The sequence below is a fragment of the Chiloscyllium punctatum genome, chromosome 47, assembly GCF_047496795.1.
Source record: "Chiloscyllium punctatum isolate Juve2018m chromosome 47, sChiPun1.3, whole genome shotgun sequence".
In the NCBI taxonomy this organism is placed as follows: Eukaryota; Metazoa; Chordata; class Chondrichthyes; order Orectolobiformes; family Hemiscylliidae; genus Chiloscyllium; species Chiloscyllium punctatum.
In genome coordinates this window covers 19,918,370-20,062,548 of record NC_092785.1, presented here as the reverse complement: position 1 = coordinate 20,062,548, position 144,179 = coordinate 19,918,370, and the positions used below count along the sequence as shown (strand labels likewise).

At 40.9% G+C, this 144,179-nt stretch overlaps 1 gene segment (V, D, J or C); it reads left to right on the top strand.

Annotated features, from left to right (window-relative positions):
- Positions 1–39,897: 39,897 nt before the first annotated feature.
- On the top strand, positions 39,898–102,270 carry LOC140468451 (M1-specific T cell receptor beta chain-like). The segment is given in 7 exon segments: positions 39,898–39,960; positions 40,572–40,871; positions 79,163–79,207; positions 94,053–94,394; positions 94,902–94,922; positions 97,328–97,434; positions 101,552–102,270. Coding segments are annotated over 7 exon segments (888 nt in total).
- Positions 102,271–144,179: the final 41,909 nt, after the last annotated feature.

Genomic DNA, 144,179 nt, shown 5'->3' with positions numbered 1-144,179 from the left:
CGTGAACCAATTCTACTTTGCAATCGACAGTTCTTCTGTCTTCTTGCGTGAAGCAGTCTCCTTCCATCGTGGCGATTGCAGGTGAAGACCCAAAGAAACTAAGATGCACGCTGTAGGCTACTATCGATCCTGAATGTTTTGGTATAGACTGCAACTATACCGGACAATAAAAGTTTTATTCCACACTCCTGGAATAGGAGTTGTTGCAAATTACACATACACAGCCAAACCTTGTATATTTTGGAACGGGAAGGCACCTTGCTATCTCACATGACTACCTATTTCTGTGCATGCAGTAAAACGTACTGTTTGAGATATTGTCTTTTCAGCGTCGTCACTTCTCATTACAGTTCAAACCAATTAGTAAGCAGAAATGAAGGCATAATACTTAAGCTGTGGAATCACATATTGAGTGAAGATTCATTCCCTGACTACTTGTCATAAAGTAAGTCAGCATTCTCTCTGTGTTGCTTCGATGAAATTGTTTCATTCCATTAGTCCAAGCCCAGTGATGTCATTTGAAGAAACACAGCGTCACACATTGTAGGAATATGTCTGATGGCATCGAACAGGGGAATACTTTCACCAGAGATTACTGTGTATTTCACAAAAGCACAGGATTCTATAGAAAAGATGAGTGTGTTCATATTTTATTTGTTAATGTCAGATTTTTAAATGAGGTCAACACATCTCATTGCATCCTGTAAACACATCCTCCCAAATTGTTTCCCTCGGTTCAGTATATAGTGTCTTTTACAATGTATCATTGAAATCCGTTTCAAGTAACTAGTTGAAAATTGAATAGAAAAATAATATTCAAAGCTTGATCAAGTCATTATGATCACGACAGTTACATCTATCCACTTCATTGATGCTCTTTTTGGAAGCAGACTTGCTGCCCTGAACTTCTCCGCAATGCACGCAGTTCCAGACCCAGAGCAGTAGTGCTGACTCTGAAATGGCCTCTGAATTGACCCAGCAAACCATCTGCTAAATCATGACAGAATAGAAGGCAAACATTCAAGAAGGCATTGACTAATATCTGCACAAGGCAGGTGATGGGCTAGTGGAATTGTCATCAGATTGCTTATCCAGATGCTCAGCAATGTTCTGGGGGTCCGCGTTCAAATTGTGCCATGGCAGGTGGTGAAATCTTTGAATTCACAAACTAATGTTCTGGAATTTGGGAATCTAATGATGATGTCGGATGAATTCTTGTTTTCGAGAAACCCAAATGGACAATAATGACCATACCTGGTCTGAAATAAAGATGACTCCAGACCCACCGCAATGTGGTTGCCTCTGAAACGTCCTCTCCCAATTAGACATGAGCAAAAAATGCTGTTCTACTTGCGATGCATAACGACTGTTATTTAGTAAATTGGAAACGTATCTGAACTGCAATAAATTTTATACTGGATTAGTGGTGCTGGAAGAGCACAGCAGTTCAGGCAGCATCCAATGAGCAGCGAAATCGACGTTTCGGGCAAAAGCCCTTCATCATGAATAAAGGCAGTGAGCCTGAAGCGTGGAGAGATAAGCTAGAGGAGGGTGGGGGTGGGGAGAGAGTAGCATAGAGTACAATGGGTGAGTGGGGGAGGAGATGAAGGTGATATGTCAAGGAGGAGAGGGTGGAGTGGATAGGTGGAAAAGAAGATAGACAGGTCGGACAAGTCTGGACAAGTCAAGGAAACAGTTATTGAGCTGGAAGTTTGAATCTAGGATGAGGTGGGGGAAGGGGAAATGAGGCAGCTGTTGAAGTCCACATTGATGCCCTCTCCTCCTTGATAGCATCATTTCTTCAGATGTGATCAGCACAGTTGTGCGCTGTGATCACCCTCTACCTGTCACATGTTCCTGGTGTCAGACTAAAGTGTCTTTTAAAATGTGCAATTGAAATCCGTTTCAAGTAACTAATTGTGCATTAAAAGAAACAGATCAAATCCTGTTCAACTCATTGTTATCGTGAAAGTGTGTTTAAGTGCTGAACAAATCTCTTTGACTGATACCCTTTTGGGAATGAAATCTGCCATTCCAACCAGGCCTGGAGTCAATGTAACACCAGACCAGTAACAGTAATTCTGACTCTGAAATGGCCCAGTAAACCAATACTTCTGCAAAATAGTGACATGAACAGTAGATCATGAAAATTCAAAAATACATCTCTTAACCACCTCCTCAAGTACAAAGACAGGTGGGGGAGATGGCCTAGTCTGATTATAGCTGTAATTTTCTGGGAAAACGAATACTGTTCCCTGTCACAAATATCCAAACCTGCCACATCAAATGCTTTAGCTTGAATTCAATAAACATGAATGCAGAATAAAGAGTCTAATAATAATGAAACAATTGTGGATTTTTTGAAAAAAAGAACTCACGTTCGAATGTCCTTACTTCATCTTACTTCATCTGGCATCCATGTGACTCCAAAACCACAGTCATATAATTGCTTCTGAACTGCTGTCTGAGCAATTAGGGTTGGGAAATAAGTGTTGCTCAGATGATGGAGCCGCATCCTATGACTGAATAACAGCAAAAAAACCTATAAATTTAGGCCAGCTAGGACACCAGCATTCCAAGAAAGAATTCTCTCTGGAGAAGGATTACTTCTCCCTTAAATCTCTGGCTTATCTGTTTCGGTATATATTTATAGTCCCTGAATATTTTTAGAGTATTCTTACCAAATCTGGCCATATGTTTTTTTACGTCAATTCTACTATTTCTGTATTCATGTCATTATGAAAGCCTGTTTGCAAGTATCTCGTTATTCCACACAGACCACTCTTTTTGACAATGCATTTCAGATCTGCATCTTGATGTATTAAATACTTCTGTTCTTATCCAGTTAATGATGTTCCAATTTAAATATTGCCTATTTTAATTCAGACAATATAACCCCTTCTTAAATTTGGGCCCTGCTAGTAAAACCACAATGTCATCTATAAATGCAATGAGATGATTAGAAATGCAGAGAGATGGAGTCTACACTTCACAGCAAATGGTGTTGAGAAATACGATAGTACTTTCATATTGTGTATCTAATCAGATGAAACAGAGGAACCGACTTCACAGGCGTCATTTTACAGCACTCCTTTCTCAGGGAGCCAGTGCGAAGTGACAGTATCATACTATATGATCTCCCTTATCTCATTTGGATGTTTGCACTATCCCCAGGTTATTCGAACTTACGCCATGAATGCAACAATGCAATGTTACATATGCTGTAGATCACTCAATAGCACATGCCCATCTGGGTTGGAAAGACTTCGGCCTGAGTTGCACTCCATGTCCTGGAGTTGGAAATCAAGGCTGACTACTCCACTCCTCATTGCTGGGCAGCTCTGCACTTCTACAAGATTCATAGTGAGTGCATAATGTTTAACAAAGACAAAGATTGCAAAGTCCTCTTCAGCTGGCTTCAGGTCATCCTCCAAAATTCCAAACTGGAACAATGTTTGGAAAGAAACATATGCACTGGCCATTAGATATTGCGTTTATTGGATCTTTTTTTGCTTAAAACTTTAAAGTAATCTGACATTTTTAAAAAATGCTTGTAATATGTAGTAAATTGTTGTTGCATTGCAACAAGTTTTATATTGCCATAAATGCTTTGTTTAAGAATGCTGATGAATGCATGTCAGAAATTGAAGTCTTTTCCACTTTACATTCAATAGAAATCTGTCTTTCTACATGGAGAACCCTTCCGCCATTGTGTCAATTGGAAGAGAGGACTCGGATGCACTCAAATGCACACTGAAGAAGACAGCACACAGGTATTGGTTCTGTTACGAGCAGCAACCAAAAGGAACAATAGAAGCTTTATTTGATTCTGTTGGTGAACGGTCAGTTACAAATTAGACATCAAATCTTACCAGGCTAAAAGACTAAGTGAAAAGCTGTTTACATTGCAACTGAGAGGCGCTTCTCGGTCTCACAAGGCTGTCTAAATCTGTATATGTAGCAGCGCACATTGTTTGATACAGTTTCTTTGCAGTTGCAGAAGCCTGTATTCGATAATATGGATTTTCATGACTCATTACCACAAACAGGTAGGAACAGAATATTGATGTTAAGAGCACATTTTCTGTGAGAAGAAAGATGATTTCACTATCGTTTAGCTAAAGAGACAGATTTTGACATTAAATTCAATATTTTATCCTCATTCTCTCCAGCGTAGAGAGTGATAATTCCAGAAAAAGTCTGAACAAATGCCAAAAACAGCAATTAGTCTCCCCTTTCTGTGTTTAATGAAAAATAATTCATTGATATGTGTAGGAATCAATTACTCACAAAACGCACAAGACTCTCTCCAGTATGTTCTGGAGACGTTTTCTGTGCCCATGTTAAGAATCAGAGAATGTGACGTTTAGAAGATGGAATTCAGAACGTCATTTCTATCCGAGCGCTTTGCAAGGATGCTTGTGTTGATTTCAATCGACATTGTTCGTCTTGATTTGGAAAAGCTGGTGTTGGATGGGGCGTACAAATTTAAAAATCGCTTAACGCCAGATTATAGTCCAACAGGTTTATTTGGAAGCATTAGCTTTCAGAGCTCTGCTCCTTCATCAGATGGTTGTGGAGTAACCCGTTGTATGGCACAGAATTTACAGCAAAAGTTTTCAGTGTGATGTAACTGAATTTATGCATTGAAAAAGGTGGTTTGTTTGTTAAGTCTTTTATCTTTCAGAATGACCATGTTGGTTTCACTTCTTTCATATGTAAATCACAAAATCTTTTTTTAAAGTTACATTCTCAAGGGAACTTTAACAATTGGTGCCATGTCGGCCCAGATAATGCATTGAAGGTCTAGGGTGCCCTATGTGAGACTGCCTGTGCCAAAATGGTCACACTTCTACAGGCACACATACTCTGGTAGACCACCTCTCATATGCTCACACATTCACTCCCACACTCATACACGCACCATCTCACAGACTTGTACTCTTTCACACTCACACACGTACACACACTCTGTCGCAACCTGCAAGGAAAGACGGCTTTAGAATGGAAGGGCAAAATGTGTCGACGCATGCTTGGAGGGTGAAATAGCATGTTTCTCTCTGTATTGATCTTTGTTTTATTATTGCCTCAATGCTCTGTACATACGAGCAATATTAAACTGTAAGGAAAATAAGCCAAACTATGTCTACCTCACTTTAACTGAATTCAAATAAAAATGCCACAAAATATTTCAAAATCGTCAATGTTATTCTATTATTCTTAATCACACGATACAATTGGGCAATAATTATTATCCCATCTAGCGACATCCACAACACTCGAAAAAGCATATGAAAGAGCTACTACTCTCCAGTGAAAGATTGTGTTCCCGAAGTTTCTGCATGATAACTGGCATCATCAAATATAATCACGTGACGTCTCCACAGTGTGTTTGTCCAATCATCTTGATGTGCTATTTCCCTCATTTGTGCCGTTTCTCTTTTAAAGACAGGGATTCAAATCTGTTTTGAAAGTTGTTGTAATATCTTGCAGACCACATTTGCAGGCAATGCATTTAAATTTGGCCATTGAATGTATTAAGTGTTCTCCACATCTCTCAGTTTTAGTTTCAATCAAATATCTTACAAGATCCTCAACGTCTGGATTCTTATAATTAACAACCCAACACTTTTGCTTAGTTGAACTACATATTCCCTCCCGCAGTTTCAGCCACATTATTCGCACTGACCTGTCACATAAGAGTCCAATGCGTTGCTGACGAATCGGGTGAGGTGGAGCTTCGGTTTCACAGCAAATAGCTCCGGGGCATGCAGATAGTCACGGATATCGTATAATTAATCAGATGGCACAGAGAAACTGCCTTATTGGGGGTTTAAAACTGTAACTCTTGCACAGAGTGAACCAGTGTTACATAACAGAATCATACTGCATGAGGTCTACTATTTCACAAGGATGTTTTTACTATCTTGAAATGAGTCAAAGACATCCTGAATGAATGTGACAATGTGTTGTCAAATGAGCGTTTGTTTATTCGGTAACATTCTCCTAACTTTGTTAGAAAATCATAGGACCAACTTACACTCAGATCCTGCAGCTGAAATTCAAGATCGGTAATCCAAATGTCATATTGAGAGAGTGCTATATTTTACAAGGTTCATAGTAAACACATAATTTCCAAAAGATTTGTCCTCTCTATTGGGCACAATGATCAAAATGGCCTGTACAAAGAAAACCTCGTCCAGCTACAAAATATCAAACTGATGCAATGGTCATCACCACAATTATGTCATTAGATTGTACTTATCTCAAAATTACCAGCATGAATTTGAAGCGCGATGAGATATTTAAGTAAGATTATTTCATTGCTTGAAATGTTCTGAGAGATGTTCTGAATCATAATAGGTTCTATGTAAATGCAAACCCTTTGCTCAAATACAGCCTTCACTTTAATGATCATTTTTTGGAAATTTGAATAGATTCTATTTTACATTCGACAGGGATTCTCTCCTCATACTTGGAGAAGTCTCTACATATCGTCTCCATTGCAGAAGGAGACACAGAGACACTCAGATGAGCACACTGAAGGATCTAGCATTTTCCAAATGTCCTGGTACAGCCAGTAGAAACGTTTTTCTACTCTACTGCGACAGGAGCTGTTGCAAACTACATATCTGAGTCGTATCAGGCCAAAAGACACAGCCAAACACTGTGAACTTTGGAACTGAAAGGTGCCTCTCCATCTCAAATGGCTGTCTATTTCTGTGTGTATAGTACCATAGTGTTTGAGTAGTTGTCTTTGCATTGTAAAGACCCACACTCGACTCCAGGTAGCTCAGAATTCATCTCCCACCAGCAGGTGTATCCAAAATATTGATGTTCAGGATGCATTTTCTATATCGACGGAGATGATTTCACTATGAGACAGGTAAAGAACCAAATATCCTCCATAAATTAGTATCCCATCTTTGTTGTTTCCAGCAGAGAGAGTCATAATTCAGGAATGATTCTGAAATACCACCAAAAACCGCATATCACAGTAATGTATGAATTTCCAGCAGTCATTACAGGGTTTATTGAAACGAAACTCACCAGCAAAATATTTGGAATTCAATTACTATGAAAACTCACAGGAATTTCATTTTTTTCCAAAAGCACACCCTACTGTTACATTTATATCCCCTTTCTACAAACTGAGGCCAGGTTGAGCATATTAGACTAGCAGATTCGAAGCTAACTTCGCACATCCTTCCCCAGTCTCATTAATATGTAAATAGAGCACCACAGCAATGTTGTTCACTATTACTTTTAACTGAAAGCTGAGAACAAAGCGCTCAGTAATACTCACAGATGTGTGTCATCACAATCCAATCACACTTGTATGCAAAAGTTCAGATGCCCTCAAACTATAAAATGCTTTGTTTGAGAGAAGTCTCCTCTAATCAATTGTAAAATAGATCAGTAGCACTCCGTGGGCACTGCTTCTCTGACAATTCATCGTCCCCTTAGCCCATGCACAGAGAATTAATTTGACAGAATAATCATAAATTTTCGGAATATGACTCACAGCGTAAAACAAGGGAGAAATTTGTTGCAAGAGTGTCGCACATTTTACAATAGCACGCACTTCTTCAGATCAGAAGAATACTGTGATGGCGTTCTGTCAATGCCAGCTGTTTAGTTGATATCAGCATAGTCAATTCACCCTGTGAAGACATACTCACAGTATTACCTCTCTTGTGTCAATATATTGTGTCTTTTAAAATGCATCATTGAAATCCGTTTCAAGTAGCTAATTGTATATTAAAAAGAAACACTTCAACTGAATTCAAATAGTTGTGATCACGAAAGTATGAGTAAATTTCAGGTAAATGTATCCGTTTCAATGATGCTTTTTTAGGAAGGAGATCTGCTGTCCTGACGAGAAATAATCAGGTCAGCGGATCTGGAATAAGTGCAACACATGACCCACATCAGTATTGCAATCACTGAAACGCTATTTGAAATGGTCCAGCAAACCATCATAATACAGAATAAACCACCAGAATTCAAAAGGGCATCTCACCACCACTCCCTCAAGTGTCATGGCAGGCAAGGTCCCATAGTATTATCAGTGGACTCTCTGGGGGAAGCAGGAACTTTACAGGCCACGGATTTAATGCTACTATGGCAGTTGATGGAATTTGGATTCAATAATTAGGAATGTAGAAGTATGAGTCTAATGATGACCATGAAGCAATTATCGATTTTTGGTAAAACTTGAATGTTTCACAAATGTCATAGTCTGGTCAAGCTTTTATGTGACTCCAGGCCCGATACAAAATAATCACCTCTGAAATGCGCCTTTGTCAATTAGAGATGAGCGGTAAATCTGCCGAATTGGTGCTGCACATATCCCCCGGGGAAGGATAGGCGAAGTTAGCTTCGAATGTGCTAGACTAATATGCTCAACCTCTTCTTCCTGCTCCACAATTTGAAACTGGAACAACGTTTAAATTAGAATATATGCACTGGTCATTACACGTTGCTTTGATTGTATTTGGCTTTGCTCAAAACAGGTCGTGATGAATTTTAACAGTAATCTGACAATCAATTTTAAAGACAAAGCAAAACGCTCGTAATGCGTTTTAGAATTTTCTTCCTTTGTGGCAGGTTTTATACGATTGCAAATTTTCTGTTTAAGTGCAGTCGTTGTTCGTATGAATTATTTATAGAAGTTTGAATCAAGTCCCTTTTATATTCGACAGTAAATATGGCATCCTACGTGGAGCAATCTACATCCATCATGTTGGTTACAGTCGGGGACTCGGTAACTCTGAAATGTATGCTCAAGGATACAGTTTACAGCGAAATTTACTGGTGCAGACAGCAACCTAATCGGACAATAGAAATTGTATTCTCCTCTGCTCCGACAGGAGCTGTTGCAAATTACACAGCTGAGTCTTATCAGGCCAAAAGACAGAGAGAACCGCTTTTTAAGTTGGAACTGAGAGGGGCTTATCCAGTAGGTGCCTCCAGAAGTAAGTGCCTAGATCTGTACGTGCATCAGTGCACAGCGTTTGAGAAAGTATTTTTGCAGCTTTAAAACCTGCATCCGACTCCAAGGACGTTCAGGACTCATTTCGCATCAGGAGATGGGGACAGACAATTGATGTGCAGGGTACATTTTCTGTTAGGAGTTAGAGAATGGGACGGAAATAAAATGGAATTTGGGCTATTTTTCTCACCGCTTTGCGAAGATTCTTCTCTCAATTTCAATCTCACTTTGTTCTTAACCTATTAAACAGTGAATCGCTTCCCTCCTCATGTGTCATCAACCGTTTTTTTCTAATGACATTATTAAACCTACTTCCAAACTTTTCACTCAGTCAAACGCGCCTTAAAGAACATTGCAAAGTGTTGTTCAAATGGACCAGTTTCCTCTTTTCTCACCAACAAATAATTTAGTTTTTCTGAAGGCTCAATCGTATCGCCCCTGAAGTCCCCGGTACTGTTCTCAAGATCTGCAAATCAGCCAGACATTCCAAAGAGTACCAAATAATTAATACTCTGCACCCAGGATACCAGTGCGTCTCCTCTCTCTGGCAGATCCGTTGCACCGAACAGTACAACCACTGTTCATTGAGACTCTTCTGTTTTTGTTTGTAATCAAGCCTCTTGAGAAAATGTCCATTTACTGGTGTTCTGGAGGTGCCAATACATAAAGTTGTGTGTCCCCCTCTCCCAATACTGATCTCTTCAACTAACCAAACACTCATTGATTCCCATCTCCTTCAATGCATCCATCCCAATACACTTCTCCTTCTTATATATACTTCTGAGATTCAGGTGACTTCAGCATTTGACAGGCGAAGAAGCCGATTCACTGTGTAACTTCAGTACATTTTCGTCATTCTGTCCAGAGTGAGATGAATAAACCATGTCCCAATCTGAAGGGACCAGGAAATCGGGAATCAAAGTCAAATGTTAATGATAGGCAAGCAATGCCATATTTGATGAAAAGTGATTGATAATTAAAACGTTGGAAATCACTCACACAGAAAACACTCAATAACTTCGCTGAATTCCAATGTATCTCTTACTAGTGCATTTAATCTATCCTTCTACACATTGTGATTCAGATGAAAATCTCTTTCCCTGCAGGTTCACATCCAAATTTGCCTATCTTATGTTGGTCTCATTCATAAGTGACAACGGATGCACAGCAACGCTGCAGACCATTAGCCCTCTCTGAAATGGATAAGTAAGCCACTCAATAGTATTCTTGAAGGCTATTCAATACTATACTGCCATCAAATCAAAGAGAAAGCTCAAATCTCAAGCCTTGTGATTATAAGGAATACGTTTTCTGACATCACCTCGCAAACAATGCAATGTTGGAGGATCAGCACTCTCTGTGTGTCGCTTGTCTGAAAGTGCATCTTTCAGTTACGCCATGCCCACTGAATTACGTTTAAGAAACAAAACAATTAGACATACATAGAAAAAAGATTCTGTGCATGGAACAAGGGAACGCTTTAGCCTAAAATTATTGCGTGTTTCACAAAACCACAGGATTAAAATAGAACAGAATGGGCTCACGAGGTTATTTTCCTGTCAATGCCAACAATTTAGATGGAATCAGCATAGTGCCTTATTTCTTTCAAAAAAGCTCTCCCCATGTTATCTTCCTCAAGTCATTGTAAAATGTCCATGAAAAAGTGTCAGAGATATTCATGTCAAGTAAGGCATTTTACATTTTACGTTTTAAAAAGGTTTCAGTTCAAAGGTTGTTATCATCACAGTGACCAAGAAACTGCCATTGTCTTTCAAAAACATGCTATTTGCCCTTCAGGAAAGGAAATCCGCTAACTTGACCTGGTCTGGAGTACATTTAACTTCAGGTCCTGTTCAATAGAGATGACTCTGAAGTGCCTTCTGAGAAGGCCCAGGCAAATAATCAAATAGCAAGGTAGTAGAATAGAGCGCAAAGATTCACGATGTCACCTCACATCCACCTTCTCAAAGACGAATGTGCTAGTCATAAGCATTAGCACAAATCATGACACATGCATCTCAGGAAAGAAATAAACAAATTGTTACTACTCTGTTTCATTGAAATCTCTGTTTTAGGAATATCTATTTATATTCATAAAAAAGAGATTTTGCACATGTATCCAACGCATCCCTGTCCATCTGCTTTTATTTTCCCCCATTCCAGGCACATGTCATGACGGGCATGTATCAAAGTCAATTTCACAAGTTAAATTTATTCCGCTCAGATCGCACTTTCAGACAATGCATTTCAGATCAGAAGGTCTCAATGTATGAAACTGTCACTTCATCTTTAATTTTTCACTTTTGTTTAATTACGTTGATCAATTTTAATATCTGCATTGTTGGTAATAGCTGCCGAAAGGAATAATTGTCTTTGCTTGCCTGAATTATCCAATCCTCATGAAATTTGTCCTCTTCTGTTGACATAGTCCTGCCAACTATGCGTCATTAAGAAATATGATGAGGTAGAGCTTAAGTTTCGCAGTAAATGGTGTGGCATTAATGCGTTAGTAACAGAATGTGGTGTATTTAAGCAAATGGTGCAGAGAAATCTCCTTCACAGGTTGCATTAGTCTGCACCCTGGATCAATGGGATCAATGTTAAATGACAAGATTGTGGTGCACAAAGTCTCTAATCTCATCTGAATATGTGCACTGTCCCCAGATTATGAAAACTCACACCGTGAATACAATAATGCATTGTCAAATGAGATGCAGCACACGGTAGCACATTCACATCTGTGTTAGACAGTCACAGGCCCGACTCTAACTCCGGATCCTTGAGTTGGAAGTCAATGCTGACACTCGATGCATCATTATTCAAGTTTCTCTGCACTCTCAGAAGTTTCAAAGGCAACAGATAATGCTAAACAGAATTGTTCTTTTCCATTGGTGACAATAATCAGAGTGACCTCTTCAGTGAAAAACATGCCTGTCCCGAAAATATCAAACTGAGGCAACCCTTTCAAAACGCATATGTAGTTGTTATTGTCACGCAGCAGTTATTGAACCTGGCTTTGATGGAAATAATATATTCATAATGACTAGATGTTTCAGTAAAATTATTTCACTTTATTTAATGTGCTAAAATACATTACTAGATTGCGGCATTTTGCACGTGAATGTAAACCCTTTCCTGAAATGCAATCCTCATTCTAATGAATTATTGTCATAATTTGAGAGATTTTTTCTTTAATTTTACGTTGAACAGTGATCTTGGCCTCCTCTGTGGAGCAGCCTCTCCCTGTCATGTCCTTTGCAGAAGGAGAGTTGGCTACATTAAAATCCACACGGAAGCACATCAGCGATCTCCTAATATACTGGGACAGACGGCAACAAGATCAGGAAATGGAGCACGAGATGTTACAAGTTACACATCTGAGACCTACCAGGCTGAAAGACAGTCAAACGATGTTCATTTTCGAATTAAGAAGTGCCTCACAGTCTCACACAGCAGTGTACTTCTATGCATGCAGTAGCGCACAGCGTTTGAGAAAGTGACTTTGCAGACACAAAAAACCTGCATCAGCCCCCAGGGACTTTCAAGGTTCATTTCACATTAGTAGGCAGGGACAGACTATTGATGTTCGGGTACATTTTCAACGTCAAAACAGATGTTTTCACTATAAAGCAGTTAATGATCATATTTAGTCAGTAACTTCACTATCTTGTCCTGAATCCCTCTAGTGGAGACGTTGATAATTCCAGCAGGAGTCTGAAAGGTCGGACAAAAATAGAAAATCACATTAGTTTGCGAATTTCCAGCAGACAATACTGAGTTAATTGAAATGAAACCGAACGTTAGTTCATTTGTAAATTACTTGCTCACAAATTACTTGTTCAACAAATTCTCGTTATTTCAATGCACTATGTACTTCAACATTTAATATCTACTAATTCAGTTGAGCATCTTTGACTGGTAGTTTCAAGGATAAATTCGTTCATTCTTCTCCTGTATTTTTTTACAGATAAATCCAGTCGCGTGTCACGGCTGTTCCTTAATAATCTTTCCTTGAAAATGGTGAGTGAAACACTCAGTGGTATTCATCGACGAGTTTTATCACAGTTTAATCCTACAATTGAGCACAAATGCAGTTGCAACACACAGACATTGAAATGATGATTTGAGAGAAGACTAATTTCAACATCACCTTTCAAACAGTGCAGGAGCACTTTCTCTCCTTTTCTTCTCCTCAGTGCATCGGCCCATCAGCCATAATTCCCTGAAGTAGATTGAAAAAACAAAGGTTCACACGCTGTTGGAATCAGCCTCACTCTATCAAAGAAGGGAGAACTTAGGCCTGGAACTTTGCATGTTTCATGAAAGCACAGGATCCGACTGAACTAAAGACGACCATGAGGTTGATTTTGAGAAATTTAGCTCTTTAAATGAGATCACTACGTCCAATCTGCCCAGTGAACACACCCTCCCAGAAGTGCCCTCCAAATGCCAGAATACAGTGTCTTTTGAAATAATGTCAGAGTTACACAACACCGAGACAGACCCTCTAGTCCAATCAGTCAATGCCGAACATAATCCCAAAATAAGCTCGTCCCACCTACCTGCTCCTGGCGAATAGCCCTCAAAACCATTCTTGTTCATGCATATATCCAAGTGTCTTTTAAACATTGTGACTGTATCCTCATCCACCACTTCTTCAGGAGTTTCATTCCTCACACGAACAAACCACTGTGTAAAACGTTTGTATCTCTTGTCAGTTTTTTAAAGTCTCTGTCCTCTCGCCTTCAAAATGTAGCTTCAGTCTTTAAATTCCCCATCCATTGGAAAAGACAACTACCATTAACTCTATCTGTACCTCTCAATTTTTCATAAACCTCTGTGAGGTCATCTCTCAATTTCCTTTGCACCAGTGAAAGAAGTCCCAGCCTATACAGTCTTTCCTTATAACTCAATCATTCCATGCCAAGCCACATCCTGATACATCCGTTCTGAACCCTTTCCAACTTAATAATATCCTTCCTATAAATGGGTGATCAGTACCTGATGAAATATTTAAGAACAGGACTCACGAGTGTCTTGTATAACTTCAAAAGGACCTCCCAACTCCTATACTCAAAGGATTGGGCAACAATGGCAAGCACGCCAGCGCCAAAAAAACTTCCTCTTAAACACCTTGTCGATATGTGACGCAAACTCCAAAGAATTATTTGTCTGCACACCACTGTCCCCCTGTTCCACAATACTACCTGAGGACCTACTTTTGTTTGATTATCAAAATACAATACCACACATTTATCGAGATTGTTCTCAATCCCGTATTTCTCTGCTGTTTTATCAAGATCGCTATTTAATTTTAGGAAACATTCTGTACTGTCTACTATGCCACCAAATTTTGCGTTCTACGAGAACTTACTAGCCGTGCTTTCACTATTCGCATTCCAATCACTTATATGAATGAAATAAAAACAAAACAGGACCCGGAACATATTCTTGTATAACACAGCTGTTGACAGGTCACCAGTCCGAAAAGTAACCCTCCAAAATCACACGCTGTCTCCTGCTGGTAAAGCAATTATGAATCCAATTCGCAAGCTCACACTGAATCCCATGTGACCTAAATTTACTAATTCATCTATCATGCAGAAGCTGATGAAAGGCTTTAAAAACATACAAATCAGGATGCCTATCGTTCTGCCATCATCAATCTTTTTTGTAACTTACTCACAAAAACACTACAAGTTTGTGAAAAATGACGTTCCTCACCCAAAACCATCATAACTATCCGGAATCAATCCTTGCCTGTCTAAATAACCATAATTCCTCGCTACTACGGTGGCCTCAAACAACTTACTCACAATTGAAGTCAGACTCACAGGTCTACAGTCCCCCATATTTTCATTGCAACCTTTTCTTAAACAAAGTCTGTATCAATAAGTGACGTTTCGAGGAAATATTCACACATTAAAATGAAATAATTCAAAGCTTGTTCCAAATCATTGTGATCACGAAACAGTGTTTAAAATACAGATACTCGTATCTGTTTCAGGAATTTCCTTTTGGGAAAGCGATCTAATGTCCTGCCCACATCAATAGGACTGACTCTGAAGGGCCTCTGGAATGTTCCCGCAAAACTATGGGTGAACAGAAAAGGAAAGTGCAAGAAGGCATCTCAAGGATTTCCTTCTCAAGGAAAAGTGCCAGCAAAGTCCAAGTGTTATTATTGGTGGCTTGTTCATCCTGAGATACAGGAATAGTCTACGGACCTGAGATAAATATGTTCACAAATATCGTTACCTGTTGTCGCTTACATGTGACTCCAGGCACTCAACAAAGTGCTTAGCTCCGAACTGTCCTCTTGGCAATTCGATATAGGCAGTAAATGTTGACTTTTCTGGTGATGCTTTCATTTCATGAATGACTTTTATAAAAATAAAAGCCCTGTATAATCAATGTTAGCCCAGCCCGGACACAGACTTGCCAAGAAATAATGAAAGAATTGGTCTCCAATTTCTTGTGAAAGTTATTTCTCCCTGAAACTCCAGTTTATCAGTTGTGCATGCATTGGTAGAGTCTCGACATTATCACGGTATCTATTTCATCTCTCTCCCCCGCTCTCTCCCTCATTCCTGATATTTCTCTTTATGTTTATTAATTTTAGTCGTTTTGAAATGTGATATTATTCCACTAAATCCACACTTCCAGACAATGCATTTCAGATCATAGCATGTCGACATACGAAAAACGCCCTTCATTTCCAATTTGCACTGTAATCTTCCATCACCTTTCATGCTTGGAATCTTGTTGATGGTAACTCAATTTTAAAAAGATCTCTGATTATCCAAACTATCTCCTCCTTGTTGAAATTTGAGCCATGTTATTGTCACTGCCCTGTAGTTTTGCAATACAATTGGTCACTGAAAAATGTAGCACAATAGAGCTTATGTTTCACAGCAAACAGTGATGGGGAGAGAGATAGGAACCGGATGTGGTATATTTCATCGGATAGAGCAGAGAAATTGCCTTCACAGGTTCATGCACTGCATTTCTTTAACAGAGGGAGCCAGTGCTGAATGACAGCACCATGCCATATGCAGTCTACTACCTCATCTGGATGTTTGCACTGCCACAAGGTTAGTCAAAGTCAGAGGATGGAAAGTACAATGCATTGTCAAACAGTAGTTCACTGGTTAGCATTATCTTATCTTAGTTACAAAGTTAGAGGTCCGATTCCTACTCCAGATCCTGAAGCTTGATATCATGGCTTTCATTACGAGGAAGCTCTGCAGTTTTACAAAGTTCATAGAGAAGATATTGTGTTGAAGAGAACTATATTCTTCACATTGAGATCATGATTCTTCTTCAGAGAAGCGCATTCCCTACTCCTAAATTGCAACATAGAACAATGCTTTAAAAATAACATCTGTACTGTCCATTCAACATTATTGTCGTTATATCTGGATTTGCTGAAAACGGATTGGATGAATTTTAAAAGGAACCTGATAATTCAGTTAAAAAAGAATAACATGCTTGAAATTTGCTTTAAAACATGGTTTTATTTTGATAGGTTTTATATTACTGAATATTCTTTGTTTAAATTCAATCATTGCCCTCGTGACATATTGTCAGAAATTTGAATCTGTTCCAATTTACGTTCGACAGGAATTATGGCCTCGTACGTGGAGCAGTCTCCAAATATCATTTCGATTTCAAGGGGAGACTCGCCTGAACTCAGATGCATGCTGAAGGATACAGCTTACAGCTACATGTACTGGTATAGACAGCAACCAGGAAGGGAAAAAGAAGCTTTATTCCTCTCTTTTGGAAAAGGGTTAGTTACAAATTACACATCAGAGCCTTACCAGGCGAAAAGACACAGTGAAACGCTGTTAACTTTAGAGCTGAGAGGCACCTCTGCACCTCACACGGCTCTCTATTTCTGTGCATGTAGTAGCGCACAGTGTTTGATCAAGTATCCTTGCAGTTACAAAAACCTGCGTCCGATCACATTGACGACGTCCATTACTCTTTCTCCACCAGCAGGTGTAGTCAGAGGTGTTATTGTCACTTGTACTCAAGTGCAGAAGTATAGGTGAAGAAAAGTGCAGAAAGCGCCATGGTGTCATTCCAGATACACCTACACCTACACCTAGGTACAAAAAAAACTTAAGAACAAGTATCAAGAGAAGCAAGAATCAAAAAGTTAAGCATTGCTTCATGGGAATAAGGAAAGAAAGAAACAACGTGATAGTTAACATTGAAAATCGTTGTAGTTCAAACTAGGAGAATAAATGATTCTTTTAAAATTAGCCAGTGTTCCACTTGTCTCGCTCTCCACGCACAGGAATCGCCGCTATCGCTGACGCTGCCACCTTCCCGATCTGCCCCAGAGATTCGGAACATGCCCTATCAGGATCCACTAGAATGCCATGCTGAGACACTGTTATGAACTGCTGAGAGGCCGAGGATCAGTGCCGCGACGAGACCAGGTTGTAACATGTATGTGACATTGACAGACAAGGCTCGTCCACACCATGAGCCGCCCAGAGACCTGCCAAAACCTGCCAATGGGGAGATCGACATCAAGATGCAGAAAACACCAAAAGGGGAAAGAAAAGAGAGAGAAAAAAGTACAAAACATAAGGAAGCGAGAAATAACCAGAAGGAGCAGAAGACCTCCAGTTGGAGCATCCAACTTCGAATCTACCTTGACCAGAAGTTGTTAAAAGTACATGTTCTGTGACCAGGTAAAGAATCATAGAATGGAAAGGACAGAGAAATAGATTTCAACCAATTCTTTCACTCTCAGCGCGTTCTGTGGATTCTTCAGTTAATCATAATCCAATACCACCCCCTTCCCCGCCCTCCACCCCCGCCAACTCCCCAACTGCAATCACGGGTATCATTTTAACAAGCATTTTGTTATACTATCTTCATCTTCTTCCTCTGGTCACAAGATGCAACAGTTTGAAGACAATTACGAGCAGATTTCATAAAAGATTCTTCCCTGTTATTATATGAGTTTTAAACAGACTTCCTGTCATTTGAACCTGTTCTTTCTCTGTTTCTTCTTTGTGGATGCATTCTGTTCTTTTATTCTGATGTTCTAATGTAAGGTATGATTTGAATTACTTTTCACTATATCTAGTTATGTGTGGTAATTGTAAATCAAATCAAACAGTGCTTTCATTGATCTACTGGCGAATCAAAAGCATTTACGATTAAGTATAGATACAAATTGATTTGAGCAAATTTCAAAACATATTCTTCTTCTTTATTAAACCACTCAATCAGCTGGGAACATGTATTTTCCAAACTTGCCTCAGGAAAGATTGACAATTTTCACTAATCAGAGTGGTGGAATCATCAGAGAAAGAATAAGTGCTCCTGAAAATCTGAGGTTAGAGGGAGAAATCGCCTTTACTACTGTTTTGAGGAAATAAAGTTTCCTTTGCACTTCTAAAACAAATCCCAGATTATCACCATTCTCGTGGGAATTACCAGCCTGGAATAGAAAAATTGGCAGAGTAACAATTAACGAGCATTAAACATTCAATTTTGGAAGATTCGAACCCACTTGAGAGATAACGTGCATTTGAAAAGACAGTGTTTGATAAGGAATAGGAAGCTTGGCTTTGTGCGTGGGAGCTCCATGTCTCATAAATTTTTGTTGGAGTTCTTTGATGAAGTGACCAAGACGGTGAACGAGGGTTGGGCGGACGGCGTAGTCAATACGGATTTCAGGAAGGTCTTTGAGAAGATTCCACGTGATTAGTAGCTATCGAAGATTAGAGCCCAAAGAATCCAGGGAGAGCTGGCAAAACAGTTAACAATTGGCTTGATGATAGAAAGCAGAGCGTAATAGTGGAAGGATGTTTGTCGGACTGAAGGACTATAACTCATGAAGTGCCTGAAGGGTCAGAGTTGGGCATGTTGCTGTTTGTTATCTGGATCAGTGATTTGTATGAGAATGTACAAAGCACGATTTGTAAGTTTGCAGATAATACAAAAATATGAGCTATCGTGAACAATGAGGAAGGTTATCAGGAATTGCTGCAGGAACTTCGTCTGCTGGGGAAATGAATTCTAATGTAAATAAGTGTGATGTCTTGCATTTTGTAAATTCAAATAAAGTCAGGAATTCCATCGTGAACGGGAAAGCCTTGAGGACTGTTGTGGAACAGGCTCTCAGTCGCACAGTTCTCTGAAAGTGGAGTCACAAGTAGACAGGGCAGTGAAGAAGTGGCCACCATTTTGTCAGGGCATTGAGTATAGACGTTGGGAAGCAATGTTACAGTTGTGCAGAACGTTGATGAGGCTGCACTTGGTTTATTGTGTTCAGTTTTGGTCAGCTTACTATAGGAAGGAGGCTAATAGACAGGAAAGACTTTATTCAAAATTTACAAGGATGCTGCCAGGACTCAAAGGTTTGAGTTCTAGGGAGAGATTGAACCAGCGAGGATTTTTTTTAAAGCGCAGGTGACTGAGGGAGTACCTCATGCAAGTGTATAACATCAGGAGAGGCGTGGGTAAGGCGAATGCACTGAATGTTTCTCCCAGAGTTGTGGAGTCAAGGACTGGAGAGCATCTATTTTAGGTCAGAGGGAAAAGAATAAAACGTAATCCAAGAGACAACATATTGTACACATAGATAGGTACGTATGTGGAATGAGATGCCAGAGGAAATAGTTGAGACAGGCATATTCATAAGATTATAAGACATAGGAGAAGTAAGGCCATTCGGCCATGGAGGAGAAAGTGAGGACTGCAGATGCTGGAGATCAGAGCTGAAAATGTGTTGCTGAAAAAGCGCAGCAGGTCAGGCAGCATCCAAGGAACAGGAGAATCGACGTTTCGGGCATAAACCCTTCTTCAGGAATCCACTCCACAATTCAATCAGCGCCCCTTCCCCGCACTCTCCCCGTATCCTTTAATTCATTGCGAGATTAAGAATTTATTAATCTCTGCCTTGAAGACATTTAGCGTCCGAGTTTCCACTGCAATCCATGGAAATGATCTCCACAAGCCCACCATTTTCTGGATGAAGAAATATCTCCTCATTTCCATCCTAACTTGAACACGTCTAATTCTAAAGCTGTGCCCAGGGGTCCTAGTATCACCGCCTGATGGAAAGAAATTACTAGCATCACCCTTTCTCAGCCATGCATTTTCTTTTAAGTTTCTATGTGATCTCCCCTCACCCTGATAAATACTAATGAAGACAATCCCAGAATCCTCAGCCTTTCATCGCATGGTAGGCCTGCCACTCCATGGATCATCCATGTGAATCTCCGGTGGACACGTTCCAGTACCAGTATGTCCTTCCTGAGATGTGGGGCCCATCTGGAACACAGTATTCTAAATGAGGCCTAACCAGATTTTTATGAAGTCTCAGTAACACATCGCTGTTTTTACATTTGAATCCTCTTGAGATAAATGACAACATTACATTTGCTTTCTTAATCACAGATTCAACCTGCAAGTCAACCTTTAGAGAATCCTGTACTAATACTTCCAGATCTCTTTGTACTTTGGCTTTACGAATTATCTCACCGTTTAGAAAATAGTCCATGCCTGTATTTTTTTTATAGCCAAGGTGCAAGACCTCACATTTGATCACATTGAATTTCATCAGTCATGTCTTGCTAAACTCTCTTCAACTGGCTAATTCATTCTGTAGCCTAACCACCTCCTCGTGACTACCTGCCTGTCCACTAACTTCGCATCATCGGCGAACTTCATCAGAATGCCCCCTGTCCCTTCATCCAGATCACTAATATACAAAGTGAATAGCTGTAGCACCAACACTGATTCCTGTGGGACACCACTTGTCACAAGTTGCCTTTCCGAAAAAGAACTTTTGATCCCAACTATCCACCTTCTATCAGAGAGCGAATCCTCAATACCTGCTCACCTCGAACACGATGGGTCCACAGCATATTCAGCAGTCTCACATGAAGCACGTTTTCAAAGGCCTTTTGGACGTCTAGGCAGACAACATCCGTTGGGTTTCCCTGGTCTAACTTACTTGTTGCCTCTTCAAAAATAATTCTGACAGGTTTGTCAAACACGGTCTTCACCTACTCAATCTATGCTGACTTGTTCTAATCCGACCTTGTACATTCACGAATTTAGAAATCTCATCCTTAACGATGGGTTCTAGAATTTTAAATACAACCGTGTTTAGGCTAATTGGCCTATAGTTTTCCATCTTTATTTCTTGATCCTTTCTTGAACAAGGGGGGTACAACAGCGATTTTCTAAACATCTGGGACTTTCACTGGCTCCAGTGATTTTTGAAAGATTACAACCGACTCCTCCACTATTTCTTAAGCCACCCCCCTCAGAACTCTAGGAAGTAGCCCAGCGGGGCCACGATATTTATCAATGTTTAGACCTTTATAGCGTTTCTAGCACTTCCTCTATTGTAATGGCTACCGTACAGAACTCTGCCCCTTGACACTCCTTAATTATTGGTATATTACTCATGTTTTCACACAGTGAAGACTGACACAAAGTATTTATTAATTTTTCAGCTATTTCATTATCTTCCATCACTTGCCTTCCTGCATCAATTTGGAGCGGTCCACTTTTGCCTCTTGTTTGTTTATTATGTATTGAAAGAAACTTTTACTGTAATTTCTAATATAACTGGCTCGCTTACCTTCATATTCGATCCTCTCCTTCCTTATTTTTCTCTTTATTTATACTCTGTTTGATTTTTGTACTCTTCCCAATCTTCTGATTTCCCAGTGCTCTTGGCCACTTTATAGGCTTTCTCTTTTTCTGTGATACACTTCCTGACTTATTTTGTCAGCAATGGCTCTCTAATACCTCCCCCAGATAATCTTTGTTTTCTTTGAGATAAACCTCTGTATTGTGTCTTCCTTTACACCCAGAAACTCTTACCGTTGTTCTTCTATTGTCTTCCTCACTAGGCACTGCTTCCAGTCGATATACGTCAGTTCCTCTGTCATGCCAGTATAATTACCTTTATTTAACTGTAACAATATTACGTCAATTTTGCCTTCTGTCTATCAACTGCAGACTGAACTCTACCATATTATGATCGCTGCCTCCTAAGTGTTCCCTTACTTTAAGAACTTTTATGAAGTCTAGCTCATTACATAGTACTAAGTATAGAATAGTCTGGTCCATTGTAGCCTCCATCACAAGTTGCTCTAAAATGCCGTCTTGTAAGTATTCCATGAATTCCCCTACGTTGGATCCACTGGCAACATTATTCACCCAGAGTATTAGCATATTGAAGTCGCCCATGATCACGATTACTTTGCCTTTCTGACATGCCTGATCTATTTCCTGGTACATCTTGTGCCCCTGGTCCTGGTCACTGCTGAGAGGTCTGAACATAACTCCCATAGAGATTATTTTTGCATTTGTGGTTTCTCAACTCCACCCACACAGACTCCACATCATCTGACCCTATGCCATCAATGGCACAGATTTAATTTCATTCTTAACTAACAAGGCAGCCCTGACCGCTCTGCCTACCTCCATGACTTAATGCTTCGATGTTTAAATGTCAGTCCTGGTCCCCCTGCAACCACGTCTCTGTGACGCCTATCATGTCATAATCATTCACGATGATTTGTGCTGTAAATTTATCTGCTTTGTTACGAATATTCCGAGCATTCAGGCCAAGCACATTAATGTTAATTTTCTTATCTTCATGATTTACATCACCTCTAGTAGTAAGTCCTAAGTTATTCTTCCTTTATTGCTTCATTCCTAGTCTGCCTCGAACGTAAGACATGCTCAAATATTAGCCTGCTGCTTATCTTTCCACTTGACTCCATACTCCCTGTTGTGTTCCCTTTCCCTTCCCCCGACTCACATGTTTACAGACCACTCTAATTATCCTTTCACCAGAAATTGGTTCCAGACTGGTTCAGGTGCAGACAGTCCCAATGGTACAGATCGCCCCTTTGCAAAACCTAATGCCAATGTCCCATGAAATGCAATCCCTCTTTCCCAGATAAATCTCTTAGCCACGTGTTTACTTCCCTAATTTTCTTCTCCCTCTGCCAATTAGAACGTGACTCGGGCAGTAAGCTAGAGATTCTGACCCTCGAGGATCTCTTCAATTTCCTTCCCAGTGCTTGATACTCCCCAAACAGGCCCTCCTTCCTAGCCTTCACTATGTTGTGTGTGCCAACGTGGATCACAACAGCTGGATCCTGTCCCTCCCGCCCCAATGTCTTTTCCAGCCGGTCGCAAATGCCCTGCACCATCACACCGGGCAGGCAATATAACATGCGGGACTCCCAATTAAGATGACCATCATGCCAGTACCTAAGTAAGCCCATGCAACGACCCTTAATATCTGCGAGACTTACCTGCATAACCATGCAGTGCTTTGAGAGGCTGTTAATTGTCCACTTCAACTCTAGTTTCCAAGACTGCCTTGATCCCCTTCAATTTGCCAACAGCCGCAACCGGTCCACAGCACATGTCGTTTCTGTGTCCCTGCACGCATCCCTGCAACATCTGGACAGTAAGGACGCCTAGGTCGGACTCCTGCTCATCGACTATACCTCCATCATCAACACCATTATCCTCTATAAACTGATTTTAAAAATCTGAGACCTAGAGCTTGGCTCCATCCTGTGCAACTGGATCCTCAGACGTTAAACCCTTTGACCACAATCAATGAAAATAGACAACTAAACCTTCTCCACGTTAACACACAACACGGGAACCCTCCAAGGTTGCGTTCTTACATCCTGAGTGCAATCTCTGCACACCCAAAACTATGTTGCCAAATTCCTAATTAACTCCATTAGTGGGCGGCACGGTGGCACAGTGGGTAGCACTGCTGCCTCACAGCGCCAGAGACCCGGGTTCAATTCCCGCCTCAAGCGACTGACTGTGTGGAGTTTGCACGTTCTCCCCGTGTCTGCGTGGGTTTCCTCCCACAGTCCAAAGATACTCCCCAAACTCCCCAAACATCCTGTGCAGGTCAGGTGAATTGGTCATGCTAAATTTCCCGTAGTGTTAGGTAAGGGGTAGATGTAGATGTAGGGGTATGGGTGGGTTATGCTTCGGTGGGGCGGTGTGGACTGGTTGGGGCGAATGGCCTGTTTCCAGACTGTAAGTAATTTAATCTTAAATCACTTACAGCGTTGCTGTTCGCACTATTGTGGTAAGAAGGATATCCACCACCGAGTCCGAATACTGAAAGGAGTTAGAGGGTTTGGTGCCGTAGTGCAATTTTAACAACAGATTTCTCAGTGGCAGTAAACCTAAAGAACTGATCATGGTTTTTTATTGTGTAATTGTACATACATCCGACAGTTCCTTGGTATTCTAATTTCCTATGAGCTGCACATATGTACAAATAAGTTAACCCCTCCTGTCCTTTTCAAGTCTTTATTTAAAGAACAACGTATCGCCACCCCGCAGTACCTCTGTTATACAACATTATCGAAGGCCCGACCGTTGATTATGTAAGCCCTATCTTTGTTTGGTGTACCAAAATGCAATGCCTCGCATTTATCCAGATTGCACTAACTCTGCAATTCTTCATCCAATTGACTCCTTTCATCGAGATATTTTTGTAATCTTAGACAAATCTCTACATAGTCTAAACTCACACCAATCTTGATGTTGTCCACAACCTTACTCTCCATGCATTCTATATCTTTATCTAAATCACTTATGTAAATGACAAAGAATACCTGGAACTGATCCCGCAGGACCTTCATTAATGACTGACCTCCTTTATGAAAAGCAACACTCCAACATCACCCTCTGTCTCAAGACATTTTTGTGACCACGAGCCAAACTCATCCCAAATCTCACATGGCTTAACTTTACTAATTAGCATAGCATGTGGAGGTTTGTCGTAGGCGTTGCCAAAGTCCAAGTAGACACCGCCTACTGCTTTACAACCATCAATATTTTGGTAACTTCCTCAAAAATCTCATTCACTTTTGTGAGACGTAACTTTCCTTGCAAAATCCATGCTCACTATTCCTAACCTTTTTTTTTTATCTCTCGAAATGTCCAAAAATCCTACCTTTGAGAATTACCTTCAATGATTTACCCATAAGCGAAGTTAGACACACAGGTCTCTTGTTCTCTATTTTTTTCCTTATAACATTTCTGAAACAAAGATGAAAGATTACCCACCCTCCAGTCATCAAGCACCTCATCCGTAGGAATAGATGATGGAACTATTTCGAGCTTCCACTTTCCTCCCTGATTTCCCAACGTTCTGTGACACATTAAGGCAGGTCCCAAAACTGTATACAACTTGACATTCTCTCAGACCTCCAGAACGTCCACTTCTGTTTTTTTTTAGCAGTTTAGAAAATGTCAAAATTTATTTCTCTGTATTCTCTAGACACAATTTCTGTCTCCAGAGTAAAAAATATGGCGAAATATTCATGCAGTACCTCTCCCATCTCTTGCAGTTCGAAACAAAGATGACCTCCTTGATGAGTACAGGATCCTACCCTTTTTCTTTCAATTTATACAATCTCTTTGGAATACCCTTAACATGATCTACGAAATACTTTCTCAGATATCTTGTTTGTAGTCCTGATTTCTTTCTTAAGAACGTGCTTCCAGTCTTTATATTGATTAAGAGATTCAGTTGAACAAGTTGTCTTTTTTTCTTAACGAGAGCTCAATATCTTTATTTATCCACTGTTCCTTAGTTTTGCCAGCGTTACCGTTCATTCAAGTGCCCAGTTTGACCAACAGCAGAAATGAAGGGATCTCAATCGCCAACTGGGCTTCACCGATTTCAAGGGGGTGAAAGCTGTTCGAATTATATAAAGCTTATCTCTGAATCCCTCAACGGTGAGCTCACTGGATCGCCAGTAACGGCTCAAATGCCGAAGTCCCTCCCGTTCAGTGGCACTCTTGATCAATGGCACATGATCCACAGTTCTGTTCTTATATAATTGTTAATCAATTGGGTCAGAACTGCTCTTCCACGCCTCTGGATCAGATGGATTTCCTGGTTCACAGATAGAGGCAACACTAATGCGTCACGAATGCCTCCTGTTAGATCATTGTGCGCGGTCTGATGTGTAGATACTTTCATGAGACTGCATCATATAATGTTCAGATAGCTTGGGAATAATACATCAGGAGCATTGATTCTAATTATGGTCGTCCTTAAAATCAACATAAAGTGAGAATCTGCATATTTAAAACAAAACAGGTAATGCTGGAGAAACTCACCAGGTCCGAAAACGTCTGTGGAGAGACAGACACAGTTAATGTTTTCAATCTGGTATGATTCTCCTTCAAAATAGTTTTCATACGTCTTAGCTTGATAACATCTGGAGCACTTTTCACCGAGCTAGAAGAAAAGAATGAAAAATGTCCTCCAGGCAGAACACTTCCCATCTACAACCACTCTCTGCCTTCTGTCAGCCAGCTAATGCTGAATCCAGATAGCCAAATCTCCGTGTATAATTTACTTCTTGACTTTATGAATGAGCCTACCATGGGGATGCCTACCAAATGCCTAGCTGAAATCCATATACACCACATCCACTGCTGGACCGTCGGCGACCTGCCTTGACACCTCCTCAAATAACTTAATAAGATTTGTGAAGCATGGCCTGCCCCTCACAAAGTCATGCTGACTGACTTTAATCACACTATGCTTTGCCAAATAGACATAAATTCTATCCCTCCGAATTCTTTTCATAACTTTTCTGACCATAGATGTAAGACTGACTGGACTGTTATTGCCAGGGATTTCCATAATCTCCTTCTTGAAAAGTGGAACAACATTTGCCACCTTCCAATCCTCCAGTACGACTCCCGTGGAGAGTGAAGAGGCGAATACCCTCACCAGCTGCTAAGCAACCTCCTTTTTCGCTTCCCGTAGCAGCCGAGGAAAGCCTGGTCTGCCCTGGGGACTTATCATTCTTAATGTTTTCCAAAATTACTAGCACCTCAACTTCATCAATCTTGATCTGGTAAAGACTGAATCCCAGCACCTCTAAGTTTTCATTTACGACAAGTTGCCTTTCCTTGGTGAAAATAGAAGGAAAAAGCTCATTGAGGGCTTCCCCTATTTGCTCAGGCTCCATGCACAAGTTCCCTCCGCTATCCCAGATCGGCCCGACCTTTTTCCATGATCTTTCTAGTGTTTCTCACGTGTGAGTAAAATGCATTTGGGTTCTCCCGAAACGTTTTGTCAAGCCTTTTTCGTGTTCCCTCCTGGCTCTTCTTAGTCCATTTCTAAGCTCCTTTTTCACAAGCGTGCAATTGTCTAACGCTGTGCTAGATCCTTGCTTCCTCCACCTTCCGTAAGCTGCCTTCTTCCATTTGATGAGAAGTTCCTCTCTTCTCGTCGTCCAAGGTTCCTTAGTCTTACCCTTCTTACCTGTTTCATGGGAACAAATTTGTGCATCACTGGCAACAACCACTCCTTAGATAGTCTCCACATGTCTGCTGTACCCCTTTCTGTGGAACAGTTGCTCGCAATCTGTACTTCCCAACTCGTGTATGATAGCGTCATAATTTTCTTTTCCCCAATTAAATATCTTCCTTCGGTAACTGCTCCTTTCACTCTCCAACGTCAACTAAATATGAGGCAGTTGTGATCACTTTCACCAAAGTGCTCTCCCTGCGCGAGATCTGACACCTGTCCTGGCTCGTTGCTGAGCACCAACTCAAAAATGGTCTCTCCCATCGTCGATCTGTCTACATACTGAGTAAGAAAACCCTCCTGAACACTCCTGACAAAAATGGCTCATTCCAAATCGTCTGCACTTAGGAGGTTCTAGTCGATATTGGGAACGTTAAAATCACCCACAACAATAACCCTGCAACTTTTGCATTTTTCCAGAATCTGCCTGCCTATGAGATCTTCCATCTCTCGTAATGCTCTACTGTAGTCTGTATAAACCCCCAATGCAGAGGCTAATCTCTTGCTGTTCCTAACTTCCACCCATACTGACTCAGTAGACAAACCTCCCTCAACAACCTTCGTTTCTGTAGTTGTGATGCACTCTCTCATCAGCAATGCGACACCCCCTCCTCTTTTTCCACCCTCCCTGTTCTTTTTAAACGTTTTAAACCCTTGAAAAGCAACCATTCCTGTGAAACCCATGTCTCCGCTATAGCCACAACATCGTAGCCCCAAGTACAGATCCATGCTCTAAGTTCATCACTCTTATTCCAGATACTCCTTGCATTAAAGCAGACACACTTTAACCAGTCCCTCTGTGTCATCGCGTGAGAAATCTTCCTGATAGATTCAATATATCCTGTCACTGTCCTGTGTGCAACTGCCCCCCTCTCAGACATGTAGCTATGATTCCCACCCTCCTGCCAAACTAGTTTAAACCCTCCCGAATCGCACGAGCAAGTCTCCCACCCAGGACAGGTGTACCCCTCCCTTTCAGGTGCAACCCGTCCTTCAAGTGCAGGTCCCACCTTCCCCAGAACGTATCCCAATGGTCTAGGTATCTGAAGCCCTCCCTCCTCCACGTGTTAAGCTGCATTCACTGACTATTGCTCATCTCACTATCTCGTGGCACCGGTAGCAAACCTGAGATCACTACTCTATTCGTCCTGCTCTTCAGTTTCCAACCTAAATCTCTGTAGTCACTTTTCAGATCCTCAATCGCTTTCGTGGCTATATCATTGGTGCCAATATATGCCACGATTTCTGGCTGCTCACCCTCCCCCTTCAGAATCTTGTAAACTCGATTGGCGACATCCCGGACCAGGGAAGTACCAGGGAAGCAACATACCATTCTGGAGTCCCATTCCTTTCCACAAAGCCTGCTCAGTGCCAGAGACCTGACAACTATGGATTTCCTTTGGTAGACCGTTCCGCGCAGCAGTATCCAAAACGGTATACTTAGTGTTGAGGGGAACGGCCCCAGAGGATCCCTGCTCTGACCGTTGGTTCTCTTTCCTCCCCCGATTGTAACCCAGCTGTCCTTATCCTGTTTCTGGGGAGTGTACATCTCCGTATGCATCCTCTCAATTTCCCCCTGAGCCTCCTGAATAATCCCCAGTTCATCCAGCTCCAGCTCCAGTTCCCTAAATCTATTTTCCAGGAGATGGAGTTGGGTGCACTTACTGCAGATGTATTCGGCAGAGGCATGTGAAGTGTCTCTCACCTGCCACATTCTGCATGAGCAACATGCAACGGCCCTTATATCCATATCCCTCTACCGTGAAAGCCCACACAGAACTAAACAAAGGAAGAGAAGAAAAAAATTAGAAACCTGAAAACTTACCTCGTTTACAGACTCTTAGTAAGGTTAGAGGAGGTGGTTGCGAGGGAGCCCCTACGGTGTAGCATCTCCAGTTTAGATCTCACCCACTTAAAACCTTCCCAGAAGTCCTTCACTCCTCCCTCGCACCTCTCAGCAAATGGAGGCCCCGACACCTGTAGTGATGGTTTTAAACCGTTAGAATCACCTTCCCAGAAGTCCTTCACTCCTGCCTCGCACCTCTCGGCAAATCATTTACATAGATCACCAACAGCAGATGTCCAAGCACTGATCCCTATGGAACAGCATTAGTTACAGCCGTCCATTATGAAAAGCATCTTCCACCACTACCCTCTATCTCCTATGACTAAGCCAGTTGTGTATCTATTTTTACAGGTACCCCCTGATACCATGTGACTTCACGTTTTGTACAAGACTGCCATGAGGGACTTTGTCAAATGATTTATTACATTCCATATAGTCAACATCTACCACTTTTCCCTCATCAAGCATCTGCATCAACTCCTTAATAAACTCGATCAATTTGCTGATGTCCGACCTCCCCTACAGCAAACCATGCTATTTGTTGCTAACCAGTCCATTTGCTTCTACATTATTATGCATCTTGTCAGTGAGAATCTTTTCCAAACATGTCATTACCACTGATGAGAGGCTCAAGATGCGTGTAATTTCTTGTCTTATCCCTGGTAACCTTTTTAAACCACAGGACTTGGTATCCATTTGCAACCATTTCACCAGCATTTTGGAAACACCCTCCCTCGAAAGAGTTTAATTCGATTATGATTCCACACTGTGTCCAGTTTTGATTCCCATATCTATTGGTTATGAAACACCTGTAACATTGTGTTCAGTTCTGGCTTCCAGTAACTGCGGTTAAACCGGACTTAGATGTCTATGCAGAAGACAGAATACTGTGAATACCCAACGCAAGTTGCACTGCTAGCAATGGAAAATATCACTAGACTTTGACAGCACTCGAGCAATATGACTGAGGACCTGTGCTCAGAAGGATTTGCACCCTGACCAAGCTTACCTTGTACAGTTACAATTTGGGCATACAGCCAACAATGTGGAAAAGAAAAACAAAAACACAATTTTTGGAAAACCTAGTAGGTCTGGCAGCATTTATGAAGAGAAATCACAGTTGACACTTGGAGTTCTGCAACTCTTCCTCATGGTATGGAAAACTAGTCAGCTATGCTTTGTTCACTAAAAAAAAGACTAATTCAATTTTGCTATGCAGAACCCAATCGTATATTCTCTATTAGTTGCAAATACTGAAAGGTGTCATCAAGATTGAACGCAGGATGATATTGCAAAGATTAAACTTATTCATCAGACACATGCAGCATTGTTCCAAATATAGGAAAAAGAGCTGAAGTCTAAACATTAGCTAATTTTGACTGTCCTTGTACATCAAGACAGCATTTGAGCTCGGCACAAAAGACCCTTAAAAAAGTTGACTCCGAGTGAATCTAGGGACAATAGTCTGCGCTGATTGGAGTCATACTGTGACGATACAGGGTAAAAAAAAAAGGTGCTTGCTATGCTTTCCTGGACTGGTGAGTGTATCAAGTGCAAGATTTTATTGCAGCTGCTCAGAACATTAGCTCGGCCACTTTTGCAATATTGCGTGCAATTCAGGTCTATTTCGTATAGAAAGGATGGTGTGAAACTTCAAAGGGTTCAGAAACGATTTATAAGCATATTGCCAGAGCAGGAGTATTTGAGCTACACGGAGAGGCTCATTTCCATGAGGCGCTGGAGGCTCAAGGGTGACTTTATAAAGGTTGATACAATCTTGACGGGCATAAAATTAAACAAGGTATTTTCCTTATAGTGGGAGAGTCCAGAATTGGAGGGCATAGGTTTCAGGTGAGAGGGATAATAATAAAAGTGACCTCGGGGCAATTATTTCAAGCAGACGTTATTGCATATAAGAAATAAGCTAACGGAGGACGGGATGGAGGCTGGTACAATTACAACTTTTAAAAGATATCTGGATGGGTTTATGAATGGTCACAGTTTGGAGGGATATGGCTAAGAGCTGGAAAATGAGATCATATTCGCGTAGGAAACCCGGTCAACATAGACGAGTTCGATCCAAGGGTCTGCTTCCATTGTGTACATCTCTATGAGTCTGTTGGAAAGCAACCAGTGCAACAGTAAAGAATCACTGCAAGAACTCCTGAGAGTAGTGAATCCAATCATATACACTTGTTTCATCAAGCTTATTCACTCCATCATACACTGTATAAATGATTGTTGGATACTTCAGACAGGGGAAAAAATCGTTACAGGAAAGTGGGAATATGTTTACAATGCTGTGCATGTGAAGAGAAGGGTGACGTGAGAATTGAAGCTTGTTCACACTATGATTAAGTAGGCTATGCAGTGCACAGCCTGAAAAATGGGAGAGGCAGAGTCGACATAGAAACGTTAAAGAGGGGCAATGGCTATTGGTTTGGTGATAAATGATATGCAGGCAAACGGGGAAAAGGCAAGAGATTGCCATTAGAGAATAGAATAGGCGGAGGCAGAATAGACGTGTGGTGTCGTTTTACAATATACTAATTCTACATAAATGCTACATAGATTGCGAATGATTGCCGAGTTTGTAATTTCATGTGTACCGTTAACAACTACGTGGATACTGAAGTGCGAGTCGGTTGACCTTTACCACCTCGAAGGACAACGGCAGCAGATTCATGGAAACACCACTCCTTGCAAGTTCCCCTGTATCCATGCAGCATCCTGACTTGGAATTATTCTGTTGTTCCATCAGAGTTGCTGTGTTATCAGCCCAGAACTCAACTTGGAATACTGTGCAGTTTTAGGTCGTCTATGTAAGGAAACAGACTGGATTTAAGGTCGTTCAGAGAATTTTCACGAGGCTGATTCCAAGCCAGGAGGGATTACCTTCTAATGAGGGGTAAAGTGAACTGGACGTTCACGCATTTCAACTTAGAATATTGAGAGAGTACTTATTAAGGCATACAAGATGAACTTATAAAGTTTATTAAAATCATGAGGGACATGAGTAGGATAAATAGACAACGTCTTTTCTCTGGGGTGGGGGAGTCCAGAGCTAGAGAGCACAGGTACAGGGTGAGAAGTGAAAGATATTTAAGTAAGCTAAGGGGCAAATGTTTCTCACATAGAGGGTGGTGTTGTGTGGAGTGAGCTGCCACAGGAAGTGGTTGAGGCTGGTACAATTACATCTTTTAGAATGCATTTGGATGGGTACATGAAATGAAGGGTTTAGAGGGAACTTGGCCAAGGTTTTTCAAATGGGGCGTGATCAGGTCAGCATATTTGTTCTGCCTGAATAAGTTGGACTTAGGGTTCTGTTTCCATGCTGTATGTGTCTATGAATCTTTGACTCAGTCTGAATCATTAAGTGTATACTGGATTGGGATGAACAGAATTTAATTCAGAATCAAAGGTTGTGGGGAAAAAGCAGGAAATTAGGGTCGATAATTGTCAGATCTACCTTTAATGGCAGGATAAACTCAATGGGCTGAATGGCCTATATATGTTTCTATGTCTTACGGACTGTGTGCTTCTACATCAATTTCATACCACAACTTCAAATTGATTCTGTGGTATATTTTCATTTTATAAATGGGAAATTGCAAGTTGTATCAGTAGGAGGCGCTGGAGGCTTAGAGACGATTGAACAGCTAGACCCTTGAATAGAGCTTGACAACACAAGACCAGCTCTAGCAGTCCCATGATGCAAATTTGGTGCCTTTTCAATTTTTTTTTTGCCTTGGTTATTTCCACAAGTGTCTTAAGGCTACTTAAAAACCGGGCCATGGTGCATGCCATTCTTGAGATTGACTACAATAGACGATAGGTTAGAATTGAAGAGGACACCAAAAAATGAAAGATATTTGGGAGAGTGGTGGACGAGGAAAGGTGTGAGTAAAAATTATCGATTTATCTGCAGAAGATACAAAATTAATTGCTTGCATATTTGCACTCCTATCAAAGACAGCATATTGCTCAGCCTGAATGAGTCTAAATTGAATATCTTTTCTAAGACCATGTCAGACACATATATACCAGAAGATTGGAATCACCTCATAGACAATGCAGACTCCTTGTCGACAATTACACTTTGTCTAGGTTGCACACTCCTACTCCAGTCCACTTCGAAATTGTTCACACTCCTATTCTAGTGCATGCTGTAGAAAGTGAAGACTGAACTTTGTACATAGTGCTCACTGGATCTTGTGTATGGTGCAAACTTTACCTTTTAAACAATGCATGTGACATTTGCATGTGATGCACACTGGACCTTGTAAATTGTGAACACTGCATTTTTTCAGATGGTGCGAAATCCTGCCACAGTGCAACGTGTAAATGATTCACATTGTTCTTTGTATATCGTGCTTACTTCATCTTGCATATAGTCTACAATGCACTTTGTAGATGGAGCGCCCTGAAACTTGTAGATGGTGCACTGATCCAGAAAAACGTGGAATATTCTAAAACAATCCTACTTTGTGCTTTTCAGATGTGGAATGCAATTGTGGAGACGGCAGCTTACTGCACTGTAGGATTCCCAACCTTTTATCTGTTATGTAGCGTTAGAAGTGATGGGCTGCTCCAACCCAATGCTTGGTCAATAGAAACCTGCAAAATATTAACCAGAAAAGATACTTAATTTTAAATATTAAGGAGCTGTGGTTAGATCCTCCCTTTGGGAAAATCGGAATTTCTAGACACTTGGTGAATATTGCTGGAACAGCAAAATGAGAATTATCTTCTTCTGATGCCACTTCCTGGATTTGAGTTCGGGGTGTGGTGCAGAGGGAAGGCGAGAGGGTGGGGGGCGTGTTAGTTACATTGAGACAAGCTCCTAAAGTGGTTGCAATTGCAGAATCATTTATGTTTCTTGCCTTCCTGATTAAACAGCTTAAATAACCAAAATCAGGACAAGATTCAATATTGAACTTCAAAGGGGATGATTATTCGAATAAACGTTGCTGCCAGAATGTTTTCGAGTTTACTGCAGTTTACAGTCCTCTCGTTAATTTCATGTAAGAATTGATCATTGAGTAAAATAAACTTGCAATATCTTTAGCTTATTAAAAAAAACAACTTACTTTTACATTGAGATAAAATACAAGAATTGCAGCATTTACAGTGTAATTGCCTTGACATTATTGCATATTAGAATTATGTATCTATATTTTATGTAAATTGACAGGCTGGCTTAATATACAGACTGCTTTAAGATATCCTTTCAAAATTATATTTTTTTTTCACGTGATGAAGGAGCCTTTCGCATAAAAATGTTTCTGAACCACTTGCTAGCTTGTGGACATTGACAAGTTCATTTTTGTATTTATTAACTGTTAATGCACTGTCCGAGTTTTAAAAGTGGAATGAGTATTTGTGTCTGTCTGTCGAAGGATCCATTTGTTCTGTTTATCTGATATTTGCAGGCAATGTTTGGGGAGATCTCGTGTACCAGTGGCCTCGTCAGGTCATCACGGAGAAAGGGAAATCGGTCGAGATCCACTGCTATCAAAATAGAACAGTCCAGGAGAACATGCTCTGGTACCTACAGAGACCCAGACAGGCATTCATTTTAATTGGGTACTTTTACAGCGGTGGAAAACCTGAGTATGGAGAGGGGTTCAAAAATCGATTTGACATTAGCAGGACCAGAAATGACAGAATGTCAAAGCTAACGGTGGAGACAGTGCAGCTAACGGACATGGCGGTCTATCACTGTGGGACTGGGGATAGCACACACAATGACAAACTCATCTGGCACCTTGACAAAAAAGACAACCACTGCAATCAATCAACCCAGGTCTGCTTCCTTCATTTCCAGTTATCTAGTTTGAATCAGCTACATTTTGACTTAAAACTATAAAGGGCTTTTTCATTAATATAAACAAAACAAATCAAAACTGCTTCCAACAATGAGAAATGTCAGTGATGTGGATAGATTAAAGAATTTGGGACTGTACTCTTTGGACAGAAGAAGGCCGAGGGAAGATCAGATAGCGGTTTCCATTGATGAAAACTGATTAAAAATGCATAGTTAATTTTGTATCTGTGTCTTAGGTTGTTGTGATCCAAAATGGCATGAAATATCTAACGTGAGTTTGCGTTCGGTCGGCGGATGTGAGCGAAGTGGGAGACATTAAGGTGGAGATCACTTGCGTTTGTATTAGAAGGTGCAGGGCCATAAAGAGCTACTGCTCGAGATCCTAAATTCTGTGCTCGACACTACAATGTATTCCTTTCCTAAAAGTTGCATTCTTTCAGAGGATATTTCTCTTGTCTCTGCTTAAATTCCTTCTCTAGTTTAGTAATCAACCTCCACATCCATCGTTTCCACTACTCTTTGCATGTAGAAGACTTCCTAACATCTCCCCTGAACGGTCTGGCTTTAAGTCTTTAATTGATCCAGTGGAAATTGATTTTCTTTATTTAACATGTCTTTCCCTGTCGATATCCTGAAAACTTCAATTCGATGATCAACTTAAAATTCTAAGTTTTTGATGATAAATTTCTATTGCTCTAATCTCTCCTCTTAACTGAAATCCTAAGATCCAGGTTTCATCCTTGTAAACCTGCAGTGAACTCCTGTCAGGACCAAAACATCCATCCTATGGTGAGGTCCACAGATCTGCTTGCCATTCTCCAAGTGGGATCTAACAAGGGCTTCGTAAAAGTGCAGCAAATAATTTGAATCCAAATACTCCAATCCTTTACAAATGAAGGCCAGCATTCTACCATCCTCTTGCCTATGTTCCATACGTGTTTGTGGCATTTAAAAAAAAACAATGTCCTGAACTCCCAATTCTTGTTGACCATCCACTGTACTTCACTTCGCGCCTTATTAAAAAATACCCTGATCTATCCTATTTTCAGTCTGAAATGCATAACCTCACACGTGTTTTTTTTTAAATGCGTCTGCCAGTTTTTACCCATTCACCTAATCTATTAAAATACTGTTGGAATTTTGAACTGTCATCAACATTATCTACCAACACAGCCTAATTTATTTCGTCAGCAAATTTGGATGTTTGAATGTTTATGCCATTGACAAATCCGGTAATAAGTATTGTGATAACTGACACCACTGATGGGCAATTCCATAACGGAGACATTGTCTACGAATTAGGGCAGACGATCTAGGAGAGATGTTTGGAAGCATTTATACCTACAAGGTGTTGTAGACACTTAGACCTCCCTTCCACAAATCAGAAATTGTGACGGCCATTTGTTAATTTCAAGTCTAATACTGTGTCAAGCACCTTATAATTTGGAACACGTTCATTAAAATTGCATTCAACTTCTCGGATCTATTCAATGCTACCTTCGAGTTATTTACAGTTCCCAATGCAAATACATGGTTTAACTAACTTATACAATAGAATGCAATGTAACCATCAAATCTATGGCTTCCATCTGTACGGATAAGAAAGAGACAGATTTGAACTAAGCTATTTGTGGTACTTGCAATGATTCAATTCCCAAATTCAGTCATGAAGTGAATGACGGCAGCAGTTACTATACGGGGTGTTTGGATACAGTGCAGGATTGTGGAATCAAGTTGGGAACCGTCTACGTCTGTCTACCGTTTCTTATGCTTCCAGGTTGCCGTTCATAATTGTCTAGAAATATAATTTTTTACTGCTAAAGGAACAAAGAGATCGTTTGGAAGATTACCACTTATTTTTCTGCCGTAGTGTAGTTGCTATGCCCCATAACAATCGAAGCATCTGAATTAATTACCCAAATTGCGATTCAGATAATAAAACAGATGAGGAGTTCTTGTGACACAGTAATAATGTCTTCTCTCTGAGTCGGAAGATCCTGATCCCAAACCCATCAGCTCCAGACATTGTCAAAACATCCTTGAGAAAACAGATAGGAAAAACGGGTAAAACATTTTTGAGAAAGTATCTACAAGACAATTGTTTCATTCTGAAAGAGGGCCATTGGACACAAAACGATAATCCTACTTTATTTTGCCACGAATGTTGCTGAGTTTCTTCAGTAATTTCTGCTTTTGGTTAAACACAGAATGATAGAGGGTGGAGAAGTTTCAACTCGGAAACCTCATCCCGAGTGGTGACAGAAGCAAGATTGACTTCGCCACATCTTTGGGAATTGGTACTTTTCGTGGTTCGCAACAAATGCCGACCAAGCACGGTCTACTTTCTAAAAAATAAACTGGGTTTTAAACCTACCCAAACTGTGAAAGGTTCCCCTTTGGGGCCAATGTTGAATTTCCAAAATCAATAGAATATGTTGAAACAGAGGGTATTTAATGTCATGTCTCGTCAGGTTGACGAGAGAGAATCTTAAATAACTAAGGAGACATCTTATAATGCAGTCATGACGTTTTTCTACCTGTGAGCAAGGAGGCCAGAGTTCAAAATCCTCATGCTCCAGAGCTGTGTAATGATATGCGATTACATACATATCAAAAAGTCTATGCGGTTCATTTTCACAACGTTAACCAAGTATAATCATTCTTCTCGTGCTCAGGGAGGTCTCGAGTATTGCAGCGAAAACTATCGAAGAAGGAGAACCATGTTTTAATGCAAAAATGTACTTTATTCATGCAAAATGTACATGAAACATGTTCAAAACAGTACTAGACTGTCTTTACTGAGAGAAAGAAATTTGGTACATCTTGGAATTCCACATCCCTCAGATCATCCTTGCAGTTCTAGAAAGAGTGGCATTTTCCAAATGCACAGTCAATCATTTCCATTCATTTTGAGGCAAGAAAGGGTTTTTAGACCTGAACGTATCACTCTAAGGAACATACGTCCTTTTGTATCAAAATATACGAAGTAATCATACAAAATCGTTGCACACATACCAAATCTCTCTGGAATCATTGAATTCCTTGCTGTCTTTTCTTATGGAGAATTAGTTAAACATTGAAATTTGATTTCCTCACAGATGCCCAGAGGTATTTCTTACTTATTCAAGTTATATTCGCATTCATTTAGCCACCTGGAAGATCCTCATTGTTCTTTGGCAGAAAGATTTTAGACCGCCATATAAGGTGGTCTAATGTGGTCACAAATCAACTATGAGCGGAATAGATTTCATTTTGCAAAGAGTTCTTTCCAGATTTTGCAGAAAGAAGAAATGGCAGACGATACATTGCAATTTAACAGTTCTCAGACCGTCCTGCAGTTGTGAAAAAAGAGCGTTTTCCAGCGTGCAGGAAACTGCTTCCATTCATTTTCATTAACTCATTTGGGAAATGAGCAAGTCTTGGTAGGAGCAACTCTTTTCATTTCAACAGAATACTTTAATTGTAAAACATCTTTCTATGTTATACATATATATATTATATACATGTGCATATGTTTGTGCGTGCGTATATTATATATTACATGTGCATATAAAATAAAACACACGCATTCTGCATAATTGCATGTGAACAAAGCAAGCAATCATTGGAGTTTGTCTCTATCCAATAAAGAAACCAAACGCAATTCTCAGTTGAACTCGACTATATTTGCATGCATTGAGAGACCAGGAATGTCTGAGAATTGAATTGAGGTAGAAGTGGGTACTGCAGATGCTGGAGATTAGGGTCAAGAGCAGAGTGGTGCTCGAAAAGCACAGCAGGTCAGGCAGCATCCGAGGAGCAGGGAAAATCGAGCTTTCGGGCAAAACCCGTTCATTATGAATGGTGAATTTCAGATGAAGGGCGTTTGCCTGAAACATCGATGTTTCCTGCTCCTCGGATGCTGCCTGACCTGTTGTACTTTTCCAGCACCATTCTAATCTTGACGATAATTGAAAGGACCCCAGTGTACTTCTGCAGGAAGACCGCAGTCACCAGTGTTTATCAACACCACCTTGGCAGCAACTGCTCTAACCTTTAGTTGGTCACTCAGCACGTTGCCCTGCGCCTTGGTATGTGCGAGTTCGCAACAATTGATCAATATCAAATCCTTGTTTAAATTAGATGCCCTCCAGTGTGGAAGCAGGCGATTTGGACCTACAAGTCCACACCGACCATCTGAAGAGTAAACCACCCAGATGCAATTCCCTCTGAAGGATGCATCAAATAGTATGGACAATTCAGGATGGCCAATTCACCTGACCTGCAATATTTACATTTTGTGGGGGAAAATGGAGTCATGGAGAGAATGTGGAAACTCCACGCAGACAGTCGCCCGAGTTAAGAATTCAAACCAGGTCTCTGGCGTTGTGTGGCAGTATTGTTAACGACTGAGCCACCATGCCGCCACACACGTAATTATTAGAGTTTTGTTTTGCAGAAACAGCAAGGTTTGGGCTGACCAAAGAGGGTCTTTCACCGAGCTGATCGTCCTACCCAGTTCCACTTTTTTCACTGTGTTAATTCTGATGGACAGAATTGAACAATGCTGCGACGTCTAACTGATTCTCCCGTCCTTTCAAGAGAAGTGTATTACTTCTGCCGTCCGCCCCCAGACAATAGACCAGATATGTGAATCTTCGCAGTCCACGTGAATCTGCTGTGGGAGAGTTATATCATTAAACTTGCATAACGATCTTGTGGGTTTGTTACTGATCTATGCACAGTGTGACATGTATGTTTTGTGCAGAGAAGCGGGGGAAGTCTATTGGAAGTTCTAGCGATGATGTCATTTCCATAGATAAGCATTAAATCCGGCGTCAGGGAGAGAGAGTTCATTGTGTGTGAGAGCTGTATCAAGTTTGGGGGGGGAATGTTCGGTTTTATTTCTGTGCATCTCCTGTTACTGCTGCTCCCAGGTAACATTCCAGGCTTGGTATAGTATTCGAGCTTTTCTTAATCTGGTTTTAGTACCATAATGAAACATTGGTCAGTCAAATCACTTGCAAGTTTCATTCTTCTCTACTGTCAAATAAATGAGCGAAATGTTTGCAGAATGTTCTGTGCAGCCAGAGAAGCAGCTATAATTGCCCCTCATGAAAGGGACTTTGATCAATAAACAAATTAGTACCATGTGCTGGTTTTATAAAAATGCGGAAGTCATTGGAACTGTAAATTGGTTGAAAGATGTTCAGAGAGGGGATGCAATTCAACAAACACATATTTTGCAGCTGTATTATTCTCCGTTTCAGCAAACGGCTTCCATTTGCTTCTGGCCTGCATTTAAATAGCCTCTGTTTGTGGCACCTCTACTGGAAGTAGTAATGCTGCAAGTCTAAAATAAGCGGGCTCAAAGTCCACACCCATGAGCGTCTCTCTGTATCCACAATGGAGAAACGATATGTCTTTGTAAGACGGGGGAGCTGGAAATGTGTCAAAATTGGGAAACTGGAGGACAGACCTAGGTCTCTGCAAGCAATTGACATTTCATCACAAATCGTTACTTTTTCTCTCTATCTTATTTACATAGGGAGTTGTACAGGTTCCCTCCTCTCTCAGTGGCCGCAGCATTTGTCTATACAAAAGGGGAAGACGGCAGAGATGCACTGTTACCAAAATGGCATGAGTAATACCAACATGTACTGGTACCGCCAGTTAAGAGGAGCAGGCCTTCAGCTCATAGCAACCTCGATTGGGACGTCAGATCCAACGTTTGAAAAGGATTTCAAGACAAGGTTCAAAGGCACCAGGAGCGATCTTGAATCGTGCAGCCTGAAAATTCTGAAGTTGGAGGTGTCTGATACTGCGGTTTATTATTGTGCTGCCAGTGATCACAGCGATACAAACACGTGTAGAGCTGTTTCAAAAACCTCACGAGTTTTAAGACTGTTAGAAGATCGATTGGAAACTGGATTTGACAACATTTACCAACACACCCGCTCCTCACTGATGTTTGCGCCGTTTCCCAAAAACCTCTTAAATGGATAAATGCATTATACTTTTAAGGAGTTCTTCCTTATACAATTCAAGACCAACAGCCCCTATTTAGTAATTGCTCAGCGGAGCTCACAGTATCATGCCCAATAATAATTCGACGAGGACAGAGATTCCATTCCTGGCAAACTGTTTTTTTCGATAAAATTACTCCTATTTAATTTTGCGACTTATCCTTTCTCAAGGAAAGCGACTATAATGGCGTTTAAACGTGCATTTCATGCTCTTGTAGCACAGCAGAATCATAGAATCGCGACTGTGCCAAAAGAGGCCATTAAGCCCATCGAGTCTGGACTGAGCGTCTGAAGGGTATCCCGCTAGTCCTGCTTCCCTACCTTATCACCGCAGCCTCCCATTCACTGATCTTAACCCAACCACATTTTTCTGTACAGTACAGGACAATTGAGCACTGACAATGCACCTGACCTCGCAGTAAAGAACGCAGGTTCAGGAATAATGACAAGTTTCTTTAACAAGTCACGATTCATTAACTTCTGACACGCATCATCTGAATACTCTGTACATACACTGAATGTGTTTCTTTGTTCTTTTTTCTATATATATATCTCGACCCTCCAAGCCTGCTCCAACTTTACCAACTGATAGTAGTAGTACTTGGGCATGGAACTGGGCCTATGCTAGTTTGTCTCACTAAGTCCAATTGCAGCAGGGTTGGTGGCAAGGACTGTGAGGGTCTGCCACGTTTAGCAATCATATTTGAGGTTAATTGTACTCTGCTGGCATAAAACCACTTTCACTCACCAGTAACTAGTTGTTATGCCATTACTGCTCTCTTTGTGGAAAATGTAAACTGAGCATATGCGACATCTGTCATGTGTGTTGACAGATATTATATCTCTATTTTTATTGTAACAATATTTGTTTGATCAGCCTGTTTCTCAATCTTCCTCTGTACTGACATCAAGAAGACTCCTGTTTCCCAGTGTGCTTGGAAACGAAAGGGATGGAAATGTGTGTTAACTCAGGGGCACAGATAACTTGAACATGGGCTGGTATTGCTACTGGGGTGATAAAGAGTAGTAGCTCGCAGGAAAAGCCTTTACCGCCTCTGATACCATTCGTTCAGACAGTTACAGGGAGAGGTTTAAGCCAGGAAGAAGGTCTCAAGCCTGAAGAAAAGATAGAATGCAGACATTCTGAGATGGCAGTTCATTACTAAACTGTTGGTGATCACAGTTATCAAAATAGACTCACATCACTGTCTATTGTCTTCTCTACTGTCACCCTATGAGACAAAAAACATGACAAACCTCAAATGAGCCCTCTTCAAAATTAACATCCTCTTCATCGATGTGGCTTGCATCAGTTCTCAACAATCAAACAACATTTTGGGAATGCATTATTGCAAGATTATTAATTCAGAAACTCTGCTAATATCCTGGGGTTCTGGCTTAGAAACACACTACCTCAGATAGTGGAATTTTAATTTTATGATACAAAAATAAATCTAGATGACCATGAAACTATTATTGATTATCAGATGGGTTAATCATAGATGGAAATATTCCATTCTTATCTGGTCTGACCTGCATGTATGTCCAGAGTTGCAATGTGATTGACTCTCAATTGTTCTCTAAAATGGGTTAGAAAGCCAGTCAGCTATATGTATTGCCATAAGAACTCAAAGAAATTGAACTAGATGGATCACCTGACATCGACCTAAGTATCAGATGAAAAAAAAATACCTGTTAGAGACTGCCCTGCCGATCGTGCAAAGTGTGCCTTTTAACATCTCTGGGCTGGTGACAATATTGAGAGAGTCAAGGAATGATTCCTGAAAATGTCCCAGATATCAGCATCGCCATCGCTAGATAACTCCTGGCCCACCAACAGAACAGATCCAGCAGAGGTGGTGGCACAGGTGTACACTTGGGATGGATTTTACCTGAGGGTCACAACATTAGGGCCGGACTCCATGAAGTTTCACTTAGGCAAGGAAACCTCATGCTGATTACCATGCACTCTCTTCCTTCGGCTGAGGAATTGGTATTTCTCCATGTTGAGCAGCACTTGGAGGAAACACTGAGAATGCAAGGGCACAGAATATACTCTGGGTATGGGATTTCAATGTTTTCCCACTAAGAGTGGTTCGGGAGCAGTCCTACAGAAAGAACTGATCACACTCTAACGGGCATAGCCACGAGGTTGGGTCTGTGGCAAGTGGTGCGGGAACCAACAAGATAGAAAAACGTAGTTGAACTCATCCTTAACAATCTGCACGTTGTAGAAGCATCTGTCCATGACAGTATCTCTCAGAGTGAACACTACATAGTTTTGTGGAGATGAGGCCTTACCTTCATATTTAGAATAATCGCCATTGTGGTGTGTGGCATGATGACGGTTTTAAAGTGGTCAATTATCAAACAGATCCAGCAATTGAAAACTGGAAATCATGAGAACCTGAGGGTCACCAAGAGCAGCAAAATTCCACTGCAACACAATCTGCAGCTACATTGGAGTGGCACAGTGGCACAGTGATTCGCACTGCTGCCTCACAGCTCCAGAGAACCGGGTTCAATTCCCATCTCAGGTAAATGTCTGTGTAGAGTTTGCAAATTCACCCCGTGTCTGCGTGGGGCTCCTCGGGGTACTCCGGTTTACTCACACAGTCCAACGATGTGCAGGTTAGGTGAATTGGCCATGCTAAATTACCTGTAGTGTTAAGTTCAGGGGTAATGTATGGGAATGGGTCTGGGTGGGTTGCTTTTTGTGGGGTCGGTGTGGACTTGTTGGGCTGAAGGGCCTGTTTCCACACTGGAAGTAATCTAATGACACAGTATATCCCCAATTGAACCATTGCCATCAAACCAGGTTGAAAACACTGTTTCAATAGAAAGAGCAAAATGGCATACCTGAATCAGAACCAAGTTTGGAAACGAATTGTCAACGTGGTGAAGACACCAAGCAGGTCTACCTGCATGTCAAACAGCGTTAGTCATAAATGATAAACAGAGCTAAGTGATCAGATCTAAGCACAGCAGTGCTGCTATGTCCAATCGTGAATGGTGATTTCATTCAGAGTGTGGTTGGGGATCTGGAAAGTACTGCCTGGGATAACAGTTCAAACGGGAAACGCTTCCCTAAATTGATATCTCCTTTTATTGATCCTCTGCCAACAATACACGTTTCTTGCTGTGTACCCTGTTTATGACCCACATGATTTCATGCATCTCAATTGTATCTCCAACAGCTTTTGCTTTCTTCGGAAAATAACCCCAATCTGTTCAATCGCTCATCATAACAACAACCTACCTTTTGTTGCTCCTGTCTAAACAGATATAATCCCATTAACTTTATTTTTTCGTGAAGCTGATTCTTCCAATTGAGCATTAATGTGCTGGCTGCTGTTCCCGATAACTTTATAATTGTTTTGGGACTCTTCGTGTGGCATGGACAAAATAGCAACCGCATTTGCACAGAATTTTACCTTAGTCATGCTAAACTAAAAGAATATATGTGTGTGTCATAATAAGCTTAAGTAAGAACAGAAGAAGGAATGTAAATTTTATTAACGAAATCTCTCGCCTGATTATCATATCTCTTTATTGTCACCACGTTTCTCTCCTCAAAGCAAAGCAACTGATTGCTGACAAAATATGTTCCGAAATGTTTTCTCAAGATTAGCAATCTTCTTGCTCCAGTCCTGAAAAGCTGTGCAGTAGCTTTCAGTAAATGAGTGAATCAAAAGATTCAACAAAAGTTCATCAATATTTGTTGGTAATCATTGTTAAACACAGTCAGCTGCGGATAAGGAAAATACTTCTTTTGTACTCATACCTGGGGTCATGTGGATCTGTGGTAATGGACGTACCTCTGGGCCAGGAGAAATGGATTCCACTTCTACATTATACAGAGATATGTGGTAATATATCTGAGCAAGTTGATTCTGGAATGAATAAGGAGGGTACTTTTGATGCACTGGTAGTTTCCCTACCTTAGAACCTGAAGCCGCAGTTCATTATGCACCTGATGCATAGCTGAATCATGACATTTCAGAATAGTTTCATTACAAAATACTTTAAATATTTATTCCCATCAGATTCCCATCAGAACATTATATCAGTTTCACAATCTCTCTGCTCACGCAGCGGAGTGATTGCATTTATTGTATTGCAACAACAATATGTTAGATGAAGTCTTTACAGTGCAAAAACAAATCGTGTTCATAAAAAGAATGCACATACAAAAGTTACACAAAGTGTTCTCTACGGATTTTTCAGAAAGAAAATTGACCGAAAAACACAATAGAATTTAACATCTTTTAATTCGTCCTTGCATTTGTGAAAATAGAGGCATCTTCCCCACTGCAGCAAAATATTTTAGCAAGAGTGTGGTTTGAGACCAGAACGGACACTGGAACATCTTGCCCAGTTTGACTTTCTTCTCCGTATCCATCCTGAGATGCAAACTGGACCAATGTTGCAACATCTAACAGAACCTTCTGTCGTTTGACATGACATGACGTGACCTCCCCTAGGAAAAAAAAACAAAGATAAGTGAATTGTTTCAAACTATACGAAATGCAGGGGGTGGACTATATACTAAAACTTGTGAGATTACCTTGTGGGTCAGTTACCAACGTACTCATAGACAGGATATCTGCATTTCATTGGATGGGAACGGGGAGGTCTATTGGACGCTCTCGCAATGATGTCACATTCAGAACAAAGCATTAAATTCGGCAACAGGTTAAGACGTTTTGCAGTGTGCAAAGCAGTACCAAGTTGGGAGGGATAATGTTCGATGCTATTTCTCTGTATCTCCTGTTACTGCTGCTCACAGGTATCCTCCCAGGCTTGCTTAACTATTTGAGACATTTTTCATCCGCTTTTCTTGCTGTGACATGTGCTTAGGTCAGTCAGATCATTTGCAAGTTTCGTTTTGTTTAATTTCTTAAAAAAAAATGCATGTTGCAGTGGCATGAAGTTTCCAAATAAAACAGGGCACAGTACCCAAAACAGTGAGTGGCTGTGGTAACTTAGTCTTTCTCTCTATAGTGGAAAGATGTGTTATCCTTTTACAGCAGATGGATTTTGAAGCCTGTAGAATGTGGGAAACTGGATGACGTACTTAGACCTCCGCAAGCAATCGGAATTGCAGCCAATCGTGACAATATGGTTTGTGCTTAAGTATTGCTCTACCGTGACTGGGTGCCCAGAGATCTGTTGCTTTGTCTGAGAATGTCAACGACTCGAGCTTTTATGAGTGGCTGGGGTGGTGGTGCCATCTGTAAAAATAACCTCCCCGTTATAATACCAAGCAGTTGAAAAATGACCACATCTATTTTCCCCTTCATTCTCAGCTGGCTGCAGGAGCACCTTTATCCTCCAGTCGGAGAACATGTTGTCTGTTGGAGAAGGGAGGACGGCAGAGATGCACTGTTCCCAAAACGATACTAGCCATAACTACATGTACTGGTACCGCCAGCTAAGGGGAGCACGCCTGCAGCTCATAGCAACCTCGATTAGTACTGCAGCACCCACGTTCGAAGAGAATTTCAAGGCAAGGTTTGAAGGCACCAGGCATGATCTTAAATCATGCAGCTTAAAAATCCTTCAGCTGCAGACGTCTGATACTGCACTTTATTACTGTGCTGCCAGTGATCACAGCAATACAAACAAATGCAGGTCTGTTGCTAAAACCGAGCGAGCAGATGTAAGCAGATGGATTGGAAACCTCGAGTTCACAACGTTCATAATTGCACCCACTCCTCACTAATGATTGCACCCTTTCATACAAACTGTTCTGGGGTAAAAGTATTGTCGAAGTAGTAGCAGTGATATACACCCCAATCAAAGAATAAGGGAACCTGTTCATTTTTCGCCGAGCTGGGTAGATAGTCTCATGTACAATAATAATTTGTAGGGGGCAGAGCATTCCATTATGACTGACTGTTGTGTTTTACGAAACTACTGTCTGTTTGAGTTTACAATTTATCCTTTTTAATGGAACTGCGAATTTAATCATGTTGAAATATGTAGCTAACGCTCATTTGGCACAGTAAAACAATAGAACCCAAATCATGCGGTAATAGACCATTCGGCCCATCGAATCTGCACTGAATCTCTGAACACTGTCTCACCAAAGATCCGCTCTCCTATCCCAAGCACCACGCATTTATAACGGTTAACTCACCTGCTCATTTCTGTGCAGTATTCGGTAACTTCGCACGGTCAATTCACTTCACCTGCATTCAATAAACAATACAGGACGAGGAATAATTGAAACCCTTCTGGATGATCTCGACAGGGCACAATTCGCGCAATAAACCACTTCTGCCTGGTATCATCTGAGCAGTCCACATATCCCCAGATGAGTTTGCTGATGTTTCCTTTTTGAATATGTATTGACCCAGGCAGCCTTCTCGCTTTTTATAACGTCGTGACTCTAGGGCTTCAGAATGGAGCTGTCTTCACGCTCCAGCTCAGTGAGGGACACCAGTTGATCTCGCTGGACGAGTTCACACACAACTGCGGCAGAACTGATGGCACCAAGTGTTGGAAACTGAATGAAATTCAGTCTCTGTTACCAATTGGTAACGTCGCCAAGTGTACTCCATTGGTATGGGACCTATTACATCCGCTGATAACTGGGTGTCCATTCACGACTGCTCTCTTCGTTGACAAAGCAAGCTGAATCAGTGTGGTATTCATCATGTGCGTTGACAGGTAATGTCTCCTTATCTTCATCGATCAGTCTGTTTGTCCATCTTCCTCAGTACTGCTTTCAGGAAGGAATTATTTCCACAATGTTTTGGAAATGAGCAGAGTTGTATGTGTATGTTAGATGAAGGCCACCAATTATTTTTGCTGCTCGTGCAGTGACAACGAGTAGCAGCTGACAGTGAAATCTCTTACGGCCTCTGGGACGTGCTCTTATGAATCTGTCAAGGACAGGTTTTTGCAGGCAAGAAGATCTGAAGTCTGAACAAAAGGCTGAACGTGAAGAAGTCTCAGACCTTGTTTCATTTTAACACTGATCGCTATCACAATGTTCAAAACAGACCCCGAGCAGTGCCAAAGCCTTCTGCAAAGTCATGTTGTGAGGAGAAACCATGGCAAAACTTCAATTTGCACCTTTAAAATTAACAGCCTATTAAATTCTCGCAGGACCCAGTGATGAGGCAGCAATGTGACAAGGAATTGCCTCGTGGTCTTATTGTTTGACGATTAATCCAAACGTTTAATCGATGTTCTTAAAAAGAATGGTTAGAATCCCACCACAGCAGCTCGGGTAATTTGATTACAGTCATAAACCTAAAATAAACATAAATCTACTCTCCTTTGTCTGGAAAAAAACATATTTTCACTAATGTTCTTCAGGATGGGAAAACTGCCCTCAAGACCAATGAATCTCAGTTGCCTGAAATGGCCTTGAAAGAACTTTTATCAATCTTTACGGAGTCTGAAAGAAGTGAAACTGGACGAATCACCTTGTACTGAAATAAGCACTGAAAAACTGCAATAACCCTTTTAAGACCTTAAAAATCCCTCCTTCCTACATAGAGTTACAGAGTCAATGTTGTCTCGCATAGAAACACACCCTTCTGTCCAACTCGACTGTGGCGATAAGATATCCAAAAAATAAGCTAGTCCAATTTGCCAGCAGTTGGTCCATATGCCTCGAAGTAGAAAGTAAGGACTGCAGATGCCTGAGATCTGAGTCAAGAGTGCCGTTATGGAAAAGCAAAACAGGTCAGGCCCATCAGAGGAGCAGGAGAGTCGACATTTCGAGCATAAGTCTTTTATCAGGATCTTGTGAATTAAGCCTGAAATGTCAATATTCCTGCTCTTCGAATGCTGCCTGACCTGCTATGCTTTACAAGAACCACACTCACGACTTTATATCCCTCTAAATCATCGTATTCAAATAATCATCCAGATGTCTTTAAATACAGTCATTACATCAGCCTCCACCACTTCCTCTAACATCTCATTTAATTTACGCTCCACCTTCCGTGTGACAAAGTTGTCCCTTAGGTCCATTTTTAATCTTTCACTCAAAAACTATTCACTCCAGTTCGGGACTCCGGTATTCCAGGGAAAACATTTTATTTCTTTACTCTATTCATTCTCATCAGAACTTTATAGATCTCTACAAGGTCACCATTCCGCCTCTGAATATCCGTAGAAAACAGCCCCAGCGATTTCATCGTCTTCTTGCAGCTCAAACTCTTCAATCCAATCCTTGTAAATCCATTCTGATCTTTTTCAAATTTTATAACGTCCTTCCAGACGGAGGGAAACGAGAAGTGCACACAAATTTCCAAAGGTTGCTGAACCAATGTCATGTACAGCTGCAACATGAACTCCTAACTCTTATTCTCAAAGCTCTGAACAATAAAGGAAAGCACACCGACCGCCTTAAACACTATCCTGCGAGTCCACTTTCAAGGCAATATGAACCTGGAGTGCAAGGTCTCTTTTCTCAGCAACGCTACCCAGAACCTTACCATTCAGTCCTGCCATGATTTGCCTTTCAAAATGCAACACCTCACATTTACCAAAGTTAAAGACCATCTGCCACTCCTCCGCCCATTGGCCTACCCGATCAAAACCTTCTTCACTGTCCACTGCACCTCCAATTTTGGTGTCATCTGAAAAATTACTAACTATACCTCCTATATTTACATCCAAATAATTGTTTAGCAAATAACGAAAAGTAGTAAACCCAGCTTTGATCATTTTGGTACACTACTAGTCATAGGCCTCCTGACAGGAAGGTAACCCTCCACCACCACCTTTGAACCAGTTTTGCATCCAAGTGGTTAGTTTTCCCTATATTACAGGTGATCTCACCTTGCTCGCCAATTTACCAAGACGAACCTTGTGAAATGCCTTGCTGACGTCTGCAAAAATCACGTCCACAAGTCTGCCCTCATCAATCCTCTTTGTTACTTCTTAAAAAGTCTCAAACGAGTTAGTGCGATATGATGTCACACGCACAAAGCCATGTTGGCAATATGTCCCTGGCGTTTTCTTACCACTTTTCTTAAATAGTGACAACACATTAGCCAACCTCCAGTCATCCGGCACCTCACCTGTGACCATTGATGAGATAGATATCTCAACAAGGGGCCCAGCAATCAATTTCCTAGCTTTACACAGAGCTCGAGGATACATCCGATCAGTTCCTGAGAATTTATCCATCTTTATGCGTTTTCAGAAATCCAGCATCTCCTCATGTGTAGTACTGTCAATTTTTAAGATGTCACTACATATTTAGCCACATTTTATTTCTTCCATGTCCTTCTCCACAGTAAACACTGATGCAAAATATTCGTTTACTCTGTCACCCATCTCCTGCGGTTCTACGCATTTGGTGGTGAGTGTAAAAATTGCGAGAGATGTCTCACAGCCTAATCGACAGGTGATATAATAATGCCCCTTGGATCATTCCTTACCGACAATATCGCAGAAACCACCATTATTTTCTGTGGATAGGATCTGTCCCACTGGCAAGACAGACTCACCAGATTTGCCCACACAGTGGGACACAGTCCACAGGGATTTGCTCTTGGTGTCCTTGATGTTAGCTCTGGACGGCATGCATTCTCCGGGCTTTGAGTAAAATATGACCAATGGCATCTCCCGATGATTACCCCATACTGTCCGCACTCGGCTGATGAATTGGTGCTCCTCAATATTGAACAAAACTTGGAAGAAAATAGACGCATGTAAATCGTTTCAATTTGAAATAACCAAAGTTGGTTTGGATATATCATTAACGTTTCGTGACTACCTTGTTGTCAGTTACTTTTGTACAGAATTCAAAAACAAGTGTCTTTTTTTTTACATAAATGGGATCAGGGGAGGTTTATTGGGCATTCTCATGAGTATTTCATATTCAGTGCTAAGTGTTAAATCCAACTCCAGGGCTAGAGGGTTTGCAATGTGTGAAAGCTGAACCAACTTTGCAGGGACAATGTTTGATGCTCTTTTTCTGCAATTCCTGTTACTGCTGCGTCCAAGTAAACTTCCCACCTTGCTGAAGTGCGTGAGCCTGTCTTAATCCACCTTCAGTGTCATACATGAACTTCGATTAGTCAGACGACATGCAAGTTTTGTTCTTGTTTATCATCGGAAAAAAAGGTGTTGCCTTTTTGGGGAATGTTCTGCATGGCCAGCGAAGAATCTATAATTGTCCTTTCTGAAAGGGATGTCGATAAATGTTCAAATGTGCATTATTTGTAGGATCTGTGATAATACAGAGAGCATTCAAACTGGAAATTGTCTCAAAGTTGCACAGAGAGCAGCAGCAATTGGGCAAATGGTCCGTTTGAAGCTGCATTGTTCTCTTTAGCAAATGTCTTCTTTCTGCTTTTGATCAACATTTTTAAGTCCCTGTCTCTTGCTCAGAGACTGGAAGTGGCAATGCCAAGCGTCCAAATAGCCTAGCACAATGTGGGCACCGTTAAGTGGCGTAGGTCACGATCTTTCTGTCTCCATAATGGGCAAATTTCATGTCGTTGTGAAGCAGGGGACATTTCAAAGTGTGTGGAACATGTGAAATCAGAGGCTACACCCGGGTCTCCGCTGTAATTGATGTTGCATCTCAAAGGAATTCTTTGTCTTTCCATCTTCGTTCTTTAGCGACTTGAAGAAGTGTCCTCGTCTCCCAGTGGCCAGAGCACTTGCCTCTGCAAAAGAGGAATACAGAGGAACTGAACTGCTATCAAAATGACACTGGCAATAACAACATGTACGGTAACTGCTAGCGCAGTGGAGCCGGCCTTCAGCTCATAACAACCTCGGTTGGGACTTCAGCATTGATGTTCGAGTATGATTTCAAGGCAACATTTGGAGGAACCAGGTTCAAACTTGAATCGCACAACCTGAAAATCCTGAAAAAAGCTGGAGGTATCTGATACTGTCGTTTATTTCTCCATTGTCAGTAATTACACTGATGCAAACAATTCTACGGTTCATGCAAAAACCTAGCGAGCAGTTAAACTGTTAGCAGATCAATTGGAAAGCTCGAGTGAACAACGCTTCCACTTACAGCCGCTCCTTGCTGATGTTTGCACACGTTCTTACCAGCATCCATTACCCACTTAGATGCTCTTCACTGTCCAATCGAAGATCAAGTGCCCCTCTCCAGCGACAGCTGAGCAGAAGACATAGTGTTATGTAGAGTAAAGGGACCTCGATTATTCAGCATTCGAGTATGCAAATATCTGTTCATCTGGCAACAAAGAAAGGTCCCGACGTTTAACTAAACTATGTTATCCGGTATTCCATTTTCTGGAATTGGATTAACCAAACGAAATACTCCCCCATGTCCTTCAGATAATCAAAGTTCCACTAATTATAGAGGACAAAGGGTTCCATTGGGGGAAATGTATTATTTTCTAAAATGCTTCCTGTTTCATTTTGCAAATTATCAGTTCTGAAGGACCTGCTAATGTTATTGTGTTCCAAATATATTTAATGCTCATATGACACAGCGGATTCTGAGCTCACGTGCAGTGAGGAAATAGACCATTCGGCCTGTCAAGCTGTACTGACGCTTGAAAGACCATCCCAGCCGAGACCATGAAAACCAACTTATTCACAAAACTCCGCATTTCCAATGGCCAACCACAGACACATTTCAGTTCACCACGGTTAAGTTTAGCATACTAATTCACCTTACCTTCACATCATAAAGAATGTAGGAGCAGGAATTATTGCAGAGCCTTCTCGACAAGGCACAATTTGCAGAATGCCCTTTTCTGCCAGGCATAGAACATGGAAAATAGAAAAGCACAGAACAGGTCCTTTGCCCCACGATGTTGTGCCGAGGTTTAATCCTAATGTATAATGTAATAACTTAACCTATGCAACCCGCAACTCACTGCTATCCATGTGCATGTCCAACAGTCGCTTAAACGTCCCCAATGACTTTGCTTCCACCACCACCCCAAGAGGCATTCAATGCATTCATAAATCTCTTCGTAAAGAACCTGCCTCTGATGTCTCCTCTATATCTATCTCCTAATTTCTTAAAACTATGACCCCACATACCAGTCAATCCTGCCCAGGGGAAAAGTCTCTGGCCATTGACTCTATCTATTCCACTTACTATGTTGTATACCTCGATCAGGTTTCCACTATTTCTCCTTCTCTCCAGAGAGAAAAGTCCTTCAACTTTTCTTCATAAGGCAAGCCCTCCAGTCCAGGCAGCATCCTGGTAAACTTTCTTTGCACCCTCTCGAAAGCTTCTGTATCTTTCTTATAGTAGGGCGACGAAAAATGGACACAGTATTCCAAGTGTGGTTTCACCACGGGCTTATAGAGCTATAGTAAAACCCTCACGGCTCTTAAACTCGATCTCCCTGTTAATTAGAGGCAAAACACCATATGCTTCCTTAACAACCCCATCAACTTGGGTGGCAACTTTGAGGGATCTATGTAATTGCTATCCCAGGTCCCTCTGTTCCTCCACCCTGCCGAGAATCCTTTCTTTAATCCTATGTTCAGCATTCGAGTTCGACCTTCCAAATACATCACTTCACATTTATCCAGGTTGAACTCCATCTGCCATTTCTCAGCCCTGCTCTGCATCCTGCCTATGTCGCTCTGCACCCTGCAGTAGCCCTCGATAGTAGTGACAGCATCTCCAATCTTTGTGTCATCTGCACATTTACTAACCCTTCCCTCAATCTCCTCATCGAAGTCATTTATAAAAACTACAAATAGCAGAGGCCCAAGAACAGACCCCTGCGGGCCCCACTCAACACTTACCTACAGGCAGAATACTTTCCATTTACAAGCACTGTCTGCCTTCTGAATCCAGATGGCCAAATCTCCCTATGTGCAATTCGGAATCCAGATAGCCAAATCTCCTTATATCCAATACTTCCTGATTTTATGGATGGGCCTAGCATGTGAAATCTTACCAAATGCCTTGATCAAGTCCATATACGCCACATCCACTGCTCGAACTTCATCGGCCTATCTTGTCACCTCCTCAAATTACTCAAAAAGATTTGTGAGATCTGACCTGCCTCTCATTATGCCATGCTGACTACTTTTAATCACACTAAGCTTTGCCAACTAATCATAAATCTTGTCCCTCAGAATTATTTCCAAAGTTTTGCTGACTACAGACGTAAGACTGACTTGTCTGTAATTGCCAGGGATTTCCCTATTAACCTTCTTGAAAAGACGAACAACTTTTGCCTCATTCTAATCCTCTGGTGCGACTCCCATAGAGAGTGAGGAGGCAATGATCCTTACCAGTGGCTTAGCAACCTACTTTCTCGCTTCCCAGAGAAGCCTAGGATAAATCTAGGTTGGTCCTATGGACTTATTAAACTAAATGTTTTCAAATTTCCAGCACATCAACTTCATCAGTCTTAATCTGGTCAAGCCTGGATCCCAGCTCCTCAAACTTTTCATTGACAACAAGATCTCTTTACTTAGTGAACACCGAAGCAAAATCTTCATTTAGGGCTTCCCCTATCTGCTCAGACTGCACGCACACGTTCTGTCCACTATCCCTGATCGGCCCTACCTTCTCCCTGATCATTCTCTTATTCCTCATGTATAAATAAAATGCCCTTGGGTTTTTCTTAATCTTTCTTGCGAAGCCTTTTTCGTGCCCCCTCTTGGCTCTCCTCAGCCCATTTATGAGCTCCTATTTTAGCAAGCCTGCAATCCTCTAAAGCTGTGCTAGATCCTTGCTCTCTCCACCTTGCGTAAGCTGCCTTCTTCCGTTTGATGAGAAACTCCTCTGTTCTCGTCATCCAAGATTCCTTAATCTTATTCCTTCTTACCTCCCTCAGAGGAACAAATTTGTGTATCACTCGCAACAACTGCTCCTTAACTAGTCTCCACAAGTCTGCTCTGCCCTTTCTGTGGAACAATTGCTCCCAGTCTGTACTTCCCAACTCCTGTCTGAGAACATCAAATTAACATTGTGCATACACCCACACATATGTATTGACCCAGTCAGTCTGTTCCCTCTTTCTCAGGTAATGTTTCAAGTTCTTCGGCATGGCACTGTGATAGCCCAACTCAATGAGGTACACCAGGCAGTGTCACTGGACTGGAAAATGATACAACTGCGGTAGAGTTGTTGGCGTAAAGTGTGAAAAACTGACAGAGTTATAGCCTCTGAGGCCAGGTGCACTCCTTTGTCATGGGAACTCGACAACTGTTGGGTGTTTAGACATGACAAAGCAAGCTGAACACGTGTCGTATTCATCATATGTACTGAAAGGGAATGTTTCACCGTCCTCGTTGTAGAAGTACTTGTTTGATCAGTCTATTTCTCAGTCTTCCTCTGTACTGGCCGCTCCAATGGTTTCGAAAACAGAAGCCCTGGAGCGGTATGTAACTGAAGGACACTTATGACTAAATCATCTTTTTTTTAGATTACTTACAGTGTGGAAACAGGCCCTTCGGCCCAACAAGTCCACACCGACCCGCCAAAGCGCAACCCACCCATACCCCTACATTTACCCCTTAGCTAACAGTATTGGCAATTTAGCATGGCCAATTCACCTGACCTGCACATTTTTGGACTGTGGGAGGAAACCGGAGCACCCAGAGGAAACCCACGCAGACACGGGGAGAATGTGCAAACTCCACACAGTCAGTCGCCTGAGGCGGGAGTTGAACCCAGGTCTCTGGCGCTGTGAGGCAACAGTGCTAACCACTGTGCCACCGTGCCAACACTAGTCTTGCTAGTGTTTTAGCAGAGTCGCAGCTAGGAAAACGTGAGGACTGCAGATCATAGTCTAAGTGTGTGTCGCTGGAAAATTACTTTCGCTCAGACAGCATCCAAGCAGTTGTGGCTGCAGTAAGCTCCTTTGCCACCTCTGCCATCTGCCTTTTAGGAGGGTTTCAATGACTGGTTTAAGCTTTGAATTAGAATTGGGGCCTGAAGAAATGACTGAACGTTGGAAGGTCTGAGGCAGCGGTTGCTTACTTTCATTATTAAAATGTTGCTGATCCCAAAGACCAAAAGTGGCTTGGTGCATTTGCAGCTTTCAAAACGAACAACTTATTCATCGATGTGGCTTGTCTCAGTTCGCGATGACCAATATTCAGTTCCCCAAGCAACAATAAAGCGATTCAATGGCCCAGTCATATTATTTCTAGATTATTAATTCAGAAATTAAGCCACTGTTCTGGTGACCTAGGTTCGATTCCGATCTCCCTTCATTATTTCCTCTGACCTTCACGTGATACCAGAGCCACAGCAATGCCGTTGCTCTCAATTGAAGTCTGTAATTACTGAGTGATCCATTGTGTTAGAGAAATCGCTACGAGGCCTCAAAGAAATGCATCACCTGCTCTGACCTAAAAAAAACCCTGCAGAAACATCCCTGTTGAACCTGCAAATTTCTACATTCTGATATCTGGGTGACAATATTAAAATTGGGAGAGCTGTCTCACAGACTAGTGAACAACTTTGCAGAGACATAATCATTGCCACAACCATAACACCGCCATTCCTGAATTTGTCCTTTTCACTGATATAACAGATCCTACTGCGTTAACAGCACAGTGGTATTCAGTCATAAGGAAGATGCACTGGAATTCCTTGACTTCAGCTCTCGACCCCATGAAATCTCATGGTTTTGGGTTAACTATGGACAAAGTAACGTCTTGCAGGAACAACATACCACCCTCCCTCGGCTGATATATCAGTGCTTATCAATATCCGAGAACACATGGACAATAAGCTGAGGATAGCAAAGGCTTAATATGTACTCTGGATGAGGGTTTGCAATTAGCATCAACAAGAGTGGTTCGGCAGCAGTTCTAACGTATAAAAGAAAATATAGAATAAAATATATAGCTGCTAGGTTGGGTCCGAAACAAGTTGTGAAGTAACCAACAAGAGGAAAACAAAATAAATTTAAAATCATTGTTACCAATCTACCGATTGCAATTGCTTGCATCCATAAAAGTATTAGTTAGAGTGACCAGTGCGCAGTCTTAGTAGATACAAAGTCCTGCCTTCACATTGCAATTAACCTCCAATTGGTTGCGTGATGCCATCAATATGTTACATTTTACAAATATTGAACAGGTCTCACAACCATGCGACACTATGCTATGAACAGCTTCAGTGTTGTCTTCAAACACAATCTGCAACCTCATGATCCAGCATGTCCACGATTTAACCATGACCACCGAGACAAGGGATAAACACAAGTTCAATGGAGAGTGCAGGAAATTATGCCAGAAGCAGCACGAAACATACCTGAGAATTAGGTGTCAATATTGTGACTCTGCACGCGGGTGTTTATGAATGCCAAGCCACTTAATCTGCAAGCGATAGAGAGGGCTAACCAATTCCACAATCAGCAGAGCAGATCTAAGATCTGCAGTTCGAACATATTGATCCGTTAATTATAATTAATAAATAAACAATGCACTAGAAGAGGAGGCTTCACAAATATCTCCATCGATAATGATGGAAAAGCACAGCACATTAGTGCAATAGGTAAGGCTAAAGCACTCAGCCATATTCAGTCAGAAATACTGAGTGGATGATCCATCTTGGACGAGTTGAGTGTTGCCTAGCAAACACATGCCAATCTTCAACTGATTTAACTTCTCCACGTCATATCAAGAAAAGGTTGGGGCCTAGGATCAATTGCTTGCCGATCAAATATATACTGAAATGTTTTCTCTAGATTACCAGTCGGCTTTCTGGAAGTCTGAGAAACTGCACGGTAGAGTTCAGTAACTGAGAAAATCAACAGAGAAAACAAAACGTCATCAATGCTCTTTGATAAACACTTGAATCAGACTTAGCTTCAACAGTAACACTTTTTTTCATCCATAATCATACCCGGGCTTCTGTGAGGCACTGGTAGTGACACTGTCTCTGAGCAATAAAGCCCGATGTGAATACATACTTCCTCCAGACCTCTATAATTCCATCTCTGAATGGATATATTGGGTAGTATCTAAAATCACAATTTTTACCCCATCAAATTAATGCATCTAGTTGAATCTCTGTTTCGCAGGCATCCGGAGAGCCTGTGGCATTGCAACAACAATTTTCCCAAAGAGGAATAGGTTGTATGTTTCAAAAATAAATTTCATTCATAAAAGAAAGTGCATCCTAAAGGTCCTCAAACAGTTCTAGTCAGCACCTGCGAGAGAAAATAAATTGTCAAGCAAAACATTAGAATTTGATATTTTTGAGATTGCCCTTGCAGTGTGAAAGCAGAGACATTTTCTGCCCATGCAGGGAACTATTTAATTTCATATTGAGCCAACAGAGTGATTAGACAACTGAACGGATGCTGGTAGGAACATACCTTTTATCATTTCAAACTACATTTCATTCATTAAAAAAAGTCTTTCTACCTATATAGTTGCAAACACTATTCCGCTTTGTACAACAGCAAATTAACAAAACAAAGAAACATTGGAGTTTGACTCGAATCCAGCAAACAAAGCAAAGGCATGACTTACTTTAACCAAACTATATTTACATGAAATTCCTGATGAAGGGCTTATGTCCAAAACGTCAATTCTCCTGAACATCTGATGCTGCCTGACCTGCTGTGCTTTTCAGACACTCCACTCTATATTTGCATGCAGCTGAGGCACCAGGTAGGTCCAATATCCCAATGGACCACTATTTAACTTAAGCAGGAAGTTCTCAAACAGTTTTCTTTTCGCACTGCACCTTGGTGGCAGTGGCCCCTGACTTGCATGCGTCCATTTGGGCGTCGTACTGTACGTTGTAATGTGCTGATCTACAATATTCCTTCCAGGACAATTCCTTGTTCTGGAAGGCCAATAGGTTCAATACTCACCGAAGAGCAGCTTTCAAAAAAGTGATGGTCCTCCAGGAGTAATATCCTGACCAGTTTTGTGTGCCTGCAAAAAGTCATCAAATAGTTCTATAGGGTTTCTGCAGAGAGAAAAAAAAATCTGCCAAAGGATAGATTGTAATTTGACATATTTTACATCATGCCTGCAGTTTCGCCCGTGCAGGAAACTGCTTAAATTCATTTCGAGGTAACAGGTTAGATTTGAGAACTGAAGAGATTCTGTTCTCAACAGATTGTCCAGTTTTACTTTCTTCTCCGTGCCGTTTCTGAGCTGCAAAACGGAGCAAAGGTGCAACTTCTAAACCATTTACAATACTCTGACATGAGGTGACTTGCTTTCCGCCAAATAGAATCAGACATATGTGAATCTTTTCCGTCTATATGAAACTATGTGGTTCTGCAATATTGTTAAATTTGCCTGATGGTAGTGTGGGTCAGTTTATCAGCGTATTCACAAACAGGGCAACTACTTTTCGTGAGGTGGGAACGGATTACGTTTATTCAAAATCTGTGATGACGTCATATATATAGCTAAGCATTAACTCCGGCGATTGGGGAACACAGTTTGCAGTGTGTGAAAGCTGCACCAAGTTGGAAGGGACAATGTTTGGAGGTTGTTCGCTGCATCTCCTGTTATTGCTGCTCCCAGGTAACCTTCCTGACTCGGTGATCAATTTAACTTTGTCTTAAGTCGCTTTTGGTGCAAGAGATGAATTTCTGACAGTCAGGCCCTTTGAAAGTTTCCTTCTTGTGTATTCGTTTTTAAAAAGAACAGAGGTTGGTTTGATATCAGAATGAAAGTAGCAATGTAAATTTTGTAATAAGCAGGCACTATGCCGACACCAGTGAGCGGCTGAGGTAATTCACTCTCTCTCCGTAACAGGGAAATGTCCTGTCTCAGTAAAGAGGGTGGAATTCAATGCGTGTAAAATGTGGGAAATCGAAAGCTACACCTGTGTCCCCGCAAGCAATCAGCATTGCAGCCAAACTTGGCAATGAAGAATCTGCGCCAGTGTTGCTCAGCTGTAATTGGGTATGCAGAAAACTGCAGCTCTGTATGAGGGTTGAAAAATGTGTTGCTGGAAAAGCGCAGCAGGTCAGGCAGCATCCAAGGAGCAGGAGAATCGACGTTTCAGGCATAAACCCTACTTCAGGAAGAAGGGCTTTGTGTGGGGGAAGTTCCGAGTTCTTTTGATAGAAATTGCCCCTCAGTATTGATAGTAAACAATTGAAATTTAATTCTGTCTGCTCTCCCGTTTCTCCTCAGCTGGATGCAGAAGTACTATCGTCTCCCAATTGGAGAAACACTTGTCTGTTGGAAGAGGGAAGATGGTGGAAATGCATTGTTTCCATGACGACAGCAGCAGTAGCTACATGTACTGGTACCGCCAGCACAAAGGAGTAGGCTTGCAGCTCATAATTACCTCCATTTTCGGCTCTGAACCCAGGCCTGAAGAGGGTTTCAAGAAGAGGTTTGTAGTCACCAGGACCAGTCAAAAGTCGTGCAGCCTGAAAATTCAGAGCTTGGTGCCAAATGATACTGCAATCTATTACTGCGCTGCTAGTGATCACAGTGATTCAAACAGGCTTACAGCTGGATCAAAAAGCTCCTCACCTCGAGTGATTGGGTGAGAGCCGCTGGCTGGTTTCTATAAGCTTGTCATTGATACAGACATCTATGCCGTCCAACATGATGTCATAAGGGGACAAAATAAATTCTCAGTCTCTCTGGAGGAATTGATAGTGTCATGGAGATCGACAACACGGAAGACTCTTCAGCATATTGTGCACACACCAGTCAAAAACAAACACCTAAGTATTTTGAGGAAGACGAACTCAGTCTATTCGGTCTTCCTTTATTTTCCAGCACATTTCCCATAGCTTCACCTTTCTTGATATCCCAAATGCGACCAAATAATTGTCTAATGTAATGGGGAAACCTTACAGCCAATTCCCTCCTTACTCGCCTCACCAATTGTATGAAGTAACCTTTTCTTCACATCTCCACTAAAGCTCCTGCACTTTCCTTGAAATTTTGGCCGCTATTATGAACCCTCCATTTAGGGAAAGCGCCTCCCTGTCTGTGCTGTCTGTGCCGCTCATCAACGTATACATCTCAGTCCTATCCGTTCACAGTCTACCCATTGTTTTTTCAAAACATTCTTCCTTTTATTCCTCCAGTAGTAAATGCTATTCTCGATTCAACTCTCTTATCTCCTCCTTGTTACAGCTCTTGGGCAATTGAGGTGCCGGTCTTACAATTAAGCATTAATGTAATGCCTCCTGCTCTTGATAACTTCGGAATTATGTTGAGGTTGCTCATCTGTAATGACCAGTGTAGTTCGTGCGCTTTTGCAGAATGGCACGTTAGCTGAGAAGAACATGTGTGTTTGTCATAAAGTAATTTCGAAGTGACAGCACATGCATAAAAATATTTTTTAGTATTGAAAACCCGATTCTGATTACTTTCTCCCTTTTATCCCACATCCTCGCACGCCCCAACGGTGGTAAATGCTTGCTGATCATACATATTATGATCCGTCTTCTCAAGACGATTAATTTTCTCAATTCATCACTGAGAAGTTGCAGTATTGCTCTTAGTGTCTGGGTAAATCAATGGAAAAAAAACAAAACTTCGTCAATGCTCATTGTTAATTGTCTTGATTCAGAGCGAGCAGAGGACAATAAAAATATATGTTGCTTTTTCAGCACACTGAGGAGTCTTTTGGTGAAACAACTGTATCCCAACCTCTGAGACAGCTTTCAAGGCTTACATTACTCAGAAGTTTGTCATGACATCTTTCAGCAGGTTGCTTAGACGGAATGAATGAGGAGTACCCCTGTGAAGCTGTGTTCATGTCCCTGCCTCTCACTGAGAAACACTGAGGTCATCACACACCTGCTCCAGAGCTCTGCAATGCCATCTGTCAGCGTAACGTAACTTTAAACCAATCAAAAAAAGATATGCATCTGAAAATCTGTAGATTCAGCCATAAGGTCGACCACGTGCTATTGCCAAAAACAAGGTTTCCTCTCAATGGATAAGTTATGTTACCAAAACATATCTTATTCATAAAGGTCATATGCGTATAAATAGTTCTCAAATAATTCTATACGTTTTTGTATAGAGAGAAACTATCAGGAACTCATTACAATTTGACGTCTCTCAGACTGCCCCTGCAGTTTTGCAAACAGATGCATTTTCGCACATGCAGGAGGGAAAAGAATGGGGTTGATAACTGAGTAGATCCTGTTCTGAACAGTTCGCCGAAACTGACTTCCTGAAATGCTATACGGAGTTATGCGGCTTCTTAAAAACAATTACTCAGTTCTTTTTAGTTGAGATGAATCACTTTCCCCCAAATAAAACTGGGCACATGTGAATCATTCCAATTGAAAAAAACCTGCAGGTTCAGCAATAGCGTTCAACTTCCATACGAACTTGTGGGTCACTTACCTATTCAATGACATGTGGTTTCCTCCAGATGGGAAGGGAGGAGGTCTATTGGACTATCTCACGATGATGTCATATCCAGAGCTGAGTATTAAATCCGGTGACAGGGCGAGATAATTTGCAGTATGTGAGAGCTGTATGAAGTTATAAGAGATAATGTTCGGTGCTTATTCTCTGCATATCCTGTTACTGCTGCTCCCAGGTAACCTTGAAACCTTGGCAAACACTTTAAGTCAGTCGTTTATTCGCTGCTGATGCCGAATTTCTGTCAGACAGATGATTTGCAAGTTTTCCTTTCTTACTGTTCACTCTCTCAATGACAAAGAAATAGAACTGTCTGATAACAGAATAGAAGTGACAGTGCCCAGCTTCCAAATAATGAAGCACAATGCCCACACTAGTGAGCGGCTGAGATCACAAACTCTCTCACAATAATGCGGAGATGTCATATCTTATTAAAGTGGGAGGATGTTGAAGTTTGTGCAATGTGGAGACATGAAGACACACCTGCGTCCCCGCAAGCAATTGACATTGCGGCTAAACTTGAAAATGAAGAGCTTGCAGCACTTTTTCTCCTCTGTTACTGTGTGTCCAGGAAAGTGCGGCTCTGTCTGAGGATGTCTGTGTCAAACAGCTCTGAGGGAAACGTTCCTGTATCCGTTTATTATAAATTGTCTCTCAGTACTGTCTGCAAATATTTGAAATTTGATCCTATCTGTTCTCCCGTTGCTCCTCAGCTAGCTGCATGAGTGTCCTCGTCTCGCAGCTGGAGAACCACTTGTCTGTTGGAGAAGGGAAAATGGCGGAGATGCACTGTTACCAAAATGACACTAACGAGAACTACATGTACTGGTACCGAAAGCACAGAGGAGCAGGTCTGGAGCTCATAGTAACCTCCATTTTCGGTTCTGAGCCCACGTTTGAAGAAAGTTTCAAGAAGAGGTTTGAAGTCACTAGAACTAGTCAGAAGTCGTGCAGCCTGAAAATACGGAGCTTAGTGCCGACTGATACTGCAGTCTATTACTGTGCTGCTAGTGATCACAGTGTTACCACCAGGCTTGGAGCTGGGTCAAAAACCTATTGGCTTATTATACCATAAACCGAGTTATAGGGAAAGAGCTACTGTCAGTTTTCAATAAGATTGTTATTGGTTTTGCTTCCATGCCAACCAACATGACTTTCTGAGTGGAGAAAATAAATTCCCAGTCTGTAAGGAGCGAAAAACAGAGTCATAGTGATTGACAACACAGAAGAGGACGCTTCAGTACATTGTACCCACGGTGGTCAATAAAAGTAACCTAATTATTCTGAGCCCATTTTCCAGCACTTTACCCATACTGTTGTATGCCCTGGCAGCTCAAGCGTACATCTAAATGCTTATTCAATGTGATGGATCTTTCTATCCTACGACATTTACAGACAGTGACTTCCTTAGTCCCTTCAACCACTTTGTGAAAAAAAAAGGTTTTCTTAACAATTCCACCAAAGCTTGTGGCCCTTCTCTTAAAGTTTGATCCTTGTCATTGATTCCTCCATTCAGGGGATTCATTCTTATCTATGCTTTGTCATTACTTCATTAGTTTATACATCTCAATCTTGTTCATTGTGATCCTCTTCAGCTCTGAGGAAGATGATCCTAAGTCTGCCTATCATTTCTTCATGACATCCTTTTTGTTTATACATCCAGTCGTAAATGCTCGCCTCCCAGTCACTTTCTTATCTTCTTTCTCAAGCAGCAATTGGACAATTGAGGTGCCAATCTTCAAATTGAGCATTCATTTGCTGGCTGCTGTTCCTGAGAACTTTGCAATTGTTTGTGATAATCTCTTCGGCATGGTCAAAGTAACTTCTGCACTTATAGAGAATGGCATACTTGACATGTTAGCCTGGAAGAGCATGTCTGTTTGTCAAAATAGTTTCACAGTAAAATGAATCCCATTATATTGTATGAGCGAAATGTCACGTCTGTTTATCCTATCTCTCTCATGTCTTCACCTCTCCCTCCCCAAATGCAACAATTGTTTGCGGAGTAAAAAAAAACTGATATGTCTTTTCAAGATTAACAATATTCTTGCATCAGCCAGAGAAGCTTCATAGCAGCTCCCAGTAAGTGATTGAATACACAGAGAAAATAAAACTTAATTTATGCTTTTTTGATAATCACCTTGAATTAGAGTCATTTGCGGACAATGGAAATGCTTTGGTGTTATCATAATATTCACTTTTGTGGAGAGTTGATTAATGTCTCTACGTATAAACCAGGAGGCCTGAGTTCAACTCCCATATATTCTGCAAATATTGACAATATCTGTCCACAGACTGGTTTGAAGGCATCTACATATGAGGGATGTTGTTTGCGAATCAATACTGGTGGCATTACCTCGAGCTAGTAGAAGAGCAGTGAACATACACCGTCTCCAGAATTCTGTCATGATATATCCCATCGGGTTGGTTAGATTTTACCTGGAGTAAATGAAGATGCCTCTTGTGGTAGTGTTCATACCTCAGAACCAGGAGGTCTGAGTTCAATACACCTGTACCAGAGTTGTGTTTTGACGTCTTTGAACAGGTTCATTCGTTCGCCTCAATAAAATACTGTATTTATTTGGCATCACAACAACAACTATTGTATTACAGGAACATTGGCAAACAATATATTATCCATGAAAAATGGGTGTACAAAAGAATGTATATTGCCATGGGAAGATAAAAAGACATTGGATTTTGACATTTCTGGTCGCACCCTTGCACTTTTTAATGGAGGCATTTACATGCATGCACGGAGATTTCCATTCATTTTGATGCAACGGAGGGCGGGCGGGGAGGTGGAGTTGCGGGGTTGAGAAAAGAATGTACCACTCGTAGGAACTGGATTTTGTTTGTTTCAAAACTAAACTTTATTCATTCAAAATATTTGTATAGATGCATATTGATAGGGCCATTCAATATTGTACAATATTTGTATATGGAGAAACAAAGAAAGGTTAGAATTTGATTTTCTCCGCAGTTGCAAAATATCCAAAGGCATGTCCTCTTTATACAAGGTATTATTAATATATTTTTGAGGCTCCGAAAGGGTTCAATAACAGAATGTATAGTCATTTTGCTTTGGTTGAAATGAAATTAGACTTCACTAGTGCGCCTTGTCGGCAGTTGCCCACAATTTTAATGCTGCATTCAGCACGAATTCCTGAACCTTGGAATATGCCAGTTCCATTGAGCGCTGGTCGAGACAGCCTAACTCGTTTGACGTTCTTCTCTGTGTCCATTCTGATATGCAAAGTGGAACGATGTAGCGGCTTCTAAACAATTCTGCAATCGTTTGATATGAAGCGACTTGCTTTCCCTCCTGAAAAGAAACAAGCACAGATGAATCATTCCAATTTGTGGGAAGAACCTACAGGGTGTCAATAAGATCGTCCGACTTGCTTGACGACTTTGTGAGTCAGTTTTCAGCGTTTTTATCGGCAGGATATCTAGTTTTCCTTCGATGGGAATGGGGTAGGTCCATCAACTGTTCTCGCAATGATGTCACATCCTTAGCTAAGCATTAAATACGAGACTGTTTGCACTGCATCGGGCTGTACCAAAGTTGGGACGGATAATGTTCAGTGCTCTTTCTCTGCATGTCCTATTATTGCTGCTCCCAGTTAGCCTCCCAGCGAACGATTTGAGACAATCTTAATCTGTATTTGGTGTCGTAGACAAACTTTATCCAGTCGGATCATTTGCAAGTTTCGTTCTTGCTTACTTTCTTAAAAGAAACACAGAACTGTCTTGTTGCAAAATGAAAGTGTCCATGCTTAACTTTCAAATAATAGGGCGCAATGCCCACGCCATTCTTTCTGTCCACAATGGGAAATGTCATGTGTTGCTGAGGCTGTCGGCTTTTGAACAGGTTAGAATGTGGGAAACCGGAGAACACATCTAGGATTCCACAACAAATACCATTTCAGCCAAACGTGGCGAGGTGCAGTATGCTCCAGTCTTTCACAGCCATGACTGTGTGATCAGAGAAACGCAGCTCTGTCTCAGGATATCTGTAGTTATTCTTACAGTTGAAGTTTGACCATGCCTATTCTTCCATTCTCCTCAGCTGGCTGCAAGATCGCCCTGATCCTACAGTGGGGGAACCGCTTCTCTGTTGGAAAAGGGAAGACAGTGGAGATGCACTGCTACGAAAACGACACAAGCCGCAATTACATGTACTGGTACCGCCAGTACAGAACAACAGGTCTGCAGCTCATAGCAACCTCCGCTGCTACCTTAGAGCCTACGTTCGAAGAGGATTTCAAGGCAAGTTTGAAACTCACGAGGCGCAATACGAAGTCATGCAGCCTGAAAATTCTGCAGCTGCAGGTGTCCGATACTGTGCTTTATTTCTGTGCTGCCGGTGATCACAGAGACAAACAAGTGCAGGGCATTTGCAAAAACCTCACAAGTGGCTCAACTGTGAGCAGCCAGATTCGGAAGCACGAGTGGGCAACGCTCACAAATGCATCCGCACCTTATTGAAGATTTCACACTTTCCACCATCAAATCACCGTGACAATTTTCACCCATTAATCCCGAGAATTAAATTTCTTGTGTTTCCAATTGTTGAATTAAAGCACATTAATGGCAGACTCATCACACCAAAGATAAATCGGTCCTGTGATGTTGCTGTAGTTACCCTCCCTCTGATTCAGGATGCTCCAATTCATGTCATACCTACTCAAGTCTTATGTTGCAGCATCTTTCAACAGTTAGATCGAGGACAAAGATCAGGTAAGGCATTCTCCTCACGATATGGTGCTCATCAGATGTTGAGGAGCGTCGAGAGTGTTGGTGGAATGAGATGAACCAAAGAACTGGCGGTGCTAGCAATCTGAAACAAAAATAAACATTTCTGAAGTACAACAGCAGGGCGGGCATAATCTGTAGAACGAAAACAGAGTGACTCTTCATCAGAACTAGCCAGGACAATGTTTTTACATATGTTGATTGGAGAAGGAAAAGATTAAGTTCTAACGTGGGGAAGGAGTCCAGACTGAGAAAGCCAGTTGGGTAAAGATTAACATTAAGTCAGAGAGAAAGCAAAGTGGCAATGTTTGAGTGAAAATGGATTGGCTCTGCGGGAAACAACCTGTATGACGACAGGGCAGAACTTTTGGGAGCATGGTAAATGTCATGGAAGAAGGTATGTTGGTTGTAAATTTATTCAACTTGATATTGAGTTCGAAGTACTATGTGGTTACCAAATGGAAATTTAGGTGCTGTTCCTCCAGCAGATCTTCACTGGAGAACTGCGACAAAGATGTTGGGCAGGGGACAGAGCAGTGTGTCGAAGTGGAGAGGGTTAGTGGGCCTGGCGAGCTCCCTCTCTAAAGATACCAGACACGTTGGTAGCCACAGAAGGTGTGCAGGCAGTTGGCAGCTATGGCCATATCCAGTGGCTGTTGCTTGGACCTTTGAGTTCATGTTGTACAGATGATTTAGATTCATAAACTTATGGAGACTCAAACAAACCATTTGGTCCAGCTCGTCCATATTGACCAGATACTCTAAACTGACCTATTCTCCTTTATGAGTATTTTGCCCATTTTCTTTCCAGCCTTTCCTATTCATATAAACATCCAGATGACTTTTACATGTTGTAATTACACCCACCTCCACTACTTTCGCTGGCAACTCATTCCACACAGACACCGCCTTCTGCGTGAAAACAATGCCCCTTAGGTCTATTTTAAATCTTACCTCTCTCACCTTAAACACATCCCCTGTACATTTGGAATCGTTACCCTAGGAAAGGAAACAACTTGTCTATTTATTCTTTCTATGTTCCTCATGATTTTGGAAATCTCTATAAGTTCAGCCTTCACCCTCCGATGCACCGGAGAAAATAACCCAAGCCTATTCAACCTCCCTTAATAGTTCAAACCCTCCAAATCGGGCAACATTCTTGCTTGATGCTTTTTTTTCGATTCCTTTCAAATTTCAAAGCATATTTCCAATAACATGGACATTAGAATTTACAGATTATTCCAAATTTGGCCTAGCAGATTAACCTGAAAATGGCCTAACAGCCGTAACAAAGCCTCACAACTCCTCCATTCAATGTACTGACAATTAAAAGCAAGATTACCAAACGCCTTCTTCAGGTATCAATGACCGATTTGGTCAGGCCTTGTGCACCAAACCCTTACACCTAAACACCAACAGCTTCGTCAGTTTTTCTCGTTTTTTGTCTATTTGGTAGCCTTGCAGTCATGCCATTTATGCACTTAAGAGGACAAGCCAGTCACATGAGCAACAGGATTCGAATTCCATGAGAGCCAGACAGAGCTGAATGTTTAAGTGGACAGGTTACGTTTACGTTCTGTTTACGTTCATCTTCTGCTCCTGTTGTTCCCACGTAATGATTGATCTTTTTCAAGCAATTTGGCAAAGGCTTACTCAGTTTGTGTAACTTTTTTACGTACTACAGAAATCCTTCAAGCAATTGCACCACTTTATAAAATTGCACTACGTATAAAACTCATTCATATTGAAGAAGAGTGATTATCTGAAATACTACAAAATGAGCTGTAATCTTCGGTGTAGGGAGAGGAATGATTGCACAGCTCCAACTGATCCCACTCAGACAGGGTCAATTCGTTGACACGTCTTCCGAGCTACATCAACCTCCACTTCTTTTACTTTTCTAAAATATACACGTTTGTAAATGCCTTCCCCATGCCATTTTGCTTTTGAAGATATATTGACCGAAACATTTCTTAAACAAAATCTCAAACTGGTAAAGAAACTTAACAGGCGGGGCAGTATCAGTGGTGAGCAAAAAAAAAACAAAACGTTTCGTATCCAGTGATGCTTAATCAGTCCATGGTTCCAAAAGGTTAAACTTGTTTCGCTGTCTCCACGGATGCTATCAGACCTGTTGAGTTTCTCTGCCAATTTCTATTTTAGTTTCAGATTACCACCATCCACAGCTCTTTATTATGCTCTTGCTCGTTTCTCTTTTGCTGCTGTCTATGTGTCCAGTGAGCACATCCGTGCAGACTGCCTATGATCAGCCTCAGAGCCAATGTGACAAAGTCAGAAGTGACAGCCGCGATGGCAAGACACTGGTGGGCATTTGCAAAGCAGGACTACCAGGTGAAGCGGCCAAGTTGTTTATATTGATTGTATCAAGATGTGATAGAAGCGACATTTTTTCTCACCCTCCCACGTGCAAGGCTGCAGAAGTTCCCTCGTGTTCCAGTGGATACAGTGAATGTCCTTTGTGCAGAGAGGTACAGTGGAATTGCATTGTGATTGAATTGAAACCAAACAGAACTATTTGCGCTGGTACTGCTATAATGGAGGGCATGGTTCCTGTACCTCATGATCTCTATTTTTATCTCTGATCCTATGCCTGAAGAGGGTTTCAAGGAGAGGTGTTTATTCTCCTGTCCCAGTTAGAGGTGGTGCAGCCTGAAGATATTGAGCATGGAACCGACTGACATTGCACGTTATTATTGTACTGCTGATTATTACAGTGATTCAAACATGTTCAGAGCTGAGTCAAAGGCTAATCAGTTTTTGCACTATGAGCCAAGCGATTGGGACAGCATCTATGCATCAAAATGCTTGCTGTGAAGTTTGTCAAGATTTTGCAAATAATTCCTGAAAACAGAAGGGAGCTGCTTGACAACGCAACAATTAAGGCATTGATTTATAAATTTTCACTGTAGAGAAGTGCAACTGGTCAGGGGGAATCGTACAAGGGATTCGATTACCTAATGGTATTACCACTCGATTCAATAACCCAGAAAGGCTGGTAATACTTTTGCGGTGCAGTTTCAAATCCAACCATGATGGAAAACACATTCAGTAAAACATCTATAGTTAAATCCATGCAACCATTATCAGCCACCAATTGAAAAAGGCGTATCCAGTTCTTTATCCTGCTTTAGGGAAGGAAATCTGCCTTCTATACCTGATCTGACCAACATGTGACTCCAGGTATGCAGCAATGTTGTTGACTGTTAACTGCCATCTGGACAATTAGGAATGGGCAATAAATGCTGGTCTTGCAAATGACGCCCACATCCCGTGAAGGAATTTGAAAGAATGCATATCAACCTTGCCTTCTCATCCTCCTCCATTTCCATTCTCGGCAATCCACAAAGCACCATTACATATGACATCCCAGTGAATGTATTCAAACGCACAAGAAATCCGAAAAATCTCTCAACATCAATTTAAATTACACATCTGTTCTTCTCCGTGATAGATCAACATTCTGCAAGCTGTTCATACTCAAATGTGTGCCTGTATAATGGGTACCCTTGGTATAAAAATTGTTAGATTCTCCTTGTATATAAACATTTTCATAATAAAATTATTCAGGGTGTGTATTCACATTTCATTAAACAGTTGAATACGTTGTCATCAGAATATCCAAACTACTGGCTGGAGTGTCCATTAGGCCTTGAGTTAACCTATTTGTCACATGGTTAGAGAATCACAAACCCTACAGTGTGGAAGCATATCATTCACCTATCGAGTCCATCTTGATCCTCGGAAGACTATCTTACCCAGGTCCATCCGCCCTTTGCTATCCCTGGAGCCATATATTTCTCAAGCCTAATCCTCTCAACCTGCGCAACCCTTGCTGCTTTGGGCACACTTAGCATGACCAATCCACCTAATGTACACATCTTTGAGCTGTGCAAGGAAATAGAAGCAACAGGCAGAAACCTCTGTCCTCTGTTCACCAACAGATTTGCCAATTAAAGTTGTGTACTTGCGATTCCCGCAGCGGAAAAGCTCTTCCCTAACTACTTCAATCATAGTGCGCTGGGCTTCAGTGGAGATTTTCAAACTTGTTTGAGCAGACCTTCAGAGTTCCTGACGGTCTGGAAAAAAGCGTCATCAGTCGCTATGGAATCGGAGGTGGGTGCAGCTTCGGGAGAGAGCAGAAGTTGTAGCGTCAGCAGCAGCAAGAGCTCAGTTCTTACTGAGAGTCCAGGTTGTGGCTTGGTCTGGTTTCCTGCATGAAGTTGAAACCTAAATAAAACTTTAATGTCTGGACATTCCTCATTTCTTTTGGTTTTCTTTCTTTGCTTTTGTTTATTTTTATTATTCTGTTTCTGTAATCTAGTGTGTAACTAAGATTACGTCGATTACATTAGCAGTGATGATGCTGCTGAAGAGTGGCGACTTTTGTTCCAACAGCGATGGCACAGCGAATGAAATTCGTGTCTGGCCAATGGTCAATGGTGGAGTACTTAACAAGAAGGACTGTAAAGTTGGGCACTTCCTTTATTACTTAATTTTTCTGCTTTATACTATATGTCTTTTGTTTATTTCTCTATCTGATAAGATGGTGTCGGAGAATGGAACCAACGTACAACAATTTGCACTGTTGTTTGCCAGAAGATGCATGTGACAATAAATAAATCAGATTAAAAAATGGACATTCCTGCTGGTCTCGGGAATGCTGCCATCACCACCCTCGTCAATGAGAAAGTGGACTGCCAGAATGATCAATTTATCTTCATGCTGGTCATCGCTAGAAAGGCCAACATCCGAATTCTCAGAAAACGTCATCTCCCAGTCTTAGCGGAAACACTCTCTGAAATCCAGTGTGGCTTCCAACCAAACCATAGAATTGTGCACATGGCTTTCATTGTTCGGTAACTCCGTAGAAATATCGGCAGCAAAACCAACCACTCTAGCTGGCTTTTATAGACCTGGGTAAGGCGTTTGACTGAGTCAGTTGAGAGTTGCTATCGGTGATCCTGTCAAAGGCTGCCTGTCCAACAAAATTTGTCAACATCGTCCATATGGGGGGTGCGGGGCTGCGTAGGTGGGGCGCCAGTGTTGACGATCATTGCCTATCGTCCCTGATTGTGGTGTATAGGTCAGGAAGTTGATGATCTAGTTGCAAAGAGACTTAGGTCTCAGAGTTTGCAGCTTAGATTAGTTTAAATTATAATGTTAAAGGCAGAGCAGCAGTTGATAAATGGGAGTCTGGTATACGCTCCTTATTATTCCGATTTTTCAGGGGTAAGTGTAGGGCGACATAAATTGAGTCAGCCGTGGGCTTTTTGCATCAATAGACAAGTTGAAAGGACTCAAGGAAGGCTTGGCTGCGAGAGTCCATTTTGTGTTGTAGTTATGGTGATTAAAGCACTGGATAGTAGTAACACGTGTTCTCTTTGGTACCGGGATGATGATTTCCGTATACTATATTTCACCTAAGTTCATTTTGATCACAGAAATGGTTTTTCTTCATATGTGCTCTTACCAATGTGTCAGTGACAACATTTTCTTTTCCTCTGAATTGTATCGTTGGTATGTTAACGAATGAAACATTTATATAATTTCCCTGGATTCTTTCAAATAAGGTGAGAGTGATCCTTGCAGTTAACAATTTCAATTTACATAACTTACCAGGAGTATTGGGAATTGATCATGCATTTTTTGTTTTTCTTCTTAAAATCACCGAACAACAAATAAGAATGTGCTTCTCCACATTAAGAAAAACAGTTATTGCCAATCACTGACTGACTCCGTATTGCTCTAGATGGATGTACATGTATATGGTGATGAACATGGATAGGTATCCATCACAATGCATGTTACTACACCAGAACATGCATTGATGAATAAATATCTAGGAGTCACAATGATTTATTTCTCCCTGTCTAGGTGATATTTCAGTGTAGTTATGGACAGGGCTATAAAAGAAAAAATGACAGAATTTATTGATTCCAATTCAATATTCTTTTTAAAGATCAAATTGGTTTAGTGTGATCATTGCTAAATTGCCTTTGCCAGCTTCAGTAACTCAGTGAGTTTGTTTTCTCTCCAGATTATGTCGTTAAAATATAGTCACTACCCTAATGTATGAATCAAGATAGCCAATGTACGCACAGAAGGCTCCCACAAAACGGGATTTTAAATTGATCATGCTAGCATGTTAGAGTGGAGGTCATTGAGTGATACCATTTTCAGGACAGTAAGACAAATCTGTCGTCCCGCTTTCAAGTAGTGATTGTAGAATTCCTTGCTCAATTTGCGTGAAAATTCCCTTACGTCCCACTCAAATTACACTGATCCCGTAGTAATCAGACTCTGAAATTTTTCCTCAACATTCATACTCAGAAAGGGTTGCCTTCGCTCTGTACTGTCCGCCTGAAACTCAATACATACCATTGATCTGAACCTGCACAGGGCAGAACTCCCACACACCAGGTATTCCACAGAGCAGCACTCCAACAGTGTTGTTGCAGAGACCAGCATGTGACGATGCTGCTCCGAAAACAAAGTTATGCTGCCTTTGATCTTTTTTTTGGAGCGGTCCTAAAGGCACAGACTCTGAAACATCTGGGGTATGAGCGTCTTAGTGTCAATTTCATTATAACTAGCAAACATTGCCTCAGGCAAAAGGCGTTTAACTTAAAAGCAAAGCATTTGTACCTGAAAGGGAAATAGCCAGTTCTCCAAGCTCCGTTTTTCATATAGTTTTTTTCTCTCTCTGAAAACAATCAAGCAGTTGAAAAAGCTGCTGGACTAAACGAAGTACACCCAGAATGATCCTCCTCACACTCTCTGACTTCTATTGAGTCAGACCCTGGGTTTGATTTGACTTTCGGTGCCAAGGGATGTTTGTGGGGATTGTTGCAAGTATTAGGAACAGCATCATGAACTTGACATAATCTGTTGGGTTTTCAGATAGGTTAAGTTATTCGATATTCTGTTCTCTTTTGTTTGTGTTTCATTTGATAATCTTGAAAATAATTTTTGTTTTCTTGAAAACTAAATGGTTTTACCTGCTGCATCCCTCCTGGAATATCCACATTGCACCTGCCCAAAACAATAGCAAAGTTAGAGTCTGAGATATTTTCTTGAACATATTTTGGTGCCTGACCTGAATCCTTAACGAGCATTCTGGCAGTGCTGATGCGACACAGACCAGCACTTCCTCAGTGGTGACTCTGCAGAAAACAGCACTCATTGAATACTGCAACTGAACTGGATAGCATTCTCAAAGTAGCGACACTCCAACACTGCAGCACTCAATCAGTACGGGCACTTCAAATGTGCAGCACTCCCTAAGAGCTGACCCTCCAACAGTTCAAGGCTGTGTCAGTACTGATCTCCTGGCATGCAACACTCCCTCAACACTGACTATCTGACACAGTTGCTTTCCCTCAGTGCTGTACCACCAATGGCTATCAAATAGAAAGACAAAGCATATGCTCAAGACTTTCTCATTAGGCATTTCAGAACATAATAACTTGTCTCTTATATTGGTCACCTCGAATTATGGATCCCACTAAGTCTTCACGGGATCTACCCGATCACACTGTTCAACGTTATGCATCTCATTTCATATTGCAATTAGTGGTCTCTCTTCCAAGGAATAGATCTCCAGACTGTCCAAACATACCAAAAGATATAGCATTCCATTCTGAGATCTTTCAAGATCGCAAAAATAGTAAGAACAGAGTAGATATTTCGGCCCTTCGAGACTCCTTTACAATTCAATAGAATCATGACACATCCAATATTTCTTCTGTTCACATTCCTGTCCATTTCCCATAACCCGTGAATCCCTGACTGACTAAGAATCTATCTGTCTCAGCTTTAAACATACATAATGACTCTGAACTCGCACGGTTGTCTGTGGCAACATGTTCCGAAGACTGATACCTCTTTGAGACAAGAAATTCCTCCTCATCTCAGTCTAAATGGGTCCCCTTTACTCTGTGACGATATCTTCTGTTGCGAGAGTCTCCTGTGAGGGGAGGCAAACTCTCAGCATTTACCGTCTCAAGCTCCTTAAGAAACCTATATAATTCACTGAGATCACTTTTCATCCCTCGAAACTCCAGTGAATAGATTCCCAACATGTTAAACTTTGGTCATACGATCATACTTCTCAGAAATTCCTTCAATGGAACAATGTTTTCCTGAAATAAAGGGTCCAAACTGCTCAGTAAATGTGAGTTGACTTAAAATATACAAAAGGCATTTGAATAAGTACACGAACAGGCAATATTTGGAGGAAGACAGGACAGGATCAATCAAGTCGGACTAGTTTAGTGTGAGATTATGTTCGACATGGACTGGTTGGACCGCTGGTTGTGTTTCTATACTGTAAGACGTTATGACTCTACATGGTCTCACCAGCTCCTTGTGCAGTTGCACGAATAATTTCCTACTCTAGTCCTCCAATTCCCGTGAACTATTTTCACTTGTCCCTCCTTCAGTGTCATGTGCCATGTTAAAATCGATATGGAATCAGTATTCCACATTCGATGTGGGGAATAAAACCAATTTCATGAAAGGACTGTACTTGTACTTTTGTACTGCATTTTCGAATAGAACTCATCACGGCTGATTAACAGTTAAGAACACCGCTGTATCAGTACCTTGGACATTTAATTCAAATGGGGAAAGGGAAAGACACTTAATTCCTTGACCCTGCATTCGTCTGTCCGTGCAAATGCCTTGCTACTTTGTTTTATTACTCACTATGTCTTTATTAGCTTTGTTTTCAATCGAATGTTACGTTTGTTCTTCCAAGCTACAGACTTTCAGTGCAGGTGTGTGTGTCAACGCAAACTGCTTCCAAAAGAGAGCAGTTCAAACGGAGATAAGCAACACCTGTCAATCAAGTATTGAAGCAACTTGAGCTCCCTTGACTTCGCAAACATAGAATGATTCTAAATAATATGTTGGGAGGTCAAAACTTCATAAATTGCTCGCTATACCGAATCCGCTGTGTCTGAAGAGTTTGTAGACACAACCTTCCTTGTAAATGAAACAGACACGCCATGAGACAGGAAAGATTCAATAGTAGGAATGAACAGAAAAAAAATCAATAAATGAAGGAGACAGAACGAAACTAAGACAGCCTATTAACTGTAGTCAAACAGCCAACTATACACACACTAAATTCTCGGAATGGTCATCTTCTTGTTTTGTGCAACAGGCTGGAGGAGCGGTTGAGCAGTGTCCTTATCTTTCTCTTTAATTGTAACAAGTTGGAGAAGGGTGTTAATGGCCTCCTCCTGTTCCTATGCACCAGGCTGGAGAAGGGGCTGAATGTTTTAACAGGCTCCCGAGGAGTGGAACGATCTCCTCCACAGTTTCATTATTGCCAGCGTCGGTGATTGAATAATCACACCATAAACCAAACTTATTCCACCTTTACTTGGTAAAATAGCAGCTTCGAATGACTCAATATCCACAAACAAATCTGACGTTACTTTTATTTCTTTTATTTCAAAAATATATTTCTTTCGTGAAATATCTTGACATAAATACACATGTACTACAGTAAATTCCAGTTCTGTGCAAATACACAATGCAGACGGACTCTATCTAACAAACCAATGAAAGGCAGCTCTTCCTTTTATAAGATTATATTTACATGTATTGAAAAACCAGGAAGCTCCAATAATGGAAGGAATCCCATTTTTACTTTGGCAGAAATATGTCAGAAGTGGTGTTTCCACACTGTGCCTTTGCGGCAGCTGCCCCCAAGATATCTTGGACCTCGCAATGTCTCAATCTGCAACAATAAATGGAGGTCAACTTCTTGCTCTGTAAGACCACAAGTTTCTGGAAGACCAATGACGTCTTTCACCAAGTAGGTGGCCATCCAAGCGGCGTTGATGCGCTTCTGGGAATGTGTTCCAGGGAACATGCCCGAGAGTGCACAATCCTGCATCATGGAGAAGCTTGGGCTCAACTTTGACTAAAACCACAGAACTGCAACCACGATCTCAAAGAACTGCAGTAGCTACAAGACTCAAATCCCCGTGAAAAGGCGGAGCCACCCACTTCATCTCTTTTTTGTTCAAGTATGTATCACCGTGGGGACAGGGGGGAGCACGATGATACAATCCAATGCAGGTCCCATACAAAAACCCCGCAGAATATCAGGTGAAGCAAGTTATCAATGTCAATGAATCCTTCACTGTTGCACATTGGTTATGGTAGCAACAAAGGCTACAAGTGTCATTGGAACTTCCACTGACTTTTGGGTTTTCGAAATCCGAACAGTTCTTGTTGCAATAATTCGAACACGTGTCTTTCTTCGCTTCGGTTGAACCTTAAGCTCTTGGGTGGATACTGAGCCAACATTCAACATTCCAAACTGTGAGATGTTCATGACCCAAACTGTTAGTTGTTAGTAATTTCGACGGTTGATTCCCCCTCGTTGGGAACTACGTTTGAATGTGCTTATTCTCTGGAAAACTGCTTTGGAAGAACTTTGGCCTGGTCTCCTTATTATTTAGGGTGGACAGGTTTGACCCTTTCCATAAATGGGTTGATGTGAAGTGATCTGGTGGTGTGCTGGAACACAGCTTCACTTCGGACCGGGCTCCAAACTGATGGTATTAGGTAAGGAATTTGGCGATATTATCTCCGTATTTTCTTTTTCATTGAAAGTTCCTGATGATCGCCCCGGTCATTCTGTAGCGTCAGTCTGTTATAGATCCTCTCGACAACTGCAAGAAACAAGGCTGTTTTCTCAGCCGGTGCTTGACCTGTCCCTTCTGTATTAATCAAAGCCCGAGGGAAACTGAGGCATATGATCTGATTTACAAGGGAATGTGCTTTATTCGTGGAAATAAGTCTCCTGGTGTCAACTAAGTGCAGTTAGCAATGGAATAAGCATTTGATTCAATACATCTAAACTCCAATAATTGCACTCATACAAATCTGGTCAGACCATATAAATCTTTACGCGATGCACAGATGTGAAAGTGGATCTGACAGCTGAGGTGAGAGTTATCCTTTTCAGTTTAAGATGCGATCCATGAAGTGTCTTGTTGCGCAGATAGTTTCCCTACTTCTGAGCCAGGAGTCGATCATTCAAGTCTCTCATACCTGCTCTAGGAGGTATGTTAAAACAGATCGATTAATACAATATAGAATAGAATTCATGCAACTCATAACAGAATCACAAGGTTTGTATAATACAAAAACAGAATAGGCCTGTCTTGGCACTCGTTTGTGTTTTAAACCACTTGTTGTGTCACTGTGATGCAAATGTGAATTATTTCGGTCAAGGAACGAGACTAACAATTTTGGGTAAGTCAATTTTCTCTCTTATCTGCATTAAGTGTAAGGAATCGTTTGCTAGGGATTAAGGTGTTCAGACTTTCAACATCTGGTAATGTCAACATAATCTGCAAACTCCTTAAATGCTTTCCTTTGGAAAGGTGCGTTGCTTTGGATTATTCCATCTTCAAAATTGAGACTAAATGGAGGGTCTATTGGAGAACATAAGGTCTGGGGAGATAAAAGCCGCGTTTGACTTCTTAACTCCATACAAGTTGCTATTTACACGTGCGCAAAATTGAGAATTGATAATAGATAATAGCCAGATGGAAATGGTTTATGCGATGTTGACTCTTTGCATCGACTCTTTTTTTTAATTGAATTCGTGTTGCTTTAAGAATTTAAGTTGAATAAATGATGGTCGGTAGATATAAACAAATTTAGAGGGCTTCTCCACATCTGTTTCTGTTCCATTGTAAAAGCTAGGTTGTCCTTTGCTGATTTCAGAAATCAAGTTTTCGCTCTAACCTTGAATTTTTATACATACACAAATGATCAGTTGAAGTCGACAGTTCGGTAAAAATAATTATTTGCAATGCTAATTTGTTAAGTAGTTACAGAATAGATTAAGTTGAGATGTGAAGTAACTATTATCTAATTGAATAATGGGATAAATGACTGATTGGCCACTTCACGGCAGCATGGCTGTAGGAGCTTTGCCGGTCCTTAGGAAAGATGCAAATTGAATAGAATGGATGAAGAATGCATCCATTGTGACGGGGATTTTGAGACAGGGTAGTACTGCTGTGTTACAATGAAGCTTACTTCGGAACTGGGACAAGGCTGGTCGTTATGGGTAAGTAACTGGATTAGTAATAAGACGAGATTTGTTTTAAAGCGTGGATCCATGTGTGGAAGGAATTGGGGAGTAAATGGAATTGGTGGAGTAAAAGTGCTGGAGTTGAGGGAAATGATTTAGATCTTCCAACTTGTGGAGACAGACTGCACCTATTCAATTGTAGGAGAAGGGAATAAGTTGGAACATAATGGAGATTCTGTAAAATCAACTGAAGGTGCAAATAGATTCCCAAACATGGACTTGTGAAAATATCGGACTTGGCATTAATATAGACCGAAAACTACTTCCATTCAACTGTGTTGTACACAAGTCTAAGCTAAAGTTTATAGAATAAGTTGCAGGGACTCTGGTTCAGGTTTTCTGCTAACAATTGAGTCGAATTAACAACGCTGATGCCAGAACCAAGAGATTAAGGACGTCAACAGAGATGGAATATTCACAAAATAGTACAGGAACATGCTCTTCGGCCCACTATGTCTGCGCTGACTACGGTGCCATTCGATAGTAATCCCATCTGCCTGCAATTGGTCTTTATCCCTCTCTTCACTGCCTAAATATCTGTCTGATTAAATGCTTCTTCAATGTTGTTATCATTTCTGCTTCGAACACCTTCCCTGGCAGTTCAGTACAGGTGCATAACGTTCTCTATGTGAAAGACTTTCCTGCTTTCGCCTTAAAGCTATGTCCCTCATTATTTTACGTAACACCCTGGTAAAAAGATTAGCTAACCTAGCCTTATCTCTCATTGCATGTCGCTCCTCTCGTGAAAAGAACCGAACACTTTCTAAACTTACTCTATAGCTAGTCCAGGTTACATCCTGGTAAAACTCCATTACATCTCTCCAAAACCTCCATACCAGTGTGGTGTCTGGAACTGCCCGCGATAGCCCAAAGATTGCCTAATTTTAATCTTGTGCAACTGCATCATGACTTGACAACCTTTATTCTCAAAGCCGGACTCATGAAGGTAAGCATGCCGTATGCCTTCTTTATCCACTATGTTGCCTCTTTCAGGGAGCTATGTCAATGCCCTTAAGGGAGATATATGCATACCTACACAGATATATACACATATGTGTATGTGTGCACGAACACTAGCAATATATTCAATTCTCTATTCGGGAGAACGATCTGTGCCAAAACAGTGACGGAACTGCGTGACAGATGACAGTAAATTGTTGAGAATAATATGGCTGATATATTGTGCGAAAATAGTAAAAGCTGTGAAGTCGGAAGGGGGTTATGTGAAAATATTTGGGAAGAGACTGTGTGGAAAATAAATGGCAGAACAAAGAAGCTGAAATGAAAACCATTTCTCTCTTAAGTAGATTTATCTATCCACGTTTAGCTATCAATGTTGAACAGGCTGGAATACATCTGATGAGTTTAACGGGAAGATTTGCTGTGTAATCCCACTGATAAAATACCAAGAACAGGTGAATAGTTGATCTTCTCAAAGTCTTGAAGATAGAAATAGGAAAAGGTAGGGTAAATAAAAATGAAATATTTGAACTGATTGGAGATTCCAGAAGGAAGGGACATAATCTGAGAACTGGGTCAGAGCGTGCAGGAAACATATTAGAAAACACTTCTGCACTGAGGTAAATGTTTGAAATTCTCTTCCACAAACGACTGGATCAGCTGCACAGTTTATATCCCAGGCAGTCTTTTTTGTTGTTGTTGTTGTTATTGTTGTTGTTTTGTCAATATATTAAGGGATATGGCCAAAGGCAGCTATATAGATTTAGACCACAGATCAGCCACGATTCTATGAAATGGTGGAACAACTTTGAGGTGCTGAAAGGGCTACTCCTGTTGCACTTTTGCCATAATTTCATGAGACTGGTAATATTTCTAATGATTCACAGAGTTTTGATGGTGAATTCTTTATTAATTTGTTCAATTAAGTTCATTAGGAGTCATTATGAAAATCAGAGAAAATATTTCCACTGGTGGTGGTATCCGGGGAGTCGTGGTTATATTAAGAATTAAAGAAGCCCATTCAGGAGTGATGGAAGTCTAGGACCCTTACTCAGTAACCAGGAGAGGCTAAGATGTGCCTGTTCATGGAAACTCTCGACTCTGATAATAATAGACTCTCAAACAAAAGTATAGAAAAAAGTCATGTTAGTTAAGAGTTCGCTAAACAGGGCTAAATGGCCTCCACTCCAATTCCAACACTGCATTGTTGCGTGATTCCATGGTTTTCCTTGTCATCAAGTGGCAACACTCACAATGAACTGAAAGATTTTCAGACAGGCGTCTAGCTTTGTGTTCTGCTAGCACGTATTACTTTGGCGCTGGCACGAAGTTGACAGTTTTTGGTAAGCTTGTTGATGTCTACCTGTATAAATATCCATCGTTCGGTCTATCGGCTTTGACTGGCTGTCTGTCCCCATCTTTGTCTGTCTTGCGACGGGAAATGTTAGCTCTGTTGGTCAATTTAGCTATTTAACTATTATGTGCCTCTTTACTCAACGTGGGTAATGAAGTATTTCGTAAAGAGTAAAGGCTGTCCATTTTGGGGAAGTGTCACTGCATCTTTACGGCAGCATGGTGGCCAGTGATTATTGCCGCCAGGGACTCAGGTTCGATTCCATCCTCGGGCTACTGTCTGTATGGCTTTTACACATTATCCCTGAGTTGGTATGGGTTTCCTTCTACAGTCCAGAAACGTGTGGGTTAGATTATCTGGCCGTAGTGTTCAGGATGTGAAGGCTGGATAGAGACTTGGTGACATGGTCTTCGGAAGGTCAGTGTGGAATCTATCGGTTGAATCTCCTATTTCTAGTCTTCTAATGTAATCTATTTCTAATGTATCAACGCTATTAACCTCAACTAACCATTTGTGGTAACGAAATACCTGCAACAGCCAGTCTTCAGAAATTTCTGCTAAACTACTCAAGATGAATTTCTAATAGAATATTAAATGTAAAAAAAAATTGATTGTGCACCATATTTGGCAACGGCGAATTTGTTCTGTTCATCTTAGAACTATAGTTCTAATAATGCAAGCAGGATATAATCAGTGTAACTTTGCTAAGTGGGTAACGTTGTCCATTTTATTTTGGTACATAGCTGTGTTTGAATTCATGTCGTTAATGAGGACTCGTTAAAATTGTAGGGCAAGCTTATACATTTCAGAAGGTTTAATCATCTCAGGGACATATAAAAACGTTGACAGATAGTGTACCAACTTAGTTTAGAGAGCTCCCAAGTTTATTTTTCACATACTCTTTTTCCTCTTTCGGTACTTACTCCTTGTCAGCTTTATAAACTTCTTTCATCTTCTGCAAGGCATCGACTTTGCATTCATAAAGATTGAACTTAACTACAGACATCCATGGCCTCAACCACGAAACACTTCAATTGCTTTCACTGAGGTTCAGTACTTCAGTTGGCAACTTTTTCTCTTTCATTATCTTGAAGTTGCTTCTTAAATCCCAAATACTTGAACAGACTCTTGATTCTAACGTACACTCATGTGGGTCAGTATGATTCTGCCACTTAGCCTCTGAAATGCCTATAGAAAATCTATTTGCATTTAAGTTACTATATCAACCGAATACACTGTGAATCAAATATCCCTATTTTAAACCAGAATGTAAGATTATGCATGTTCAAATATTTCTCACTGAAGACCCCGCATGTCAATTCTTTTTTACTTTTTCGTAGTTTTAACACTGCAGACTACCATTGTGATGTTTTTGCTATGAGTATATATTTGTCACCTGAACCAAATTAGTGATTGCTGGTATGTGAACACTTAATATATTGCACAAAATTTTAAATTTAATTACTCCAATAGTAGGGAAGTTTGGCCATTATCCAACATTGGCCTTACGAGTTTTTTTTCCCAGTGTTAAGAACTTGACAATCTTGTTCAATCATTCTAATAATCATCATTTGGATTCTCTGCTCTGCGAGATTCACTCATTCTTAATAATATTGATAAAGTTGCTCACAATTGCATCACAACGCCAGGAACCCAAATTTGATTTTATCCTTGGGTGACTGTCTTGGTGGAGGTCTTATGTTCTCCCCATGTCTGCTTGGGTTCCCTTTGCGGTTTCGTCCCATAGGCCTGAGATGTGCTGGTTAGATTGGTGATGGTAAATTGTTCATGGTGTCCGAAGATGTTTATGCTAGGAAGAACGGCCATGGAAAATTCAGAGTTAGAGGGATGGGATCGGAGTGTGGTTTTGGATGGCATGCTCTTCAGATGATCGCTTTGGAGCGATGGACTAATGGGCAGCTTCCACGCTGCAGGTATTCTGTGAAAGAGTACAACTATGTCTTCATCTAATACTTCCTCTGTCAGCTTATTCTATGTACGGACTACGCCACCTGTGTGAAAAAGTACCCCTCGAGCTACTTTTAATTATGTCCCCTCATATAGGTATAGGACATATAGGTATTAAACCTATGTCGTCTAGTTTTGGACTTCCATTTAATGCCGAAATAACATTGGGAGTTCATCTTATTTATGCTACTTGTGATATTAAAAACCTTCCTAAATTCAAACCTGAGTTGCTGTCATTCTCCCCCTGGTACCCCTGCACCATAAAGGAGAAAAAACATTGCCAAAGCAATGCATGATGCTTAAATAATTGTTTACTGCTGCTGTGGCATTATCCCGAGGACAATTTCCCCACTTGCTATTCACCTCAAATCATGAACACTTTCTTGTATTTTGATTTTTCCTAATGTTTTATAAAACTTCTCCTTAAAAGTATCAACACTATGAACCTCAGCCCACTACGTATTGTAATTAGGCATCTACATCAGCCCCTTTTGGGGTTACGGATGAACTGCTCAAGATGTAATTCCAATTGAATATTTAAGTTTAAAAATGTTAAATGACGGGCCAATCTTTGCAATAGCTAATTCGCTCTTTTCATCTAACACATAGTTGTTTCGCAGCCCTGTAATACTATGAACAGGATTTTATCAGTAAGACTTTGGTAAAGGAACAAGGTTGTTCATTTTAGGTCAAAACAGAGCTGAGGTTTGAATTCATTTTGTTGATGAGGACGTTTTAAGTCTTTTGGGTGCATTTATACATTTCAGGTGCTGCAATCACCTCAGGGACATAGATTATGTTAACAGATAGTGGACTGTCCCAGTTTAGAGAGCGATCATGTTTGTCTTTAACGCACTTGTAGTTTTCTTTCTGTACTCATCTTTGTCATCTTCACCAGCTCTGCAAACATCCTGCATCTTCTGCAATCCATTAAGTCTGTACTCATATAATTTACGTGTTTAGCCACTAAATACATCAATTTTTGTTTCTCCTGTTCCGTTGATTACTTTTTCTCTTTCCTAACTTGAAATGCTTCTTAAGCCCCAATTATTTATCATTTTTGATCGTGCATCTCAATGTGCTCTCCTGTGGCTCAGCATGTCATCTGCGACTTGAGTCTGAAATATCTTTGGATTTTTTCTATTAATTGCATTCAAATTGCTTTATAAATCCGAGACACTATGGTACACATGGCCCCTGTTTTAATCCAGAAAGCAAGCGTATATATGTTTGAGTTGTGACATTTCTCTTTGAAGATCGTCCATCTTGAGTTTTAACTTCTTGGGCGTTGTAGTACTATTCTGTACCACTGTGGTGAAATAACTACGATTATGCATTTGGCATTGGCACCAAATTAGTGGTTACAGGTGAGTAAACAATTCTGTATATATTTACTTCCTCCAGTGAGAAGGGAGTTGGTGCAGAAAATAGTTTGAGTTATTGTCCAGCATTACCTCAAATGTGTTCTTTGTTTCTTTCAGTGTTAAATATTTGGCGACCTGTTCAAACATTACATTAGTCCCACCTTAAATTGTCTGCCCTACTATGACAACCTATTTGTAATTCTATTAATAACATTGTTCACGATCAAAGTCTTGACTAAGTTGGGACTAATGTAATGTTTGAACAGGTCGCCAAATTTTTAACACTGAAAGAAACAAAGAAGTCATTTGAGGTAATGCTGGACAATAACTCAAACTGTTTTCTACACCAACTCCCTTCTCACTGGAGGAAGTAAATATATATAATGTCTTGACTTTATTTTTTGTGTGTTTCTGCCTGTTTTTCTCTCAGACATAAAGAGGAAACGATAGACATCTCTTTAACTTTTCATTGCCGACGGTTCAGAATATTTCTGACCATGCCATTTTGTGATTTGTGCTCTCTATTTGCATCATTTCTATGCACGTATTTTGAAAATGAGTCGTTGCTGTAAGTGTGAGCTGGGAACAATACAATTAGGGGAATAGAGAAGTCTGGAACTTCAACTGATACGATCCAAGTGTCCTTAAACAAATTTATATTAATGGTCAGGAGCCACATTCAAACAAGATCATGTAGAAAGAGAGACATGAAGAGAGAGAAAATGGATAACGCTACGCAAAGGAAGCTCCCTTCAGAGAGGTACTATTAGTTTATTTTTTTTAATGCAATTCCCAGTGACATTATTTGGCATTAAGAATGATCTCAACGTCAAAATCAGATATTTGTTATTGTTTGCAAGACCTTGAGTCTGCTATCATTGTTGTTAGTTCAGAAATATTTGCTAGGCTATCATTTGTATATACTTGCTCAGAGGATGTATATGTCTCAGGTTTGGCCAGCATTTAACCATAACTGTCGTGATGATAATTAAGGGTCAACCACATTGCTGTGGGGCTGGAGTCATGATTGAGGCAGACCAAGTAAGGGTGATTGATAACCTTCCGAAATTAAACGATGTTGATATTTATGAGAGTGATGATGGATTTATGATCACTGTTGCTGCGTCTATGCAGGAATCAGTGTTGGGACATGAATTGCTCTCAATATTCATTAATACCTGGACAGCTGTATAAAAATTCAAATATACAAACTTAGTGATAATAAACTTGGGACGGCATTGCATATGGTATTGACGACAGCATCAAATTACAACCAAGCAAGAGTATCAAAAGGTATGGCCCAAAGGGGGTATATAAAGAACAAATAACAAAGAATTTACAGCCCAGGAACTGGCACTTAGACCCTCCAAGCCTGAGCCGACAAAAATGTAATGTCTAAGCCTGTCGGTCAATTCCTAAGCATTTGTATCCCTCTACTCCCCACCTACTCATGCATTTATCCACCCGCGTCTTAAATTTATCTACAGTACCTGCCTCTCCCACCTCTGCTAGCAATGCGTTCCATACACCCATCACCTCTGTGTGAAGTACTTGCCACGTGTATCCCACTTAAACCTTCCACCTCTCACCTTGAAAGCGTGAACTCTTGTTATTGAATCCTTAGCCCTGGGAAAAAGCTTGTCTCTATCCATCCTGTCTAGATCCTTCATGGTTTAGTAAACTTCAATCATCTCCCCCCCGCCCGCCCACCCCCCCCGCCCCCCATCTCCTTTTTCTAATGAAAACAAATCTAACCTACTCAGACTTTCTTCATATTCAGCACCTTCCATACCAGGCAACAGCCTCATAAACCTTCTCTGCACCCTCTCCAAAGCGTCCACATCCTTTTGGTAATGTGGCGACCAGAACTGTACAGAGTATTCTAAATGCGACCGAACAATGTCTTGTACAATTTTAACATGACTTGACAGCTCTTGTAATCAATACCCTGTCCAATGAAGGCAAGCATACTATATGCCTTCTTGACCACTCTATCGACCTGTGCAGCTACCTTTTGCATACAATTATCCTGCACTCCCAGATCTCTCTGACCATCAACTTTTCCCAAGGCTCTTCCATTCATTGCATAATTCGCTCTAATAATTAGTCTTGTCTAAATGCATCACCTCACATTTGTCTGGATCTCATGAGCATGATGGAACAGTCTCAAGGGAATGAGTAGCAACTCCTGTTCATATGCTCCTATATCCTGGTTTGATTTCTAGAGTTTCATTATCATTCTCACATCATGGCACATTACTGCCGATTGTTTAGATGATTAGTCCAGCGACATTACCACAACATGAATATTTCCTCTCAAGTCCTGTTGAATTCTAACGTTTAATGGCATGATCTTACAGTCTTCAGCTACCTGTCATCATGTAGTACTTCACTATGAGTGAGAATATCACCACGTTAATTTTAGTTTGAAAAGGATTTGGAGAATATCAGCTTATTAGAGTTCAATGTTCCAAGTGTGTTGTTCAGGAGGTAATCAATTTAGGAAAAATAAACATTGTTGGAGTGTTTTAAAAACAATGGTTATGTCGGCCAGAACTTTCCAATGTGCTCCCAATGTTTCTCAACTAATTATCTGGTTTATATTTAAAAATCTGAACTAAAAGCAGGAGTAGATTATTCAGTCCTTCGAGCCGCGTCCGCCAGTCAATATGATCATGTTTGATCCAATCTCGGCCTCAACTCCACTTTTCTACCCATACTCCATTACCTTTTTGTCCCCTTACTCATTAAAAATCCGCCTCTCTCTTCCTTTAATTTACTCAATGTCCCGGCAACTATAGCACTCTGGACTAGGAAATTCTGCAGATTCGCAACCATTGAGAGAAATCATACCACCTGATCTTGTTTTAACCTCTTATAAGATAACAATGACGTCCCATTCCAGATTGCGTTACACAAGTAAACATCCCCTCTGTGTCCATCCCATTTAGCGTCGCATATACCTCAATTAAATCTCCTCTCATATTTTGTTTTTAACTCTAGTGATTATCCGCATAAACTACTCAATCTCTTCAATGAAATAAGCCGTTCATCTCTGGAATAAATCTCGTGATCCTTCTCTGAACGACATCTAATTCAATTACACACAACTGTAATATATATTTAAAGAATGGGTAGATTGAAAGTCATCATTTTGTTCATATATCACTGTTTTCAAGGTTAATTTTGGAACTTAAAGGAAATCAGCGAGAATTGCATTGCTTTCATCGTCTTGTAATTTGGGATGCCCAAAAGTGCTTCATGATTTTAGAGCCAATGAAGTGCAGACACTGTTGTAACATTAAAATAGCATTTAGACATAGTTTTGTTCCTCCTAACAAAATCGAAATAAGTAAGAAGACAATTGTGCATGGTTTGGGTGCAGATGTGTAGGGGAATAAATATAGCTGATCTATTGAACACCATTTAACTGCTGTCAATTGTCATCAAAACTCATCTAGCTTGTTAAGCTGCTTTAGCAAGAAAATCTGCCGCCTTTACCTGGATAAGGAGCTCAAAATCATTGATTTTGTGTTGGTAAATCAGCTGAATCGGTTTACAACGGTAGGAGAGAATGTTACCAATACGACAAGTGATTGCCAAAATAATCAGCGAGATGACACTTAAACGCCATTTATATACAAAATGTATTCTGTCGCGTTGATGAAAGCAAACAAATAAGAAATGATAACGACACGAATTGGGAAAAGTTGAAATGGACAACTTTAAGGGCTAATGAAGATGTGGTGGTTGAATTGCACAATGCAACAGAAGAGCCATTACCAGCTTAATGGGCTAAGTGTACATCACTTATTTGGTATTATACACAGAACCCCTCCAATGTGTCAACAGACATTTCAGCCCAACAAGTAGCCACAACACCTCCCCCCACCCCCGGCCCCGAAGAGTAACCCATCCAAACCCTTTCCCTTCCCTTGTTACTTTTCACTTATCCCTGACCAAGCCTACACATCCCTGAACACTGTGAGTAATCTTGCATGACCAATTGTCTAACCTACACATCTTTGGATTGTGGGAGGACACCAGTGGACCCAGTGGAAAACCACACAAACACGGTTAGAACGTACAAACTCCACACAGACAGTGCCCCGAGGTTGGAATCGAACTGGGCCCCGGCACTGTGAGGAAGCAAAGATAGCCACTTAACCACCATGCCATCCGTTCCATGAGTTCCTATGGTTTCATTTTAGATTCCATTCCGTGTAAAAATATAGATTGGGATAATCCTGAATCAATAAACTTGTTATGGCAGAGAAGGTAAATATATCACCCATTGAATCTATATTGGCTTCTGTACAGATTTCCAGTTATTCCTATTTCCCATCTTTATCCCGTACTTCTGCCAGTTTCTTTAGTCAAGTGGTCATTCAATTTCCTTCTAAAATCATTGACTATCTCTAATTCCTCCATTCTTTTACGCAGTCAAATTCCAAGTCCTTAAGAGTCAGCCTGCGTAAAAAAAATTGTTCATGTATCCCCATGTGTCCCTTGTCCAAATCGTAAATCCGTGGTCCTCGGCTGTTATGAAGACATCAATGGGAGCAGCTTTTGTTTGAGTCATGAAAAACATGCTTCTTAGGATTGAACTCCTCTGCTTGTTCTCAAGGACCCTATACCCTTTATAAATCAAGCTGTTAAGAAACGGAAATTTTGTGCAATTTATGAACCTGCAGAGTTTTTCAAAGGTTCAGCATAAGTTTCCTAAATTATTTGTTAGTTTCCGAATTTGAAAAACGTGATCAATGATTCCGTGTCATGACTCTATGACTCTATGACCCTATGAATACCTGACACGAGACATATAATTAAACTACACAAATAACTTTTCCTGAATTCAGGTAAAGCTTTTAAAACTGGCAATGGAAAATCTGGTGAATGAAACGATCATATTTCAACCAATAAGCAAAAAATGTTCTGATTAACAACTTATAACATTCTTATTTAAAACCAAAAAAAAAGCTGACAGTTGCAAGTAGATTCAGTATCGTGTTTTCGATAGGTTTCTAACGAAATATAGTCTTCCTGGGCGTTTACAGGCACAAAGCTAGAGGAGGCCATAGACTGGCAAATGAATGCTGGAGTGTATGCGATTATTTGGAAAGACAGGATATTAAGACATTATGCAGTTTTGTTTCTGTTCATAAATGATCGCATTAATTCAATAATGTGGGATTATCTAAGTTCTGGAAATATGATTGGAGAAGTGATTTATATAGATAGTGAACGTTTTAAAGCCAGTAAGTCACTTGTGAAGACAGTGTGCTGGTTTTTTCAGTGTTGCTACGTAGTACCCCGGAAGAAATAAATAGACATTCATCCTAGGGCATTTAAAAACTGGTTAGGGAGACAATTGAGGTTTCTGTTTCAAGGATCAAACCTCCCTTGACATAGCAAGAGTCCATTAGATGGGAAAATTCTGAAGATTGGAAAATGGCAATGCTACGCCTTTGTGCTGAAATAGGTAAAACAGGAGAATACAGACGAGTTAGCCTAACATCTGTCAAAAAGGAGGTGTTAAAAACTATCAATAAGTATGTTATAACCATGCACTTAGAAAAGATCTGGCAGTAGAGTATCATTGTGTGAAAGTAAGATCATGTTCAACAAAATAATTTCTTTTGTGGAAGTAGTAAGCATTTTGGATCAAGGGGAGGCAGTGATTAAATTGTGCTTTAAATTTCCAGAAGGCAGGTTATGGGTTACCTAATAAAATGTAAGTACAGAAGTTAGAAATCCATGGTATTATGTTTAACATATCCAAATAGATAGAAGATGGTGTTAATAACAGGGGAGATAGAATATATATAATGAAGCCCCTTTCTTCAACGCAACAAGTGAAAAGTGGAGTGCCACAGGGATCCGGAGAAAGTGAGGAATACAGCTGCTGTAAAGTCAGAGTCAAAATGTGTCGACTAGAAAAGCACAGTAGTTCTGGCAGCATCCAAGGAGCAGGAATGTCGCCGTTTAGGGAAGAAGCCCTTCATTAGGAAGAAGGGGTTATTTCCAAAACGTCAACTCTCTGCTCCTCAGAACCTATCTGACTTCCAGCTCCATTTTTTTTATTCTGCCACACTGATCAGTACTGGGACCTGACTTCATAGCATTTATTTTAGTGAATTATGCAGATGTGTGAACAGACGAAAGGTCTCATTTCTAGATTTACGAGTAACGTAAGAAAAGGCAGGAAAATGAACAATGTAAAGGACAAAAGTAGGGTACGAATGGATGTAGATAAAATGCATGGGCGCAGATTTAACAATGCACAATAATGATAGACCAAGAGGAATAGTAAAGTAATATATCATCTAAATTGTGAACGATTACAGAGCTCTGAGATACATAACGATCTCAAATTCAAAGATCATAAATTTCAAAAGATTGCTCCATTGATGCAGCAAAAATTAGGAAAACTTATCGAACGTTATTTCATATTAAAAGAACAATTGACTGAAATTGGGGAGCTTATGTTGCTATTATATAGGGCACTGGTAAGACCACGTCAAGTGCAGTCATTGAATTATCGAGGTCGACAGCTAAGAAAAAAAACTGTCTTGTCCATCAAATCTGTGCTTGTCCAAAGCAATCAACGTAAAGATTTCCGTATTTCTCCCATTATTTAGAACATATAACATGGAACATTTTAGTGTAGTACTGGCTCTTCTGCCGTCGAAGTTGTGCCGACCTGTGAAATCAATCTAAAGCCCATTAAATCTATACTATTCCATTTTCATCCATATGTTTATTCAATGACCATTGAAATATCATTAAAATTGGTGAGTCTATTACTGTTGCATGCAAATCGTTCCAATCCCTACTCTTCCTTTGATATATGTCCTCTATTTATAGCTAAGTCACCTCGTGCTAACTATCACCATCCGAGGAAAGATAGTCTCACTCTCCACCCTACCTAACCCTCTTATTTTCTTAGATATCTCACTTAAGTCACTCTCAACCTTCTTCTCTCTGACGAAATCAGCCTCAATTTCCTCAGTCTTTCCTCGAAAGAACTTCAGTCTGTACCAGGTAACATCCTAATAAATCTCCTCTGAATCTTTTCAAAGCTTCCTCATCGTTCCTATAATGCAGTGAACATAACTGTATGTAATACTCCAAGTACGGCCAGTGATTTATACAGCTGCAACATGACCTCATGGCTCTGAAACTCAATCACTCTACCAATAAAAGATAACACAGTTTGCCTTCTTATTAACCCTATTAACCTGGGTGGCAAATTTCAGGGATCTATGTACATGGACACCGAGATCTATCTGCTCATCTACACTACGAGGAATCGATTAACCATTAGCCCAATAATCTTTACTCCTGATGTTCCTTTCAAAATGAACCATTTCAAACTTCTGCATTCAACTCCATCTGCCACCTCTCAGCCCAATTCTGCAGCTTATCTTAGTCCTAATGTAACCTGCAACATTCGTTAATACTATCTACAACTCTACCGAATTTATTGTCATCAGCAAATTTACTAACACATTCTTCTCCGCCCACATCCAGGTCATTTATAAAAGTGACAAACAGCAGTGGCCCCAAAACACATCTTTGTTGTACAAAGTTAGTAACTGGACTTCAGGATGATCATTTCCTATCAATCACCAGCCTCTGTCTTCTTTCAGCTCGTCCGTTTCTGATCCAAACCGGTAAATTACCCTCAATCCCATCCTCCTTATATTGTGCAATAGCTTACCATGGGAAACCTTATGATACGCCTTATTGAAATTCATCTATACCACATCAACTGCTTTATCCTCATCCACCTGTTTGTTCACCTTCTCAGAGAACTCAATAAGGCTTGTGATCCAGCACCTACTCTTCACGAAACTATGTTGACTATCCCTAATCAACTTATTACTTTCTAGTTGTTCACAAATCCTAACGCTTATAATCTTTTCCAAGACTTCATCCACACCGAAGTAAGGCTCACTGGTGTTTAATTAACATGCCTAAACTCCGCTTCTTGAACAAAGGGACAACATTTGACATCCTCCAGTCTACAGGCACTTTTCCTGTAGACAGTGAAAAAACAAAGATCAAAATCAAAGTCTGTGGAATCTCCTCCCATCCGGCACAGGGGACATGTCTATTTTCACTGTTTCCAGAATTACTTAATACCTTGAAATTGTGTACTTTAATCCAGTTTCGTCTACTAGTCTGTTTCTCAGTATTCTCCGCGACAACCTTATATTTTTCTAGCGTGAATAATGACAAACATTACTCATTTAGCGTTTCACCTAACTCCTCGGAATCCATACGCAAAGTCCCACTGCTGTCCTTGATTGGCCCTAATCCAATTCTAGACATTCTTTATTGATGATAGTTAAAGAGGGATGTAATGAATTTTAATGAGCTCAGATATTATTTACGAGACTAGCATCTGGAAAGGCTGAGGTTGGGTTTGTATGCACTGGAGTTTAAAACGAACAAGAAAGAAACATGTAAGATTTTGAGGGGTATTCGCAAGGTGGATGGTGAGGATTTCCTCTTGTCAAGGAATCTAAAATTAACCTTCACCGACGAAAGACAAATCGGATAGCACCGTAAAAACAGAGATATTAGACACTTTGAGGGACAGAGTCCCAGAAAAGCACAACATGGAAGCACACCCTTCTTTCCAACTCATGCGTACTGACCAGATATTTATGGACATTTAAACGGACATTGGATAGGCATATGGAGGATAGTGGGCTAGTGTAGGTTAGGTGGGCTTGGATCGGCCAAAGGGCCGGTACTGCGCTGTATTTTTTCTATGTTCTATGTTCTATGTTCTATATCCTAACCTAATCTATTTCCATTTGCCAGCATTTGACCCATATCTCTCGAAAACGTTCCTATTCATGTACATATGCTGCAATCTTACCAGCCTCCAGCACTTTTTTCTTCTTATTGCACATCGATGATGAGTTTTGTAACAATCCTTCAAAGAGCATTTCAAGCATAGTTTTGGAGTTTTTTTAAAGATGGAATTCAGACTGGTGTTGATTTTTATTGTATAGTAGGATATTTCAATTGTTGGAGCAGTCTACTCCTGCTCCTTTCGTGCACATGTTCCTATAAGGATGCATTCTGAGAATTCTTAGATGGCAATCATTGACACCTATGTCATCTACATTGATATTTTCTTTGATTATTCATTATGCAGAGCACCCAGTTCGAGTGCCCAAAATCACAATTCTCAAACCGTCACCAGCAGAACTGAGAGAGAAAGGAAAAGCAACAGTGGTGTGCCTTGTTACTGACTTCTACCCCGACAACATCCAGATCCACTGGTATGTCGATGGCAAGAAGGAGGAAAATGAAACTAAAATTCAGTCAGACCCCGAATCAGTCGCAGAGGAAGGGGGTAAATCTTACAGTGTCAGCAGTCGGATAAGATTCGTAGATGAGGAATGGATCAAGATGAAGAACGTTGAATGCAGAGTTCATCATTATGCAAATGGGTCGGACCATACTTTGTACACGTCAGAGTTTGAAGTCAATGCTGGTATGTTCATGATTAGGAAACAAAATGCTGTACTTCGAACTCCAAAAAAGCAATAACTTGAATTTGGAGAACTTGGATGCTCTTTTATATGAAATGCAAATCAAGTCCACCTTTCATTAATTCAGTGGGGTTTTTTTTGCAATAAACAGGACACAATAAAAATTTTATAGTATATCCATTGTGTATATTAAAAAAGTGACAACAGTCAGAGTACACCAAAGCCAATGCATCCTCCAGCTCTCAATTTCCTTTTATATGATGATTGCAAAAAATATCCCAGCCACAATTCAACTCGGCACAATGAATTGTAATGTATGTATGCTTTTAAAGGCAGGAAAGATGCCGAGATACAATGAGAGAGAAAAAGAAATGGAAAGTGGGGTGGTGTAGGCATTAGTTTTTCTTTTTGAAGTACAGAAAAGATGAGCCGAAGGGACTCGTCAACATTGTATACTTATCTGATTCTGCATTCTGTTGTTAATTGCTTGTATATCTCATTTCTTTCAGAAATCTGCGGCATGAGTAAAGGTGAGCCTCAAAATTACTTCTACACTTTTGCAATCCGTGATTTAAAGTCTTTTCCCTGCCTATACGGTTTCTCAGATCGCTCTGGGTGTGTGTGATGTTAGCTGGAAGATTGAGGAGGAGTCTCTGGGGTTATTCTGTTTGGAGATCAGGGCCTTAAATGCCATTTTTATCAGAATACTCATCTAATACCCTTTGCAATGACTCAATTAAGCCTGCCTCCACCACATTTCCACAGATGGAGGTCATGTTGAAGAAGCATGAAAGCTGCAGTGGTTTTCTACCAGGCTTGGAGATGGCAGAGAACTAGCAGCTCGAATGGAATATTTAATGTGTGTGAGATTGTGCACTTAAGCAGGATGAATACAGGTGTAACCATTTTCTAAACAGGGAAAGGGTGAGGAAATCGAAAGAATAAAACAACTTTGGAATTGCAGTTCAGGACTGTCCTAATGTTAACGTGCAGATTCATGTAGTTAGGAAGATAAGTAAGATGTTTGCATTCATATCAAGCTGGCTAGGTTACAAAACCAGTTTTGTACCACTGAGGCTCTCGTCAGGCCATGTTTGAAAAATTGTGAGCAGTTCTCGTCCCAAAATCTCAGAAATAATGTATTGGCTCTTTGAATGATCCCGGGATGAAATGCTTGTCAAATGAGAAATGGTTGAGGACTTTGGGTTTCAACTCGATGAAGATTAGAAGGGTGAGGGGAAATCTGTTTGAACCTTACAGAATCCTGAGATGCCTACATATTGTGAACGTGCAAAAGATGTTTTCACTAATAGGAGAGATTATGACCCAAGGCTATAGCCTCAAAGTTAAAAGGCAACCATTTAGAATTGAGATTCGGAGGAATTCTTTCAGCCACAGAGTGGTGATTCAGTGGAATTCTTTGCCACGGAGGTTCTGCAGGCCACGTCAGTGAGTGCATGTAGGACAGGGATTGGTAGGTTCATAATCGTAAGCAAATCAGGGGCCACGGGGAGAAGGCAAGAAATAGTATTGGTAAACATATGAGCCATGAATGAATGGCAGAGTAGACTTTATGGACTGAATGACTTAATTCAGCTCCGATGTTCATGGTCTCGTGTCATAACCACAGGCATTGGGAAATATTGTTGTTTTTTCTTTCTGTCACATTTCAGTCTGTTCCATATTCACCCTGATCCATCTACTGAGTGGAAACAATTCTTCCCTATCCTATCCAGTCCTGTCTTGATTTTGAAAACCTCCATTGGATCACCTATTAGCCGTCTTCTCTCCAAGCAGCATAGTTCTAGCCACCTTCTAATTGCAGCAACAATGCGATGGGAGTAAAGAAACACAACATGAACTTATTTTGTTGGTCAACCGAAAGCCACTGTGGGGCCAAAGCCCGAGAAATTTCCCTCAAGCAGAGCATTATTTGTCCAGATCATTGTGGTTGATATTTACTGAGGCTTATACATTTATGCCTAAGGCACTATAGAGAACCAGTACTGATGCAGTTTTCGTATGTTGGACAAAAAAGTAGCCATATCCTTGGTTTTGCATTTGATATGAAAGATAACACATGTGTAGAGCCCTGTTTCCAGGCTATCAATTTCCATTATGGAACTCAAATACATTTGACTCATTACGGCGCATATCTTACTCACCTTACTCAAACGGGTTTTCTGCTCAAATTTCCAGTTCAACCATTGTCTTGTACTGTGCGGTGAAACTTACCATCGCTGAGAGTGCCCCAGAGGGTTCACTGGCTGATTATGTTGTGTATAATGTCCTATCACAGTGGAAATTCTGCATGAAATATTTCCATCATTCTTCCTTGGATCAAAGACAAAGTCTTTCCTCAACCATATTTAAATTGATTTTTGAGAGATGTTGACTTCGTTGCTGGGTCTAAGTTTATTGCCTGTGCCTCGTCGCTATTGAGAACGTAGAGTTGAGCCACCTTCTTGAATCGCTGCAGTTCAATTGCTGGAGGTTGACACACAATCCCCCGAGGGAGGGATTTTCAAAATTTTTACATAGTGACAAGTGATGGAAAGGCACTGTATTTCTACAGATGACTTGGAAGGGAAATTGAAGGTGGTGGTGTTTCCACGTACTGATGTCCTTTTCCTTCCATATTACAGTGGTTGGTGATTTCTAAGGTGCGATCTGAGAATCCCTGATGAATTGCTTCAATGAATTTTGGATATAGGGCAGACTAATCTTACTTAGCGCCAGTGGTGATGGGAATTGTTGTTTGTGCATGTGGTACCAATCAAAGATGGATGCTTTGTACTGGATCATGTCAACCTGCTTATTCCATAATAACCCTGGGTTCATGACTTTTAAATGTGCCTCTTCAGCAAAATTAGCAATTTTTTTAACCTGTCAGTAAAGAGAAATACCAACCTTTTCCACTCCATTCACTTCACAGAAGCCAAAGTCCAGAGCATGGGGACAGCAAAATTGACATACCTTATGATGTTTTGCAAAAGCATCTTGTATGCACTGTTCGTGTCAATAATTGTTTGGAAGTCCAAGGTAAGATTTAACTGACATTAGTACTCAAAAGTCTGTGTTATATGGATAAAGTTAGATCCTGAATAAATATCTAACAAAATAAATCATATTAGCCCTTTGGTTGTCTATGCAAAGATGCATTCCCACAAAATTTCATCTTTTCCACGTTCATTCAAGAGCTTCCAATGTAAATTCTATTATTGTCTAGTTCATGCTTATTCCTAGAACTACTATGACGTGAATAATTTCTTCCGTTTATGACTCCTGCTAGTATTGTCACACGTCATTCCTTCATTTTACAATGTACATAGAAATCAATCGCAAATCACAGAGGATTGGAACTTCAGTTGATCTTTGAAGGAACGACATTCCTGAGTATATGATGAAGGGAGGTTCAGTCAAAGCATTCAAAGGCAACAAAACTTCCATTTAGGATGTAATAGTGTGTAGAGCTACTGGCAGCAGAGAGGAGAGTCGAGCAAAATATAATACCTATTCCAAGAATTGGAATGAAACAAAGTTAATAAGTCGCTGACTAGGCAGATTCCATTCAAATCCCATCAGCGTAGTCAGTCAATAAATTAAATCATAGATTAAATAGAACTTCAGTAAGGCCACATTACAATATTGTGCAGAAATATATATCCATACTGCCTGAGGTTGGGAGGCTTTGGAATGGGTACAAAAAAGGCTTAAGAGGATGTTGCTTGGTTTGGAGGGCATTAGCTATGATGAGAGATTGGATAAATTTGGTTTATTTTCACTTGAACGTTGAAGGATGTGGGGAGACTTAACAGAATTGTAAAAAAAAACTTATGAGTCATTGTCAGAAGGGATAGTTTCAGTATTTTTCCCGGGCAATTATGGGTTGAAGAGTGTGGTGCTGGAAAGCGCAGCCAGTCAGGCAGAATCCAAGGAACAGGCGAAACAATATTTTGAGCATAAGCCATTCATCAGGAATCAGGCTCATTTCTGATGAAGGGCTTGTGCCTGAAAGGTCTATTTTTATGCTCATTGAATGCTGCCCGATCAGCTGTTTTTCCAGCATCACACTCTACGATTCGAAACTCCAGCAACTGCAATCCTCACTTTCTTTTCCCTTTTTCACATACTGGTATGCCAATATCAGGGGGAAACATAGGTTTAAGGTATAACGACGCAAGTTTTAAGGAGATATCAGAGGCAAGTGTTTTACATAGAGGGCGTAAGTGCCTGGAATGCGCTAACAGGTGAGGTGATGGCAGCAAATACACGAGCAGCTCTTATGAGAATTTTTGACAGATATATAAATAGGCAGGGTACAAAATGGAGACTGACCACACAAAGGCAAAAAAGCTTTTAGTATAGAAATGTATCGTGTGTCAGCATAGTCTTGGTGGACCAAAGAGATTCTTCCGTTGTTGTACTGCCATTTGATCTTTGTAAATGATGCATACTTCAAAGCTAGTCCCTCTAATGGCACCATGAAAAAGCCATTACTTTTCATAGAAGTCCATGGTTGTTTATACAAGGAAATCCGCACTTTTTATATAACCTGGCCTACCTGTGCTTCCAGCCAAAACGTGAGGTATTCGGCCCGTCACTGAAGAGGCCTCACAGGCCATTTAATGGTACTGAGATTATCATCTCCAGGATAATTCACAGCATTATCATCAGGGACATCACACTGAGAAATACAGTTTAACTTTCTGTTATCCGTGTGAAAAGAAACCGACCAGACTCATCAAGCAGTCAAGTTTTGCTCCCAACTTTCTGAAAATTATAGTTTCTTTTAGCCAAATTAGTAAGTTTCACAATTCTCTTCATCATGTTCTGTCTTATCAAATATTACAGTTTGTCTACGTTTTGCTAAGTTTTTGGGACCCAGCTAGGCACCTTACATCCAAGCTTGCTTTACAGCATCAGAAGTGTAGCTGCATTATATTGAGTCCATTCATGTAAGTCATAGGTATAAGTTGTAGCTAATTAATATCTCGGCACTGGTCCTGGTGGCGTTCTGTTAGTTAAAAGTATCCGAGCAGGGGAAATGTTAGTCTTGTGGTATTACTGCTAGGCTCTTACTTTAGAGAACCAGGGAATGTCTGCTGAATCGATATTCAAGTCCTGGTGTGGCAGATGGTGGAGTTTGAATTCATTTTGCAAATTAATCTTGGATTAGGAGTGTTTTTTTTCATAACTATGAAATCATTATTATTTTGTTGGAGAAAACAAATCTGCATTACTAATGCCCTTTAGGGAAGAAAACGTCTGTCCTAAGCTGGTCTGGCCCACATGTGAGTTCAGATGCATAGCAATATGGTTGACTCCAAACTGCCTTCTGGACAAATAGATATAGGCAATAAATATTGACGTAGTCCATGATACTCATAACCTGTGAATGAATTTTTTAAAAGACACATTTCATTATATTCTCAATTTTGTGATACCACTGCAGAAATCAATGCCCATGAGAATAAATTTCGATGTTGACTATCTTTTTGAGTCACTTATTAATATTTATCAGATGTTAAAGACTTTTCGTTGTTGAACAATGCTACATGTCCAGGAATTGGCTGTTATTTTTTTAAGATTCATGTTGGTTATTGCGACACATGTTGGCTATTGCTATGACAATTGGCGAGTTTGAAGTGAAGACTCTATTCATTTGTAGCAGGGAGAAGTATCGCCACAGTGCAGCGGTACTCTCTCACTTACCTGCCCCGGAATACTACAGAGAAATAGACAAATGGGTAAGAGATGCAATTTAATGTTAGTGTATGGAAATAGAATATCAGGAGGGACAATATTAATCATCTAAGACTCAGGCAGGGTGCGAGAATTGAAGTGCTTAAATAGCATCACCGAGTTAGAATTTCAGTTTTCAGCAAAGCCTGGAGAAACTAAAATTCTTTAACCTATCAACGAGATTAAGGAGTTTGTACGTTGATGTTTCCAGGAATAGACAATTTGGGTTATAAGGAAATGTTGGGCAGGCTAGGTCTTTCTTTCAGTGGAAAGGACTAGATTGAGAGCCGACCTTTAAAGAGTTATAAGAATATGCAGACTATAGGTAAGGTGAACGGCAAGTGTGCTTTCCTCAAGACGGGGTTTTCAAGACCGGGGACATATTTGTAAGATGAAAGGAGAAAAATATTAAGAAGACATGAGTGACATTTTGTTTTAACATAGAGAGTGATTAGTGTGAGGAATGACTTTCCAGATGAAGTGGTGGATGTGGGTACCGTTACAATGCTTAACATACATTTAGATAACTACATGAATAACAAATGTTTGGACAGATATGTGTCAAGCACAGTCAGGTGGGAACGATTTAGTTTGAGATTATGGTCAGCACAGACTGGTTCGACCAAAGGATACATTTCCGTGTTGTATGAACCTTCGACTATGAATATGACTTTACGAAATATTATAAAATTCGAAATGAGGATAAAACGTTCCCTGTGGCTGAAGGACAGGGAGTAAAAGGCACAGAATGGCTAAACGAGCAGAGAGACGCATTATGCTATTGTTTTATAGCTGTGAGATGTTATTCTCTGGGATGTGCTATCTGAATCATTACTTTAAACTGTTTCAATATTCATGGAATGTCAATCCTTGATTGAGCAGAACCATGGATACAGAGAAGGAGCAGTGAACAGGAAAATGTCTTTCGAAGTCGGAGGCTGAGGGGTAACCTTATAGAGGTGTATAAAACTATGAGGGGCATGGATAGGATAAATAGACAAAGTCTTTTTCCTGGGGTGGAGGAGTCCAGCAGTAGAGGGCATAGGATTAGGGTGAGAAGGGAAGATATAAAAGAGGCCTAAGGGGCAACTCTTTCACGCAGAGGATGGCACATGTATGGAATGAGCTGCCAAGGATATGATGGAGGCTAGTACAAGTACAACATTTATAAGGCATCTGGATGTGTATATGAATAAGAAGGGTTTGGAGGAATATGAGCCAGGTGTTGGCAAGTGAGACTAAATTGGGTTGCGATAACTGGTTGACATGGATGAGTTGGACCACAGAGTCTTTTTCCTTGCTGTACATCTCTATGACTCTAAGTGGTGCATACAAAATGTGTTGTTCCTTTCGTACTGGATTATTATCTATTTCTCTATACGACTCAAACGCAGTTCTTTTCATTTCATGCCAGATCTCCCGCAGCAAAAGATTTGACTGAACACAATGAAGACGGTGGAACACACGAGACAGCATGGAAGGAGGAACTATGCAATATGTGAATGCTAAGACAGTGGTTTGCTCTTGTTTACGTCTGCTGCCCAAGCAGTGTATCAAGACATTACTCTCAACAATGTGGTCATGTGAAGTGAGAGAGCAGCATTAGAGCCCTTTCTGCTTTCAGGTGTCTATATCTTGACACGTATTTACGTTTTTATTATATAAATAAGCTTCAGCTTTGATGAATGCAAGATATTTCAGCAAGTAGTTCATGGATAGCCAATTTGTTTTTGGATCGTTTGAACTTTTAAATACAATCACTAAATAGTACAAGTCAATTTGATCCATCATGCAAAAACGTCCTCTTAGTGTCAGAATTTGCTTTACGCATTTTCAAGGCACAAAATAAAACAGTTTCGTGTAAAATCTTAACTTTAACTTCTATACCGCTCCTCCCTTTCATTCTGTATTATCATGTGTATATTGTTAAGACGTTGAACTTTGAAAGTGATTCAAATGATTTTTTTTAAAGCAAGCTGTTATTTTATCTCGTTTCCATTCATGCATCAATGTAATTATGAGTTTTTGAATGACATTCCTGGATTTTAGTCAATCTTGTGGGATCATTATTTGGTGTGGTATCCTTGATGGAGCTAGCATTGACAACCTGTTTGTGAATTTCTGCAGCCTTCCTCCTTGGTTTTTTTTTCTTAGAAGAAATAAATAGATGAAGTTTGAAAGCAATGTGTTTTTCAATGTTATTTCATCTAAACAAAGCATGACCGAAATAATGTTTTGTTTGAACAATGATGACATACTCAAAAAGTTTGTTTGGATGACAGAGTCAAAGCTTACCTAGAAAAGGTAGCTCAGAGTATTAACGTTCACAACAGACATAACTTTTTTAGAATACCAAAACGCAAGTAAGTGGTTTAATATACGCATGTTCTGATGCAACAGGTATCAGAGGGAAGAATGTTTTCTGTCTTTTTTATGTAACTAAATATGATGTCCATGGCATCAATGAACTAATGAAATTTTACATAGTAAGTATTTATTGATTAACCTGTTAAGAAATGCTACTGCACATCTCTGATGCAAGTGGTACTTGAACTCGGTTGTCCTAACTCAGAGACAGGGACACTTCCACTCGAAAATTTCACAACTAATGTCCTATTTCGTTGTGTCACTGGGATAAACAAGATGAATTGAGGTCCCCTACCACAGCAGATATTAGTGAATACAAAAGGTGCAATAATATCGGACGAATGATATTCATACTATGGAGTGAAGGAAACGCATGTGTACGAGGCTAATTTCTGCAGACCTGATATATGAAAAGACTTGTATTAATAGGATTACATTCACTGGACTTTACGGGAAAGAGGGGGTGATCAGTCAAGATTAGATAGGGTATATGCAGGATGAATGTTCCCAATGACTGGAGAGTCCAGGGGTCACAGCCTAATTGTAGAGAACAATCCAATTATGAGGGTGATGATGAGAAATTTCTTCATCTCGAGAGTGATGAGCCTTTTGAATTCTGTGCCACAGAAAGCGGTCATTGACTGTATATAGGAAGTAGTTAGATATAGTCATTAGTGTTAACAGGTTTAAAGGGGATAGGCAGAAATCAGGGGACTGAGTTGGATGATCAGCCATGATCATATTGAATGACAGAGCAGGTTTGAAGGCCTGAATGGGATGTTCTCACTTCTATTTTCCGTCGTGACAACGCAGTGGAGTAGGTGAATTATGAATGTACATATTAATACACAGAGCAGATTACTTGTGGTGATGCAACGTTGTTTTTCTCAGGATAACACTGCAGCCAGGTTAACGTAAGACACACAGTGTCTGTCGAAAGTCAACGGTTTTGATCCATAACTCTTCATCAAAATAATTCTCCTAACTTTCTCCATCAATTTCGGTTTTCGTTACTTTGTGCTGTTATGTTGAGGCTGTTTTTCCTGGACCGTCAGATGGTGAAGGGTGACATTATAGAGGTTTATAAAATTGTGGGGGTCATGGATATTATAAATAGATAATGTCTTTTTGCGAGGGTGGGGAAGTCCAGAACGAGAGGGCATAGGTTCACGTCAGAGGAGAAAGATATAAAATGGCTTTAAGGGGCAGAAGGTAGTGCGTGTATGGAATGAACTGCCAGAGGAAGTGATGGAAACCTGTACAACTGCATCATTTAAAAGGCATCTGGATGGGTATATGAATTGGAAGTGTTCGGAGGGATGTGGGCCAAATGCTACAAATGGGACTAGATTAGGTTGGTATATCTGGTCGATTTGGCCGAGTTGGACAGAAGGGTCTGTGTCCATGCTGTACATCTCTGTGACTCTATGATTATAAGAAGGGCAGGTATAGACTGTTTTACTTGTCAAGACCCATCCATGGTTCAGAACGATCACAGCTCAACTGCGTCTTTCACTCAACCTTAAAGCCAGTTCCCGACTGCTTGAGAGAAAATAAAAACAAAATGTATCCCTTTCAGCCATATCAAAGCATGGAATATAGATATTGCTGGAGAAAATAAGCAGGTGTAGCAGTATCTGTGCAGAGGAAGCAGAGCTAACATTTGAGCCCTGTGTTCCTTAATTAGAACTAATGCAATATTCAGTTACAGAATTCATAATTTATTTTCATCCAGTCGGAAGCAAACTGATGTTGATGAATATGTTGTTGATAAGGGTGTGTTGCTTGACAGCACTGTTGCTGACCTTTTTCATCATTTTACTGATGACTAAGAGGAGATTTATGCAAGTGCAATTGAATGGGTTAGGTTTGTCCAGCTTTTCATTGACAGGATGCACCTGGGCAATTTTTCTCATGGTCAGGAAGTTTTAGTTTTGCAGCTGGACTGGAATGCGACAACTTCTGGAATGCAAGTCTCCAGTGCAAGTTTCCGAATGTTCTCATGACTTACAGACATGGTAATATTCAGTGTTACCAGCGTTTTCTTGACATAACATGAAGCGAATTGGAACAGCTGAAAATGATATTTCGGCTCTTTCAGAATACACTGAGAGGCTTTGTCCACTCAGCACATTAAGTTCAAGACTTCTGCGGCCTGCAGCCGCATCTTTTGCAGTAAAATACAATAAAAGAACAGTGTATGTTGGAAATCTGAAACAAGAACAGAAAAGGCTGGAGAAATCAGCAGGTCCCGCAGTATCTGTGGAGAGTCAACATTTTCGGCCCAGTAACTTTTTATCAGAAATAATCCTGCCCAGTTCCTTCAGAAACTTCTCTTTTCTTCCTTTTTGCACTGTTATGCTTAACTCCCCCAATATTGAGAACAAGACATTTATGATGCCCATTTTTCCAATGAGTTGTTAAATTACTCACCGCCATTCATAACAGGGTGTGGAAGAACTGTAAGGCTTAGATCGGCACCATTGACTGTCGGGTCATTTAGTTCCATCTGCCACTTGCTCCTTATGCTGTTTGGTTCACAGTTACCAATTTTGAGTGAAGCATTTGCCCTCCCAGACTTCAATATACAATCCCTTCAAATTTCCCTCTTTCACTTATGACCTTCTCTTCATGTTTTAGTTTCTTTAATCAGCAGAAATAGTTTGCTACAGACAAACCCAAATAGCTATTTCAGAATATTGTATATCCCAAATGAACTAACTGTCACTTTTCTAAGCACCAGAGAATCTCTGCCCAATTTGCTAAGCCATTCATTAAGTGAATGCCTCCTTATCTGAAGTACCAAGTTAGTTATCTTTCTGTATCACCGCAAATGTAAGAATATTCTATTCTAATAATCAAACCCGTACACAATATTTTAGATGTGGTATGATCATGAGCCTGTATATTTTAGCTAATTCTGCAATCATGCACTCTAAACATGAAACATTCTGCATCTAATATTTTGTGCAAAGGCTTTTTACAATCCTTGCCTGAGCATTTCGACCTTGCTTTGAATACCAACATTAATATGATTTCTATATTTTCAAAAACATTATGCTTCTGTACTATTTTAAGCAAACATTATTCGTAACATTATTTTAAAAGACATTTGGACAGGTACATGACTATGACTTGTTTAGAGAGATATGGGCAAAATGCAAGCAAATATTTTGGAAACCTGGTCGGCATGGATGATTTGGACTGGAAGGTCTGTTACTGTTCTGTATGACATTAGGACTCTATAACTTTACACTACACACCGTTTTACTCCTCTGCTGTGTTTCAGCCCATTCATTAACTCTACCATATATCTCTGCCTCTTTATGCCTAGCCTGTAACTCTCTATTGCAAACAGCCTTGTACCATTGAACAACTGGATCCAGAATTGTCGGTATATTCATCCATTTCATTAATATAGATTTTCAACACTGATCCAGTTCACCGTTCATTGAATTGCCAGTATGAAAATCTCCCATTGATACTGCTAATCATGAATTGGTTGGGTTGCTCCCAGCCTCTCTCGCTGTGGGCTACATCTCCACATGCTGGATTCACTACCCCTATCTTCCTACCCGCCCCTCCTTCCTCCCACATCAACAACACAATTGCCATCATTTCCTAAAGTCACTTCTGATAAAAGATCACGAGACTCGACGCTATTTTATTTCTCTCCACAGATGCCACCAGGTCTGCTGAGTTTCTTAAGAAATTACTATGGGTTTGGAATGCCAGACTGCGTGACTCATTTTTTCGTTGCCACATGGCAACCGTTGGGATTGTATTACAATATTTCGGAGAATGATTGCAGCCAGAGTAACAATATCGAGCCTTGAGACCGCTTAAGGCAAAGAATCCAGATTGATTACAACATTATCCATCACTATTAACATTTGCTTCCTTCCCCACCTAAGCACTGTGTTAGAGCTGTGTGCCATCGACAAGATGCATTGCAGGTAATTCACCAAAAACTGGTCTGACATTTTCCAAACCCGAATTCTCTATCAGCAGAACACCATACAATTGCCTACAATGTAGCAAGACGCCGTTCAGACTATCAAGTCTTCTTCAACCTTCGAAAGGGAATCACACCCAGACATCCCCAACCTGTCATCCTGTATTTTCCATGCCTAATCTACCAGCCAGCACACCCTTCGGCACTATGAGACAATGCAGGGTGATTAATCCACTCATGCTGTCCGTCTTTGGATTGTCAGTGGAAATCAGAGCATTCAGAGGTCAAACTGAACGGACAGGGTGCGAACATAACAATCCCATAAAGAGCATCGCCTTAGGCTAGGATTGAATCCAGATCTCTCGTGCTTTCAAGAGCAGAGCTCACCACAGAGCCATTATGTTACTTTGGCTACAGCTTAGTGCAAACAAACCCAATTGATGTTCCACTTCAAGGCATGTCCGCCCCTGACTTGGAACAACACAATCATTCCTTCATTCTCATTTCGGCAAAATCTTTGTCGCTATTCCCTGCAGCTTGCTGCGTTTTCTTGTCTACCAAAGAGTCTGCTGAGTTAAGAAGGAAGCTCAAAAAAACCTTCTTAATGGCATTTAAGGACAAAGAATAAATTGTAGCCTATCTTGCCATTACCAACCTGATGAGTAAAGAATATGTAGTCAGAGCCCTTGGGGAGAAGTTCAGTTTCTCATCACTCTCTGGTCAAAGCAATTTCCCCGCCTGCACCTGTTAAAACCATTGTTTATACTTGTGTCAGCTATGATCCCCATTGCATTCTATACTAGCAAATTGAATCACCTTCTTATTGACCAAGTTTTCAAATTCCTTTGTAATCCTTCATGGCGTTATCATGCAAGTTGTTTTCTTCATTTGCACGAAGGTACCTGCCCTGCATATTTGGCTTGATGATGACTAATAATACAAACTAACACTGCGTTCAGGAAAACAGCCACGTTATCATTACAAGCAGATAGCAAATAAGACTGGCATTGCGTGCAGCAAGTACAATCAATGTATTTATTTATTCAGGTTTAGAATACAAGCCCTGCATGTTTGGATGACTCAGAATATTCGGCTTGTCAGAGATCATCACTCTCTCTCTCATCCTAATCCATAAGACTTCATCGGGCAGTGCCCTCTGTATTTAATCTTTGGAACATTAGTTGTCTGTCACTCTAGGTCTCTAAGATGTGTTTTTCTTTTCACTATCTCCATCGCTCATTCGATCAGACTACCTTTGTCTCTGTTCTCTCTCTATGGACAAATATGAGAGATGTGTACATGTAGTTCGAACATCCATAAGACTGCAAGATACAGGAGCAGAATCACGCCAATTGGTCTATACTGTCTGCCGTTCTCTGTGTTCTCTCTCTACAGATAAATACGTGAGATGCATGCGTACAATCAGCATACCCATAAGACTATAAGATATAGGAGCAAAATTAAGCCATTTGCCCGATACAGTTTACCTTTCTCTATGTTCTCCCTCACCAGACAAATACATGAGATGCATGCGTGCAATTATCATACCCTTATGACTATCAGATATAGGAGCTAAATTAGTCCATTTGGGCCATTCTGTTTTCTCCGTTTTGATCATTGCTAGTATGGAGGCTTCTCAACCCTATTCTTCTCTCTTGCCCCATTAACCCTTGATCCCGGTACTATTGAGGAAACTATCTATGTCTGTCTTAAATACATTTCATGAGTTGGCCTCTGCAGCATTTTGTGACAATGACTCAGCAGATTTACAACCCTTGGCTGAATAAATTTAGTCTCACTACACTCCAAAAAGGTAGTCCCTTCAATTTGAGGTTGTACCCTCGGGAACGCTTCTCTCCTACTACTGGAAGCATCTTCTCCAAATCCAATCTGTTCTAGCATCTCAGCATTCTGTAAGTTTCTATCAGATACCCCCACCCTTAATGCTTCTAAGCTCCATTGAGTAGAGACCAGGGTTCTCAACCGGTCCGCAAATGGCAAGCACTTTATCTCTGGGATCATCTCGCAAACCACCTCTGTACCCACTGCAAAGCGAACAAATCCTGTTTTAGAGATGGATCTTAAAATTTCTCACAATAATCCAAATCCGGCCTGATCAGAGGCTTATACAGCAGTACACGCTTGCTCTTGTGTTATTGTCTTCTCCAAATGGATGCTAACATTGCTTTGGCCTTCATGACCGCCACACGAACCTGCATATGAACTTTAGGAGTATCCTAAACTGCGATTCTGTAATCCTGTTCTATTTCATATGTTCAAAGTCTTTCTCCATTAAGCAAATAACCTATGCTTCTATTCTTTAGCCCAAAGTGCATAACCGCATACTGCCCCATATTGTTTTCCATCTGCCACTTCTTTGATCACTTTCTGAGTCCATCCAAGTCCTTCTGCACACTGCCCGTTTCCTGAACACTACTTGCTTCTCGGTCTTCCTTTGTATCATCTGCAAGCCAAGTAATAATGCCCTCAGTTCCTTATCCCAGATTATTAGTACATAATGTGAACAATTGTGGTTCCAACCCTGACACCTATGAATCTCCAGTAGCCACTGACTGACATCCTGAAGCAGACGCCTTTGTCCACTCTCTCTACCGACTGCCAGTCAGCCAGCCTCATTACCTCCTAATACCACTTATCTTCCTTTGCCATATCCACTGTAAAAGACTTCCAGGAAATTTCAAATAAACGACATCCACAGGTTTTCCGTTGCCTGACTGTCTCGTTTTCTCCTCAAAGTTTACTAACGGCTTTCCAGGCATGATATCCCTTTGATGAAGCTGACTTATTTTAACCAGCAAGGCCAATCACTGCTTAATCTTTAATTCTCTACATTATCTTTGCATGTCTCCATATTTCCACCCTTGCCTGTTTTTTTCTTTCTATTCCCTGACGCTCTTTCACTCCATCCACTGCCACACCCTGCCTTTCAGTCAGCTATAATTCATTCCATCCACATTTTTAGCTGCAATGATCCATCTGACTTTCTCTCCTCTATGGTCCAAATATTTGTTATCTCGCTTGCATTGATTTAATCTCTCTGTCATTGTGTCTCTTCTGCCTCCTACTCTGTCGCTTTCCCAGTCCCTCAAGGCTGTCTTTCACTCTTTCCTATTACCTGGTTTTCAATGTTTATCGATACTACATTTGTTTCACTCTCCCTGCCTCTTTCTCTCTCACTGTCTAGCTGTCTCACTCAATCAGTCACCGTCAATCAATTCCATGCAAAATTTGTTAAATATTCCTTTGACTTTTCATTGATAGGTTGAAAATATTTTACGTAAACCGTCAGAAAGAAAAACAAAATGCCAGTAACAGATCAAAAAATGGAGAGATAAGTCTTTCAAAATATTAACAAAATGAAATTAAATTTCTAGCGACGGAGTAACCTTGTCTTCCTTTTCCTCTTTTCATTTTGTTTTCTCTTTTATTTGTCTTTTCTTTTTCTCTCTACTTACCTTCATTCATTGGACAGACTCGATGGACCCCCACCCTTAATGTGACGCCGAGCACTGACACACCATTTTAGACTTGTATGACTGCAATGCCAAACGTTTACCTTTATCTATTGACTTTCATAATTTATACCTAAAATATTGTACTTGGATATCTTTGCGCCTCGTTTTATAATGACTGCGGTGCTGATTTCTAAAAAATAATTTCTTCATTTTTCTGATTACTGCCTAAGCATTTGCACTGAGGTATCTGTGCACCTAAGATGGCCACGGAAATGGCGACTTTGAACACTTTTCATTTTACTCATGTATCCTGCATTTGAGAACAATCAACTTAATTTTAAATCTAATTCCACTGAAAGACGTTGGCTGAAGCACTGTTAGAGCTGACATTACAACGTGTATTGATTTTCAAACTTATGTCTTGTGCCATTTTGTTTTGTTTTGTTATGTTTCGCTCTTTCTGAAAAACAGCACTTCAAAACAAGGCTAGACGTGAAAAGAAAAGATACTTTGCAGCTGCACAGAGAGGTCAGATGAAAGATGTGGGATTGAAACTTTCGAGTGAGGCACTGAAACTTTCCATTTTAATGAGTGTCTCAGGTGTGTGTGAAGTAACTCACTGTTTCCAAGTGCAATTTTGGTTGGACTGAATGTAACACCTGTTGAACTGCAGTTTCTGTTTGTCGATTAGTTGACCTAACTGCTTTGCTCCTATTTCCTCTTCAGTGATTATGTCTCTGTGACTCCAACACCTGCCAACTGTCGCTGCTCGATGCATTCGGTAAAGTCAATCTATATATCTGCAGCTAAACTTCTTTCTTCAGAGATATTTCTGCCATTTCTCTTAACAAGGTTTTCTGCCTTAATTGACAAGTTATCTTAGTCTTCACTCATTTATGAATATTTCCTTGCTCTTTTTTAGTCGTTGAGTTGGTCATTCTTTCCTTTCCTCGAAACAAACTGTCACGTATCTTACATCATTTGATTCTATCATTCTTTGCATCTTTTTTCATTCTGTTAATTTTTCAGTTATCTTCCTCTTTCTTTTAACACTTTTATTTCTTTCCTATGCTCTTTGGTGTGTGTTCCTTCTCTCTACCTCTTTACTTTTTATTTTTCCTCATATTTTTTCCTGCCTCTCTTTCCCATTGCCACGTTCCTCCAGCTTATTCATTTTTCTAATTCATTTTAATTTAAAACGTCGACCAGTAAAGCACAGGGGCAGGCCCTTCAGCCCAAGATAACTGTGCCGACCATGATGCCATTCGAAACTAATCCTGTCTGTCTGCACATTGTCTGCTTTTGCCTGCCTGTTGCTGTCAAACTGCTTGTTAATTTTTGCTATCATTTGAACTTCTACCACTTCCCTTTATAGTGCGTTCTCGGCACCTGCCAGCCTATATGTAAAAGCCTTAACTCGTACAAATCCTTCAAACTTTCTCCTTCCCATCTTAAACCCATACGCTCCTAGCATTTGGCATTCCACGCAGAAGTATAAAAGATTTCCACATCTGCTTCCTTCAGACTTCCTCCCTTCTTTCACCAATGTCAACCCAATTTAATTCGTGCCACGTTTTATCTCTCAATACCATCTTTCTTACTGATCTCAGGCCCTAAGGTATTAGACGTTACCATAAGCAGTAAAAACTTTCCTATATCTACCCGGTCAAGTCCTCTATGAATCTTGTGTGCTGTCTTTGCAAATGTTTCTTCTCTGTGACCTGTTATTCCAGGAAAAGAAGCCTGCTGCTGGTTTAAATGATTCCAACAACTCTCCTGCCAAATTAATGTGTTACTTTGCCCGCCAGAATGCAGGTATCATTATATTTTCAAAACAGAGCATGCATTTACCACTGTTCAGTGATAACATCCATCTTGTTTTCATCCAGGATGGCAAAATGGTTCAGTGTTTAGCACAGCTGAGTCAGAGCGCCAGGGACACCGGTTTCAATCCGCACTCTGGCCACTCTCTGTGTGAAGTTTACAAATTCTCACGAAGTGTGCATGGGTTTGCTTCGGGTGCTATGGTTTCCTCTCACAATCCAAAAATGTACAGTTTAGATGGATTGGCCATGCTGAAATTGCCAAGGTTTTCTGGAGATATGCAGATTAGATGAATTAGAGATGCAGTGTCACAGTATAGGTGAGTGCAGCATGTTGGGGTGCTCTTTGGAGAGTCAGTGTGGACTCGATGGGCTGAAAGGCCAGCTTCTACACAGCAAGGATTCTATTCATGATTAGCAGAGTGTTAAACCTTACATCAGGCTAAGGCATTGTCCTCTCCTCCCCTTCTGGATGCAGTTTCGGTCTCATCCCCTAACAACCCATTTGAGTTTTGTCAATTTCTCAATCAGAGGGCATTTCAATATTATTGTGAGCGTTTCTGAAGAAAAAACGTTGGGCCTATACGCATTGTAGTTTCGGAGACCAAGAGGTGAATGTATCACAGCGTGCACGATCTGGAGTGAACTGCATTATGTAATGACACAGACCCACCTGGATGTGTTTTTCAACCTCTTTTCGCACAACCAAAAATTTAGGAAAGTAGTAGGAAATTATTGTACAACATGTAACATTAGATTCAGAATAGTATTGACATCGGGCGTGTTGTCTCAATTGTTGGAATTTCACCATCGGGTTGGGATTCATGAGATTGGAGTCATGGAATATGACATAACGTTTCAAATGCCTCTGTAATAGTTTGAATCTGTTTAAAATTGAATAAACTAATAGATTCACTCAATAATTGCATTAAAAACAGCCTAATAGATTCACTTATGAGTTTGTATCTGTATAAACTAGGTTAAGCAAATAGATTAAGTGATTAATTTGTATATAAAGTAGATTAAGCTTGTAGATTAATTTGTTATTTTGCATTGATATAAAGTAGCTTCAGCCATTGCATTTGTTCATTTGTTTGGCTATAAAGTAGGTTAAGCTAACAGTTTCGTTAATTTGTTTATATTTGTATAAAGTAAATAAAACGAATAAACTTGCTGTATATCAAAGTGCTTTTGTCTTCTTTTGTACATTTTGATCAGATCTTGTATTCATTTTGATCAGATCTCAAAGAACCAATTAGGGACAATCAGTCTAACAATGCATTGTCTTCACCGGATGATATTCGGGGCTGGGTTTTCTCAGGCACTCACAATCAAATTAGATTGTATTTTGATACATTAGACAGTTAAGGTTCTGGGCAGGAAAGTAGAGATAGAACCTCTGAGAAATCAAGTATGCCTTTTTTAATATGTGTGTTCATTGGGACATTGGCTTGCCCTGGATTTATTGCTTATCCCGAGTTGCCCCCTTGAGAAGGTGGTAGTGAACTGCCTTCAGTCCATGTACTGTAGGTAGAGCAACAATGCCCTTAGGGAAGGAATTGCAGATTTCTTGTCAGATGAATTGCAGAAACAGCACAAAGAACTAAATTTCACAGAATTTTCCCTCTAAGCCCCCCATTACTATATACGTTTTCTTACTGGACTCATCAGGGCAGAGCTCCGAAACCAGATTTCAATGAGAACATCACACATAAAGTCATTGGACTATTTCAAGGGCACAGCAGTTTGACTTAAACTCTTCTGTCTACCCTGTCAGATCAATTCATCAAATTCTGTCTCTGCTAGCTTCCAAGAACAACATTCTTTTTGATGTCCTTGCAGAAACACAGAAACATCATCATGTCACACAGAGAAACAGAAAACACGCTGACTGTGAGTGTGGTTACCAGAGTACAGCTGCCAGCATTTAAGTAGGTCAACAGATATAAGAGCGGAAAAAAACAGACCAGTGTGTGGTTTGAACATTGAGCAAATCAAACATCGTTTGCAGAAAACCACAGGCACTGGATCTTTCCTTTCGTGTGACACAAGGCACCAAAAGAGGCTAACTGACAAAATTGCCATGTTGTCGTGCAAATATAATATGAAGCAAACAATCTCTAGTAATGAGGGAGTAAGGATTGCAGATGCCGGAACTTGAGTCGATTCAATCTGGAAAGGCACAGCAGATCAAGCAGCATTGGAAGAGCAGAAAAGTCGATGTACTGACCCGATACGACCTGCTCCCCCGAAGCTGTCTGACCTGTCGTGCTTTTCCATCTCCATGTTTTGCAGCCTTTAGTAATGATCTCGAACAATGTCTTCAAAGCATACCAGGAAATAGAGTTAACATTCAATTGAAGAAAGAAATGTCGAGTGTTCTTTTTACAAAAGCTATTAGTATTAACAGTGCTGATGACATTCCTGGATATTTGTCAACCTAAAGCCTGGATCATAAGGATTTCCCCTATTGGCGACTCCAGGCACTCAAGAATGTCGTTAACTTTTACTTCCCTATTCACTGGCTGCTTCTGTCCTACTTTTTAGGAAAGTTGATTGTCAGTCTGTTTTAAATTCTGCCCTCGCTCCTTTCTATCAGACTCCACCTTTACTGATATACAAGCAAAACTTTAAGCACGATGTGATCTCAGATCCTTCATGAGTCTTGGACATGAAGGGTGTCCCTCAGTTCTAAGGTATGCGGGATAAGTGAGATGGGCATGGGACTGTCCAAGGATATGTAGCCTATGAGGATTAGCCATGGTAAATGCAGGGTTACGGGTACAGAGTGAGGTGTCATTTTGGTTAAGTTGGTGTTCAGATCGTTAGCACAATCTTGATGGTCTTTTTCTGCAATGTAGGGATTCCATGACATTTTGTTCCATTTCTATGACATTAAACTGTGATGTCCTAGCTGTCTGATAAATAGCCATTCAGCCAATTCCCACTCTCATGGTTCAAAGACGTCTCGTGTATGGCATTTCCAGTGCAGATCCAAATGTGTCCCAAACAGTGTGTTATATCTGCTACTGCCACTGTTTCTGGATGGAAGATTCACATTTTTGAGGCAAATAATTTGTTCTCTAAGCGCTGCTTAACCTCCTAAATGTTAGCCTATGTTTATCTCTCCTGGTTTCCTAAATAAGTAAAATCGGAACATCCAATTTTCATGTTTAGAACAAAATAGTTTTGTTCAATTCAAACCGGTCTGCCCTTTCGTCTCTCATTTCAAGTCAAATAGCCACAGACTCTGCCATCTCTCCACAAAACTGAGTTTTTTCAGCTTTGTCAATGCCTTGTCAATAGTCTTTGTAACTTTTCTGGTTTCTCTTTGTTATTTGGCTCACGGGATGAGGGCATCGTTTGCTGAGCCAGCTTTTAGTTCCCATTACAGGGGGCAATTAAGTGTCGAGCACATTGCTGTTGGTGTGGAATTACACGTAGGCCAGACGACGTAATGATGGTAGTTGCCTTCATTTAAGGACACTATTGAACCAAATGAGTGTTTCCTAGAATTTGCAATGGTTTCACGAGATTCTAATTTCAGATTTTTATTGATATAAAGTTCCATGCAGGATTCAAACCTGGGTGCTCAGAACATTACTGTGGTCTCTGCATTATCACTCCGACAGTAATACCACTAGAGGTCGCCTCCTGACATAATTTTGGGACTGCCGTGATCTGAATTTCTTTGCAGTACTCTGACTGCAGCCTTTTCTCCAATCCCAACTTAACCTCCCAGTTCTTATATTTCCAAGCAGGAGTTGGATTTATGGATCATAGCATATAGTCAGAAAGCGGGAACAAGTTTGGATAATCAGCAATGATCATATTAAATGGTGGAGCAGGTCAAAGATTCGAAGGGCCGACGCCTGCTCCTATGCTCTATGTTTATCTTCGATACCTCCGTTAATAAATGACATTAAGCCTTACAGCTTCCGGAGCCCTTCAGCCATTTCTGCCATGCAATACTTGTGGTGTTACTGGAGCTAAACTTTCTGAGCCTAATATTTGCACCTGGGACAATGCATTCAAATTTAATCTTTCTAACCAGTAGAATGCAAATCCAAGAAATAATTTAAAACAAAAATAATCTTTCTATCCCCTTTTGGCAAGACAGACTGCCTTCCTTATGTGATCTGGCCTATATGTGATAATAAGACCAAAAGACCACATTGAACAGGATGAGGACTTGGCTATTCGAGCCTGTTCTCCATTTAATAGCATCAGGGCTGATCCAACAGTCCTCACGTCCACACAGCGCTTCGCCTGGAGCGCTTAATTCCAGGACTGATCAAGAGTCTATCCATATCAATTTTTAAAGTACATAAGGACAATAGCCGAACAATTGGTTGTGGCAAATTTCCAAAGACTGACAAATCACTGAGAGCAGAAATTTCTCTTTTTCTCTCTCCTAATTTGGTGCGCCGTTAATCTGCGAATATACCATCTCGTCCCAGACCCCTCTGTGAACGCAAAAAGTCATTTCATTTATCATTTCAAGCTCCTTAAGAATCGTATATGTTTCAATGAGATCACCTTTCATTCTTCTAAACCCCAGTGAGTCGAGTCCTAATCCCTTTAAACATTACTCATGTAATAATGGATTCCATACTGAATATATAAATTGCATAGCAATTGATGGATTATTGGATGACCTTTAAGATGGCTTAGTAAGTGAGTCAATTAATGGAATGAGATGGATAACTAATACTTGCCTCATTAAAAACATCTTGTTTTCAATAAAACTGTCCAACAAGTATCTTGTATGTTTGAATGGCAATATTCAGGGCGTAATCATTACAAGTATCAACAAGCCAAAAATGCAAACCATCAAACTATATTAATCCTTTGTTTATTAACAATTCCAATGATGAAATACCAAAGATAGAAGCAAGGAAATAGGTGTGCAAATAATTCAATCTAACCATAACTACTTATTGAGCAAAAGGGAAAGTATTAACTGATAGAAACAAGTGCAAAAGTTAATCTGCTCTGTTGAGAGCTTAACGAGTGAGGAAATAAAAGAAGAAATGCTAACATTTTGCAATCCCACGTGTTCAATAACTGTTTATTTCAATTTCGATGGCATTCCACGAACATAACATTTCAAGACATTTATCAACGATAGAAACTGACAGAGTATCAACTTTATAAATACATTTGATTTTCTCTCCTCCTACTTGCAAATAGTTTTGAAGGATATGGTTTGAACCATGATTTGTTTCGTTATTTTCTTCCTGTCCCGGCTTAGTTAATCAAAATTTCTTGCCAGTTTTCCCGAAAACTAGAATGGATCGAGAAACAAATTGAAACAGGAGTGGAACGTAATTGCAGAAATCAGAGGAAAAGGTCGATATGATTCTTGAAAGAATCTGAGTAAGTGATTCATGTCTTACGCTGAGTTTTGAAAAGGACCCATTTACCAGAATTGGCATGGAAATGGATTCAACTGTAAATCGCAAGTGGACAATTGGAGAGAAGCCTATTGGAACAAATATTGGTGGATTATGAGGCAAGAGTGGGGCAATAGGGCAGTACAAGTGATCCATGAAACATAACATTTCGTTTGACTTGCTGGTGTCAAGTCTGAAATATATTTCGCATAAATAACACTGTTCTCCTTTCGCAAATTCCAAATTTCTTCTCTTATGGACTCATCTTAACTGTTTATTCGTATTTCCTTCTTTTTGTTAAGAATAGGATTTCTGTGTGATTTCCCAACCTTTCGTATATCCTTCAGCACTGTTCTAAATCCCACTCTGTGTCTATTCCTCTCGTAGTTTTGACTTCCATTTCCCCACCGTATCTCTCTTATCTCACATGTACAGCTCACCAGCTGACTTGCAACCTTTCAATCACTATCTTACCTGCTGTACCCCTATCTCCCCACCATTTGAGTTTTGTCTCTGCTCCTCACTTTCTTTGGCAAAAAGTGTTCAGGCCCGAAAATAATTGGACTACAGACTGAATTCTGAAGGTCGCAGCTTCCAAAGCGGAACATTAACGCTGTTTCTCCAGCTTGCTCTGAGCTTGCTGGAGTACTGCAGCAGGTTCGAGACAAAGATGTGGGCCCGGGAACACGATGGTATGTTCAAGTAGCAGGTAAAACATTTTTACGGGCAGAACACCGGTAATCTGCAAATAGTCACCCTGTCTGTGTTTTATCTCTTCAGTGCAGAGGAGCACACGTGATTGGCAGCTTATTGATTAATTACCATCTCACTTTGCTAGAGATAGTTGAATTCGAATCAATTAGGTCCAGTGACATGTGAAAAAAAAAAATTCTCACCGGAGTCTAAAAGCATGAAGTGTGTTGAATTTGGGTTTCAACGAATGCAGAATAATTCATCCTCTCAGAACTTATCTGATACATACCCTCATCTTGAACAACACGATGATGATTGTGATCATGTATAGGATGCTTTTGGAGATGAGGAAAGTGTAGGTTGATTTAACAAAACCCTGTTGTGTCTGTATCCTCTTTGATGCAAACGAAGCAAACACACAACAGGTAGTTCGCTTCAGTAACAACACATTGTAAAGATTCACATTCAAAAACAATAGCCTGTTTTTAATAACAGCACATCCCTTGGACTATCGGAGTGGATGCGTGCAGTGGTGAGTGAGTGGGTGGAATTCAAGAACACAGATGTGACACAGAGAAATAATGTACGAATGTAAAAAAGTATGACATGGGGGTAACCATTAATCAGAAATTCAACTGAATTCTCCATGTAAACACAGGGCCTGTCAAATTCGGCAGCAAGAAACTCCCATCCTGACTCCCCAAAGCCAGTTGAAAATCTGCAAGGCACAAGTCAGGGTTGTGAGTGAATATTGTCCGAGAAGGGTGCAGCTCCCACAACACTCAAGAAGCTTGATATCATCAAGGAGAAAGTAGCCCACTTGATTGCTATGACAATCACACACATTCACTTTCTCCACTGCCGCTACTCAATATCATCAGAGTGTACTACCTACAAGATGCACTGCAGACATTCACCAAAGATCCTCTGAAAGCACTTTTTAAAAGTATGGTCATCTCCTTTTAGAAGGATAAGAGTAGCAGATGCATTGTAATGCCAGCACATGCAAATTCCCCTTTCAGCCACTCACCATCTGACATGGAAATATATCGCCGTTCCTTCAGTGTTGCAGGGTCAACATCCTAGAATTCCCAGTCTAAGGGCATTGTGGGTCAACCTACAGCATATGAACTGCAGCGGTTCAAGAAGGCAGCTCACCCTCATCTTCTCATGGGGTAGCTAAGATCAGGTAATAAATACCGGTCTTGCCATCAACATCAAAGAATGAAATAAAAAAACAAACAGTGTAAGGTGATCCGGTGAAGTTTTGAAAATGTCCTGTATTTCAATAAGATCATGTTGTACTTTCCATACAAACTTTACTTATGCCAATTGTATTGGTTCTATGTTTATCTTAAATCTATCAGCCTAGAATACATACAACGACTGAATATCCAATGTATCCTGCAGCACAACATTCAAAGTATCTGCAGATCTCTGATGAATCTTCCTTTGCCAAAAACAGGAGACAATGCAAATACTTGTGTACAATCATGGTATCGTTCTTTGAGATTAGCCCAGATAACAACTTCACTAACCCCATGACATCTACCTTTCTTTGTCCCATGACAAAAGCTTTAAAATTATGATTTATTAAATAAGCTTTTTCACCATACTAGTCCAACATATTTTGATAGAATCCAAGAAGAGATAATCAAACCAACAACCTTTTACATTCAGTGGCATTACCATTGCTGCATCCCCATTATCAACACACTGGTGTTTATCATTGTCCAGGAACTCATTACAGCTGTGCTGAAGGAGGATATTCCTGAAATGCATCCAGGGAAGTTATTTGGGTGGAACTGAGAAATAAGGAAGGGATGACCACGTTATTGGGATTTTATAATAGACCTCCTAATAGTCAGAGGGAAATTGAGATACAAATTTGTAAGGAGATCTCAGTTATCTGTAAGAATAATAGGGTGATTATGGTAGGCCATTTTAAATTTCCGAACATAGACTGGAACCACCATAGTATTAAGGGTTTAGATGGAGAGGAATTTGTTCAGTGTGTACAAGAAGATTTTAAGATTCAGTATGTGGATGTACCTTCTAGAGAAGGTGCTAAACTTGAGAACTACTCTTGGGAAATAAGGCATGGCAGGTGACTGAGGTGTCAGTGGGGGAGCACTTTGGGCCAGCAACCATAATTCTATTAGATTTAAACTAATGATGGAAAAGGATAGACCAGATCCAAAAGTTGAAGTTCTAAATTGGAGAAATATCAATTTTGACGATATTAGGCAAGAACTTTCGAAAGCTGGTTGGGGGCAGTTCACAGGTAAAGATACGGCTGGAAACTGGGAAGTCCTCAGACATGAGATAACGAGAATCCATTGAAAATATATTCCTGTTAGGGTGAAAGGAAAGGCTGGTAGGTACAGAGAATGCTGGATGACTATAGAAATTGAGGGCTTGGTTAAGAAAAAGAAGGAAGTATATGTAAGGTATAGACAGGATAGATCGAGTGACTACTTAGAAAAAGATATAGGCATAGGAATATAGTTAAGAGCGAAATTAGGAGGGCAAAAAGGCGCCAGCGATAGCTTTGGCAAATAAAATAAAGGAGAATCCAAAGAGCTTTTGCAAATACGTTCAGGACAAAAGAGTAACTATGGAGAAAATAGGGCCCCTCAAAGATCAGCAAGGTGGCCTTTATGTGGAGCCGCAGAAAATGAGGGAGATACTAAATGAGCATTTTGCATCAGTATTTACTGTGAAAAAGAATATGGAAGGTATAGACTGTCGGGAAATACATGGTGACACCCTGCAAAATGTCCAAATTATAGAGAAGGAATTGCTGGAGGTTTTGAAACGCAGAAAGGTGGATAAATCCCTAGGAACTGATCAGGTGTATCCTAGAACTCTGTGGGAAGCTAGATGATTGACTGTTGGCACCCCTGCTGAGACATTTGTAGCATCAATAGTCACAGGTGAGGTGGCAGAAGATTGGAGGTTGGCTAACGAGGTGAGACTGTTTAAGAAGGGTTGTAAGGACAAGCCAGGGAATTATAGACCAGTGAGCCTGACATCGGTGCTGGGCAAGTTGTTGGAGGGTATTCTGAGGGACAGGATGTACATGCATTTGGAGAGGCAAGTACTCATTAAGGACAGTCAATATGGCTTCGTTCATGGGAAATCATGTCTCATGAACTTGCTTGAGTTTTTTGAGGAAGCAACAAAGACGATTGATGAGGTAAGAGCGGTAGATGTGATCTATATGCACTTCAGTAAGGCGTTCGACAAGGTTCCCCATGGGAGACTGATTAGCAAGTTTAGATCCCTTGGAATAGAGGGAGAACTAGCCATTTTTATACAGAACTGTCTTAAAGGTAGAAGACAGAGGATAGTGGTGGAGGGATGGTATTCAGACTGGAGGCCTGTGACCAATGGAGTGCCACAAGGATTGGTGCTGGGTCCTCTGTTTTTTGTCATTTACAAAAATGATTTGGATGCGAGCATAAGAGGTACGGTTAGTGAGTTTGCAGATGACACCCCCAAAATTGGAGGTGTAGTGTACAGCGAAGAAGGTTACCTCAGATTTCAACAGGATCTTGACTAGATGAGCCAATGGTCAGAGAAGTAGCAAATGTGAGGTGCTGCATTTTGGGAAAGCAAATCTTAACAGGACTTATACATTTAATGGTAAGGTCCTAGAGACTGTTGGTGAACAAAGAGACCTTAGAGTGCAGTTTCATAGCTCCTTGAAAGTGGAATCGTAGGTAGATAGGTGAGTGAAGGAGGCGTTTGGCATGCTTTCCTTTATTGGTCAGTCTATTAAGTAGAGGAGTTGGAAGATTATGTTCCGGCTGTAGAGAACATTGGTTAGGCCACTGTTGGAATATTGCTTGCAAATGTAGTCTCCTTTCTATCGGAAAGATGTTGTGAAATTTGAAAGAGTTCAGAAAAGATTTACAAGGATGTTGCCAAGGTTGGAGGATTTGAGCTGTAGGGACAGGCTGAACAGGCTAGGGCTGTTTTCCCTGGAGTATCAGAGGCAGAGAGGTGATCTTATAGAGGTTTAGAATGTTATGAGGGGGATGGATAGGGTAAATAGACAAAGTCTTTACCTTGGGGTCGGGGAGACTAGAACTAGAAGGCATAGGTTTAGGATGAGAGGGGAAAAATATAAAAGACACTTAAGAGGCAACTTTTTCGCACAGTGGGTGGTACGTGTATGGAATAAGCTGCCAGAAGAAGTGGTGCAGGCTGGTGCAATTGCAACCTTTAAGAGGCATTTGGATGGTATATGAATAGGAAGGGTTTGGAGGCATATGGTCCGGGTGCTGGCAGGTGGGACTAGATTGGGTTGGGAATATCTGGTCTGCAAGGACGAGTTGGACCAAAGGGTCTGTTTCCATGTTGTACACCTCTATGATTCTGTGACTGTAAAACTCAACTGGACTCCAGTTCAAAGCAGTCTACTTAATTAGCACAACATCCACAAGTATCAACTCCCTCCATCGCTGACACTCATTAGCAGCAATGTGTACTATCTGCAAGTTAGACTGCAAAAATTTAACAATTCTCCAGAAACAACACTTGGTACCCCCACAAATGTCATCTTAAGGACAAAGGAAGCAGATGAATGGGAACATCAGAATCTGCAAGCTCCTCTCCAAAACACTCACAATCCTGACTTTGAATTATATTACTCTTCCATCTGCATTCTGTATCAAAGTCTCGGGACTCTTACCTACGTCAAACAGACTGCAAAAGTTCAAAAGGACAGTATTTATCTATTATAGTAGTAATTTAGTTACTAAGACCTTGGCCTTGCTTCCTAATATTATAGATGTGTGCGGGTGTGTGTACGTGTGTGTATGTCTTTCTGTGTGTATATTTGTTCGTGTGCTTGCGTGTGCATCCGTCTGTAATGTGTGTAATGTGTCGTGTATCTTTTTCTGTGCACGTGGGTGTGTCTGTGTATGTGTTTCTATCGATCTGCATGCATCTGTGGAACAGACAAAATTCTTACCTATCCCTTCACATAGTCCTATAAGAAATAAGAAAAAAGATTATTGATTTATAAAATGTGACTTTCATTCAGGCGAGCAACCTAAAGCAGGAGAAATATATTCACACAATCAAATGAACAATAGTTGAACCGATAACAGCCACCTCACGAAGGCCATCATTTATCTCAAGAGAATAGGAAGACGTAGGTGGAATAGGTGCACAGTTTATAGATGCATTTTAATGCAATATGTGTGAAGTTACACATTTTGATTGGAATAATGAGAAAGCTGCGTGGATGGGGGTATCTGCAACAACACTCACGAAGCTTGACACCATCCAGCAAAAAGGATCCCGATTGATTGACATTACATCGACACACACCCACTCCCTCCTCCACCAATGCTTAGCAGCAGTAGCCTAGAATATCTACATGGCACACTGCAGATATTCACCAAACATAGCACCTTCTAAACCCACTACCATTTCGATCCAGAAGGACAAGGGTCCAGACACGTGGAAATAACACAATCTGCAAGTTTTCCTCTAAGTCACTCACTATCCTGACTTAGAAAAATATCGCCGTTCCTTGACTGCCACTGGGTCTAAATCCTGGAATTCCCTTCCTAAGAGTTTGGTGAGTCAACCCACAGGAGGTGGGCTGCTGCGGTTGGAGAAGACAGCTCACACCCACGAGGGTAACTAGGGTAAAAAACAAAGGCTGGCCAGCCAGCGACATCCACATCCCACAGATGATTATAAAGAAAAACTGTACAAAATGTTAATTATGCGACATTTGAATTTGGGTTCAGGTTGGAGAGAAGGGCATGATCAGAGGCAATCCTTGTGAGTTACAGAGAACTAGAGGCATATAGACATACAACACAATTACAACTTTGGTCCAATTCGTCCGTACCAACCAGATATCCGAAATTAATCGAGTTACATTTTCCACCATCTGTCCCAAATCCTTCTAATCTGTTCTATTCATATACCCATCCAGATGCCTTATAAATGTTTAAAACTTCAAATGTTATTATACCAGCCTCCACCACTTCATCTATCAGCTCATTCCCCACACTCACTACCTTCTGCACAAAACGGTTTGCCCTTAATTCCATTTTAGAGCTTTACCCTCACCTTAAATCTATGCCCCCCCCCCCCCACATTTGGGACTGCCCCCATTCGGGGAAAAAGACCTTCACTCTTCACTCTATTCATGCTACTCTTGATTTTATAAACTGTTATAACTTCACCACTCCGCCTCCGATGCTTCAGGGATAGCACCCCCAGCATTTTCGGCCTCTCTCTGTAACTCAAACCATACAACTTGGCAACATCATTGCAAATCTTTTCTGAAACTTTGTCAACGACACTGGGGAAACGTACCTCTCTTACTGCTGATTGATTTCTCCCATTGTACCTCTTGGCTGTCTTTGCGATAATGGGTCACTTTGCATGGATACTTCTATTGTCCCCATCCGTCCGCTGGGACGGTCACCCTGCTGGTTTGTGTAGTGATTAGCCAAGTCCTGAACATCTCTCTCCGTCACCACATCTTTTCCCGTCACCTACTCGCCAACCAGAGTCCAGGCGAACTTCACATAGCCCGTGAAAAAGTCATGGACCAGGCAGACAAGGGTGGCTCTCTACTGGGTCTGCACCTCTTCGTCGGACGGGTCAAAAGCTGTAAACGCAAGATGCTTCACCTCTTGACCAGGGTCTGGGGGAGCAAAGAATGAAAAGGGACACATGTTAAAATACGGGAAGTAGAATGGGGAAGTGAGGGCTAGAAATTTCCCGCAGGTTTCCATCACTATAAATGTGGGAGTCATGGAATTGTACGTTCTTAAAGCACAGAAAAACCTCTTCAGCTCATTGTGTTTGTACTGTTAAAATTGCACTAATTCCACCTCGTAACACTTGATCTGTCGCCTTGAATGTGGTGGCATTTAAGAGTCGGGGCCACTGTAATTTCCTCACTTGTCTTCCACAGCAACCTACTGACACGGACCTGTGGATTTGTCCATGTTTATGCCCACTGAAGCTTCCAGCATTTGTTTAAACTAAATGAAAGCATGGCGAGTGATGGAGGTCTGAAACAAAAAAAAACAAAAAAAGAAATTGTTGTTCAAGCTCAGCAAGAATGAAAGCAGAAGTAAGGTTTCAAGTACGGTGACCATTCATCAGAACTTTCAAGAGTAACCGAACTCGCAATGTTAAATCTAATTTCCCTCTTCACGGATTCTGCCAGAGCTGCTGAGTTTCTCCAACAATTTATGTTTTTCCTCAGGTATCTTCTTAGTCCCTCTATCAGTCTGCTCAGGAAATTCAGAGTCTATCTTTCTGGCTTATGCACCAAAACCCTCCAGCTCCTGTATAAAGATAGGTGAGAAGTATTCATTTAAAATCTGACCAATGTCCTCCAAATACAAACGCAGATTTTATCCTTACTTCCCAATAATCCGCACTCTTTCCTTCATTGTCCACTTTCTTGTGACTTTCCCTTGGATTGCTTCATTGCCGAATTGATTTCTGTAAGTTGCCCCTGCACTTCCTATATCCCTCTGTATCCTCAGATTATTTGGCTCCCTTTGTATCTCATATACACTTGACATAGAAGAAAGAACATAGGAAAAATAACATAGAATACAGCACAGAAACAGACGTTTAAGCCTAACATGACTGTACCGATCATGCAAACAGTCTAAGCTCGTCCCATCTGCCTTCACGTGGATACAGACCTCTATTCTGAGCCTGTTCATGTGTCTGTATAAATACCTCTTAAACTAGAAGGCATTTGTTGACTGTTTGACTTTGATGGTAATCACACTAATGATTTCACTCAAATCAAATTACAAAATGGTGGACTGAGAGTAGTGAGAATCCTGCGACTGCTACTGAGATTCGTGGGTTGGTTCTAGATAGGATTGCAGATTTCTTACAGTTATTACATTTTGGTACAATCACATATTTATTTTGATTCATTTTTAATTGTTGTATTGTCAAAAGTTAAAGGGCATAGCTGCTAAACTGGGTCTGTAGCAGGTGGTGAGGGAAACAATAAGACAGAAAAAATTCTGGACACATCTTCGACATGCAGATGCATCTGTGCATGACATAATCGCTAAGAGCGACCACCACAAATACTCCTTATGGAGATTATGATCCATCTCGGACTCCTCCAGTGGTCATCAGCATTACAGATACCATTCTTCAGCCAATTTGATTCATTCCAGATTATACCAAGAAGCACTTTGAGATGTTCAATACTGCAAGACTATAGGCCCTGAGAGCATTCTGATAATAGTACAGAAGACCTGTGCTCCAGAACTAGCTGACCAGGGTGATGGGAGAAGTGTGGAAGGATGCCAAGTGCTAGATAAAGTGGAAAGACAGATGAGGGTAGAGTTGAATCTGAAAAGAATAAACTAATCAGAAAAGACCTTCAAGAACAAGTCAGATAGCAAACTGCCTCTGAAAAAATTGATCTGCAGTTATTTCAATGCAGGGGGTCTTAAAGAAAAGACTGATGCAGTCGGAGCATGTTAAGAAACATGGGATTGAGGCGTCATAGCTTTTATAGAAACATGGCCGAGGGATGGACCGGACCAGCACCTCAATATTCCAGGTTTCAGATGCTAAGGGAAGGATAGAAAGAGAAGCAAAAGCGGAGGGGCATTGATATATTTGATTAAGAAATCGTTGCTACTGTAACTAGAGAAGATATGTTTGGATTGCTAAGACATAAGAACTTCCTAAAATTGATTGGAGTTGATTCATAAGTGTTCAGAAGTTAAAAGACGCCTGATAAGTGAAATGCTTTCAGAAGTGTACTAATGAGAGTTCAGAGGCATACTCCTGTTAGAGTGAATGGTAAGCCTGGTATGATTAGAAATCAGTGGAGGAATAAAGATATCAAGTTCCTAGTCAAGAATCAAAAAGAATTATGTAATAAACACACATAACTAGGTTAAAATGAATTTATTGAGCAGTGCAAATGATGCAGAGACATTTTTAACAAAAATATCAGGAAAGAAAAGACAGGATATGAGACAAATGCAACAAGTACATTAACAGCAAGAGAGCAACAAGAGAGAAAGTAGGGTCCCTTAAGTGTCAAAGAGGTCGTCTCATTTTAGTTGAAACTCAACAGAAATTGTTTTACTTAATAGTTCACTATAGGCTGCTTGATTCAAAATAAAAACCAATATCGAGATTGTCCTCTCTCCTGGGGATATAAATCAGAGCCAACACCTCATAATGCTTCTCTTCCGTTCATCAACAAATATTCTGAACTTATTTTCATTCTCTCTTCAGCTCCTAATCGCTCTGCTTACTTTCCCTCATCACAATTCCACGCTCCATCTCTTCATGCATTTTGCCCCATCTATCTCTTGCTCTCTGACTCTCTGCTTCCATTCCACATACTCACTGCTTCACTTCCAAATCAAGATTCCTTTTGAAATCTCCCATTTGAATAGATGCATTCGCACCTCCATGTTTTCCTCTCAAATCTGTCACGTTTCCTTAATTCTGTAACTCCTTGCTTCCCTCCCTTACACTCTCTTTCATTCTTTCTCGTCTTTATCGCATCTGTCTATCTCCTGACAATCACTTTGTCCCATTTTTTCTTGTACTAGCTTTTTAAAATCTATTAATCCCTGTCTCTCATTCCCTCGCTGTGTGTTTCATCACACCTTTCCTCTTGCATTTTTCCCTCGCCACCGCTCTCTGCATTTCTGTCCCTTCGATTCTTTTTATTTAATCTCTTTCACAATGTCCACTTTATCTCTCACGCCCCATTTCTCCTTCATTGTCTCTCTGCTTAAGACAACATTGGTCTTTATGCATCTTACTCTTCTCTCAAAAATAAAGCAAAAACTGTGGATGTTGGAGATCTGAAAAAAAACGAAAGCAGAAAGTGTTGGAGAAACTCAGTAATATCTGTGGAGAGACAAAGCATCGTTAATATTGCTATCACGCTTTGTGATGGTTCCAGTAGGTGCATATTTTCCTGTGCACAGCACCTTATCCATTGCATCATGTGTCGAAAGTAAAAGCAACAAAGATTGCCGGGGAAAAGAAAAAAAACTAGGCTGACCACTCTTCGACCTGACCAGGAGTGAATGTGAGAGAAAATAGTGGGGAATGGTTTCCAGTTTTAAGTTCTCATTTCAAATCTAAATAATCCTGTTTGCTATGAGTGAAGATGGAGAAGGGCCATGCACTGTCAACATGACAGTCCCACATAACATGGGTGAAAGTCATTCTAGAGAGTGTATGATAGGTTCATAATGTAACGAGGCGTGGTCCGATAAATGGCTGCCATTTGTTGGGCAACACTCCACTCTGGTGGCAGTCTGGGGAATTAGCAAACATGAAAAAAGATAATCAGCGGAACTTTGGTCGTTCAACTCTGAGTGAACTCGCTCTCCACCTTTCGTCCACTGTTGGAGTGCAAAAAATTGTTGACTGCGAAGACACTGCCAAGTGTATAAAGCGGTCTGTTGGTGAGCATGTATTCCAGAATTCATTCCATGCAGCTATTGTTTTTTTGGAGAAAGATTGATTATGCAGATGTTGGTCTGGAAATAATGTCTTATTTTAACCAGAATGCAGTTGGTTGAAAAATGTAATGGAGTAAGCAAGCTTTCACTGCACGACGCCTTTCCATCAGGCAGAAATAAGAAACCAAAAGAAGAGAAATTAGGAAAGACCCACAGTGGATGAGCAAGAGAGAGAGAGAAGGAAAGAAAGAGGAAAGAAAGTCACAGGAAGAGGGCCAGAGTGAAAAAGGGAGGTGTTAGAAAGAGCTGGAAAGGCAATGGCTTAGTGGCAGTTTCGCTTCACTATTAAGCCAGAGAACTGCTTGAACACAAGTTTGAATCCTGTAATGGTTGAATTAGAAATAAATTTGTAGGTATTGACCATGAAATAGTTGTCAGTTGTTAGAAAAATCGCGATATTCACTAATCTCCTTTCAGGGAGGAAACTATAATCACTTCATAGTCTGGCTGGCATCATACTCCAGACTAACAGCAATGTGGTTGAATCTTAACATCCCGCTATATAATTAGGGATTGACAATAGAAACATAGAAGAAAGAAGCAAGAGGAGGCCATTCGGCCCTTCAAGCCTCGTCCACCGTTCATCACAATCATGGCTGATTTCTAACTCAATAGTCTAATACTGCTTTCTCCCATAACCTTTAACTCCATTCGTCCAAGTGCAACATCTAACCAAGTCTTGAATACATTCAATGATTTGGAATCAACTATGTCCTGTAGCAATGAATTCTATAGAGTCACCACTCCTTGGGAGAAGAAATGTCTCCTTATCTCCTTCCTAAAAGGTCCAAACCTGAAACCTGATGCTGTGACCCCTGGTTCTAGACAAATCCGTCATCAGGTAAGTCCTTCCAGCAGCTGCACCTATTTAGTCCTGTTAGAAGTTTATAAGTCTCTATGAGATCCCCAATTCGTCTGAACTCCAGCGAAAACAATCTTCACCTTCTCAATCTCTCCCCAATGATACCAATGAATGAATTTAAAATAAATAGAATTGGGACAGGCATATCGAAATGGAGTATATCTGTTTGTTCCCCTCCAATACTACCGAAGTTAATTCCGTTCCGTCCACTGTTCCAGCTGTCACCTCTTGACTGATGGTGCATTGCTCTTAATATAGTACTTATTGAATTCAAACACTGGGATCCTAACCTGGCTTGTTCACGCTCGATTTATTCAAGAAGTAGGTAATTGATGTAACTGGATATTTCACAGCACGCCTGAGCTGATCCCTGAACTTGGACTGATTTGCCTAATAAATAAACATGTTTGTGCAGCAACGTAAATTGAGCAGCAAAATTCCAGTTTCTTCAAATATATATTTATTTGGCATTGTTAGGATCTGCTTTTGTGATGCTATAATATTTTTTAAAAGTATAACAGACACAACTACAGAAGTATAAAGCTGCCAGATATGGTAAAGAGTAAAACCACAGACTTCCTTCTGCTCTCCATGTCTGGGTCATTCTCTCCCTTGTGCGAATTCCTCCGTCCCTGACAGACTTGAGTGAATTCGTAAATGTGGTTTATTGCCAGAGGCTTGAGCAACAGAATGAAAACGAATGGGAGCAACGTCTAAAGAGAACAGCAAACTAGTCATAGCCTACCCATCTCGGATCAGTACAATAGCTTGGCTTTATATAACAGAACCATGACACATCGTTGACTATCTTCCAGGGTTTAACGGAGAATAAGAAGGGGAATTTTTTTTTAAACAGAACAAAATGCAAGTTGCCACGAGAGCCACAGTTGTAGTTTTCTTGGTACAGTTTTAAGCCTCTGGCAACAAATGGTTACAAAACATTCAAAGGAAAAATTGATGGCGAACTAGACTGAACAGCCTGTAGCTGCTTGGAGTATGGCATAGCAAGCACTGAAGACAGGAGTGATATCGAGGAAGAACACTGGTAAATAATCGGCATTGAGCTCATACAGTATGACTTCAGTGGTGATGACCAAGGGATCCGCTATTTCCATGGTCACCAGGTAGCGATTAGTACAGGTAGAGAGGCCACACTTTCCCTGGATCAAGGTCACAATTGCTACCAACTGTAAGAGAGAGAAGGAAAAAGAGATGGACAACTAATGGACACAAATTCTTGTTATCAGGGTCTGACAGGCAGAAGGATCAATTGAAAAGAGAGGTAAAGGGAATCACAACAGTCAATCCTTACGTTGGAACGTCTCATCTTGTCTTCAACCTGTATCCAAACTGCCAAATTCAGGCTTTTGCTGAGTTATCGAAATTATGCTCAGGTTGCTAAAACTCCATAGAGTTTGAATTTATTATTTTGACAACATCATACCAATTACAAGGAATGGTAGTTGGGGGATATAGAATACGCGAGCATTTGGAAAATTGATCAGAGCAACTGTTATAAAGTACTGTAGGAGTACTGTACTCTTAAGTGAGTTGAACAGCAATCAAGACTTAGAGAGCCAGAGAGTCCAGAATAAGGTAACAATATAACATTTTGATGAAAAAGATAGGAGCTGTGTTGCCAGGATACAAAAACAAATTTGACTTTTGTCAATCAGTTTACATTAAGCTCCAAGTTTCCAAAAACCAATGGAATTTGAAATAAAAATGATTTGACAACATTAAACCAATAAAATGATCCGATATTCAAAATATCAGACATTTTGAACAGTTACCCAATGCAGCAAAGAAAACTGCCAAAAGAACAACAGATGCAGGCTCCGAGTATGAGCTCGCTGAGAGATAACTGCCTGGAGTCCATGCTTACAAAGAGAAAACAGCGACATTGATCTGGGGAGAAAATCCACGATGGAATATACAAAGAGAAGATTCGATAGCTGGCTGGTTTTAAGTTTTGAGATTTCTTGTAAATTTTAATTGGAAGTTTCATCAGACCTGTATTGTACAGGGGACGGCAAAAGATAGGTTTAGAGAAAGGAGTTTTAGATCGTTGTTAGTTAATTATTCTCTGTTCGAATTAAAAAAATAAAGTTGTTAATTTCTACTTGAAATTATGACTTTTGGGATAATTCTTTCTCTCTCGAATTTTAACAGACTAAAGCACGGAGTGAGTATTTTCTGTGTTTTGGGTTTAAATTAGCTGATGGGTTTACCCGTGTCGTAACAGTTTGAGGGCTCGTCATCTGGATTTGATCAGTTGGGGACCCGTTCTCAGGATTTGAACAGTTTGGGTTTCGGGTTCGTGATTTGATCATTATTTTTGGAAATCCAGTCTGAGATTTGGAAGATTTCAAAAGACTTGGGATACGAGAAATGAAAAGTGTGGTGGTGGAAAATGGCAGCAGGACAGGCAGCATCCAAGGAGCAGGAAACTCGACGTTCCGGGCACAAACCCTTCTTCAGGAACGAGGCTGGTGCGTCAAGCAGGCTGAGGTAAAAGGTGGGGCAAGGTGAATTTGGGGAGGGGCGCTGGGAATATGATAGGTGGAAGGAGATGAGGGTGAGGGTGATAGGCTGGAGAGGGGGTTGGGGTGGAGAGGTGGGGAAGAAGATTGTACGTCAAGAGGGCGGAGCTGAATCCGGGGTTTGGGACTGAGATAAGGAGGGGAAGGGGAAATAACGAATCCTCCTGTGTGGTTGGAGGATTCCTAGGCAGAAGATGAGGCGCTCTTCCTCCAGGAATTGTGTGGCCAAGGTCTGGCGATGGAGGAGGCCAAGGACCTGCATTTCCATGGAGGAGTGGAAGGGGGAGTTAAAGTGTTCAGCCACAGGGCGGTTAGGTTGGTTGGTGCGGGTGTCCCAGAGGTTTTCCGTGAAACGTTCCGCAAGTAGTTGGCTTGTCTCCCCAATGTAGGGGAGACCACGTCGGGTGCATTGGATACAGTAAATGATGTGTGTGGAAGTGCAGGTGAATTTGCGATGGATATGGAAGGATCCCTTCCGGCCTTGGAGGGAGGTGAGGAGGGAGGTTTGTGTGCAAGTTTTGCACTTCTTGCGGTTGCAGGGGAAGGTGCTGGGAGTGGAGGTTGGGTTGGTGGGGGATGTGGACCTGACAGGGGAGTCGCAGAGGGAGTGGACTCTCCGGAATGGTGATAGGGGTGGGGAGATAAATATATCCTTGGAAGTGGGGTCTGCTTGGAGGTGGCAAAATGACGGAGGATGATACGATGTATCTGGAGATTGGTGGGGTGGAAGGTGAGGACCAGTGGGGTTCTGTCCTCGTGGCGATTGGAGGGGAGGGGTTCAAGGGCGGAGGTGCGGGAAGTGGAGGAGCTGCGGTGGAGAGCATCGTCGACCACGTCAGAGGAGAAATTGTGGTCTTTGAAGAACGAGGCCATTTGGGCTGTTCAGTCGTGGAATTGGTCCTCCTGGGAGCAGATGTGGCAGAGACGAAGGAATTGGGAATATGAGATGGCGTTTTTACAGGGGGCAGGGTGAGAGGATTTGTAGTCTAGGTAGCTGTGGAAGTCGGTCGGTTTGGGATACGAGAAAGTCCAGTAGATATAAACACTTGCAGGCTCGTGTCCTGGATATTCAAATAAAACATAGTTGAAACAAGTTTAGTTTCGGTGACTTGTAGTTGGTTAATTTAAAAGTGAGAGAAACGGTTCGTCAAATTCCTAAAGAGGATCTGGGATTAAAAGATGATTGTCAAATTTGCCAAGAAAGTTTAGAAGGAAAGAGAAAGCGATATGTTTATATTGAGCAAATAAGTTAGATTTCGGTTGAAACAAGGACAAAATTCAAGTTGAAATTGTAAGAGATTTACTCAAGCACGAAGGGGTGTCAGGGAAACAGAGAAGTGCGGTAGAGGTAGAAAAACTTAAATTAGGATTGAGGAAAATTAGCAGAGAAGCTGCAATTGGACTGCCCACTTCTGTAACGAAAGGATACATAATTACAGCAGTAGCTCAGCATTTAAACTTGCTGCAGAAAATATTAGAATCTACAGCAATTGCAAGATACCAATTGCAAGTGAAACAGCTTAAATTAGAGGCGAAAGATAAGGTAAGAGCAGTAGAAATGAAACAGGAGATACAGCGCAAGCTCCAAGATGGCATAGGCGAAGTGGGTTACAGTGCCTGGAGCTCATTCATAGTCATGGTACGAAAGCTGAATGGTTCCTAACGGTTATCTGTGAATTATCGCAAAGTCAACGCTGTTACAAAGTCTAATGCACATCCAATTCCACGGTTGGAGGACTGTTTCGAAAAAGTGGGGCAAGCAAGTTATATTCCTAAGCTGGATTTGCTCAGAGGCTACTGACAAGTACCTCTGTCCGAGTCAGCAAAGGCAATTTCGTAACACCAAATGGTCTATGTCAGTTCACAGTCAAGCAATTTGGTATGAAAAACGCTCCAGACACATGTCAGGAACTTTCTAATAAGGTCTTTGCCGGATTTCCCAAATGTAAGCAGTACTACGGTTCCTGGGGTTGAGTGGATTTTACTGAAAGTTTGTGCTCAACATTAGCAGTGTTGCTGATCCACTCAGCAAATTGTTAAAAAAAAAGATTAAGACGGTTCAGTGGACAGCAGACTTTCACAAGGCATTTGACAGCCTAAAATCTGCGTTTACCACTGCTCCAGTAATAGCCACGCCGGTTAACACGAAGCTTTGCAAGGTGGCCATCGATGCCAGTGATGTGGGTGTTGCTGCGTTGCTCCTGCAGCAGGATGACGAGGGAATAGAAAGACTTAGCTGGTATTTTTTCCAGGAAGTTGAGTGTTCATCAACAGAAATAGTCAATGGTGGAGAACGTGACTGTAAGCTTGGCGTTGGCATTACAACATTTCAGTGTTTATATTACCAGCAACGCATCTGAGACAATCGTACACACTGATCGCAACCTATTGACATTTGTGGAAAAAATTAAGGACAAAAATGCCAGACGGTTTTTATGGAGCTTGTTGTCGCTGCAATTCAATTTGAGAATGGTGCATGTGGCAGGTTGTGAAACTATGATTTCCAATGCATTATCAAGACCTGAATAAGATATGGAGGCGTTTAGTGGTGGCTGTTCAACGGCCTGAATTTGCTTGTGGTTGTGCATGTTTACATGTTTATAGCCATTGCAGTATATATGTGTGTTTAGACAATTGACCGTTTTTTGAAGGGTTAAAAATGAAGCCAACTTTTGGTACTGATGGTTCATTTTTATAAGGGCGGAGATTACATCAATCTAGCCCTTTTTTTCTAAAATCTGTTCCTTGGCTAAGGATACTCTGTTCTCGATTTTTTTCAGAGGGGTCATCCACCAGTCCGGGCTCTGATCAGTCTGGTTTGGTACAGAGATGAAAAAGATTTTGAGAGGCCTTTTGCGAATATGTAAAATTGATGAGACTTCAGGCCAAAGTGGTTATGTTTTAGAAGTGACCGGTTTCCTAAAAAGAGAGTGGTCAAAGTTTGGAAGAAGATTTGTAGCTCAGGTGCTCGTTGTTGTGGTTCTGTTCGCCGAGTTGGGAATTTGTCTTGCAAACGTTACGTCCCCTGTCTAGGTGACATCCTCAGTGCTTGGGAGTCTCCTGTGAAGCGCTTCTGTGCTGTTTCCTCCGGCATTTATAGTGGCCTGTCTCTGCCGCTTCCGGTTGTCAGTTCCCGCTGTCCACTGTAGTGGCCGGAATATTGGGTCCAGGTCGATGTGTTTGTTGATACAGTCTGTGGATGAGACACATCAAGAGCAAACAATACATTAAATCCTTTGTGAACTCCATTAACTCCCACAACATTTTCCTTGTGGCGGAGAGGCCACAACTGCACGCATTAACCCAAAAGTGGCCGAACCAATGTCCTGTACAGTTGCAACATGTCCTCGAATCTCCTACACTAATGGACTGACCAACAAATGCAAGCATACCGAATGTCTTCTTCACAGTCCTATTTACCTGCGACTCCACTTTCAAGGAATTATTAATTTGCACTCCAATGTCCCTTTGTTCAAAAACATTCCCCAGGAACTTACCATCAATTGGAAAAGTCGTTTCCAGATTTACCTCACCAAAATGCTGCATCTCACATTTATCTAAATTAAACTTCATCTGCCATTCCTCAGCCCAATGGTTCATCTGATCAAGATCTCATTGTACACTGAGGCCACCTTTTTCGTTGCACACTACACCTCCAATTCTGGTGCCACCTGCAAACTTACTCATTTACCTTCTTAGCATGCCTCCTTTAATCACATGAAAGTCAAAAAGGGGTTTACATGAGTAGAAATGCATTGGAGTTAACAGTGTAAGTACATCTGAGAGAACATCTCAAACAGAAAACTGTCCCCCTTTACTGTTCATCGTGACAGCGACTGCGAGAGCAATTAGATGTTCTTAATGGGATGAGAGGAGGGTTTGGTAGAAAACAGCGGGTCAGTGCTTTAGCCTTGGGCTGTTCCAATCTGTCTCCACTCTCCCCCTTCCCCATTAGACTCAGACTCGAAATACACACAGATACAAATGCTACAAATGTGGAGCAACACGTTTACAACACAAATTAACACAAGACTTTTGCATAAATTACGAGACGATAACAATGCAAATAAACACATGACTCGGAAGAGGCAGCGTATTGGGCCTGTCAGAGAATGCAGCAGCATAGAGATAGGTTGGAAAGTTGGTCAGGGAAATGGCAGATGGAGTTCAGTCTGGCAAATGCGAGATCCAATTCAAGAGTAAACCATACATTAAATAGTAAAGCCTTGGAAAAATTGATGCACGGAGTGGTCATGGGTGTTCAGGTCCATGGTACCCAGAAGCTGGCAACTCAGATCAATAGAGAGGACAAGAAGGCATACATCATGCTTTCTTTCATCGGAGGGTGTATTGAGTAAAGAGTTGGCAAGTCAAGTTACAGTTGTTTGATTCTTTAGTTCGGCCACATTTGGAAAACTGCACACTGTTCTGTTCGCCACATTACCAAACCGATGTGGATGCTTTGGAGAGAGTGTAGAGAAGGTTCTCCAGGATATTGCTTTTATTCAGGGTGCTATCTATGAAGAGAGGTTTAGTAGTCTAGGATTGTCTTCCTTAGTAAGATGGAGATTGAGGGATACCTGATTGAGGTCGTCAAAATTATGAGATAGAGATACGGCGGATAGCAATAATTTTTTTAACATTGTGGGGGAGTCTATTATTTGCAGTCACGAGTTCAAGGTGAGAAGGGAAAATTTTAAGAGAGATATATGTGGAAATTTCTTTCTGCAGAGGTTGGTAGGTGTCTGGAATGCATTGCCAGCTGAGCTTGTAGAGGCAGGCACTGCAGCATCATTTAAGATATATCTAGATAGATGCATGAATGGACAAGAAGCAGAGCAATACAGATCCTTGGAAAATAGTTGACGAGTTTGGGTAGGGATCTGCATCAGCGCAGGCTTCGAAGGCTGAACGGCCTTGTTCCTGTACTGTAATTTACTTTGCTCTTTGTAGGTGTGTGAACAAATGAACACGTGTTTATTCCAAAAATGAACAGAATATGTTTGCGCAAATTTAATGAAACTAAGGCAAACATCTAAAGTCGGCAATTTTAATTATCTTGAGATTAATACAAATGATTACCTGCTCATCTTTGGACTGTGAGATGAAACTGGAGCACCCAGATGAAACCCATACAGACATGGCAGAATGTACAAACTCCATGATTCCAGCCTCAGCAACTGTCTGCGTAGAGTTTGCACATTCTCCCCGTGTCTGCATGGGTTCCCTCCGGGTGCTCCAGTTTTATTCCCCTGTCCAAAGTTGTGCAGGGTAGGTGAATTGGCCACGTTAATTTGTCCATGGAGTTGATCGATGTGTAGGTTAGTTGAATTGGTCAACAGAAATGTAGAGTAATATGATCAGGAATGGGTCGACGTAGGGTACTCTGCGGAGAATTCCTGTGCACTGGTTGTGCCAAATGGTCTGTTTCCACACTGTAGGGATTTTATGATAAATGCATTATAAAATGGAACACACTGTATTTACTATTTCGCACAAAACATTTATACAAATCAAGATAAGTTTATTTTGCAAAATGAACAGAAGTTACGATAGATGCTGGAACAAATTAGCTTAATTCCTAGCAACATGTAAAGTGATATAACAATGCATATTTTTTTTGAGAGTTATCTATCTCTGTTGGCAAGTTCTGGGAATTTCTCTCAGTGATTCCGTTGGAATCTTTTCAAAATTGTTGACAAGAAGTGACTTGAATTGCTTTTGTTTTGTGTGGAAATTCAACAGCCGAACTGTTATGCTATTAATTGAAGACTCAGGAAATTGGTTCAGCATCTTGGCGCAAAGCTTCGATTGTTGGTACTTGAGCATTTTATCTTCCATATATTTGACCTGTGAACAATGTCATTACATTCAATGCAATGGAAATCGCAGCAGAGTATGTGCAACGCAGAAATATTCCAGCTGAGACCATTGTTTTCCGATCATTCTGCAACATTCTGTTAAAACCATTTTCTTTTCTGCCTGACTTTCTCCGCAAAAGGACAGCAGCTGCATTACTATGATATGGTCATTAATTTGATGTTACAGTTCTTGAGCAGGTGGGATCTGTAGACAGGCCTCCTGGCTCCGAGGTAGAGTCAGTGCGACTGTTCCACAAGTGGTCCCTATGGAAAATGCTTCAGCACCAGCTGATCAAATAGATGGGAGGGGGTGACACATGATAAAATTATTGAACACGCTGCCATTCCCTGAAGTACAAAGGGCTAAATAAAACAGCTAGTGTGTGCTTTTAATTGTATGCAATATTCCAATATACAATATCTCACCCTAATCTATGCCTTCTACTACTGGACCCCCGACCCCAGGGAAAAGACTTTGCCCATTTACCCTATCCATGACCCTCATAATTTTTTAAACCTCTATAAGGCCACCCCTCAGCCTCTGACGCTCCAGGGAAAACAGGCCCAGCCTGTTCAGCCTCTCCCCATAGCTCAAATTCTTCAAACCTGGCAGCATCCTTGTAAATCCTTTATGAAACCTTTCAAGTTTCACAAAATCTTTCCGAAAGGAAGGAGACCAGAATTGCACGCAATATTCCAAAATTCCCTAACCAATGTCCTGTACAGCCGCAACATGACCTCCCAAATCCTGTACTCAATACTCTTTCAATAAAGGAAAGCATTACAAACGCCTTCTTCACTATCCTATCTACCTGCAACTCCAAGGTCAAGGAACAAACTCCATGAACCTGCACTCCAAGGTCTCTTTGTTCAGAAACACTCCATAGGACCTTACCATTAAGTGTATAAGTCCTGCTAAGATTTGCTTTCCCAAAATGGAGCACCTCAATTGCATAAACTGGCGGATTCTCATGAGCATCCCCCACAACACATACCAAATCATTAGAACATAATTTATAAGCCTTCCTTCGTAGTATTGTTGCACATAAATCCTTTGATGCTGCAATGTACTTGAATCTTTACTGTCCTTCCTCAGGCAGTTGATTGTGAGACAAACTGAGAAAAAAATTGCAATTATTTATGATAAGGAACAGCTTCTGAGATCGATGATGGGTAATGTTATTACTATTGCTTCTTTACAAAGTGATTATTTTTACAGCACTTGTTAAAATAATGTTATTTATCCATGAGAGATATCGCCACTGCCCTCTGTAAAGCTATTGAAATTTCTGCATTGTGATTTAAACGGTAGCAATTTGTGAGAGAGTTCCACGGGATCACGTACTAGTGAAGAAGCAGAAATTAAGTTGTAATCAGTCTGTTGAATTAGTTGTTGCAAAATGCGTTGGAGTTGACAGAGATGTCTGAGAACATTTTCCAGGTCTTTAAACGAGGTCTTCAATATACCTGGTAACCTTCAGTTACTACCGTCAGAAGTGGTACAATTTCTAAACATCATTTCACCTGTTTTTATTTAGCAAATCCATGCAAGTAAATTATGGGAAAATAAGATGTTGTGTTCAAAGAACAGTTAAATAATTAATATTTTACGACAAACTCACTCGGATGTTCTCAATTGTGCTTTGCTCTGACTGACCTGGGCAGTGCAGGAATAAATTTATCTGTCAGTCTGTTGGTATTGTCACCACTGGGTCATCATTGTTGATGTCCATTTATAACAGCACAGCATTTTCACGGAGAGAGAAGAGTAGCGTTTCCAATCAGCCATCTGTAAAATTGCTGGATTTTAAACTGCACTGAATGAAGATAAACGTGATATAAATTATATTAACGGTAACATCAGACAGGTACAGAGAGGCAATGACCAAAACATATGATTGTAAACAGACACATTGAAATTTCATATTAAGCATAACAGTTGTTCACATTTTATGCACTGTCCGTATGTCTCAGTTTTTGCAGAATAATTGAAATGGAAAAATCGTATTTGCTGATAGTTATTTAAAATTTATGTGAAGTAATAACTTGTGTTGATTGATATTTCAAACTTAGTGACTTATGATAATATTTCCATTTGGAACGACCTTTCATCGAATTGGCAAAGAAACGTGTCATTCCGAATCACCCAGTTTATTCATGTAGAGACCAGGAAAGAATATAAACAGCTAATAAGTCACTGGGAGAAGTGAGTCACATTGGAAATGTTTACAGATCTGTTTCGTGATTGGTGGTGTGGTGATACAGGAAGGACATAAACAAATGCAGTGTAATTCTATGGCTTGTATCCATTTGTTTTCGTATGAGGATATTGCTGACGCTCAGAGGCTACTGGTCCTTAATCTGATTGTAGTTCTAATGTCTGGAGCTATCCTCATTTCTCAGGGACAAAGTTGCAAGGAATTGAGCAAAACTGCTCTGTCTCTACAAAGGTACACTTTGAAGAATGAAACATACGTGCAGTTTGAGAGGTTAACATACTTCAAAGTATTCTCCAAAAATATCTGGTGCTTGTGCAGTGGTGTTAGAGTCCAGCAGTATTACCACTTCTGTTTATCCATGTCTTAACTTCTATTTGTCACTCTTTCTCCCTCTTTCTCTCTGTCTCCCCCCTCCCTCTGTCACTTTTTCTCTCTAACACACACACATACACACACACTTTCTCTCTTTCCCACTCCCTTATTCTCTCTGCATGTCTCTCTGTCTGTCTCCCTCTCTCTGTTTATCAGTCTTTCCTCTCCCCTCCACCCTTTGCCCGTCTCTCTCCCTCTGCCGTTCTTTCTACATCCCCACTCTCTCCGTCTCTCTCCCTGTCTGTAAATTGCACTTGTTCTCCCTGTCTCTCAACCTTCCTTTCTGTCTTTCTTTTCGACCTGAACGTGCCCACCCAGTTTTGAACATGCTCAAAGATTCTTTGTACCCCTATTCTCACTGCACACCCAAATGTATACACTTCCCCAAATATTTTGCATCCCCAAATATTTGACCACCTAAGTGTACGTCCCACAAATATTTTGCTGCCTCCATTTTGCCTTAATTCCCTGGCCCTCGAACAGGGGTTACTGAGTTTGTGTGGACTGGCTGGCCTGAGTTTGCTCGCTATTATGCACAGTGTGATGCTGCTGCCCCTTAATAAGCTTATGTTGTTCTTGGTTTTTCTCAAGGGGGTACATAAATGCAGAGGTTTTAATTTGAGTGGAAATGGCGTCTTTGTAACAATGGCAGGAAAGTGACCAGTTCTCCCACTTCAGAATTGATCCCAGTTTGGTTTAGTTTTTAGATTCAGAAGCCTGCTAGGGACCCAAAGAAGGAGCTACAGTCAAAAGAGGTTCCATGTTTGAACAGAGTCTTTCCTGAACTTTCTCTCTGAAATTTCGCCTGCTTTAAGCACCTGTGTTTGAATTTCCTTTTTTGCCAAGGCGTGCGTTTCTTGGATGTTGCAGTGATTGGAACATCTTTATTAAGTCAAATATTGATTAAGTAGTGTATTCAAATAAGTTAAGCTTGACAAAATTCTGTTTCCTTTTGTTTGTGTTTCAACCGTAGTGTTTAAATATAATCTTTTTTAAACTAAACTGAGCGGTTTGACCAGTGGCACCACTCGGAATATCCACTCTACATCTGCCTTTCTAATAAATAAAAATTTAGGATCTGGGCTATCTTCGTAAAATGTTTTGAGCAGCTCTGGCGTGGTCCTTGGCAACAGCAAATTCGTCCGTCTGTCGGGATCGTCTGCCCTGTCCCACTGGAGCCTTTCCTCACCCAGGAACACAGGGGCATGGCCACAATTGTCGCCTCCCCCTTCCAGCCTTCCCCAGTTTCTCGGGCATAGCAGAGGGATCCACAGAGAAAGAGGGAGAGAAATTGCAGGGAGAGAAAGGGAGGACACACAGACAGAGAACGGGATGGAAAGGATGAGGGGAGCACTGACAAAGAGGGAGAGAGAGAACCAGAGAAGGGCGGAGAGATGGAGCGAGAACAAGAGGAGGAAAGGCGACAGGCAGATGGATGGAAAGGATGATACAAGGGCAGGCAGACAGCTAGAGAGAGAGAGAGAAAAAAACCCAGGGAGATAAACAGAATATAAAACAGATACAAAGAGAAAAAGGGATTAGAGAGAGCGCAACAACGTGGAAAGAAAAAGAGAAAAGGGGGAAGAACAAGACAAAAATCACAGTGAGAGATATAGGACGGTGGGGATGGTGGAGTTGCAACAACAGACATGTGGAGCAGAGAGAGTTGGGTGCTGCTGCTAAGCAGACAGCTTGATCTACAAACAAGAACAGCAAAATCCCTCAGAAATGAGGAATAGATGCAGATAGAGTTGAGCAAGGATGTTGGTTTTGGAAAGTTTCAATGATTAAGCATTCCTGAAACAAATGGTGCGGAGACAAATAGGCAGAGAGTTGTAGAAGGGCAATAAAAGGGTATGTGAAAAGATCGGAGATTTGAAGAATAGGCCGATATGCGGATTTAAGGAAAGATGTGGGGGCCAGGTGAGAACAATGGAATAGCGATGCGAGCTGTCGCGAGAGATGGAGGGAGTGAAACCTGTAGGATTTACCTGTGCTTTGTGCAGCAGATCCTCTCCACCATTCAGAACCTTCATTTCCATTCTGCCAATCCTTACTCCTCCGCAGGCCAGAGCTCGCCCCCATGTGGTAAAAATTCTGGAGACAGCCTGATCCCCATAATTCTTTCACCCATGCATGTGAGTACAAATGAACGCCAAGGATGGTGAATGATTTATTATCCTCCCTTTCTGGTTACAGCTCTTGTATGAGAATTTTCCTCAGCACAACGATTTGTTTTTCTCCATCACTGCATCAGTGGTTAAATCAAATGTTGAACAGGTATGACCTGTTGAACGCAGGTAAGGCTCGAGGAGCAGAATGTCCTCTTCCTTTTCCTAGTTTAGATGGTCTTATGCTCGTAAAGCTATCTCCCAGCTCCTGGCCCAAATCCTGATGGCTATGACTGCACAAGGGACTGATATGAAGAGTTCTCCAGTCTTCCGAGAGTCTCTGGGTGAAACAGCCTTTCTGGATTGGGGTTCCAGACTCTGAATGGGCTGAATGGCCTATTCTTGTTCCTATATATCTGTGAAACGTTGTTGGATGTTAATGAGGGTGAGTCTCAGAGATGAGCCCTATTGGATTTCAGGGGGCTGTGTGGAACCAGCAGAGAGTGAAAGTGTCTGATGGGACGTGGTGAGGAGGGACGGGAGAGGATGATGAAGGTTTCCCCACACATCTGGAACCGCCATATTTGATGCTGGCAGGTCCTCTTTGGAAGGGAAGCCAATGACATGCTCCGTGACGTGGATGTGTTTGTGCAGTCCCTCGGTGATCACCTGCTCCTCCATCATGCACCAAATGGGTTGGGTCTATTACCTAGGAAATGGTAGACCCAGTCGTCAGGGGGCGTGATCTGTTCCAGGGAAAACCACAGTCACGAGGACAGGGTTTATTACTGGGGACACCAGGGTCAGAGTGATCAGAGGGTCTGGTCTGTTCCTGCAGAAACTAGTGTCTCAGTTGTCAGGTCTATTGTTGGGGGAACCAGGGTCACGGTGGTCGGGTTTATTACTGGGGATACCAGAGTCATAGTGATCGCGGGTGTGGTCTGTTACTGGGTAAACCACATTTACAGGGGCAGGGATTATTACTGGAGAAACCAGGGTCGCAGTGATCAGGGGTGTGGTCTGTTACTGGGGAAGTCAGGGTCACAGTGATAGGGACGTGGTCTTTTACTGGGGGAAAAAGGGTCACATGGTCAGAGGGCCGGGTTTATAACCAGAGAAACCAGCGTCGCAATTATCATGGGGCAGTGTCTGTTACCAGGGAGACTGTGTTCAGAGAGATCTGAGGGCGGGGTCTGTGACTGGGGACACAAGGGTCAGAGCAAACAGGCTGACACCTGGGAGGCAGAGGTCAACGGGAGGGGCCTGTTACAATGGACACTGGAGTTGCAAATATCGGGGATGTGGAGCCGTTACTTGGGACATCGGGGATCTGAAGGTTCAATGGGGAGGGGTCAAAAAGGAAGGGTACTAGAGAAGTTGAGAGTCCCTGTTTTCTTTCTTAATTGAAACAGACCTAAGACTGTAGTGTCGGACTAGAACATTGACATGCGCCAAGAATTGACCAATTGCATAGAACAGAGAGTGACCATGAAGGGGCCAAGTTCGGGTTGGAGGATTGGCATTTTCAGGATAGCAACCTGTTACTGGTAGAGTGTCTCAGTACTGGGACAACAGTTATCGCTGATATACACAGTCATGACTTGGGTGAGGGAATTGAATGTACTGTCATCAATTTGGAAGGACAAATGGGGAGGATGTCAAAGTCTGCAGAATGTTATAGAAACGTTAAGTGTGTGGGCAAAAACGCAGCAGGTGGAATATAAGGCGGAGAAATATCAGGTGATACACTTTGACAGGAAAAAATAAAGGAGTTGAAAGTTATTTAAATAGAGGAAGACTGCAGAAAGCTACAGAACAGAGGGAATTGGTAATCC